Source organism: Nymphaea colorata, chromosome 5, assembly GCF_008831285.2.
Source record: "Nymphaea colorata isolate Beijing-Zhang1983 chromosome 5, ASM883128v2, whole genome shotgun sequence".
In the NCBI taxonomy this organism is placed as follows: Eukaryota; Viridiplantae; Streptophyta; class Magnoliopsida; order Nymphaeales; family Nymphaeaceae; genus Nymphaea; species Nymphaea colorata.
The window spans coordinates 7,380,872-7,495,345 of record NC_045142.1 but is presented as its reverse complement, the minus strand read 5'-3'; the positions used below and the strand labels follow the sequence as shown (position 1 = coordinate 7,495,345).

The window sequence follows — 114,474 nt, the reverse complement described above, 5'->3', positions numbered from 1 at the left end:
GCCCCTATTAAAATTTTAAAGCTATAATTTGACCTCAACAATGAAAAATTCCTGACAATAAGGTACTAATATATAGTAATTTTTATTGGTTTATGCAGGCAATTGCCGCCCACATGTGGCTTGGTAGCCTTCTTGGACATAGACTACTATTGTTAATAGCTGTCTATGATACCGAACTAATAAAGCTTTAAGTATATGCATTTTTATTTTTTAAATTAATTTAAAGTCTTTCAAATTAAATTTTAAATTCAAAAATAGGAAAAAATAAGGCGATATTATTGGCTGATATGTCATATTAGTAAGCAAACCAATACAGTGCCGATATGGAATGGTGGATTTACATACAAAAGCCTTGCGGATCAAATCCCAAGTTCTCTGGGTTAAGGTTGAATATTCAGCAAAATTTAAATCAATTTAACGGGCTTTGGCAAGGAAGCAAATAATATCTGATTATTAATTCACTAGATCCGATCCAGATTTGTATTATGACATTTTTAAATTCTCTACTCTGTATTTTTATTTAAATCCATAAACTCCTTGAAGTTAAAATCAAATTTCCTTAATTTATAGCACATTCCATTTTGCTGGGCTATGAAAATTTAGATAATTAAGTTTCTGGCAATGCCCTCCCACAGTGGCGGAGCCAAAAAAGTTTGCTGGAGGAGCACTTGTTTAAAAATACTTAAATCTAGTGAGACACTTTATATATATATATATATATATATATATATATATATATATATATATATATATATATATATATATATATATATATATAAGCTTCTCATTTAAAAATAAAGAACTTTTAAGAGACTTAGTAGTCACCATGTGGCCATGCCACTGCCCTCCTAACATCCAAATATGGTGAACTAAAATCTTAGTGAGACTAAAATAATTAAAAAAAAATGAAACTAAAAAGCCTCCAGAATAGGGGCAGGATGTCCATCAATTCAGTGTCATTCACCTACCATTTGCAGTTTAGAGAAGTAATGTCCTGATCGAACTGAGAATAAAACTTTCACCAATCCGTTAGTCTGACCGATTATATTATACCCTTCAAGGCCCCTTAAGAGGGAGATTTCTTTTTTACAAATGGATGAATATTTTTTTGGTATCCAAACATGCATCTTTTTTTGTCTTAGTGTGGACGACCAACCAGGTCTCGAACCCGCATCGATTTCTTGAGCCCCCTATATGAAACAATGCCCCCACATGCTGGGTGTCGTGTGGAAGGATAGCCGATCTATCCAACGAAACATTTTAACCTCCTTGCTAAAAATACTTCAGGGTTTGTTTGATAACATTAGGTCGCTGATCTAAAATCTCCTTATTTGGGCACCCGATTTTATTGCTATGTGAAAAAGAGGATTTGAGATCTTCATTTTTAAGGGCGTAGCCAAGGTAGGGCTAGCCCCACCTCAAAAAAAAAAAAAAAACATGTAAATTTTTAAAAATTTCACTTGTTATATATAAAAATTTTGAGAAATTATATTCTGACCCTAATCAAAATTTAAAAACTTTAATTCGGTCTACTTCATGAAAAATTTTTGGTTATGCCCCTGCTCATATGCCCCTGCTCATTTTATAGTTAAAACTTCATATTTACGGTCTGCTTTTTTTTTTGTCTTGGTAGGAAGGATGAAGTGTCAAATCCTCGGATTTAAGATTTCTAATGATCTCAAATCACACCGGATTTCATATTCAAGGCAAACAAATCTCCCACGGATTAACAAGATTTCTAGTGATCTTAAATCACTTCGGATTTCATATTCAATGCAAACAAAGCTCCACAGATTATTTTTTTTTTTCTTGGTAGGAATGATGAAACATCAATTCCTTATATTTAAGATTTCTAGTGATCTCAAATCATCTTGGATTTCATATTCAAGGCAAACAAACTCTCAAAGATTTTTTTTTTTTTTTCTTGGTAGGAAAGATGAAGCATCAATTCCCTAGATTTAAGATTTCTAATTATCTCAAATCATACCGGATTTCATATTCAAGGCAAACAAAGCTCCCAAAGAGAAAGAGAACTGCCAGGCAAAGTGTTCCTCGAGAAACTCAAAGGATCCTTGTGTCAATTCCTCTTTCCATCTCACTTGTTCCTTCCCACCTTTTAGTGTGGGTCTCCTCATGATACCTGCCATGCGCATTTCTCTTATTGCGGAGCGACCAAGCAAGAGAGAGCGAGAGGTCACGTGTTCGAGCCCCCACGGACACGCCTGCTTGTCTCGTTCCAGTCACTGATGTGGGGACACCACACCACACCCTCGTCCTTTACAGGGAGACAACATAAAGAACACAGGAACAACGCTAAAAGGGAAATAAAGCAGCTTTCGTTTTCCACTTCTAAACTTTATCATATTCCATAAACCGCCCAGTTTTTGGATTATTTCGAAAATAAGCGTAAACTTGGTGAAAAATACAATGGGAAGATCAACTCCGGTAGATGCGGCAATGCCCACGTGGGACTTCTGGCCATGTTATTATATCAAGTAATATCAAATATGTGAGCTTGGAAAAGTATAAACCTTTTTTTTTTTTGCTTTCTAAGCAGTTTGGAAAGCTGATGTATAAACTAATGGACATTTCGATAGAGAAAATTAAAGTGAAGCATCGCATGATCCATCCAAGTTAAAGAATGTTACCATCCAAGCCAAAAGTATTGTGTAAAATAGGATCCAAAGCTTGGTTGGTAGTCTAAACGTTTAATTACTTCTCCTTATAAACTCAAAACAATTAACTTGCCACTTTAAAATCTTTATATATAAGTTATGAATGATGTTTCTCGCTATCTAGAGTCACTGAGATCATTCGGATCCATCGTGATAGATAGTTGAAGGAAAAAAATGGAAACTAATACTAAATGATAATAATGTTTATCATTTTTTAACGTTTTTTTTCAACTATCTATCATGATAGAACAAACAACCAACATGAGTCAGTGGCATTCAATTTTTCTTCTCCTTTTGTTTGAATGATGAAATCTTCTTGCCTCTCACAATACACTATCAAAGATTCAAAACTACGTCATTTCATTCATTTAATCATCCATGACAAACAACTGTGATTGGAATGGTTGGAGGACTTAAGCAATATATATATATATATATATATATATATATAGAGAGAGAGAGAGAGAGAGAGAGAGAGAGAGAGAGAGAGAGAGAGAGAGAGAGAGAGAGAGAGAGAGAGAGAGAGAGAGAGCACGTTAGCAGCACATGAGGATGCAGAACTTTTTCCTGCTTACTGGCCATTCATTCGTTGGGTGGGACTGTAACGTGGCCCAACTGTCCTTCACCAGACCCCAGAAATCGAGGGTGTTTTCTCCTGCAACAGCAGGTTTTCTTTTTTCTTCCTCTGCTCTTTATGCTGTTCTGTGCTGTGCTGTGCCTCTATTCAAGAGCATGAAAGTTTGACTGCTGACTGAGTCGCTTTCGAATCGGATTATCAGTAAACCGGGTCGCCGGTGAGCGTGTTCTTCTCCTGGTTGGCAAGCTGCTGGAGCTGTACAGACCTGCATCAGGAACATCTGATAAAGAAATGAAATTCTTTGTGGACTATTTTATTAAACAAAAGGCCAATGCAGTGGTTTATCCTTCCAAGTTAAATTAAAATATGATCTCAAGTTCATAATGAATTTCCTTATCTGTGTAGTTGTGATCAAGTTGGTCGTCTCTTTACAACTGATCAAGTGGATGTGAGTTCAGCCATGGCAGAACATGCCGTTTCTCAGAAGTGCCATTATTCGATGAGATTTGTTGCATGCACAGTGTCTTTCTTGACTAAGGAGCCAAATGGCGCCCACTGTTCCCACTCTATTATTGACGTTTGCTTGCTTAGATTCGCCGACAATGAAAAGCTTTTACAGTCCAAATAGGCCGAAGCCTCTCTTCTTTCCTCCTATCTATAAGGGTCTACAATTGCTTAGGAAAATGGTGCGGACAGTATACCCATCAACTATAGAGTAGCACATCTACGGATGTCAACCAATCGGATTCTGTTCGGATATATCTTTAATCATACATGTTTTTCGGATATTCACATATTTGGATTCGAATTCAGATTTTCGAATTGAATAAAGAAAAGTCATATCCCAATATGAATCCAAAATCCAATTTTACAATCCAAACCAGATCAGAATCCCATTTTTTTATTTATATTTGAATCCGAATTTCGAACCAGATTTTGCCAATTTTCAAAATTTAATAGCATTAGATATAGGATATTGTTTAAAAATGAATGTAATCCGAATCCATATCCGAATCTGATCAGATATTTATGTATATCTGGATCTGAATCCAATCGGATGCCATTTATTTGATCCGAATACAATCTGATTTCTTAATCGGATATTAATTTTTTTCCATGTCCGATTTTTTCGAATCGGTTCGTCGGATATCTGATTTTTTTACCAAATATTAAATTTTTTTACATATCCGATTTTGAGGAGTGGTCCAGTAGGAGATCCGATCGAAATCATATATGGTGACATCCCTACATTTATCTCTAAAGTCCACTAGGATCAATAATGCAAATTGGTGTGATCCCAACTATTAGAAGAGCTCCAATTAAGTATTCAAGTAGTCTACTAAAGGGTGCCTAAGAAGAAGACTTACGTATTTTTGGGAAATGTGTTTCTTAAAACACGCAAGTCAAAATTATCATTCTCTTCTTTCAAGAAACATAATGTGATCATAAATGTTATTATTAGACTCAACATCAATCATTAGACGTAATTACGTTTTATTTCCTCAACAAGAACAAAACATTCTCGAAACATGTAATCTAAAAACATCTATTATATGATGAACACATTGTTTTCTTATTAAAGATTTTTATGAATCTGATTTGATCTTTACGTTATATTTATGAAATGGTTTGTCATTGTAACTATTACTAGGGGCAAAACTATTGTTTTTTTTTTCGTGTGATATTAAATATATGGTTAACAAATTTTTAATGACAATGAGATACTGACCCGGATATCGTGGAACTATTCTATAAAACTGAACCCAAGTTTACTGAAGTTTTAGCACTAAATTAAGATTTTAAAGAGTGGGCTATGCGAAACATAGGACCCACGGAGACTCCACCTGCATCCGCCCTTGCTTATTAGCAAATGACCCTGATTAAATGCCCACCTAGTTTTGATGATCTCTAAACTATAGTCACAAATAATGTTTCGGAGTTTTAGAACATGAAGTTTTTCTCATGTATAATACGGCGAACTTGAAAAAAATGGAAAGAATACAATCAATTCTTTACAATTTAAAAAAACTAAAAATGAATGAAAAATAAAATAAGTAAGAAACTAATAACACAAACATCAAAATATAAGTAGATTTGAAGAATCGAAAATGAAAAAAAAAAAACTGTTTGGCATTTAAAAAAAACTGAAAAAAAAATAAAAAAGTGAAAAAAACATGAAAAAACGTGTTTTTTTATTTTTAATGTTTTTTTCAAAAAAAAATGCGTTTTTAAAATTTTAAACAGCCATTTAATTTATCTTATTTTTTTGCCATTTAATTTATCGTATTTTTCACTTTTTTTTAAAAAACATTGCGTTTTCTTTAACTATGCTCTAAGCGATAGAAAACTCGCATTATTTTTGCAATACTGTGTCTCATCGATTCATGATGACTGACATTGGAAGTCTAAAAGGTTCAAGAGAGAGAGAGTTATTGGAAGGAAGCACGTGAGTTACGCCGGCATGATGACCACACATAGCGGCCAAATTTGCTCAAATAGCAACCGAAGCCTTAGAAACAGGACAACAGACAGTTCCAATTAGCCATATTGCAAGGAATTGAATTTGTTGGAGCTCAAAATGTCTGAACCCATCAATCAGATTTGGTACAGCAAATAAGATTTCAGTACCAGGATTCAGATCTAGTAAGCAGTTTTACATCTCAATCTAGATCTAGGATCCAAACCCGCCATGTATTAGATATTAAGCTAGGCCTGGGTGCGACTTGATCATGCTCAGTTTCGAAGCGGCACCTACCCATGCTGTATCCATGTACTACACCGCCCAAACTCGGTCGAACCTAGGCTCGGACCGAGTCCGAACGTGCTGCCTATAAAATTTTGGCTTACAAACACAGCTGGCGCACGTCGTTCTTGTTGTTCATGGGCCGATGGGGCTTCAGTACAACTGTGATGTGTTTATTAAATAGCATGGTTTGTAAGGCTGGGCTGGGCTGGGCTAGGCTGTGCCAACTCCGCCAATTTAGTTTCTTCTAAAGTGCGGGTTTTGTCCTCTTGGCCTTGGACCCACTCGTCTTCTTCCAGCCATGTCGTTGTACTTGGGGCACGTTGGAAGTTGGAAAGTTGAGTTTAATTAGAATCAAAAGCTGCAGCCAGCAGATCAATTTTTTTTCTTTTTTATATCTTGAGAGAGAAAAAGAGTTCTTTAATGTGTCTGATATGAACAGGAAAAAAAAAAATTTTTTCCTACATTTATCTCAAGAACTATCTAGGTAATTAATCTTTATAGTTGCATTAATTTTTAAAGGAACTCCGGCGGGGTTATGCTGACTTAACCAAGGGTGGGGGTTTCGGCACTCTTGTTAAATTAAATTTATGTTTGACGGCTAAAACGGGTTCTAATATATCATTTTAGAAGATGGGTATTTTCATATTTTTTAACTGGGTATTTTAGTTATTTTTTGCCATTAAAATGCAATCTTGTGTTAGGGGCCTAACATATAACATGTTCAAATCCAGATTTCAAGTCTCTTTGGATCTGAGATCCATGCGGCATCGAATGAAACCTAAGAAAAAAAGTTGGTAGGGGCAAAAAAAAAAATGCCTTCATGAAATTTCAGAAAGATTTTTTTCTTTTTTTAAAATTATAAGCAGTATTTTTTTTAAAAAAAATCTCAGATGATTTGGCAGAGTAGCGAGGAAGACATATGTTGATCAATATTTTTCTTGCATGGGATTGACAATCCATGCGGGATGCTGCATGTTCGGGGCCGAACATGCTATTTATGCGTGCACCATAAAATGTTTGCTTCACCATGTTGTTCTTATATGGTTTTCTTTTTCCACATATTATAACAATCCTTTCTATTTTAAAGAAAGACTGCTTTTGTATTTTTTTACAGGTCCGAACACTTTTACTGCCTTAGCCCCTCGAACTTAAGACATGTTCCGCACAACTTGTGTGTCAGTAGGGCTACACAACAAGCCGAGACAACTCCCCTCGAACTCTCTAAAAAAAAACTCAGCTCATGCTTAACTCGTTAATAAACGAGTCGAGTTCGAGCTTATAAAGATACTTGAAACAATAAACAAGTCGAGTTCAAGTTTCAGGAACTCGACTCGTTTATACTCGATTCTACTCGCAAACTTGTACTATATGTTAAATTGCCAAAACTGGTTCACCAAATCACCGGTTTTAACTTTTAGGGTAAAACAAATTTTCACAAAAGTTACACAAGTTAATGCTTACACGAGTTAAATCAGTTAATGTTTACACGAGTTATTGAGTTTGAGATCGATTTTATATAGTCTAGTCGAGTTCAAGCTTGCCATAAGGAGCTCTATAACAATTCGACCCACTCCTGGGCTCGAACCCCTGATTCGACGGATCTCAACTCCCCCTTACAGTTTCAGCTTCAGCTTTCAAAAGATTAAAACCATGACAATCATCTCATTAATGACCTCCTTTCATAACTTATTGAATATCCCTCACAATCTTTAATATAAAACTAAATTTCTGAAGTGTTACAAACTCACTTGAGTTCGAACCAAGCTCAAGTTTTTTAAGCCGAGTCGACCTGGAACTGGCCAAGCTTGAGATCGACTATGGTAGTGTGCAGTCCTAAGTGTTTGCATGGGCTGCAGAATGAACCCCGCCCCCGGGCATATGTTCTACCCGCCTGTTACGCGCATCAAACAAGCACTGATGAGCGTCTCACACGCTAAAAAAGGAACTTGCCGGACCAGAACAGATCATTTTTGCCCAACGCGTTGCCAACCAACCCGCATTACCTTCTAATTTCAAGTCCCATCATTAGATTTGCTGAGCTAGCATGAGCTGGAGGTTGACCAGCACTAATGAGTCTACTGGGTTGCTATAAGAATCGGCCCGAGTCGGAACCAACGGATTTTTCTCATGAACCGATACAGGTACAATTCATTTTCTAATATATTTTAAAATTTTCTCTGGCACGTTTTTTCATTTAATTTTGAAATGATTCTTTAAAAATAGTTTTGGACTATTTCACGATTATTTTTCTTGAACATTTGGCTGATCTAAATTAATGGCGGAACTGTGACTTTTTAGTCATCCCAATCTAAATTCTAGCCATCCCAATGAATTTTTTGTCGGGTCACTGTAGTTCCGCTACCGATCCAAATCCGATCTATTTACATCTTTAGGGCTTCACCGGCCCATATATAGCTCTGCTACAAATTCAAATCCGATCCATTTACATCTCTACGACTTGGTTTTCTTTAATCCGCATCTATCTGGTGGCATATGCAATGTCCAGTTGTTTACCCTCCTCTTTAGAGAAGGGCCCTTTTATCACCTATACTTGCAGTTGAGGAAACCTGTTTGTGGGACCCATGGCACGCGGCACCCCAGCTGTAAAACGGCCGTCTAGGTGACCCACTCAGACTCAGGACCGAACCCACCGGTCTGAGTGGGTCCGGGAGACGTCAGTGCGCGGTCGGGCAGACTCAATCAGATCCAATATCTGGTTGTTATCTGGATATAGTCAACCTTGCCTGAAGCCCAGACTAACTGCTAGTCCACTCAACCAAGGGAGATCTGGTTAGTTATCATGCTCTTCAGTATGAAGTCCAGACTGTATGGAGTCTAGGTCAAGCCAAAAGTCCACTGCTATTGTACAAGGTCCATGTGCCTCCTACCATCCTGGCTCACTTCACATCCCACTTCAAAGGTCTATGGCAAGTACTATGGCTATGCCTCCTTCTTCTTCATCATCATTATTATCATCATCAACATGGCTGTTGTTGTTATCAATGTCAATTAATAGACATAGTAAATAAAACTACCAATGTGATATGACCAGAGCATTAATGGGGTTCCAAAAACTGATGAGAAAAAGATGAACTAAGAATATATGATCAGGTGTTATACTGTTAAAATTATCAAAATCCACAGTGTTTTTTGCCCTTAGGGGCGTAGCGTAGTTGGTCACACTATCGTTAATATGATTCCCATGGGGTGCTACTTCTTTAAACTGCAAACGGTGGATGCACGACACTTTATGGGTGTATCCTTTTCCATCTACCTACCTAGTAGTCCTGGAATCTGAGAGTAGAGAGAAATGGAAAGAGGCTTCAACCTCTTTAGAGGACCTTCTAGAGTGTTTCTGACCCATTGTGCCTTAGAGATTGGTGGCGCACATTTGGTTATGGACCAAGAAAGGTGAGTCCGGTTTCGAGTGAGCGGGAGGGAACCCCACCGCCTGAAAGAGAGGCCGAAGCCCCCTCTTTCCCCCTACCTCTAGGGTCGAGAGTTGTGTCGGGAATGCGTGAACTTACAGTTAATCCCTTCAGCTTGGGAAATAGCATTTGTCGTCTTTAATAGCCTAAGGAAATAGCATCCATGGGAATTAAACTGACGACCAGGCTCTCACCAGCCGCCAGCTCGATCAGCTATGCTATGCCCATTGAGCCAGGTCAGTCCAATTTGCTTAGTGCTGCTTGATATAGTTTGAAACTGGATTCCAGATCAAAGGTTTATGAGTCGGATCTAAAGCTGACTTGACGTCTAGTTAAGATCCACTAATATGTTCCATCAGAGGTGCAATCCAGTCTGGATCATAACCGGACAAGTGTCCCAATTAATTTTCATGGGCAAGCAGATTCGGCCTCTAACGCATTGGATCTAGTTTGGATTTGGATCTGCATATGAAGTTCAAGATATGGATACATAGATGTAGGCACGGTAGGAGCTGAAGGGGAGAAAATGTGAGACGTCAGACTCAGTCTAGAAGAATCTGATTAATTGGAGATGAACTCAGAATCAAATCCCAATTAATATAAAACATCTAAAACCCAATCAACTCTTACAAGGTCCAAAATCCAGAGCACAAATAGAAGTCGATGGCACCTTACCAGACACAATACGGTGTTCCTGGAAAACCAACAACATCTAGCGAAAGACTCAAGAAAGAAAATCCAAAATCCGAATTTAAAGTCCAAATTTACATGCCCCAAATGGGATTGAAATGGTATTTTTCACTGAACTGGTTTTTGAAGAGGATAAATCATAGGACCGGTATATTAATAAGTTTTAAATTAGTTTTAAACATAATCTTAGCTCTAAAACCCTTGCATAGATATAAGTTTCATTTGTTATAATTATTTAATGTCCATTAAGAATTCACCTTGTTGTTTTAGAAGGAAGTTTCGTTCCAAAAAGCAATGTAATCACTTAGTTAATAGGTTGCCATAAAAGGTCACGACCATTGAAAGGTATTGGTCATCTTTATTTACCATTTGAACTAAACTTGATCCTGTACCGTACCCTATCTAGATCCTCCTAGATCCTCGACACAGCCTAAGACCCCGGGGATAAGAGGAATGGAGGGACCTTCAAGTCTCTTTTCGTGGCATTGATTGATCATGTACCGTACCCTATCTAGATCCTCGACACAGCCTAGGACCCCAGGAGATAGGAGGAATGGGGGGACATTCAAGTCTCTTTTTAAGGCAGTGAGTTGTTAACCTCCTAGTCATCTGAAAAACTAAATTTGATCATTATTTACTTCCTCAAAGGTGGTTGCTAACGATAAGCAAGATTCATGGCAAGTGATCTATTAACATATCGAACAACCCAGTCCAACTGATCTAACAAAACCGAGTTCCATAATTCCAAAGAAAGAAGAACATATCCAGTATGATAAATTATCATGTTTCCTTGAACATAATATAATCCATTCCTATAAGGTAAGGGGTTTTGGTGGAATCATACACTCTTTTTTGCTTATGATACATTGTTCTTTATTAAGAACAAAGATTCATCAATGGTAAACTTTACTAAGATGATTAAAAAATTTTAAAAGCAAGCAAGGTTGCTCACGATTGAAGAAAAATTCACATATATCCCTTTCAACCTATCAAGCAATGCATGCATCAAGTCGTCGCCACCTCAGAATGGAAGAAATCTAAACTACCAATTATCATTTGGGTGTTTATAAAAAGAATTGATTTATGTTATGCGAGAACTTTTTTCAGTGGCAAATAGAGTTACACCAACTTCATGTCCTAAATACCTTTTTCTAAGAATACTTATTAGATGAAAAGTTTACATGGACATGCCACGAAAGCTTAATAATGAAGAGCCTCTTGTTTGCAAACTTCAAAAGAACATATAAATATCGAAATTGTCTCCTGGTGTTTGGTATGCACAAGTGATGTCGTCCTGTTAAAGAGAAGAGACATATTCGATAGTTCTCTTTTCATTCAAGGTGGCCAGCAACATATTATTATGACCTCAGTTCATATAGATGATATTGTGATTATAGGCAATGACATTGACACTATAACTGAAGCCAAAACTAATTTAAGGCCAATGTTTGACATTTAAGATTTGAGACAAATTTGTTATGTTTTGAGAATTGAAATTACTCTTTAGGGGTTGTTTTTTTTAGTCACAAAGAGAATATGCTCTGGATTCTTTGTTATTTCTCAGGAATTAAAGTTGCTTATGATTTTGAGAAGGGTTTTTTTTTTTTTTTGGTAACGAAAGCATATACTTCAGTTTGTTAAATAATACAGGCAAGCTTGGAGCAGAGCCGATGCCGACTCCCATTGAAGCTAATCATCCTCTTGACATGGCATATGTCGATTTGCTTGAAGACGAGGTGGTATCAACAAGCTGTGGTGAAGTTGATCTGTCTCACCATCACCTATGCCTTGAATGGGGTTAGCATATATGCATGCTCTAACAATGAAACTCATCTTAATGCAGTCAATTGAATTCTGAAATATGTGAAGGGGACGTGTGGATAGGGTCTATAGATGAAGCAAACTAGTCACATAGATATACAAGCTTGAGATGTTGATTGGGCAAGAAAAGCATCAGAGAGAGACAACCATTGTCTTTTATGTTTCTGTTGGAGATAACTTGGAACCTTGGAATGGTAAAAAGCAGTGGGTGGTCTCTTGGTCAAGTTCAGAAGCATAATGTTGTGCCGTGACTACTACTGCCAGCGAAATCTTGTGGACCAGACTCCAGAGTGATTCTCCCTGAAATGGGTTTTCACTTGACTGAATCAAAGCAGTTATTCTATGAAATCATGGAAGCTATACACATCTTACCCAAGTGTGTGTTTCACGAGCAGATAAAACACGTTGAAATATTTTGCCATTTCATTCGAGAAAAGGTCCAAAAGGGAGAAATCTGCACCACCTATATCAGAGGATATTGTAATCAACTAGCTGAAAGTCTGATATCTTCACAAAGGCTGTCAATAGCTTGCAATAATGAAATACTATAAGCAAGACGGAAGCCATTAATCCACTAGCTTCATCTAAGGTGGAGACTTGAAGAATGAAGACTATCTTGGTCGAGATTCTTTCATATCATTATTTCATTTTTTTTTTCTTCGCCTACTCTGTTTTGTTCAAAATAGTCTCTACATAAGCTTTTACTATACCCTACTGACAGGAAAGAAGGAAAGGCATGATCATAGTAACTGTTCTTTGCTTTCCATGTTTTGCTTTGACTGAAGCGGCTGCCTGCAGTACCCCTTCTGCAAGGAATGTAGGACAGCCAAGATCATGCCACGGCACCAAGCAATGGCCCGTGTAAAAATACCGTTGTATGGCTACGTACATAAATGGTATATCAAGCATTCTTCTTGATTTCACTTCATTGACGCATTTTTCATGTTTCAGATGGCAAATACTAGCTTGTTCTTAGATATAAGGGTTCATGTTTCTCTCTGCTGCCGAATCAAGTAGCCCAGAAAAGGATGCCACAGCAGCGTGTAACCGAATATCGAGGCAACTATTAGTCTGTAAGTAATTGAGAGCGCACGCTCATTGTTATGAAGCTGGGACTGCAAAGCTGGGAGGAACAGTTAATGGTGGCAGATATTCACATATGACTTGGACTTCTCTAACTGCTCATCCACAGGATGGACGAGAACTGAACCTCTTCAACTTGGCAGGATGTTACGATTCTGAACCACGAAAGACATCCTTTGCCACAAGGAAAAAGCTGGTCTTAAGAAACGGTAGGCGGGGGTGATAACCAAGCAAATTAAGGCTGCAAAATATACAGCACGTGATGAGGATTCCCTTAGTTGGTATATACCAAAAAGAGGAAGCATCTTACTATTATAACAGGAAATGAAACACGGATTTCCAATTATTGTATTGGCCTATTCGTATCAGCAGTGCCCAACAAAGCGTAGTGAGACAACAAGAGGCATCAACACAGGTAAAAAATAAGTATGCTTTTTCATGTATGACAACTTACCATTTAAATATACATGGTTTACATTTCACTGGATTATCAATGAGTGTATATCTGAATTAACAGCAGAGATACAGATCAGATATTTAATCTTCACTCGCCATCTTCAATAGGTGACTCAAGTCGCCATTCACTTCCATAGTAAGCATTTGGAAGCCCCAACCAGAATTTAAAAGCTTCAGCAGCTCGCTTCCTTTCACTCCTTCTTTCCTGCCTGGCCTTAGATGCATGCTTGCTTGTAAACATCTTAGAGTGCATCTCTATATATATCCTCCTGTACTTCGTCTTGTTCGGTGGAATTCCATTCTCCTCCATACAAGCAACAATCTCCAATGCTTTCTTAAAAAACGCTGCTCGCACGCATATATCTGCGAGCGTGCCAAGCAGCCCTTCATCGGGCTTCAATGGCGGAGCCTCTACTTCTCCGTTGCACCTCTGCTTGATCTCATTCCAAAGAAGTAAAGCTTCTCCAGGTTTCCTAGCTATAGCAATAGCATTTGCCAAGCTGCCATAAGTGGCAACAGTGGGATGCACCCCATTTTCCTTCATTCTCTTGAAAACCTTCTTGCCCTCTTCTATCAGCCCCAATCTGCAGTACCCGTCAATCAACATATTCCAAGCAACGTCATCAACCTTCACCCTCGGGTCCTGAAGCATTTCATCAAACACTTTCACTACCAACTTGGGCTGGCCAGCGACTGCAAATGCCTTCATCAGAGTGGTGTAACTCACTTTGGTAGGGGCAATACCCTTCGTCCTCATCTCGTTGAAGTAAGAAAGAGCGCGCATGCTGTCATCAACGAGGATGCAGCCATCAATAAGGATGTTATAAGAAACTGCATCGAGCTGGAGTCCATTCTCTTTCATCTCCTGCACAAGCGCGTCTGCTTTCTCCATCTGCATCATTTGGCAATAACCCTTGAGCAGCACGTTGTAGGTAACGCGGGTAGCCGGTATCTTTGCTACAGCCATCTCAGTGAGCAGCATGCGAGCTTCATCCATCAGACAATTGTTCACAAATGCAGTGATCACAGTCGTGTAAGTGACATGGTCAGGTTGGCTGAGCTTGTCATCCTGTTTCTTCATTGCCTTCAACATGATCACTACATCATTCACTCTCCCCTGCTGCATATAGCCCTTCATCAGAGTGGTATAGATTCTTGCATCAGGATAGTAGCTGCTCTTTATCTGTAGCGCCGATTTCGTGCTCAATTCAAGCACGGAATTCTCGATTAAGCATGGCTCCTGCCGGTTAGATTCTAGATTCGTATCTCGGAGCACTTCAATTATGTCTCTCCTACCTTCCCTCATAGCTTGGACCAGATTTTCCGCCGCGCCCAAATCTCCTAGACCAACATAAGCTGCCACCAAGGAATGGAAGGTGGTGATGCACGGACTTATTCCTGCTTCCACCATCTTCTCGAGGACGCGAACCAGAAGATGCTTCTTCTCCAACCTGGCGCAAAGCTTAATCATAATGTTGAAGGTCAGGACATCCGGCTTCACCGAAAACCGGTCCATGGTGCCGAAAATTCTCGCGAATTCCCGGGCATTTCCAGCATTGGCGCACGCATTCAGCACGGCGTTGAAGGCCCCACAGTCAGGCTTCATGTCCGCCATCACGACGTCAGCGGTGCCGATGTCTGTCAATTGCTGGTAGTGCCGGCAAACGGCGTCGAAAAGGGTGATGGCAGCTTCCGCATCGTCGAGCCGGCTGAGGACCGCACTCCACGCCTTGACATGAGGGAAGTACCCGGTTTTGAGCATGGAATTCACGATAGCGGAGGCGTAGACTGTGTCTCCGGACTTGGCCGCGGAGACGGCGAGGAGGCCGAGCGAGTTGCAGTCGAGGCGGCCGAGCTGCTTCTCGCGGCGGAGGCGGCGGAAGATGGACTGTGCGCGCGACAGGCCTACAGGTGTCTGTTGGTAGGCGAGCTGGCACACGAGGCGGCTGAGGCAGGTAGAATTTGGGAGGTCGGAGGCCCGGGAGTAGAGCACCCACGCATCCTCCGTTCGGCGTTCCCGCAGAGCCACAAGCAGCGCATTCTCTGCGGTTGAGGAGGAGGTCGACGTGGCGATTCTGGTGCGGCCACGACCGGAGGTCGGCTCCGAGGTGGAGACGGTGGCGGAGAGAAGGCCGGTAGCTGTGGTGGTGGTGGCCGCTCCGGCCAGAGAAGAAGCCATTGGTGGATATGGATTTGGTAGGGATGATAAGAGAGAGAGAAAAAGAGAGGGGGGTCGAGGAAGTGGGAAGAGAGGGGGGAGAGAGAGAGAGAGAGAGAGATTCTATTACAAGAATGGATTTAGACAAATTGTGCCGTTGAGGTTGCTCTCAGAGTAGAAGCGGTGCTTTCCTCAGTCTGATTGTTCTTGGTTTCCATGAGAACAAACTGCTTCCATGTAGACTTCATGTTTGGCGTATGGCTGTGGCTCTCTCTCTCTCTCTCTCCAATACCGTGGCTCGTTTAAGTTCACGACTGCCGTGGATGAGCTTTTGTTGGTGGTCTCATCATTCCGTGAAGTTTGTGTTCTTCTTTTTTGTGGAAAGAGAAGTTTATGGTTTTATTGCTTCATCTATAAAAGTGTACAACAAATTTTGTGTACTAGCTGCTGTACGTGCCTCTATGTACTGTGAGAACAGTTTGGTATTGAGGATTTTATGGACTGTTTGCAGAATTTGAGTTTGTTTGTTGCTGGCTTTACTTGCCCTGTGCTTGCAATGGTTGAGATTCTTGAGACTAATCCTAATTGCCATAGTCAAGTTAGAAAAATAGCCCATGAATTGATTTGACCAGGAGACTGTTTATAACTCTCGATTCTTATGTAACTCAGGCTGAAAACAAGTCCGGTCGAATGGAATCAGACCCTTTTCGTTTCCACTATCAAATTGAATGAAGGGAAACATGGTATGCTTCCTTTTTCTTATTTTGCACTTTGATTTTGGAGACATATTTTGATTCAACTCAGTTCAATCGATAATTTCTAAAGGTCGTTCAAATGACAGCCTAAAACTAAGTTTTAAAGGCAAAACCTGGTTTTACCTCAAAAACTCTTTTGAGGTGTGTTTATGTGACATCAAAATTGGGTGTTGCCAAAGCACAAATCTGACAAAATCTAGTTTTTATAAAGGGCCCCAAAAACCAACCTCCCCTAGATTTTCTCATTTTAAAAATCGTGTTTTTAATCGGGTTTTCGTAAAAATCAGGTTTTCTAAAGTTGTCATCCGAATGCCTTCTAGATCTTTTACCGATCGATTCAATTAACAATATTGGTTAAAGTACAGCAAGTGGCTAGGTAAAATGTCTGTTCAGCTCTCATTATGGCATTTTATGAGCAACAGTTTTGGATGGTTGTTCATAAGGAAAATTCTTGGAAGTTAATTCCTCCTCAAAAATTTATGCTGTTGAAGATGGTTGTGGGTACAGTAAGCTATAATGCTATATCCCAGATTAGTTTCTTTATTGTCCAAAAATAATCTCAATTATCATAATGCAACCATTTCTTTGGTCGTAGATACTGTACAAACAACTTTATCCCTATATGATCTGTCAGTTCATGCTGAGAGAGTGAAGATGTTCTCTGTTGGCTCAATACTGGACACACACAAATGATACGAAGCAATATTACATCTTCACATGGGGTCCTTGCAACATGCAGGAAGCACTCGTTCATGTGAAGAAATAGTCTCTCATCCCCAAGGTTCACACGACATACTTCGGACTGTTTTACAGTTCAAGTGAGTAGTACACTAGGTAGTGATAGTGATCATGAGTTTTTCTCAAGAAATAGATTCTCTCTCTCTCTCTCTCTCTTCCTTTTTTGTTGGTGCAAGTGGTTACTTTTTTTTTTTTAACGGTTAGTACCTTCTTTTCCAGGTGCTCCTTATCCCAACATAGTTCGGACTTTTTTATAGTCCAGGAGAGTAGCACATTGGGTTGTGACAATGTTCACCAGTTTCATAATACGGACCCTCCTTGCCTTTCCAGCATTGTATCTACATGTATAGATTGCTGAACATATCAATTGCTTGACATCCATTGATGCTAAAGAAGTTTCAAAACTTGCAGCAGAAGAATTGACTCAAACTGTATTTTCTGGTGGTTTTAGTCTCCAATGATGTACTCAAAGACATGAGCTTGGGCTCATGCATGGAAGATAATTTGTTTCTTATATGTTCTCTACTTGCATATATACTCATAAACGAGGGTCGTTCAGATCAGAACATAATGTACAGATAAATTATTGGGGAAAATAGTGAAGGTTGATGCAGAAATAAGTGTGGAAAATAATAAAGTTTGACATGTTGGGTGAGTATGAAGAATATTTCATCTTACCTTCCACCAAAAATGCCAAAACACTCATCCTCCCTCCATCCCCCTAGGGTCCAGGTCTACTTTCCGTGTCTCGGGTAAAGCATTCACGTTATACTTCAACTAGTGCACCTCTTTTATAGCACAGGAAGTTGGTTTCCTAGCGATTCTAAACATAGACCGGCCACTTATCAGCCCCAATCACACCCATTGTCCCAACCCTCTCAGAGATAAAATAATGTTTGATATGACTTGTTCACTCTTCACCTGTTCTATGCTAATCTTACTAAAATGTTTCATGTCCCACCTATTTTCAATATGCTTTCAGAAAAATGGTGTCATATCGGATTCTTTCTATTAACTAGTGAAAAACCCTTTTTCTAACATTAAAACACAATATTAGTAAATTGTTGTTGACATCTATCAAAATTTATTGATTATGTGAACATATTACCATCATATGTCTACATCTAGATCTAAAAACAATACAGTATAGAGATTATCAAATAATAGGCAATTATGATATGTTCTCCACTCCAATTGAAATCAAACAACAGAGAAAAGTAGAGGATATCCTCCAAGAAAGGAACCATCTGTTCCCAGGAACTCCAGAACAGGATGTCATGTTCTGCCTGTTCCAAGAACACTGAATTAAGTGATGTCGAAGTCTCAGAGTCTCTAGCCGATAACGTGAAGTATCATGTTCCTGGGATAGCGAATCAAACATGATCGAGTCTCTAGCAAACAAGATGAACTATGAAGATGACTCCCTCTATAGAGCACATGCATGAACCAGACAAACCTAAGGATGTAAATGGATGGACTACATATTACCAATCTAAATTTAAATTTGTTTAGCTGGATATCTAGACCCAATTACGAATAAGATTTAAAAAATATTTTAGATATCTGCTTCAACTTTTAGAATAGATTCATAAAACAATTACAAACTGTTTTATTTATCAAAATAACCCTAAATGTCGACAATTTTTTACAAATGAAGCACATGTTATATCTCTTATTTATATCTAATTGCTACATCAAGTTAAATTCAACTGTCTTGTCATGTGTTTGAATAAAGATATTTACGAACCTTGTAAATGCAGGTTGATTGATAAGTTAATTTGGCACACAAATAGAGAAAGTTCTTGATAAATATGTTTTCCATCGACATTATAAACATTTTAATGTAAAGAAATCAAGACCATTAAATTCAATTTGTTCCTAAAGATTGAGCAAGGAAAGTTCGGTTCGGGTTTCCTGACCCATCCTTAAGGTCTCGATCCACCACCACCTTCGGACTCATGATCTCCAGATCTGAAACGCTGGAGAGCGCGCAATTACAATCTTACCCACGGATTCAAATTTCCCTCGCCCGAGAGCCTGCTTGTCCTTAACTAAGAGTGAACGCCCATTTCCGTCATTTGAGGCCATTTAAGAACCGCCCATCACCCAGCATCCATCCCGCTTCCTTCCCCGTTCAAAATCTCTCCGACCGCCTTCTCCGTCTCCTCCTCGATCTTCCACCAGGAGGTCGTGCAGGAAGTCTCTTTTGGCTGAGATGGACGCCGGTGGTCCGGTTGATGACATGGGCCTCATCGACATGGACTGCGAAGGGGATTCTCTTTTGCAAATGGTGGATTGCCAGCCAGATCTAACCCTAAGTCATGCATTTTCTCCGGCAGCTGTTTCGTCGGATAAGCATGATCTTCGGCTTAAGCTGGACGCTCTGAAGCCTCTACCAGGTTAGTTCCTCTTTGGCTTGTGCTTGTCGGGATAATTAGCTTTGTGGTTGGCTCTGTCTTTTAGCCTTAGGCCGAGGGTTTACCATACCAAGCGTGCTGAAGTAGTACTCCATTAAAGATTTGGGTGTTCCTTTGAGTGGCTGATATTCATAAGTTCTCCGTGGAGTTTTTTTTTTTTTTCTTCCTTTGGATTGCTATAAGAAGCTTCACCCTGTGTTGGCTTCTTCTTCTTCCAAGTTCACGTTTTTAACTTCCCTGTTCTTCAAAGCTTTCAAATACCTTAGGAAATAGAACTTGGTATTATATGGCTGTGAGATCTAAATCTAGTCGTTGCATAAGGGTACTCCAGCAGGATGCATATGGGTGTTGGAAGAATTGTTGCGCTTCGGCAAGTTGGAATGGAATTGCACTTTAACCTATCTTCAGCCCTCAAACTGTCTCACCCTAAGTTCTCTTCATTCAATAGTTCAATCCCCTTTGCTGTATGGGAACCATAATCTGAAATTCGAAAATAAACATGGATTACCTGATGACTTCGATGTATAATTTGGGACTTGGGGCCTTCTTTTTGTCGTTAATGGTAAATAAGTTTGCTTATTATCATAAGGAATTGTATACAGTACATACCCTTCTTCTTCTAATACTTCAGACGGGATAAAAAATAAGATCAGTTGATTTATTAGAAAGGAATGGAACAATAATGTGTTTAGCAATTATGGAAGAAGAGAAAAAAAGATCGCCACGGACACTACAAATTATGCAAGATTAAATCGTCACTGCCACAAAAGTATGAAGAATGGTACGAATGGCAAAGCAATTGTTAAAAAACATAGGAGAAGACCTAGCATTATACAGAATATTCAAGATTAATCATGACCATTGGAAAGAAACATGTCAACACGATCACTGGAAACAATGTTCAGAGTCTTCAGACGTATGAAGTTGGGGAAACTTTTGAAAACATAACTGACAAGTATGGTCAATAATTAAAAAATTAGAAACGTAAATCAGTAAAAAGAAAATGTTAAATCCGCGACGTTTTAGATGCTTGGCTAATTAAGACATTGCTTTCTAAGCTGTTACATTTTCCCCATGCATTCTGTAATGTTGTTGGCATTGTGCTTCAATTATTTCTTGTTCATTGTGTGATTATGCTATAACGTGAATGTGTCCCCATATTGTTTGCTAGAAGTCAAATGCTTGATCTCTTTTCATTGTTGAAATTGAAGTTCCAATTAAATTGTTAAAGTATATGTGTATATATGTTACATCCTGTATATGCTATAATTTCTCTGTTCTTTCTTCTTCCTTTTTGATGGACAAAAATTTCAGGAGACAATAGTATTTGCCAAAGCAAATGTTTATCTCCTAATGGTGATGACAAGGAGAACCTGCCGATGGTTATGGATGACAGCATTGGATCTTCACTTGTTTCTGAAGATCCTCAGCAAGAAAAAAAGAGGAAAAAGGCCAAGGGATTCAACATACGCAAAAGCATAGCCTGGCATAGAGCTTTCTCCACTGAAGAAGGTGCTTACTTTGAAGTTTGAATTGCTGGTTGCAAATTTACTCTTCTTGTCCATGTCGTGGATTAGATTCTTGTTTGTTCATGTTGTCCAGGTGTTCTTGATGCATCAGAACTTTCCATTTTCAATTGTTCATTCAGTCACTCTACCAATGCTAAACTACCTACTGTAAATGAGGTAGAGGATACTAGCCAAGGTGGTGACAGCTTAGGCTCATCAGATCTTCAACCTATTAAAGAGGAGATTTCAAATGAATCACATAAAAAAAAGCCACAGCTGCAGGATAAAAAGCCAACGGTATCATCATCTATCAAATCAACATCCCTGAAAATGAAAAATGCTCCGGTTAGTTTCTTTGTTCTCCCTATATTTGTCTGTTGCTTGTTAACGTCCTATATTGGCATATAATCATTTATCTGTTATTTGAAGGCTTTAAATAAAACGAGTACAGCACGGAGAGTGGATCAAATTGGAGCTTGCTCACAACCACCACATCCAAATTCATATCCTTTCCTTTCACTGATGTTGCTTATGTGAAATTGTAGTTGGCATTATCATTCATTGTTCATGCTTTAACTACAGCATACTCAGAGAAGCCAAATACTTGGGAAAACAGTACGCTCTATGTCAGGCACACAAAAGCAGAAAGTAGCAAAGCCAGGCTTGACCATGAGTTCTACAAATCCTACCCTTGATGGAAAGCACCTAAAAAGTAACTTGCCATAATTTTTTCCCCATTCTGCATTGTTTATGCACCTCAATTTTCTTTGACAACAGATGCTGTTTTCATTTTTATTCAGGCATGGATAAGGACACGGTTCAGAAACATTTTGCTGCAAAAGGAAGAGCTGGAACCAATATCCAAGCTGCCCCTGGTCGGTCAACTAAACACCCAGGGAAAAGTTCAACAAGAAATTTTTCTATGAAAGCAAAGGACTCTGAAGAAAAATCCAAGAAACCACAAAGTCGTCAAGGGCTAGGTATATCTAAGGCTTCATCAAGAATGAAAAATGTAGATAATCATATAGATAAAAATGCTGGCCAGCTATCATCAGCATCTAGTCCCTGTTCCTCTGTTGCTACAAGTGTTGGAAATAGCATTCTCAATAGACAGGCTGGGGGCAATTCTACTCTACATTTATCAGGCATCTCATGTACTGGAGCGACAAGAAAGGATACTCATAACACTGACAACACTATGCAAAATCCAGCTTTACAAGATACAAAAAGTGAATTGTCTGCAGTATCTTGTTCTTCAAAACTAGGGCTGCCAGTCTACCAGGACACGAAATGCACTATTGGAAATATTTTACCAACACATCATGCAAAACCTTCTGCTTTGAAGATGCCTTCACCTACTTTGGGATTTTTTGGTCAGGTATGGTAGTATGTAGTAGACCTTGTGAGGGATGACTGGTTGAATATTATGTTACATGCAGCTTTGATTAAATTTTGGTGCATTTCTTCTGCAGGCAAAGGCATTTGGTGCTCATATACAGGCCCCTAAATGTGCTCTGGAAGCAGGTTCTAGTAGTCATGGATCAAGTTCAGTAAAAGCAACTCGTTTGCCCCAAGTTCGAAATTTGAGCAATGGATGCTTGCCACCTTCTGCAAAAATATCTAAACCTACATCTGCAATTGTTGGTGCTGTCACATTTCAAATAAGACCATATTCTAGTTATAAGAACTCAACAGAGGCCGATTTACCAAAGCCAATTTTGGAAGCAAACGTACCAGGAAAATTGAAGATAGAGACACCAGTTGACCCTGAGGAACAAATAAACAATGAAAATGATGTTCGAATATTGATGGAAACTCATCTTGAAACTGGTAATGTTCTCTCTGAAGAGAAGCACGGAAATGACAAGAGTGTTGATGAAACTATGTTGACTGATAAGTACCAACATAAAAATCGAAAGGTTGTGGATACTGATCAAAGTCTAAAACCTGTTGGAAGTCGATCACCAAATGAAGAGAAACATCACGATGATGAGAACAGTTACAAGGATCTCCTGATTGACAATGACAGTGGAGTGCAGAATGATAAACCTCTCCATTTTGTGAACACTGGCAATGACAGCAAGCATGACAGTATGGCCTTTCTGTGTTCAAGATCGAATCAAATGTCATCAATTGGTTATGAAGTCCTTATAGAAAGCATGCCTGTTGAAATATGTGACGCACAGTGTGGCTGTGAGAGTGCCATAGGTAAGCCTCTAGCCAACAACCAAAGTATGGCTTCTGGTTTGTCTCCTAAGAAGCCAATTGAAATATGTAATCCTATAATAGACAAAAAACGCCAAGATTCAGAAGAGACACCTTTTAATGGTTCCATAGCTGTAGATTCAGGGCATGCTTCGGAGAGAAAGAAGTTACGCAGAAGTTCTGGTTCCACATTTGATGGGTGCCTTGAGGCAACAAGTAACGAAGTGGTTGATATGGTAACTGAACCATCTGACTTTCAGGAATATGCTAAGAGCCTTTGCACCACAACTACTGGTGAAGGTACCACAAATGATGATCAGGAAAAAATATCTGGGTTTGTCGCTATCGAGGACAAGTCTTTACAGGAAATTGATCTTGATATAATGCGGGAAAATGGCTCCCATTTATGTCGGAAATCTGCTGAAGACCTGCTTGTATCTTTACCTGCTGATTCACCAACCTCAGAAGAGCAAACTGTGGCAGATAGAGGCAGCATAGACAACAAGATGAATGATGAGGTTGAACAAACTGCTCGTGCCTCTGATAATTCTGTAGATAACAACAGCATGCAGTATAAATGCAAAACAATCAATCAAGATGTTCCTTTGCTTGGTTGTTCATCCTCATCTTTGCCTCAAGATATTGAAGTTGCAACACCTCATACGGTTCATGCTGTAGATGAAGAATTTGCCAATATTGATTGTCATGGCTCAACCAACGAGTGGATTAATTCAGAAAAGAACTTGCATTCTGAAGAGGAAATGGGTGATTCTCAGCTGAGTCATTTGATGGTGGATCCTCCCTCAGGTATGACTGGGGAGCTTGCTTCCTGTGTTGAAATCACACAGGCAGTTGACAGAGAATGCTACAGAAGTGATTATGGTGCCAATCATACAAGTGGTAAGTGTTTAGCTGATATAGATGAGCGAACACGAAAACTTTTTTGGAACAAAAAAATAACGTGCTACAACCATGCAATAATATTGAAGACGAGCATCAGAATAGTAAACATCAAAGAATGGCTTTCCTGACCATGCGATCCAACTCTTGCAGAAAAGACACGAGAATTTCCTACTTCAAGAGGAGATTTTAAAGTTGTTGGCGAGGCAGCTCAAGGTGATATGGAGCACAGTACATCAGCAGCACAAGGTCCTACAGTTTCAAAGTAAGTCTCTACATTTTTCATTGATTTTTGCATTTAATTGAGGGCATCACAAATCAATGCAGTTAAACAAAATTTCCATCAATAACCAGCAATCAGATGTCTTTGGATTGTGAAAAGCAAGAACCGGTGTCTATAAAGTATCCCGTTGATGTGGTGCCTTTCTCGGATGAATGGATATCAGCTATGGAGGCTGCTGGATTGGTGAGACGTTCTTTCCTTGAACAGGGCGTGGAAATATCATTCTTTAAAAAAGTGCTTACCATGTTAATTCCTTTACCAAATGTGGTTCCATTACATCATTTTTTTCTAACTATGCTTGCTACAGGATGTTTTAAAGAAAAAAACAGGTGCCGTACAACACTCACCTCCAGATAAAGCTCAACCAGAACCTGGGCCATGGTCACCTGTATGTGAAGTTCTTCTTTTTTGCTTTTGTTTCATTGTAGGTTTAGATTTCTCTATATAGAAAATAGAAACGGTAATTGAAATACGTAGATATGCATTTATTTTTCATACGTGCATCTTGAAACACTAGTCGCAATATCGTTCTCTTCATCTCTTGTCACACGCACTTCAATATATCAAGAAATCATTCAAGGGTGCAATACTGGTCGTGAATGACGCAGGTTTGGCTACGCCCTGAATGAAGTACGAAGCAGTTTAGACAGTAAGGAGTGCATGTGGGACAGATCCCTTAGTATAATTACTGGACCAACTCAAAAGATGCTTTACTGACATTGATATTATAGATAATAGGTTCCCCCCTCTCTCTGCACACACACACACATAAATGTAAGAGAGAAAGACAGATTCCATTGAATCGATGCATCTAAACACATACTTCAACTTGATTGTGACTTAACCCAAACATAAGATGGTTCATCGTTCCTTGTTAGGAGTTATGCGTTGTTTACAAAAGAATGATTTTGGAGAGAGAGAGAGAGAGAGAGAGAGAGAGAGAAAGGCCTCTTCTCTGACAGGTCCAGACACTTGGAGCCATATACTTCAGCAAGACGCAAACGTATAAACGTGTTTTCATTTTTGCTTATCAAAATTCGTACTTTGGTTTACCGAAAAAAAGAAAAAATTCAACTATCAAAGCTTATTTTCTCATCTGAGCCGCTGATCCTTTGCTTCCTAAACAATCTCATCTTAGCAACTCATCTCTTCTCATCTCACTGTTACAGGTGAAGCGTAAGAGCCAAGACGTGGGGCCTTTTGACTGTACAAAGTATACTGTTCCTTTGTCCAACTCCACTACGGGCAACTGTGCTCACGAGTCCTCTGGCTAAGCGTCCGAAATTGGTCGAACTGTGTGAACTTATATTGCGCTTCTTTCAGATGAGACTGCCGAATGCTCATCCTTCAACATGTGTATAATAGAATCACTGGGTGGTGCACTAATAATTTCATCACCACCCTTCCTCATTTGATTCTTAAATCGAATATAAACCAAGAAGTTGAAGCTGTAGTTTGGTATTTATTGGCATTTTTTTTTTATTACAACACGTTCTATTGTCAGCCTGCTTCTCGACCAAATCAGCCAAACCTCCTTGTGTCCACGTCCGTTGACTTGACCTAGACTTTAAATATTTGTACCAATTGCATCCCAGCAGTTACGTTTTTCACGGTTACAATGTAGCCTTCATAAAAAATTCATCTCTATATATTGATCAGCTTCTTATGCTTATGAATAACGGCCTTGTAAAGAGCAATAAAGTTGGCCGGTAAATAAAAAACTCAAGCAACGCCGGAATGTCTATTTGCTTAAATTTTAAACACAAGCCTTGTTTTCATTTTTTTTAAGTTTAGGGATTAGGGATGCTCGTCATGTTTCCCAAAATTTTTCATAGATCAGCTTATTTGGGACAGTAGATGAGATACTATTACCTGAGAATTTCAGAACTTTATATGGGTGCAGTCTTGATTTTTACAAAATCATTCTAAACCACGGGGATCATAACTACAAATTTCACTTAGATTGCGTTTGATAGTCTTGAATTTCGACACTGCACTAAAAGGTGTATTTTGGGAGATCCTCAATATAACGGAGGATCTTTGTAACACAGATGTAAAATTGATGCTATATGTTAAAAACCAAAGATTTAAAGTCGGATGGAAGAAAGATTGTGACCTTAAATCCATAGATCTGCAATGCATGGTGAAACAACGCACAACCTTAAGTTTTTCCAAAAACTATTCCAGCAGATAGCATTCCTATCAAGTCTTGGTGACCCCAAGGGTTTTACCTCATCGGTAATTGGTTTGTTAAGGGACTGCATTTAGAGAGCATTCTTGCAAACAAAAGACGTTTAAAAGACTAATTCCAAAAAATGAATCTTGAACGGTTCGTCAAGCCAAAAAAGGGATGCAAATGAACGTAAGGATGATCAGGTTCATGTGATAAGACCTCAGATATTACAACGTAAGTCAATTCATTCATAGTTTAAATGGACTTGGTAGGAAAAAATAAAGCATTGAGCAGATAGAAGACTCTAGAATCTTCACCCCAAGAATAAAAATATATTGAAAGGAAAAACACCAAATCTATGCAACGCCTTCAACGAACAACAACGCTATGTTCCTAATCCAGTCCCCATGTTATGAATGTTGTAAAAAACGTAAAGTAACTCAATACAATTGAGTTTACCTATACGTTGTATCGTAACACATCACAAACATAGTATAGCGTATTGTAAAATTAATTTTTAATTCAACCATGATCCACATCACTTGCATCGTCATCTTCATCCTCATCTTAGAATATTTGAAAGAGGGAAGGGGGTTGGGGTGGGGTAAGAGAGAGAGAGGAAGAGGAGAGTTCAAAAAAGTATATGCCAAAGAAAACCTTATATCATACCATACAAGGGTTCATACACTACCTATGTGCAATGCACTTACAAAATATGCTCGTATATCGTAAGCATACCATAAACCTATATGGTAGATATCGCGTATTGTACGCTACGGATAACATTGGTTCTAAGTCGCCATGTGCTACTAAATGCAAACATCGATATGACCAAGATCTTAGCCACATACTGAAAAAATTTGAACGGACAAAACTTTACTCTCCAGCTCGAAAAAAAATCTTGCAACCAAAGGACATTTACTGAACCCTGTGCCAGCAAAAGATGCCAAGCACATTGCCAAGAAGGGAATTTTTAATGTGCAGAAAGTAAATTAAAAACCAATCACCGAAATGTATTAAATGAAGAAGAATTTAGATATGTACAGGGACACCACTATACATGCAAAGCACTTGCTTTACACTTATCAGAAAAGTCACAAAAGGCAACAAGAACTATCTTCACCTTGCACCTTTCTCTGTACAAAGACATTTATCACGTTAGGTCTAAAACTACCGCTGTACATAGGCAACTAATCAACCAGCTCCCTTTGTCTTGTTTTCAGGATCAGGCATGCACCACCAATGTGTAGCGGTCTCTATCTACATCCACCTTTTATTTACATAAACCCCTAGCTACATTGTATTCACAGCTTATGTACGGAGTGAGAAGTTGAAGAATTCACAGATGACCTTAAGCTATGAAAGATGAAACGAACCCTGTCCTTCAGTTATGGCGTACAGCAGTCTCTCCCTTGCTCTCTCCTACAAGAGCATTAAATAGAAAAGGATTCAAAATTCGCAAGGCAAGGTGGGTTGTAAGAAGAAACATTAATAGGAAGAAGAGAAAGAATACCTTTGTAGAGTATGGAGGAAGTTTCAGATAGTTTGCACATGTCATCACACTAGGCAAATCCCAATCAGCATTGCTTCCAGAATTCTACATGAGAACAACCGTTAAGAAATGCATGTTCCTACAGACGTGCAACATCTAGCACAAAAGAGTCAGTTAATTGGCACACCTTACGGACAATCGTTAGTTTTGGGTTTAATGCTGCCAGACCACCAGGAGGGAGTCGAGGTGCACCAGTCACAAATTGCAGGAAAGCACTTCGCTCCTCATGCTTAAACTCTCTGACAATCTCAAGGAACTGGAACAAAATTTAGTAAGTACATATTTCAACAATCTATTTTGGCCTGATCTGCATTAAATGCCAAGTTTACAGAGACGTACATGGATGACAGGAAGACTGCTGGATGTGTAGCCATGGTCAAATTTGACGTGATCCAGGAAGGCTTCAGACTGCAAGAATGACAATCATACTTGGAATTAACAGTAACACAACAGACAGATATTAAATGGAGCAGAAGGCTGTAACTTCCAACATACCACCCAAGCCTCTTGTTCCCCACAAAGCATGCGATCAAGCTCATCCTCTCTGAAAATCTGAAGATGATGTATTGGGAAAACCTGCCAAAAAAGGATAATTGGATTGTAAAGGAACCACTTAAATCATGATAATATGTTGGTTATAAATGGGAACATCTGACTAAGAAGTTCTTAGTTTTCAACAACGAGCAAACACTACTAAAGAAATTGGCAGATTCATATCTCATATCCTTGTAGCTTGGCACCACCAGGGAGTCATCTTTGATCCCGATAGGCCAGTTCTTCCAACCACTATATTAGGTTATTCCCTCCTTTTGATAAGAAATGAGATGGATTAGCTGAAAGACATTTCAACAAACTGGATTCCCAAAAGCAAGAGAACAGAAACAGTTCTCATCTCAACGGGAGCTGATCTCAAATTACATAACATCGCTTTGTCCATTAATTTCTAGTTAGACCTGAAGTCTAAAGCTAACACAGAGCTAGTATCTTACTCCGTCCATCTCTGACCCAAAATTAAATGTGCAATGAGAAGAAATGTTTCAACTAAATTGTCAAAAGTGGTAGGTACAGTATAGGTGGGACAAGGTGCATTAAGCATCCAAAGGCAGGTAAAGTAATAAATATAATATTAACTTTTTAAATTGACAATGAAAAAAAACATTTCTCAATGAAAAACCTATGATTATCACCTTACAACAACAAACAATTAAAATGCATGATAGACCAACACACTGAACATCCATAACATGATAACAAACATAATCAAACGTTTGAAAGAAGAAATTTAATAAAGTAGAATTTAACATCACTGCTTTGCAACGTTATAGACCATGCAAAATCTTCTAATTTACTAAATGCCAACTATTAAATGTCCAAGGTTAATTTCTAAAACATAAAAGTCTAAAATTACAAATACAATTTTTTTATGAGTAAAAAATGAAAGATAATCCTCATCACAATCACTTCTATGTCAACATTATCTGCCATAAAACTGTCATAACCCTAATAAACACAAAAAGGCAGTATACACACACACGCGCGCTCAGACAAGGTCCTGCATTATGACGTTTAGAACTTTAGGGTGCCTTTCAGCCACCTAAAATTATTTTCGTTGAATCCAACCATCCAAATATACTTAGAATCTCCAGAACTATAAAGATGAAGAAAAAGAATTGTAAAAACCCAATGTAAAAATAGGATTTACAAGCTGACAAATCTAAGAATATAACAAATAATACACACATACACGCATATATATAACAAAATAGACACACACATATATGTAACATAAAATAACATAAAAATGTTCAAAATGTAATAGTATATGAACTATAATTCTAGCTATAATTAACAAGCAAACTAATGTTTTTTATCAAGCGAGAACTTCTTACAATATTTTCTTAAAATTAAAAAACTTTTTTTTTACTATTTTTCTAAGAAAATTAGTAAAAAATTCATGTGCCATCATTAGTATATTTTTTGAATTCCCAAAATTTTGTCAAGAAAAACAAACTTTCCAGTTAGTACCTGAGAAAAGCTCACAGATAAAAAGATAAAAACCTGAGAGACATTTGTGATTTGATATCTCCAACAATCATGTCATGTTGAAATAACAAATGCATGCTAAGCAAAAGGGTACAAGTGATAAGTGGGCAAGAAAGGGAAACGAGAAAAAAAAACCTCGTTAAATCCTGATTTAAAAGCTTCCACCTGTCTCCCAATCCCACTCTTCACCGTTGCATCAACAACCAGTGAAACATATTCTCCCAAGCAGTCAAGACTTACCTGCAGAGCCACAATTTATTAAAAACCACCGCAGAACTAAAAGCGCAATGTAATGTGGTGAACATATTACCAACTCATGCTCTGCTCCTCCTTTAAGGACATAATCAGGATATCCTGGCAAAGTAAAATCAAGACATAGATCCACAATTTTAGAACCCCCTAGCTGCAAATCAGCTGTCACTTCATGCCCGCTTCCAACAGTGTCTAAAAATTTCTTCCGACCAACAATAGCCTGGAGCTCTTCCATAGCTTTTCCCAGTTCAGGATCAAATGACTTTATGTCATACAGATCAAGATCCTGAAAGAACACAGAAAATCAGCTAACATGTATTACCCAACATTAGAACATACAGGGTTGACAACTACAACATTGACAACCTGGCCAAGGACAAGTCTGAGGAATGCTTTTGAAAAGGGAAGATCCAGCATCCGCCCATCTTGAAGTGCCCTTGCTACTACCTGGCCCAGAAGGAGAAACTTTTTTTCCACTTCAGAAAAGTCTGTACTGTGTAAGGCATCTAATGACCAAGGACGAGGAAATAACCCATGGGGAGGGGATATAAAATCCTCAACTTCAAAGCCTTCTCTATTAGTAGGTGACCAATTGTAATTGGTTCCTCTCCACATATTTATACTGGTTTTCTGAAATTCACGACTGACAAGTATATAGAACTCCAACGTTGGACCAAGACCTGTGCCAACTTCACCAGCAAATTCTACTTCAAGGATAGCCTCATCACGAGCATGTCCATCCATCATCTTCAAAGCAGAATCTAATATACAATCACGTTGAACTTGGAACTTTTTCTTTGGAACAGTACTAGCATGTGACCTCTCATTTGAGATATTAGCATTATTAGTACTCCCATGCTGTGATAAACTTCTGCACTTGCTTCTTAAGAAACCTGACAAACACAACTGAAAGTACTTCCTTCTTGCTTCAAAAGAAAACAAGAACGGGAACTCAGACACCAGCTGATTACACCAAGAGGGCAGACACCTGCTGTCTACACAAAAAGGATCATGCATCTGCTGTTCCAGTTTTTCTGTTAACTTGCTGCTGACAAACTCACTTTGTGGAATAGCAGGAGTACTAACTTCGAAAGCATTCAAAGTGCCTAAATTCCCTTCAGGGAAGGACTCTTCCCTTTCATATGACATCAAGTGGAATGAAGATCTATTGAGACGTTCTATTGTTTGAAGCAAGAACAGTACATCACATATAGGGTCAGGCATCCCAAACTCAGCAGGAAATTCCATTTTCGACTTTCTGATTGAAGGGACACCCTTCTGGATCCAATTTGCCAATACATGAATGAATTCTTGTCCACAATTCCTTGTTTCTGATTGTAAGGACCTTTTGAAAGAAATATGAAATACTTCATTCCACAACCTTGTGCTGCTCAAAGCATTCTCTTGCATCAATTGCTGGAGAATTGCTTGATACAGAGTTACAGAGCGATCAAGAAGCTTTCCTTGAAAGAAGAAATCCAATTTTGAAGGTGCATATTCCTTGTCAAACTCAGTAGAATCTCTTATATTTGCTGCACATTCTTTACTACGAGAGGCATCTTCAGAAGCAGTTCCTTCCAGCAAAAAGAAATGAAATGTTCCATGTAAATCAACACATTAACAACTAAAAAAGCTTCATAAAAGCTGCAGAATCATATATATCAACAAAAATTTACAAATTCCAAGAGTAATTTGCAGAAATTTACCTGCTTCCACTGTTTGTCGAAGAGCAACACCATTATCAGACATAGATACATATTCCATTGTGTGAGTTGTCTCTGATGAAACTGATGGCGTTCTACTTACACAACTCTACAGATTCAAGGACACATGAAGATTAGAAACACAGATAAAAACAAAACTAGCAACAGATGAAAGCCACATGAACATATAATTATCAAAAATTATATGTATGAGATAGCAGACCAAAGTCCCAACAGTTGTTTTTCAAAACGTCCTCCCAAATTTATGTCTTCTATTTCTCCTTGATACACAATGAACATTTTACAATATCTTTTTGTCTTCAGACGATACATACTTCAGTATACTATAAGAAAATCAACATTAAAGATTCACAAAACTAGATACCTAACACTCGGTTCACTTTCCTACATCTGAGTATCTTCAACCATTACATAGGCTAATTCAGACGATAGATGCATGTTAGCAAAATGTAGACCAACCTGGGGCCCTAATAAATCCGAAGAAACATTTGAGCAATCTTCTGTTGCTGGAGTGTGAACTTTCTCTTTGTCTGGCATATACTGATTAGTAGATTCTGAATGACGACCATTTTTGCTAATTAGAGGCCATAAGTAATCCTCAACTGCATCCATGCTGGCAAGCAGTTCAACTGTTACAACATTGGATGAATATTCATGGAAATACTTATCCTCAACGTCTTTCATAAAGCATACTTTCAAACAAGGGTAGGATGTATATCGCCCTGGAATATCAGCATAAGAACCTCTCGACTTTGGACGATCAACATGAACAACAGGGAGATTCTCAAGTGTGGACAATGCACTCAACAGTTTATCCACAATAACTGCTGAAGACAGATCTCTCCACTGTCCACTAGTAGAGGCAAAAGCAAGCTGAGCAAAAAAAATAAACCTCCTTTGAACTTTGCCAAAATAATCCAACAAATTATGATCAACTATTTTCTCTTTCAGATCCTTCCCACAGCCCAAATAATTAGTTAAAGACTTTATTATTCCACTTTCAATAAATTCGAAGGTGGACAGAGGATCCCCTTCTTTCAGTTCAACCATTAGCCTTTCCAAGATATCATTCAAATAGAGCTTGTGATCAGTGACACTGTCATCTAAGCAAGACTGTTCAGATAAATTTTTACAAAGTGCTTTCATCCTTTGAAGTTTTTCAGTTAGTCCAGCCCCAGAAATCTGCACTTCCAACGGAAAGTATGTCTCCTTTATGTGTTTAGCTAGGGTGCAAACCATTTCCTTATCAAGTTTACAAATCCCTCTTGATGATGGAGTGTGATGGGCACTGAAACTTGCACACAAACACTTCCTATCATCATTTGAGACAGTTTTCAGAACTGAGATTGCTCTTCTAATAGAACTATTAGGCTTGTTAACCTTATGCTTCTCGTTCAGGCAGGCTTCTGGCAAAAGAAGCATGTCAACAGCAGCTACAACACCCTCCTTCACAAACAATTGCACATAAACTTTAGGAAGCTTTTGCATGAGGTTATCAATTAACCGTAGAACAGGAATCAGCACATGATGATCCTTCAGAGCAATAACACCTGTCAAGAAGCTACCAGCACAAAACCATAAACTTATGGGCTTCTCCATTGATTTTCCTTCCACTAGCAAGGAAACAAAAAGGGAAAAAACCTTTTACCTACACATATTCTTGTTGGTAAGCATGTCCTGAAGCATATCAGATGTGCTATAATGCACCAATTTGTTCATGACAAGGAGGGATCCATAGCAAAGTGATAAATTTGCACCAGAACCACCTACCTATGATGACAGAAACATACACACATAAATGAGGAATATAAGACTACATCAAAAAAGCCACATCAAAGACTCTGGTCAAAAATCAAACTGAAATAAGAACCGACATGGATCAGGACAGGAAGAATATCCATTCCATACTGAAGAAGTCCAGGTTGATCCTTGAACTTATTTTCCTTGCAACATAGCATCTGAGTAGTTTCACCTTCCAGTGGAGGAAGCAACACATTTAACAAATTTAAAACAGCACATATCTGCAAATGAACAAAAAGTAAAAAATAAAATGGAATTAGAATTTAAAAAAAAAACCTAAAGAAACTTATAACCATGAAAAATATATGGAAACGTCAGATGAAAGGTAAACGTTTTGTCATTGAATCAGAGTATAACATCCAAAATTAATAGCCACACCTGAGTTAACCAAATGCAGCAGCTTATTTGGCGAGTGCATATGACACACATAAAGTGGGGCATATCAACAGAAAAGCATTACCAGTTCATTCCAAAACTATTTTAAGACCCCTTCAGAGTCTAAGGAATTGCTAGCCTGAGTTCCATTTGCAAACTTACCTCGTGCAAATTAAATCTGAGGATGTCCTCCAGAGAAAAAGTAAATGGGTCCTACAATTAACACAATAAAATCGAAAAAGGAACATGCAAGCAACAAACTAAAAAAATCTGAACAGGTCTTCAAAGAATGTTCTGCAAAACACATCTCTTCGCTATGAAGCGATCTTATGACATATTGAGCATATTATTCACCACAACTAAATTGAGACGCATATAGAAAATAATCTTGACTCAGCATTCCATACTCCATACCCCATAGAAGTCACATTGTATATCAATATTTGGATTTCCTGTAGGGCTGTACCTGATCAGAGTATACATCACCAGCAAGAGAATATGCTGCACCACAAGAGAATCTACAAGTGCTTAAAATATCTCTAAGGGTAGAGATAATGTTCATGTCCAGAAGAGCCTCTGCTGCAACAGCTGAGCCACAGGCAACCATGGAAAGCATTCCAATAAGGCCCTAGATGACAATCATAAGAATGCGTTAAAATAATTGTATAGGAACGACAATATAGTGTATCCTTATCAGTTACAAAAACACCACTCAGAGATTACAGTGAAAGCCTGCCGGTTGAGCACCATTTGACTGTTGATGGATATAGCATCAGTTGCTTGTTGGAGTAAACCAGGCTTGCACAGTTCATCTAACATATCATTTGAGCTACTAAAACATCTGATGATATTCACCAAGCAGGTAACAGCACTCTCTACAATCTGCAAAAGGCATCAACCAAATTCACTGTTACTAGATGCTCATCAGACACCTGGTTATAAAGAACATGAAAAGGAAAAAAAAAAAACACAAGAAATCTTACAATGCAATCATTGAGAGTACGCGTATAATATGCGAGAAATAAATTAGCCGTATAAAACGGCAAATTATATGCATCTTTTTTTAAAAAAATCCAGAAAATAAAAAATGTGAAAAAATGCATATTATACGTATTTTTTTGTATTTCTTATTCATTTTTATTTTTTTATAATTTTTAAGAATTATTAAATGTTTTAAATTTTTTTAAAATTTGCTGAGATTTTCACGAGATATACAACTTTGTCGTATTATACCCGAGAATTTCTCGCCGTATAATACCCGTACACGATATATGTGACAATGAATGAAATTTAATTTCATATCAACGATATCAGCACCTAATCTATGTGGTGTTGTTTCACTCAACCTCAAGCCTGGTGCTCACCAAAAATAGTTACTAATATATTTTTCAGAAATTTGTGGGAATGATTTTCGTAGGAGTTTTTCCAAAACGTGGTTTTTCTTAAACATCAGGTAAAACCTCAGATGCTTCAAAACTTGAAAAGTAGACAGACCAAGAAAAATTATTGATAACAAGTTCTCTAGATTTTTCCTCCAAACACATAATTACATTAAGAAACAAATAAAAAAAAGTATTTGAAAATATAATAAAGCAAAAAAATGCATGTTCAAAATATCAGAAAATGACATTTTAAGTCTCAGGAAAATACTAGAAATATCTCAGGATAGTGTAAAAAAAATCCACATATAGCAATATTTTACTAATACTATCAACTAGTTTCATAATGGGGATAATATCAGGATAGTTTCTATTTGTGACTACTTTACCAACAAAAGAAATACAGTAATTTGAACAAGAAAGGCCGGATATACAATTCTCAGATGATGGACATTAACGAGTTGTACATGCATAAAAAGAGAACAAGAGAGAGAGAGAGAGAGAGAGAGAGAGACCTTTTGATCCTCATTATGAAGCAGGTTAGACAATATAGGAACAGCATCTTTGATGCTCGAAAAGCTGTCAGATGGCAACCTTTTGCATATGGTTGCAACAGCAGAAAGTGCAACTCTCTGGTATGTGAAGCAAAATGTTCATCATTATGCAATTATCACAAAATTAAAGATACAAATGATGCATGGCATAAAGAAGTTTCATGTCTCATGACTCATAAACAACTGTGTAATTATGTTTCTCGATTCCTTTCACCAAACAATCATGAGGTGAAAAGCCCAATGTAGGACTTCTGTGGATAAAATATATCTATCAAAGATTATCTCAGAGCCCAATATTTTTAATATTTTTCCCTCCAGGAGATCCAAATCAATCACATTAAAAATTTAAAACTTTTCATTCACAGAACTTAGATGTTGGAACTACCTACGATGCTCAGACTTCCATGGTAATTGGTAAAGTTACACAGTAACCGCAGAGACAAGTCAAGAAAAGTTACTGCTGAGATATAACGACAACATAGGAAACCCTACCAATTATTTAGTGTTACACTGTTATTATTAACCATCCCCCAACCCCAAAACAAATAAATAAATATTATTTATATATATATATATATGAAGTGAATGAGGAACCAATTGGAACCTAAGAGTTTTTCTGGAGAAAAAAGAGAAGTTAAAAAAATAATTGGAAGCCAAGCATGTTTACAACAATATAACTACCCTAAACATGTAAAGAGAAGGATTAAAATGACATCTAACATAGTTGGGTTTGACTTAACAACACAACACCAAATATACTATGGCCTGCGGGTGCCAACAATTACTCCTAGGCACGTCATGTTTTTCACTCCTTGGTTACACTGAAAAGAAAGGCAAGAAAAAGGAGAACTTCAGTCGGAAGGGGAGACCCTCTCCCCCCTGCAGATTGCCTTCTCTTTTTCTCTTTTTCCAAGGAAAGGATTTAGCCTGCAACTACCATATATATATATATATATATATATATATATATATATATATATATATATATATATATATATATATATATATATATGGTTTTATGTAGCAGATATAATAAAGGATTATCAGCAACAACATTTTCTTTCTCTTGTATTTTTTTATCTTTTTCTGACTTCTTGCATTTATTTTTCAATCTTTTTCACACTCAATTTCAACCCTTGACCTAAGGTTGGACTAGCTATTGGCTAGCTCCAACTGCTTGATCAGCCACTCTCGTGTACAAGTAGATGCTTTCTCCCTCATTCAGTTTCATGCTTTATAAGTATATTGAGTAAAATATATAAACTCTTGTGCCATGCTTTAATAATGTTCTTCTCCACTTACAGTGAAAAGCCACTATTGGCCTCAACAGCTTCAATTTCTGAATGCAAAATTCTTCGCTCTTAAGCTGTTTTGGGCCTCTTTGATGCAAATCTTTCCAGAACGAATTGCAATTAACTAGTGAAGGTAACCTTAGAAAACATACTATCCTGACACCTTACCCTACTCTACTCCTTATCCCCGAGAAATTCTAAAAAATGTGCACAAGGAAATTTTGTTCTTACCTATTGAAAAACTTTCTTTTTTAGAGAGAATCCAAAAACAGAAAAGAAAAAATTGATGCAACCTCCAAAAACTAAAGTGTTTGACCTTGAAAAAAAAATGCTCAAAGTGGCATTAATTCATATCAAGTGACTAAATGGTGGAGACTCCTGACCAAGACCAACCAGACGTTAGAAACTACAGACACGTGGGAAAGCAGCTTAAGAAATTGGTAATGTCAAGACAATAGATCCCTAATGGCCATGTCACTTGATTGGAAACCTGAAACCTAACCCCTTGGTGAAATCATCATGGCTGGCACTTAGCATAATCAAGGACATAAAAACTTGTGCAGCTGATAATCGGAACAAAGAACTTAAGGACAAGCACCCTCAACCCAAAATAGAAGAAATGTATGTGTTGAGGGCAAAAGCCTCCTAAATGTGTCGGCAAGCTTGGCTGGAGTCAATGTGCCTAGGAAGCAAGGGCAACTTACAATCACTCCTAGCAAAGGGGTTTGTGACTCAATCACAGTTGTCTCTTCTATTTCCCATTTTTGAAACCCATAGATGGAGGGAACTTCTTTTTGGTCTACCGACATGCAAATTTTTACTACCAAAACAAGGCTTGACGATTCAATGATGAAGCTAAAGTTAAATCAAGAAGCTGACAAATTATTAAAAATATACAGATAACACAACCCAATGGAACAAACAACTGCACTAAAAGTAACACAAAGTTTTATTAATGCCCAAAAATGCACAGAGAAGCATAACCTACAGGAGGTGGTAATCCATCTCTAATATACTGTGCAATTTGCTGGCGTTATATCCTGCTATTTTAAAAATACAACCAATGCATCACTGTGATTAGATTGGCTAACCTACAGGAGGCCGTAATCCATCTCTAATATACTGTGCAATTTGCTGGCGTTATATCCTGCTAAATACAACCAATGCATCACTGTGGTTAGATTGGCTAACCTACAGGAGGCCGTAATCCATCTCTAATATACTGTGCAATTTGCTGGCGTTATATCCTGCTATTTTAAAAATACAACCAATGCATCATGGTGGTTAGATTGGCTATCTGTTGCCAACTTTGTGAGGCAACTGAAAGATCTTCCGCAACAACCATTTTGGAGATTCTCTTTCTTCAAAATTACTTTTGAAATAGTGTCGTCCACAATCTATATCCTCAAAATGTGGACCAATGGCACAGACTGGCAGCCCAACAGTTTATTTGGCATTATGGAGAAAGGCAGCATATTGGCTTGGAGAAGTCTATAACAAGCATTATTCCAGTTCGTCAATCACACATGTAGTCCTATTTGTGTACTATGTAGTATGTTCAATAAGCTAATAATGATTTTGATTGGACAGTGGCAAGAGGATGGGCAAGATGGAAATTTGGACAATCTGTAATCATAAGCCCTTTCCATCTATTCTTGTAAAAAAATATGCTTTACCATCTCAAAACCTTCATACATAATTACCATTAAGTGCAATACGCAAAATATTTTTTTTCTAAGGAGAATCCAATAACAAACAAAACAATGCTGCATCACAAATATTCGAAATGCACAGTTAAAATAACTCATACATAAGCATAAAAGTTTATTTTCCCTTTGTAACCCATAACTGATTAGAAAGGTAGTTTTATGCTTACTCATATTAAATGTTAAAATGGGCAAAACAGAATAGCTAATATGTACAGCTGTGATGTGCCATACTACCTGAACTGTGGTAGGAAAAAAGTCAATATACATGAGCGCAGCCATGATTGCACCATTACGAAGGCAAACAACTGCGTGATCATGGGATATCTTCTCAAGTGCTTGCAAACACTGCACACACAGAAAACAACAAATAAGAAACAACAACGACAGGAGATAGGAACATGTAGTGCTCTCCCAACGGCCAATGTCATGTTTCGTACAAAACCAAAAAGTGCAAGAACAAATACCCTGCACTAACCTGCTCTGCAACATCGATGTATTCAATCACCATTAAGCGTGCACAGAGTGTGGGAACAACATCATGACGAGAGATAAACAGAGAAGATAATGGCATAATATTGCATATGTGGGTAAATGCTCTGATTGCTAAAAGCATTATTTCTGGGTTGTCATGCTTTGCCAAGCCAATAAGAGTAGGAACCAATGACTCAGTGCAAGAAAAGCTAATTGAGTCTTCTGTGCATAATGACAGAACATCACATAGCTCAGTTAGGTTTGCAAGCTGAATATCCAGTGAAGAGACAAGCTTCAAACTGGAACAAATCTTCTTCAAATGACCTTTATTTGGACCGAAAAGAGAAGAGCTATTAGGATCATAATGCTCGCGCGCATCCAGGTAACCTCTATTTCTGGACGTTGCACTGTAACTGAGATCATCAGAGTGGCTAGGAGCATCATCATTTGTTAGGTCTGGCTGGTTATATGATAAAGAATTCTCAACCATTTCACCCTGAGATGAATCGTCCTCTCTGTCCCGCTCAGAAAGAGAACTGGAAGCTTCCATATCCAGCTCTAAATGTTCAGGTCCAGAATTTTTGGACACAATGTCTGCTGGAGCAGGTAAATTTAAAGAATCAGACTTGTACTCTGAAGTAGAACAGACTCTTTTATCTGCTGGAAGCACATCAACCATCTCTTCACGCTGATGATTCCGTTTGTCCATGCAATCAGACAATTTTGGATCTGAATCTTGGTGAGAGCCCTATTGCAAAGAAAGTGTTTTTTTAGCAAGTGAAATGTTTTGATTTTAGCAAATTACCTAATTTGATTTATATCTACAAAGCTAACAAGCAGATAATGTTTGCGCATCAGAAAACCCCACTAGTGATAAACAGCTAAACTCAATGGAAGAAAAGAAAAAGAAAAATCACAAGGTAAAATAAGTATTTATATTTTCTGTAACATTTCCAACCTAACCTCAAGAAGTCCACACTGCACGAGAACGTTTGTTGGTGACAAGCTTGTTACATTTGGTAGCTGTCATCAGATCTTATCTAGATAATGACATGAATCATGTAGTAAAATTATCATAAGTATGGATAATGATTCATGATGATGACAATGAAAATCGTTATAACCAGCTATATCTTCAAAATACGACCATGTCCTTTTTTTTGTGGATTTAACATGCCCTTTTTGTGCTCCTCAAAATTTTCTTAGGACCTCATTTTTTATTCTAAAAAAAAATAGAATAATTTTCTTTATAGCATTTATTCTGGTATAAGCAAAAATAACAAGATAGAAAAATACATAGAAAACTGTTTTTCGCATCGCCTATGTGGGTTCTGCCCCTGTTCATTTTTCAACTGACTCGCAAAGCATGTGAGCATTGCTCGTTCCCTAATGCAATTCAAAGCATACAATGGGCAAAGCTTTCAGCTTTGCAAGTGTTTTCTGCGCCATGAGCAAAGCCGTACACTTTGCAAGTCCTTTGTGGGCTTTGCTAATATCATGACAGATTTGTGAGTGCTTAGTACATCATGAGCACTTAAAAGCAAGTGCTTTGATCTAACGCAGGAAATTCAAAAAAAAAAAGATATAAATTATAGAATTTTTTTACAAATATACACCACCACTTGAAACATCAGTTTACTCAACTTGTTCCAATCGTTCAAAAGGGAGGAACACGTGTGTATATAGTCACTTCTGGTACAAACATATAGGTACATTCAGCAAGGTTCATTTGCAACAAAACAGCTAGACTGAAGTATTTTTGTTATGTCAGAAAGATGATTCTCTCATATTCAAATATTTTATGACATTTCTTGATCACTGATGGTTTCAAGCTTAAGAAACTCAACCATGCACAAATATGTTGTCATCCAACTGTTGGGTTCACATAGTAAACCAAGTAGTCGACATATAGGGTAAGTTTTCAAAGATTAAAAAAAAATAGCAAATGCTTGGTGCAGAACACGCACACACAGATATAGTCATAAATACTGGTGATATTTTCAAAATATCGTGTAAATGACACCCAAAAAGATTAATGATGATATCTTGAAAATATCACCAATTTCACTTTATATAAAGTATAAACATGTTTCAAATGTTTTAGCTTCTTTTAAGATTTTCATAATTATTAACTTTACAGTTTTACTAGTCTTTTGCAAGAAACATTAATTTCATAATTCTATCATTTTTTATATATATATATATATATATATATAATATATATATATAATATATATATATATATATATATTTTAGGTTTAAGATGAATCTGGTCACTGCTTTATTTTGTGGAGAAAAACAAACTTCCCTACTAAGAGCCGAAAAGAACCTGGCAAATAAAAGGTCGAGAAGTAGAAATGTGTATATATATAAATATATATATATATATATATATATATATGTGTGTGTGTGTGTGTGTGTGTGTGTGTGTGTGAACTGTGAAGTATGCATTAATTTCAATTGACTAATTCTAGACTATTAATTAAACAAGAGTTTCCGAATATGCATTAATTTCAATTGGTTAGTTCTAGACTATTAACTAAAAAGGAGGTTCACAACTCGAAAAGGTAATTGTCCACTATCTTCTTTCAAAAGCTATTTCAAATATGTATATATTTGAGTCATCTAATCATATCTATTGAATAGTGAAGATCAGCACATCCAAGCTGCACAAGAACTTGGAAGTAATAACAACATCAGAGGCACCATTTAAGCATGAGAAATAGATTACATAGCTCACAGGCTGTTCAATTTATAAGTGTTTTACGAAGTAAAAAAAATTGATAAAATCATTGTTGGTATTTTAACAATGTCACGGTATTATCTTAAAAAAACAGTTTTGGGGAAAAATATTGCAATATTTTTAAGTATAGTCAATTAAACAACTATAATGATATTTTTGCAACAGCCACAAATGCCATTCTTGAGTTTCTAACAGCCACAAGGTTTTTCTTGGGCATTTTCCACAAAGTTACTTTTCTAAGGAAAATTTTGTATATATGAAAATAAACCATAAAAAATAAAAAAATGAGAAACTAATTAGAAGACATAAAAAAAATAACCAGGTAAAATGATAAAAGTAATATTTTAATGACGTCAAAAATGATGATAAATAACTTAGTTTAAGTTTAAACTTTAAAGTTTAATCCATGTTGATATTATTGTCAAAAAAGAAAAAAATAAAGAAAAAGTGTAAAAACTGCATTTTTCCTTCTATTTTTAGGGAGGGAGGAGGAAGGGAAGGGGGAAGCGATATCTGTGGCTACGATTTCCCCCTTTTCAAATCTTTTTGTATGTAGTTTAAGTGTGTTTTGCATTTTTTGTTTCTTTCAGACATTTAAAACTATTTTATGTATCATTATGGATATTTTTCAGAAAATCAATAGTTATTTTTATTTTTAAAAAATTTAAGATTACTTTTTAGGTTTTCTTGATAAGAAAAAATAAAAAAATTCCAAGAGAACAAATATTAACGAACAACATTTGCAAACAACGAGCCAAACTAACGAATAATATTTTCTTTTTCAGAGAAACACTTCAGACGATGCAGCGTCGCAATATTCTCATGAGTGATCGTATTTCAGGAACCTTAAGAGTTTTCCACATTTCCTGGTTTTCTGTAAGTGAAGTTACCAACACCAGAAAATCAGTTTTCCTCGTATTTTTTGAAGTTCAATTTGCTATAGAACAAAAGTCCTGATAGATACAATCCGGATATTCATTTTCTAGGAAATCAGTTCCAAACCATATGGCAGCCACATATTAACACGTTTTCCAAGTGCACAAGAAATCACACCTACGAAAACCCGAGGACTTCTAATAGCAAATTCAAAATGACACATAATAGCAACATTTAAACCGACGATCAGCACTCAACTTTTCCACGTGAATGAGGAAGAAGCAAGACTTCATGATTTTCCATCAATTAAATCACAAGAACCCTACGATTAAGCCAGAAAAAGAAAAGGAGGAAAAAGAAAAGGAGAAACCTCTCTATCAGAAAAATGAACAAAGAGAACTCATCAAAAAGCATACGAAAAGACAGAATAATCAAGCTCAAAGCCAAAAACGAATAGTTGAGTATAGTCAAAAATCTTTTAGTGCACAGACTGAAACAGAGGAATAATCGCCCGCAGACTTCAGACAAGCTGACCCCGTTATCGTCTCTTGATCGCCGAATATGGTAAAACAACAACAAAAAAGCGAAGAAAATAATATCTTACCCGTGATTATTCAAAGCCTCGGTGGAGCTTCACCGGAGGCCGAAAGATTGCCGAAATCGCTCCGGAGATATCAGACACGGACAGAGAGAGCGGGAGAGAGAAAGAAAGGCGGTGGGAAAGTATCGGACGAAAAAGAAATACAATGATACATACTTGAATCGCGATAATTGAAAAGCTTTTCCCTCAAAGGCTCGAACATTAAGCAGAAGTCCGAAAATCAAAATTTTCAATCAAGGCCAAAATTCTTCTCATAATGCGTAAGTTGGGTTTCATTTTTCTCATATTTTTCACTGAGTACCTACCTCATTTGCTAAAATAACTGCCGAACGGAGACTCTGAATTTGGAGGCCGTTTTCTGTGTCAGGCAGCCACAGCCAACATGTAACCTGTGTTTCACCTTTCCACCACGGGCAGCATTTTCTTTTTCCTTTTTTTTAAGAGCCATTATTTTTAATATTTTATTTTCATCAGCCGTTTTTGACCTTTAACGTACCATTTCATGTTAAGGCCATACATAAAACCTGTTGTGGTAAAAATGAACTTCGCTTCAAAAATTTAAACAAATGTTTATTTAATATCTGGTTCTGGTATCCATTAATAGAGCGTCAGGTGTAAGGTGTACTGGTGGAGTCAAAAATTTCTACTTAAAAATCCTTAATAGTTGAACTTTGAAACTTTAAGTTATCAAGGCATTAATATGTAAATATGACAATTTATATGGACTGATATGAAATTATACACCCCAGCCCATGGCTCTGCCATTAGCTAGGTGCAACCTGTGGTACTTCTTAATCAAGTAAACATTTGTTCTGAGAGTAAGCCAAAGCGTCATAATCCACCGTCACCAAAAAAAAAAATATGAAATTGTCTTATTTCTTGTTTTCAGGGTCTATAGCTGTATTGGTCCATGGCGAAAAGGTAGTGTACTTTGATTTTGATATTGTGGTTCACTTGGTATGATTTAGGAGGATAGCATCCACCAAATTCGGGATTCAAACGGGGGATAAGTTTTTTCCAACTCCGAATCCGACCAACTACTATTACCCTAAAGGCTGAGTTGAGTTTTGTTTTCATAATTATCACTTACTTTGTTCCCCTATGATTAGAGTCTGTATAGTTTTTTTCTTTGTTATGTACTTTTTTTTTTCTTATGTTGAGTCTTTGCATATGCTTGTTTACTTGTAAGGGAGTAGCACCCTCTCATCGGTCTAAGTGTCATGTTGGAAATTCTGTGTTTTGGGTGGTCAAGATTATTCTCATTTTTTACCTCTCTCGTGATGTATAAGCTTTCTAAGAAAAATACATTACGAGTTCACTCTTCTTTCTTTATGCACTTTGCCTTTTCAAAGGATCTTTGCGCCCCTTTTGATGGTTTTAATGTTGATGGCATACTGTGCCGCACGGACCGAAGTTGTCAGCTCGTGACATTCTTATTAGGCTGCCAACTCTAGACAGATTGAAGAGATGGGGATGACATTGGCTAACAGGTGTGCCCTATGCACGAAGGTAGAGGAATCAAACCATCATGTTATTGTAGGCTGCTCAACTGCGAAACAAAAGAAATCCAACTATGGTTGCCCGTGCATTGGAAATTTAACTGGCTGGGGATTACTGGCGAATCTCCTTTCAAATTGTGGTGTGGCAACTTTGAAAGAGCAGGAACTTGATCCTACATGACAGTCATGGTCCAATGGCATCGGCTTCTCTTCAACACAGAGTTTGGCAACTCTTCTGTGATAGTTACAGAATTATCAGGTGGAGCAAATCGGGTAACCTTCTAGTAAGTGTGTGGATTAACACAGGTGTGATCTGTGTCATCAATGAAGCACGGGATAGGGACCCGATGGTGATTCAAATCATTGCTAAGAGAAGAAGTAGGGAGCAGGTAATCTTAGCAGTCTGGTATAATGAAGGAAGGGGACAGATGAATTGTAAGTCGGCAACAACCATGGACAGTCAAGACTCGGCGGAGCTCAGGCTATTGAACGGGTGGCTGGTTGTGGCAGATGGACTGGAGGCGAAAACGGTGATTATGGCCAATAAAGGCGAAGAGAAGATTGCGCAGTAAAAGGGAAAGAAGCAAACACAGATTTTTAACGTGGTTCGACTCAGGAATGAGTCTACATACACAAACAAAATATTTCTCACACACCTCAATCATTTGTGTGAGAGGTTCCATTGACATTTAAAGGGATACAAGGGTCATCCGTTTCTTGATTTTCAGGATCTTGATTGGCGTCAAATATCTTGAAGATATTGTTGATTATACACCTTATTTTCTTTCCTAATCTTCATATCAACAAAAACGGCAAATGTTTTGCCTTGAGCCTTATCTTCAATAGACCTCCTCAAGTTGAATGGCCTAAGAAGGACGTTAAGCTTGACACGAATAGATTCAAATGGTGAGCGAGCAAGGGGCTTGGTCAATGTATCAGCAAGCTGGTCAGTAGCAGGGACATGATGAACGATAAGACGACGATTTTGCACATGATCCGGATGAAATGAATACCAACTTCAATATGCTTAGTTCATTGGTGAAAAACCGAATTGACAGTCAATTGAACAACACCCATATTATCACATAAGAGCTAGGGAATGGTAGAGAGAGGGTGATGAAGTTCTTGTAAAAAATAAGATATGGAGAGAACTTCTGCCGCAATGGAGGCCAACGCCCGGTATTCTACCTCAGTACTTGAGCCGGGCAATAGTATTTTGCTTTTTTGCATACCACGAAACCAAGGAATCTCCAAGAAAGATGGCAAAGACGGTAGTAGATATTTGATCATCAGGATTCCTAGCCCAATCAGCATCAAAATATGCTGTAAGGGAAAGGTGCGAGGATGGCCGAATAAAAAACCCAAGATGAAGAGTGTGCTTAATGTAACACAGTATGCATTTGATGGCAGCCCAATGAACAGTGGTAGGAGCTTGCATAAACTGACAGACTTTGTTGGTAGCATAAGCAATATCGGGTCTTCTGAGGATAGCATACTGGAGAGCACCAACAATTTGGCGATATGGAGTATGATCAAGTAGCGGCGTGCCATCAAACTTAGACAACTTTTCTACAATAGCTAGAGGCGAAGGGATGGGCTTGACATCAACCATGGTGCTTTGCTTGAGAAGGTCTTGCATATACTGGCGTTGAGAAAGAAAGAGCCCTTGAGGGGTAAACTGGGTTTCAACTCCAAGAAAATAATGTAGATGCCCAAGATCTTTTATAGAAAATTCACACCCCATTTGACATATAAGCTGATGAATGGCGACAGGGCAGCTTCCAGTGATCAATATGTTATAACATAAATAAGAATAAAAATGGAATGAGAGCCCATAAATTTGAGAAATAGCTGAGTGTCAATCTTGGAGGCAGAGAACCCATTTGAAATGAGAAAGGAACTAAGGTGTTGAAACCAAGCTCGAGGGCTTGCTTAAGACCATAAACAGCTTTCTGTAACTTGCATACATAATGCAGATATTGAGTGTTAATAATACCTTGAGGTTGTAACATGTAAACATCTTCAGATAAAGTGCCCTATAAGAAAGCATTATTGACATCTAACTGAGAGACCACGCAATGGTGTGAAACAGCAAGAGTAAGAAAAATTTGAATCGTGGTGGATTTAATCACAAGACTAAAAGTTTCAAAATAATCAATGCCAGATTCCTTTGTATACCCTTTCGCCACATGACTAAGTTTGTATCTGCAATACTGCCATCAACTTTTTTCTTGATACGATAGACCCATTTATTGCCAACAATATTGTGAGAAGGAAATGGAGGAACAAGAATCCAACTTTTATTTTTCATCAAAGCATTATATTCTTCAAGCATGGCATTGTGCCATTGGGAGAGTTTAGAGGCTTGGGTAAAAGTTTTGGGTTCAATTTCTAAAGGCAACTCGGTAAGGTGAGTGATGTAACGAGGGGTGGGCTTAGGGGATCTTGTTTGTAGGCGAGTGATCATGGAGTGAGTTTTGGGGGCTGCAGGAGGGGATTCAGTAGGTAAAGATAGTGTGAGGGGAGATGGTGATGAAGGGAAATGTGGTGTATGTGCGGTAATGACGGGTTCATGTGAAGGAATTGATGGTAGTGATGGTGAAGGTGATATGGGTGACCAGGCTGTAATGGGGAGAGGAATCTCCATTGGTGGAGAGAATGAAGAAGATAGTGACTAAGATTTGGGGGCAGATATAGATTTATAGGGGAAAACATTTTCATCAAAGATGACGTTACGGTAACTGTAGAGTCTTGAATTTGAAGAATTCAAGCAAAGATAGCCTTTGTGAGTGGTGCTACAGCCAAGAAATATGTATTTAGTACTTCGGTATTGTAATTTATGAGTATTGTAAGGGCGAAGATGAGGATAGCAGGAACACCCAAAGGTTTTAAGAAATGCATAGTATAGAGTCTGGTTAAAGAGAAACTGAAAAGGACTTTTCATGTTTGTAACAGGTGATGGCAGACGTTAATAAGAAATGCTATTGTAAGAAAGGCAAACTCTCAAAACTTGAGAGGAAGACTAACATGAGCAAGTAAGGTGAGACATGTCTCTACTATGTGACGATGTTTTCGCTCTACTCTACCATTTTACTGATGTGTGTGAGGATATGAAATGTGATGATCAATCCCACATGATTTTAAGTAAGTGGATAATGATCTATATTCTCCTCCCCAATCACTTTGAAAGGTCTTTATGGGTCGCCCAAATTGTCTCTCAACAAGTTTTTTTGAAAATCTTTAAAGTAGACAAAACTTCAGACTTTCTTTTAATAATAAATAACCAAGTGAACATTGAATATCCATAAACAAAATTAACATAGTAATAATATCCTTACATAGAAGCAATGGGCACAGGGCCCCAAACGTCAAAAAATATAAGATCTAATGGTTCGTTTATTTCATGAGTCGAACTAGAAAAAGGTAAAGTGTGACTCTTCCCCATTTGACATGTTTCACACAAAGAGTCAAATTTATTGAAACTAAAAGGAAGCTCATATTTGCAAAGAACATGTTGCACGATTTTCATGGAATGATGCCCAAATCGCTCATGCCATTTTTTGTCGCGTAGTCCATTCACCAAGTAAAGTTGTTGGTTCACGCCCAATAGCTCCCAAGTGCAGCTTGTAGATCCTGCGCTCATTGTTTTCCTTGAGAAAAATTTGCCCTGTCTTGGCATCCTTAACATAACAAAATTGCTGGTGAAATTCAAGCAGCACATCATTATCTTTTGTAAACTTATGTACTGAAAGTAGATTTTTGGTGATAGATAGCACATGCAAAATATCTTTCATTATGAACTTGGAATCAATATGAGAGAAAACAGAGGTACCAATATGAGTAATGTTCAAACCTTGGTCATTTCCGACGCGAACTTGATCTCCTCCATTGTAGTTGGATTGGATTGTCAAGTTTTTGAAATCAGACGTGACATGGTGGGTGGCCCCAGAGTCAGGGTACTATCCTCAATGATCAAATGACCCATATACATTAGCGGTATGTGCTTCAATAGATAGAGCGTCATCAATTTTCTAAATTTTATATGTTTTGTATTTCAGCGCACAATGACCAGATTGACGACATGCTTGACAAATCGTGCGACAATTTGTTGTAATATGACCATTATTTACACATGCAAAACAAGATCCAGCCTGAGTTTTGAAAGAACGATCTTGAGTTTTATTGTGACCTCTGTTATGTTTAAAACGATTTCCACCAAAATTTTGGTTTTTCATAGTAAAATTTGCTTATGGAGTCAATAGGAAGATTATCAACTTCATCCAATTGCACCTCATGAATAAGCAACATTGCAAGCAAGTCTTCCAGATTAATAGGATCGACCCTAGTGTTCAATGCAGTTCTAAGAGACCCATACTCTCTTGATGGTAAGCCAGTCATAATGCAGACTTCTGATGGTAAGCCAGTCATAATGCAGATGATCACCCTAGTGTTCAACGCAGTTCTAAGAGACCCATACTCTCCTGATGGTAAGCCAGTCATAATGCAGATGATCAAATCATCATCATCCACTGGTTTGGATGCCAGTGCTAATTGGTGAGCAATACTTTTTGCTCTACAGAAATATTCCAAAATAGTTTGAGTGCCTTTTCTTAAATTTTGAAGTTGGTTTTTCAACTGTTGGATTTTAGCTCTAGAACGAACAACATACGTACGCTTGAGGGTATTTCATAATTCATGAGAGGAAGAAATTCCTACAACATAACTACGAACAAGATCAAATAAAGATGAAATAATCCAACTTAATAACAATTGATATAATCTATACCATTCATCATATTTTGGATTGCGACGCTTTAAACCATTGTTGTCATCAATCCATTGAGATGGACATGGTTGTTTACCATCTATGAATCTCATGAGATTATAACTCTTAAAGAGATATAGTTATCTGATGCAAGCTTAATGAAAAGCGGATATCGTAGATTTGTAGGTGCATGAAGTACTGGAAAAATCTGACCCGTAGTTTGAGATGTGTCTGGTATAGCAGACTCTGATGCATGATTGACATTGTTTTCAACCATTTTGAATGAAAAATCAGGATAACCACAAGCTAATATCCTGGTCTCCGACAGAAAGAAAAGACCCACTCAGAATACTCTGTTCTTGCAGCTATAAAGACCCACTCGACTACTCTGTTCTTACAACCGTAAAGACCCGAATCCAATGCCACTAGCTCGACCTGTGTGAATCGCCTCCAGTCAAAAATGCGCCCCAGAGAAAGTCATGAACGGAAGACCCTCTCTGGCGAGTTTGCATGGGGCTACCTCCTTCGACAGCAGCTGCGACACTTGTACAATGTCGGCTTCTCGCAATTTGAAGACAACCTGCGGCGATCCGAACCAACTTGTCGGTGAAAGCTTTTACAGCTCTGATACCATAAAAGGGAAAGAAGCAAACACAGAGATTTTTAATGTTGTTTGACTTAGGAAAGAGTCTACATCCACGAACAAAATATTTCTCTCACACGCCTCAATCATTTGTGTGAGAGGTTCCATTGACATTTAAAGGGATACAAGGGTCATCCGTTTCCTGATTTTCTGGATCTTGATTAGCATCAATATCCTGACGATATTGTTCATTATACACTTGATTTTCTTTCCTAATCTTCGCATCAACAAAAGCGTCAATAGTTTTGCCTTAAGCCTTATCTTCAATACGCAGTATGTCGTGGAAGGAGGGCGGTGCCTGAAAGATGGCAGGAGATCAAATGAAACATCGAGAATTTGTTTTCTGTTGATGACCTACTGACCTTGCAGGCTGGTTCATGCTCAATAGATATGGGAAAAAGGATGGCCGGGATGATGAAGGTTAGACTGCTCTGTGACAACAAGCTTGTTGTCAAGTGGGCAAGAAGAAACTGAGTCTTGTTAGGTCTTTTAAAAAGGTTTCTGGAGCTACTGGGTCAGGCAGTTGGATCCCGTATAGCGCATGCTGGTGCATCTAGCCTTTTGTCTTTGCTGTAAATATCATATTTTTGGAATAAAAGTCGGGAGGTTACCTCCCAGTATGATTTTTTATTGAAACTACCAAACAATCTTTTACATCGTATAAATAAGAGATTCTATTGGAGGTGGGTGCCGGGCTGAGCCGTCGGCAAGGACCCAGTACCCGGCCCGTAGCCAGTAATATTCAAAAAATATTTTTTATTATTTTTAAAATTTAGTAATATATATTTTATTATTTTTTATATTAAAAATTTTATTTTATAACTTAAAAAAAACCAAGTCGGCCTGGGTCGGGTAGCTGGATCTTGTATAGCTGATGCTCGTGCTTCCTGTGGCCTTTTGTCTTTGCTGTAAATATCATATCTTTTGGAATAAAAGTCGGGAGCTTACCTCCGAATAACGGGCCCAAGTTCAGGCTTGAAAAACCCAGTCCAAAAAATATTTTTTTATTATTTTTTAAATTTTATAATATATATTGTATTATTTAAAAAACAATTTATAACTGGGCAAGGCCCGAGTTTCGGACCCATCGGGCCGGCCATATGCTACTTCTCAAAACTTGATTGAACAATGCTATTAAACAAAATGAAGTACATTGTTTTTATGAAACTAAGAAACTAAAACCTTGAATTTTGATTTTATTGTGGTTTGAGGAGAAATTGTGATTCTGAATTTTCATTACCCCAAATTCCACACCATCAAACGCCTCTTAAAATAACCGGAATAATAATTTCAAAGATAATTAAAGATTTTCAGTTGGTTTTTCAAAACTTGTTTCTCAAAAGAGCAGAAACGAATTGCCGATTACAATCGAATGAAGTTTGAATTTCCAAAGTCCAAGAAGGAAACTCATCTAGGCAAGAATGAAGCAGTCAACGTTCTAAAAACCGCTTTGGGTATCGGAGCGGTAAAGCTGCCCCAACTCAATTGAATCAGTTGGTTTCCTAATGCGTCTAAATAATTGTTTTAGGGTTCGGTTTTGAATCTTGGAGCTTGACTTTTTGTGTTGCTAAAAAGAAATTTTACCGACACCTAAGCTGAAGCGTGGAGAGGATGGCACCCCAAAGCACCAAGCTTATATTTTAGGGGAATGAAATGTTGAGTGGAGGCTTCGGCCTTATCAGCTCGCTTGAAATTGTGAATATGCAAAAAAGATAATTTAAATGACACATTTTAAATCACTGGAAAACAAAAAAAAATGTTAAATTGTTTAATGGTAGTTGAAAATGATATTGGCTACTAAATTGAATTGGTTTTTTCACCAACTTGAATCGAATCAGCACTCTATTTTTTTTTGACAACGTTGGTAGATATTCATCTCAAATAAAATAATATTTTTTTTAATATTACCCGCCGGGTAATGGGCCCCCACCGACGGCCCGGACTGGCGCCCACCCATACATTGCGCTAACTTTCTCTAGGATCATTTGATTTTTTTTTTTTTCTTCAACCAAAGTTTCTTAGGATGCAATCATGAGAATTCTTTCTTCTGGAATTTATGGATAACGAACTAGGCTTTTAATAAAGGAGAAAGTCTTATACTAAGTCCTTTGCACTACACGATATGTTTGGATTTAGCATCTCACTGACTAAGTAAATAACGTGCACAACTTAAATGTATCCCAGTTTTTTGTATCTCCCTCTATCTGAATGGAACTTGCCTCTGTTTTTGTCCCCTGTTGTTCAATCTTGCATTGACAAACTGTTGGTTCTTGCATGCGTGATGTAATTCTTGTATGTTTGATCATTTGTTTTGATAAAAAGGTCTCGTTTGTGATTCTCTTCTGCACAGTTGTTTTATTTTATGTGTTGTTTTATTTTACATAATATATCTTTCTACCAAGCACTTGTTTTTAACTTATCATGGTGAGATATTCTGCTGCGTGAGGCGCTTCTCTTGACACCAATGGTGTTCACCTATCTCCTACAGTGGAAACTTCGTTCCTTAAACCTTTCTTCATTCCTAACGTGTTGTATTTCTGCCTTTTTGCAGCTCAAAAGTTCGTCTCTATATCATATTCATGGGAGGAATTACTTTAAATGCAGGTTCAACGTGTAAATTCAGAAAATCTTTCGGACATGGGATGAAAGAATGGTTACTTTGCACTTTTTCAAACAATCAAACCGATGTTTTCATTTTTTATTTTTATTTTACTTTCGAGGTAATTTTGACTAAAATAGGTCAAACGGATTTAAGTTAAAAAATAATGTTAACTTTGCTTACTAAAGCAGCAAAGGCCTTCAACAATTAAATAGTCAATACTTCCCAACTTCAGACGCATCAATATTCATTTCCCTATAAATTCTATCCCCTTAAAGGGGCATCTTTTATTTATACTTGTATAAAATGGGAATTTTCATTTTTTAGAGTACATTTCTTTATAATTATAGAAAAGAGCCATATTTTGTATTTTTTTGGTAAAAGCCTCAGCTTTTAGAGAGACTTTAGGGTGTGTGGGAAGCATGCAACCTGGCAGTAAGGGTGGGTGTCAGGCCGACCCCGTCGGACCCGAAGCCCGGGCCTGGCCCAGCCCGATATCCCGGGTCTCGGCCCAGGCCCAACCCAGCCCTGCTCGTTTGACAATAAAAAATAAATTTTTAATTATAAAATAAATATTTTATTTTAACGGGTCAAACCGGGCCTACCCCGGCCGCATCGGGCCCAGGCCCAACCTAGGACTAGGTTTTCTCGGGCCGAATCGGCCGGGCCAGGCTGGACCTACCTGGGACTGGGTTTTTCGGGTACCAGGCAGGTACCCCAGGCGGCCTATCTGGCGGGCCTTGATAAGGCCCGGTAGGTTCTCTATGGTTATGGTTAACATATAAACTATGGTAAAATTAAACAAGAATTGTCAGTTGGATTTCTTTTTTCAACATTACTTTTATCTCTAAATTGCATTTCATCATTCTAACTGGAAATATTTTAATTTTTTAATTGGAAAAAGTGGGTATGAAGCCTTCATTAGACATTTTTTTTTTAAAGTATGGTCCTAAAAAGGGTTACAAAGGTACTGTTTATTATAATTACAAACAAAAAATTGGGCCCACAAACTAAACTTACCTTACATAAAAATGCCCAGCAAGTGTTGCTTACTGTCCCTAGTTCCTTCTAGTTGTTATTAAATTCTGTTCATTTTTATGAAAAGTATTATCTAGAAAAAAATTGAGAAAGGTACTCTTTATCATAATTAAGCAAAGATTAAGCCCAAGGACTAAAATTTCTTATATATATATATATATATATATGTATATATATATACGATCTCTATTTTTGCAATAACCAAAAATCATACTTAAACAATAAACCCAGAGGGCATTAGAAGGCTTTGAAATTTTGAATTCATTGTGGCATGATTGTTGACCATACGTAAACCTGAATATTAAAATAAACAACCAGAGTTGATATACCTGAGTTAGCTTCGAGGCCCATAGTTGACATTTAACCCGAGTCAGCTTTGGGGTTCTTACCTTTAATCATTGGCTGAGTTAAAAATGTTTTTGAGTAAAACACATACAAGCTTTCTTCGAGCAATTCTTCTCACTAGACTCCTAATATTTCAAAAGTTAATTTTCATGATTGAAGTTTTTTTCAAGCCCTCTCAAAGCCGTGTTATCCTTACATTCATTCAGCCTACTTTCTTGGGCATTGTTAGAAAATGCAGTTTACTGCATAGTCACAAACAACTTTCTCCCGTTTTATCTTTCAAATATAATACGACGAGCATAACAAAAAAAGGAAAATACGATGGTTTTTTTAAAACTTAAAAAACCTAAAAATAAGAAAAAAATAAACTAAGTGTGAAACTAATAAACAAACATCAGTAAATAAGTAAAATTTGCAACAAATAAAAATTAGAAAATAAAAAACAGTTTGGCATAAAAAGACATAAAAAAATGAAAAAAATGCATTTTTAAAAGTTTTATACGTTTGGTTTATTTATCGCATTTTTTTTTATTTTTTTTGAACAAAACATGTTTTTTTTTTTTTTTACTTTGGTTTACTCTTTCTTCAACATGTCTTTCTTCATCAATTTTGCAGGAAAACAAGAGATCAACTGACAAGGATTATGTGGAAAACGATTGGAGGTTTGGGTTCTGTCTCATATGATTAGGAGTATCGGGTCGGGCCGGGGTCGGGTCGGTCTGGCGGGCTCGAAACTCGGGCTTGATATTTTGGTATCGGGTCTAGGCTGGTTACATTAAAAAAAAATTAAATTATAAAATAAATTTTTAATAAAAATTATATTTTAAATAATAAAATATATATTATTAAATTTAAAAGTGATAAAAAATATTTTTTAATATTACCTGGCCCGGACCCCACCGAAGGCCCGGCCTGCTCCCACCTCTACATATGATCGGAACCAACCAGGGAAGACACCAACTAGTATGTCCTGATCAGAAACTAGATAGATTGGGGTTATTTGGAAGAGGTTTCGGATGAATGTTTTTAGGCAATGATGGTTGATGGAATGCCAAGATGGTGACTACATACCTGAAAAAAACCCTCTAAGTTAATAACAATCCAGTACTTTTGTTGGGGATGCTCAGCGATAGAGTCTCAATGTAGGTTTAGCAGCGTAGGGATTGCGTAATCACTGGTGTAGTAGTGGGACCCCAAGTTCTCCTTCATGGGTGGGGAATCTTCTTAGTTCTTGTGGAGAATGAAGAAGAAGTGCAAGTCATCTTCCACAAAGGTACCTGGATATTAGAGGAACTTTCTAGTAGCTAATTCATGGGACAAACGAGGTTGGTTAATGACTAAAATACCTTTATTTCATATTGAAAAAGAAAACTTTTTGTAAAGACATAATTAAAATATAAAAAAATCACTATAAAAAATATTTATAATAAATTACCAAAATACACTTCCCTTCTTTATTATTGCACACAGTACGCCCAGTATGCGAATCAAAGACTAGATGGAAGTCCCTCTATGGATCAAACTCATAGGTCTACCCTCATACTTTGAGGAACCTAGGGATTTTATTCTTTTGCTAAGGGATGGAATGACAGTTTCCTTCTTGCTGTTGTTCCAACTAGCTTCCTTCTGCATCCGAGATTTGCCATACTATGTCTCCGATGTGCCATTGTGCTTTAAGCTAAAGCCAATTGTAGAGATAGAGGTGGGCAAAGGTGTTTTTCAGAAGAAAGAATTGATACATGAGGGTTGCATTAGATGGTGCTCATGATGCAAGGAGAATACTCATCTTATTGAAAACTATACAGAGAACCCGACGGTGTTTTAGAGAACCCTTATTTGATAAGGAGAACGAGAGGTGGGTGGAGCTAGAAATTTTTTTATGAAGAGGACCGAATTAAAGTTTCTAAATTTTGATACGGGCTGAAATATCATTTTTCAAAATTTTTATATAAGACAAATATTTTTTTTTTCAAATTTACATATATATATATATATATATATATATATATATATATTTCTTAAATTTTGAGGTGTGGTCAGGGGGCATGCGGTTAAATTGGTAAGTGATCTAGAAAGAGAGGGGAAGGATTGTAGAGTAGCAAAAACCGGTGAATGGGTTGAACTCAGGTTAATGAAGTGGGGTGGCAGATCTGCCGATGAGCAGAATTGCTTTGGAGTTCAGGTGGCATATCAGGGTCTGCTGATAAAGAGAAAAACTCATCCAAGCAGTAACAAAAAAGGGAATAAAAGTAGAGGTACAAAATTCACTAGCGATGTTTATCACATAAGAAGTTAAATACAATATATTTCACATTTGGAAGTTTTCATAACACCATTTTTGTTTGGCAACTGCATCTTGAATCAGCTTTATAAATTACTGGGCTTCCAATTCGCTTCTTAAATTTTTGCTTGTAACAAACATGTCTCTCTCATCATTTACATCATGCACATTTTTGTTTCATGGCCAAGTTTAAGAGCATCATCATTGTAAAAATTTTATGCATTGGCCTTATTATTAAACTATATTCCCTCTATGAGAATATAAGTCAACCAAATTTTTAGTGCCTGCACACGAATCTACCCTTAAACAAGGAGTAGATTCCGTTGAACACTTGTTACGATAAGTTTATAAATTTGGGCTATTTTTTTAAGACATGGCATAAAACAGTAGCAGACTGTTTTCATTGCCAAAACTGTCCCTTAAGTATGTCATCGACCAAAATATTTTCATGTGCAAGTTTGCCTCCAAGTGCATTATTCATGTAGATGTCTACTGATTATTATAACCTTTTAGTGATTGAGTTTCAGTTTATTCACTGGTAAAAAAATTCGTTATTGCTACCATACGATACAGGTACTGCTCTAATGAGCAAGATATATATCCATCATATGGAGCGACTTACGATACATGTAAATACAAAATGAAGCAATTTAAGGAATGCGAAAGCATTATGAGAAAAGCCTGTGGCAACTGAACAATAAATTAAACAATACAAAAACGTTCCATCCCCTTGATAGAACTCCAACTTACCTACCATGCATGTAAACATGGCAGGCGCTCCACTTGTGCCGCAATGGCCGGATGGGCAGGTAAGATTGGCGTCGCCCGAGGTTGAGGTTTTCCTCACGCGGCGCATGCATCTGACAACTCTTTACGTTGACTCGTCAACCCCACACAGGAACTTTTTCTCTTCAACTCGTCTTTCTGGTGGACTACTCTCTCTCTTTCTCTCTCCTTTCCCCTGTTCTTGGTGATTTTCTTCTCCAGGTCTCCTTACAGGCGGATCTCTGAGCTTATGACGGCCAATTCCCACATGGGTATCCCGTGTTTGATTCTTCTTTGATACCCACAACTTCGTCTCAGGGCTCGCATAAAGCTTTCTGCGATCGCGCTCCACCGAATGCCTCGCCTCAGAAGATGTGCAGGAAAGAAATTCTTGGATGCGCGTCATGGGTTTTGCTCCTTTATTGCATGGGCACAGCTCGATCGCAGTGCACCGGCGGTTGCCCCCTCGCTTACGGCTCTTATCTGGTGAAGGAGAACGACACTCTCGACAACATCCTGAACCTCTTCTCCCCAGGTGTAAAGAGAACCGATGTCCAGCAATCTAGTGGATTGTCTGATCCTAATTTTATAGACAAAGGAAGCTCATTGATGATCCCCTTCTCCTGCGAGTGTATAAATGGCAGCTTCTTGGGCCACAACTTTCTTTACGCCGTTCAGTCGGGGGATACGTATGAAAAGATTGCGAAGTATTATTCTAATCTGACCTCTCCTGCGTGGCTTCAGGCTACGACTTCAGTCCTACCCACACAAATTTCAGACAAGGGGAACCTCAATGTGGCGATCAATTGTAGCTGTGGGAACCCTGAAGTTTTGCTCGATTACGGGTTGTTCTTGACTTACCCTCTGAAGGCGGGGGATAATATATCAGGCCTTAGTAGTCGATACAACGTCTCTCGTGACTTGTTGCAGAAGTATAATCCGAACGCCGATAAACTTGGGAGCGGCCTTGTGTTCATTCCTGTGAAAGGTTCATTCCAGAATCACTATCCCTGTTCACTTCTTTTACATTCACATGTCGCTTTCTGTCAGTTCATGTCTTGGTTCATTTTAATTTAGTTTCTCGAAGTTAGGGCAAATTGATTAGAATTAACCATGATTCAGTGGATTTTGCTGTTCTTCTCTTTAATGATCAGGCCAAGTAGTATGATCATTTTTTGGGAGGTTTCTGAAGTTGGAGCTTATGTTATAAATTGTCTGTGTTGTAATAGATAACCAGAACATAGATAATGCAGAGTGCTCGTTGAAGCAACTGCAATACTCATGTCCTGCAAGAAAGAACTGAGTATAGAACTGCTTCTGTGTCCGTCTCCACAACACTCTTAAATTATCACTCCTTATTACAGTTCTCAGGTTTATGTTATGGACCAAGTATGGGAGAAGGGTTCTATCTTCAATAAGGAGATATCAACATAAGAGAGTATATATTTAACCAAATTATCATTTCATATGAGATGAACTAGCACTCCTTGAACTAAATGGGAGGGATAAATCGGAAATGATAGAATAGAGTGGGGCAAAAGCAATTAAAGGAGGTGAACTTCTTCAACTCTCTTTGTGGGCTCTTTGTGGGGAAGAGCAGGTGATGATATTGGTGCCACTATAATGAATAAGATATCAGTCATACAAAGTGGTTTGTACTGCATGTAAATACAAAATGAAACTATCTGAAGACTGAATGGATGAAAAAACATTCAAATTGATTGATGAGAAGTGCATGTAGCAATTGAACAACGGTTAACAGTACAAGACCTATCAACCATGCATTTAAAATTCAAGAAATAGATATCGTGTGCTACCAATATGAAGCAAATCAGCATTTATAATGGTGGCGATTTAATATCCATACGTCGAACTATGTAGACAATGATCTAGTGAAATAACAAAAATAAATAAAGCGATTAAACATTCACCTAAGCCGATAGTAGCTATTTATTAATGTAAAAATAAAGACAAGCAATGCAATTTATGCGTGCATGACAATAAGTTAACAAATATGGTAATGGTGATTTACCATACATGCATCCAACTATATATACAACAATGTAGCTAAAAGATAGTTAAAATAATACAATTTTAATTGAAGCTATATGATGTAAATTGGCTGGATGATACCAGTCGTTGTCTTTTCTTTTTTCTTCTTATCTTTTTTCTCCTTCTAATCTTAAATTAAACATTCCCTCACTTTTAAAAGGTAAAATAAGAATTTCAATTATGTTCTTGAATTTCACCTTAGTTTGATAAACTATGGGCTTTATAATAAATCTTTTGCCAAGCATGCCACATCAAATCAAGTCCTCAAACGCCCCGAAGCAAAGGTAGCCGTCTCGGTTTGATCAACTTCTTATCAGGGATAACATGAAAACTGAAATTTCGCGGGTCCCATTGAGTTTCCCCGAGTTCCCTCTCCGGACCCGCGCGACGCTGCCGCCCAAGCGGAGCACGTGTGTGGCCCATGTAAGCCGAACAAATCTTTCTTCCAGAGCTGCGGCCCACCCTTCCAGAGACTTTCGCCCGCAGTAAAAGTCGCTCCCTATCTGAAGTCTTTGTGTTGACTTATCGCCCTTGAAAAGAGACTCTCTTCGACTCGCCTTTCTGGTGGGCTATACTCTCTCTCTCCCTCTCTCTCTCTCCTGTTCGTGGTGATTGCGTCTCCGATTCTCCTCCACACTCGGGCGTATCTATGAGTTCCTTACGGCCCCCGTGATGGAAATGCCCACATTGGTATCCGACGTTTTGATTTTTCTTTGATCCCCACGGCTTCATCTGGGGGCTCGTATAAGCTTTCTCTGGTCGCGCTCCACTGAATTCCTCGTTTCAGAAGATGTCCAGGAGGGAAATTCTTAAATGGGCATTATGGGTTTTGCTTCTTTCTCGCATCGGTGCGGCTCGATCGCTGTGCACCGGCGGTTGCACCCTCGCTTACGGTGCTTATCGGGTGAAGGAGAACGACACTGTCGACAACATCGTGAAATTCTTCCGACCTGTTACCACTGCCGATGTCCAGCAGTATAGTGGATTGCCTAATGCTAATTTTATAGACACAGGAAGCTTACTGAAGATCCCCTTCTCCTGCGACTGTATAAATGGCAACTTCTTGGGCCACAACTTTGTTTACGCCATTCAGTCAGGGGATACGTATGAAAAGATATCGGATCATTATTCTAATCTGACCTCCAGTGCGTGGCTGCAGGCTACGAATTCATACCCAGAGACACGCATTCCAGACACCGGGAGCCTTAATGTGACGATCAATTGTAGCTGTGGCAACGCTGAAGTTTCACCCAATTACGGGTTGTTCTTGACTTACCCTCTGACAGCGGGAGACAACGTATCTGGCCTTAGTAGTCAGTACAACGTCACTGCTGATTTGTTGCAGAAGTATAATCCGTCTGTCGATTTTAAACTTGGTAGCGGGCTAGTGTTCATTCCTGTGCAAGGTTCACTCCGCAGTTCCTATCCTCTTTTACTTTTTTTACATTGAAATATAGTTTTCAGTACATGTCTTGGTTAATTTGCAATAATTTTTGAAAGGAAGGAGAAATTGATTGGAATGACTATGATCCAGTGGATTTTGCTCTGTATCAATGTTTCTCTTTAATGATCATGACCTGAAATTTGGATGTGACATAAAAAATGTGAAGTTAGTAGCATGTGTGATTGTGCGTTGCTGTCCTTTCTCAGTAAGCGGTATGATCATTTGTGGGAGGTTTTTCAAATTGGATCTTAGGTCTATAACATGTCCATGTTAAGTGATATTATAGCCAGAAAGATAATACCGACTCCTTGACGCAACTTGCATGCCATGCCACGTGCTGAGAGAAAGCAACTGAACTTAGTTGCTTCAGTGAAAATGTCGGTTTCCGAACTTTTAATCGATCACTCCTTATTACAGTTCTCGGGTTTACGTTATGGAACTTCCTGGTTCTTAGGTGCATGTTGTGGCACATCTTCTGTACTTCATTTGATCAGCAGGCTTGTGCCAAATTCTGCAGCTTTCTAATATGGAATCCAGTACACATTTTAGTACATATTGCATTACCATGTCTTTTGGTTCTTTTGGAGTTCCTAGCATTTCACATTCTTAAGGCCATTGCTTTTATCTTCACTTCTCTTCTTGAAGATATTCTCACGAAGCCTTGTGGTACATATAAAATAAAATGAAAAAACTAGTGATAGCATTTTGAGCCTCTTGAATTTGAATATTACCTCAACCTTTATGGAAACAAATCAAGAAGGCGATACTGGTTCTTCTTTCTCTAAATGACTAGATGCAGTAAAGGTTGCAGATCGCCTCATTTTAAGTTATAGAGTCCAAAGGAAGACAAATATGTGGGGAAGAGTATGCAAGGTGGGAGATGAAGATTGATGTGGCTGGTGTTAAACCTGTTGCCGAGAAAGGTGTCTGGAATGGGAAACTTCAACAATGAAGATGATTAATGGGTTTTAAGCAGTAGTGTAAGTTGTGGGGAATTATTTAGGCTGGCAAGAATGATGCTGCCACTAGGGAGTTGATCGTAAAGTTCATCGGATGGAGTTGGTGCCAAGGCAACCCTTTAGGTTGGTAAGGCATAACTAGCTTGGTTGGGGACTAGATGTGGCAATGCTTCTGCTGCACTTATTTTTGGTGCCTGACAACAACCAAGGGATTGAGATCTAAGAACCTTGGTGTTAGGGTGGTGGCCAAGAATATTGTAGTGGCCAAGGGAAATCTGGTGCAGGAATGCTAGAGAGGTTATGAGGGCCAAGGGAAGGGGAATGAAGGCAACTGTAGGAGTTGGAAGCACATTTGGGCGAGGTAGAGCAATGGTTTTCTTGGGAAGACCACGACTCCAAGATTGTTTGAAAATGAGATAGAGGCAAGTGAAAGATGGAGCTACGAAGCATATCAGGCAAGATGGCAGTAGGGATGTATACAAGCCATGTTTGATCTGAGCTGAGCCAACTTGAACTCAGCTTGACTTTCAAAAGGCTAAGCTCGAACTCAGCTCGAGCTTGAGTGGGCTACTTGAGCTCGAGTGGACTAGCTTGGGCTCCATTCAGCTTGATCTCAAGGAGGCTCGAACTCAGCTCGATTTGGTTATGCTAAGCTCGAGCCGAGACTTTGGCTGGAGCTTAGTGGAGCCATTATTAAAAGAATTAATTTCTAACATGAGCTAGAAAAGACATGGTTTGAACTTGTGGACGTTGCTAGCAAGGGGAGAAAGCTAAGGGAGCAGTGTATTTGTTATGATGATGTCGTGAATCATCTTTTACATACTCTTCACGAGCGTACTCAAATTTACACAAGCCGAACTCGCCCAGCTCAAACTCAAGTCATTTACTTGAGTGTATTTTTTAACTCGAACTCAACTCATTTTATTAAATAAGTTGAGCTTGAGTTTGCTTGATTCATTGAACATCCTTAGGTAGGAGATGAGGGTTGAGGGAGTTGGTGGTCAACTGGTTTCCATGAAAGGTGGCTGGGTTTGGAAGCTCAGAATGAGAATATGATTTACAAGGTTTACACAGTAGTGTAGACCATTGAGGAAGCATTTGGGTAAGGAAGAATGCTAGGTGAGACTGGGGAGCCCATGAAGAAACTGATTGAATGGAGTTGGTGCCAAGGCAGCCAGTGGAAACTTGCAGGTAAGGTGTCATTGAACAGGGGACAATGAACAAGAGTTCTCAAATACTAAGGCTTATCTACAGAAACGCTTTGTGACCAAAGACGTTGGACTTCTTAGAGACTTTCTGGGGATTGAAGTTGTTAGAAACAAAGAAAGCGTGGTTCTTTCACAGAAAAAGTATGCATCACATTTACTACAGGAAATTGGTATGCTGGGTGCTAAAAAAACTACCATTCGTATAAATCCTATATTGCATCTCCATGATGATTAGTCTGAATCTATGGATAGCAAGTCATATGAATAGTTGATTAGAAAACCCCTCTATGTGATTGGAAAATTGAGTCAGTTTATGGGCAAGCCGACCAAAGTACATAGGAATGCAGCCATGATGGTTCTCAAATATCCTTAGCCCTCTCCTAGAGAAGGACTATTATTTAAAAAGAGAGCATTATTGAATACAAAGACTTATGCTGATGTACATAATGTGAGATCAATGGATGATAGGAAGTCAACAACTGGATTTTGCGTATTTGTTGGGGGGAACTTGGTCTCTTAGAGGAGTAAGAAGCAAGCAGTGGTTGCTAAATCTAGTGTTAAGTTAGAGTATAAAGCTAATACTAGACTGCTGCAGAAATGGCATGGATAAAGTCCATGCTTATACGTCTAGGTGTTCAAGTTAATCTTCCGATGAAGATGAGATGTGACCATAAGGCGGCACCCTATATTGTCAACAACCCAATATTTCATGAGAGAACCAAAGACATTGAAGTAGTCTGTCACTACATTTTCGACATGGTGCATGCAAGAGCAATATCCACAGTTCACGTATCTTCAGAAGATCAAGTGGCAGATGTCTTTAGAAAGTCACTTCCTATTACTGATTTTACTAGATGGTGTACTAGTTGAGCATGATTGACATCTGTGCTCCAGCAGCCCCACTTGAGAGGCAGTATTAAGCGTTATTTCCTTGTTGTGTTGAGGTCTTTAGTAGTTCTTGGAAGTTGTAAGATGCTTTCTTTATTATTTTATTTCTTTTATAGAATTGTCTTGTAATTTTGTTGGGCCGACCCTAATCCTCATTAATATGGGACTATGGGCTAATGAAGATTTTGGTTTCTCTCTTTCTCATCATGCAAAACAGTGACAATGACCAAGGGTTTGGGGGGTAGAAGTCTTGGTGACAGGGTGGTAACCATGAATATTTCAGCAGCCAAGGAATGATCTGACACGATAGACCAGAGAAGTTTCAATACCTGAGAGAGGGGAATGGTCTCTCAAAGGTGGAGCAGTAGGTGTCTTGCGCTCGAGCTGAAGGCACAAGAGCTGCACTAGCAGATGGGGTTGAAGGCAACTGTGGATGATAATGGGAGCTGAAGCTCGACCATGCAAGATAGAGAAATGGTCTTCGTGGCAAGATGGTGGCATCAAGATTGCGGGAGAGAATGAGAGTAAGAAGAGAAGGGAAATTGTAGTGAATAGAGGAAGACTTAGGTTGTGGAAAGGGACGTCCTTATACAATGAAACTCCGAATGCAATGTACAACTATATGTTACCTTTTTTTTATAGCTCTAGCTGCTGGTTTAGCTGGCCATCATCACAAATATCATTCTCGGGAAAATATCAGCAAGGGTTTTTCTCAAGTACATTTAGGTGAAGTTTTTCTCGAGAAAATTTTGGGAAAAATCTTGGCAAATTTTAAAAAATAAAACGTCCTAAAAATTAGAAAATAAATAAATAAATGATAAACTAATAAAGAAGTAACATCATCAAAAAATCGTGAAAAAATTGTAAGAAAATCGTGAAATATTAATTTAGATTTAAAAATTTTTGTGAGATTTTCTTGATATTTCCATTTTACTTGTTGTTCTCGTAAATATCACAATATCTATGACATGGGGTGAAGGCCACATAGTGGCATCGGTCTCTTCAAGAGCCTTATTCAATCGGTAGCAGGTTTGATGTTTTAGGCACATGGTGGCGTACTGTCCATGTGCTTGATTGCTGCCAGTGCTAAATTTGGTTGGGTTTTCCTCCTTTGTTTGGATGGATTGAAAAGAGACTTTTGAGTTGAGTGAGCCCTCTTAGCCTCATAGCATCCATGGTGACTTGGCTCAAACATTTGGTTGTAGCTGTTGCGGTAGAAAACTCAGTATGGATTGGGAGTCGTAGAACAGATCACCATGATAAAAATCATGCCCTAATGATCAGCCCAGCACTTGAGAAGAAAATGAGGAAGAGAGGTCTTAAGCTATGTCACAAGGATTCTTCAAAAAAGGGCAGCACGCCTGTTGGCACGACATAGGTGCTGGTGCAGCTTTGATACACACCCCAACTGCATCCTCTCCTATTTATGTTCAAAAGTTTTTCTATTGTTTTTTTCTTCTCTTTCTTCCTATCTTTCTTTGTTTACAAAATAAAAAAGGACATGTTAAGCTAAGAAACAACCATATATATAAAAAAGGACACGTTAAGCTAAGAAACAACTATATATATATATATATATTACACCATCGCCATACCCCTGCACCCAAATTTCTTAGGATGTGCCGCACTGGCACCTGCATCTGTACCTGCACCGGCACTGGCACCTGCATCTGTACCTGCACCGGCACTGGCACCCTGCACTCATGTGAGTCTGTGACGTAGGTCTTAAGCACATTTAAAGAATCTCGATTGGACATGCACCCCAGCCTGAAAACTCAGTATGAGTTACAACTTACAAGATTCTTGCCAAGACTATCCTCGTGCTTAGGGTGGTTTGCAAGTGTTCTTGGCTGTAGTGGCAGTGGTCCAGGTTCAGCTATTATGACAGTCCAATTCCTCCTAGGGCCATAACTCGGTTTGGAAGCAAAATTAGCTGATTCTTGGCTAGAGGTAAATAATTAAGCAATCTTGGCAACTCCAGATTCTTGGTTGAGACAAATGGTGTGCGGACAGGTGTGTTGAACTTTCATATGAAACGTTGTGGTGCTTTGAATCTGGGTATGACAATGATTAACATTTTACTGCATGCAGTTTGAATATTTTATCTGTCTATTGTTTCTTGTAATGAGAGTAGGGGTTCTTGTGTGTAAATTGTACTAATAAGGGGTTTGCCACCGGCTGGTTGCCCAATTGGGATCCAAGGTGTATCTTGCCAAGTATTCTTTCTCTACTTTCTTGAGGCTGACAGAAGACAGGCAACAGTTAGATCCTCTCCGTGGGAAATGGACTGGGACAAGTCTGTAAATAGATATGACTTGCTGATAGTATCCCCAAAGGCTGAAACCAAGGCTGAAGACAGTAAACCTTTTTACTGTTAAGGAATTCAAAACATAAACACAATTTGCATCACAAGCTGAAAAACATAAGCAAGGCAGTATTATAAGCTACCTGTTGCTGCATTATAGCAGAAATAATGCAAATGAAGGCTAGTTCAATGCTTATGTACACACACACACACACACACACACACACATACATACCTATATACATGCATATATGTATGCATTGATATACGAGAGTGTGTGTGAATGCTCAATGGTATGCAAATGCATATAATTAAGAAATGTATATATATGGATAAATATTTAACATATTTACATTATCTTAAGTCTTAACAACCCCCTCAAACTTATGGTGTTATGTCTAGGTGTTTGTTAAAAAGAAATTAAACCGAGAAGAACATAATGCTTTGGAAGGAGAAGCACTTTTTTTTTTGTCTCAACCAACTATCAAAACTTCGAGGCCATATAGGGGAGGTCAACTGCCTTTTTAGGTATTTCTTTCTGGCAAAATGCAGTCTATCCTATGTCTTTCTTCGCTTATGAAATGTATGATGTCAGGCTTATGCAGATTGAACTTTTAGCATGACAACAACATTTTGTAGGTTCATCTAGATTAACGCATGTCTTCCAGCAGTGGCCTTGGTCCTAGTGACCTTGGTCAAACGATTTCCGTGATTTAAGTAGCCATTGCTCTGTATTCTGCCTTAATAGAAGATAAGCAGATTTTTTGGTGTTTCTTGTGTTTTCAGGATGTAAGAGATTTGCCTAAAAAATGTATAAATCAGTAGTTGAATGTCTATTATTGAGATTCTACCTGGTCATAATCAATATAAGTTATTAAGTGAGAAAGATGAGAAAAGACATACTCCCTTATTAATAGTTCCTTTTATATATCTAATAACTCTTTTCACCGGACATGTGAACTGATGACACAACATGAATTTGGCTTACTATGTAAACAACATGAGTTATAGCAGGTCTAGTATTGTGGAGATACGTAAGTGATTTGACAAGTTGTCTACACAAAGTTGGATTTTCCATAGGAATTCCATCAACCTTCATTGTCATTCCAACACACTCAGGAGTTTCTGCAATTTTATCATCTGATGTTCCAGACCTGGCAATAATTTCTGAAGTTTGGTTTGGGATAGCATATAACCTCTGGTGGAATGGACAACTTCAATCCTCATAAAAGACATTACAAAACAAGGCCTGTCATTTCAAACCTGTTTTGGGAAAGAGGTCAAATTTCCTTCATTCATTTTTTTATCACCACCTATTATTAATATGCCATCCACATATATTAAAATTTCACAAATTCTGCATCAGATTTCTAACAAACCGAGCAGTGATAGTAAAACATGATTGAAGCCACATGCTAACACTATACTGCTAAATTTATCTAACCAAGTCCTAGAAGCTTGTTTTAGGCTTTTAACCCACAGAGATGCAACAAACCCTATGTTGATCATCTGAGCCAAGATTTCTCTAGGTATATCTAGAACACTTCAGATGGCTACCTCAAATTTGTTCATGAGTATGTGCAAGTCTTGGCGACATACCTCAAATAAGTTTATGAGTATGTGCAGGTTTTGACAACATGATGCATCCCTATCTACTTATCTTTCATAAAGTTATTTTTCTTGTTTTGATTATTGTTGACATGGAAGACACATAAAGGCTTCTTTTCTCCAAATCTTCTTGCAATGACCTTTCTGTTTAATTCTTGGCAGGTTTAGATGGAAGCTATCACCCCCTATCTCCAAGGTACAATTTACAATATGTGGAAGTTTCTGAATATGGTTGTCACTTTCTGTGTATCATTGTTACAATGCATTGGAGGTTATGGCAAACATGAAGCACTAACAAAATGAACATGTTGCTTTCTCTTTGAATAAATAAAGTATACACAAGAGAACCTCTCTATAAGTTCTCCAGGTATCATTAAAACTGCAGCTAAAACATGCTTTTGCTCATACATTAGCAATCTCAGGTACACATTATTTAACTGCTAGTGGTTTGTAAACTGTAACACTTTGTGGATATCATTGTCACAAAACACTGGAAGATATGGCAAACATGGAAGTATTAACAAAATGAACATGTTGGAAGTAACACAAAAGCTTACGTCTCTTTGAACAAATAAAATATAAAGGTACATACAAGAGTACCATTCTGTAAGTTCTCAACGTATCATTAAGGCTGAAGCTAAAACATGTTTTTGCTCACAGATGAGCAATCTCAAATACCATAACTCTCTCTCTCTCTCTGTCTCTCTCTCTCTCTCTATCTGATGCATATATAAGCATCATCTAACTGCTGCTGGGTTGTAAATTGTAACCCTTATCTTGTTTTTCTGCCATCTATAGAGGTAGCACAAAGACAAGGAAAAGAACATCAACTAAGAATGACTGTCTACAATGATTAATAGAACTGAAGTAGTATACCCATTTTAAGATTGATGTGCTTAGCCTGAGTATAATTTCATAAGTGCCCAACAGGTATACTCCATGCATTGTCATAGAAAACAAGTTTTATTTGAAAAAAAGGTGGAAAAAATGTTAAAAACCTAATCTGCCAAAAAAAACGGGAAAACATTTTTTTTTTTTCAAAAAAACGCCAAGACGATAAAAACACATTTTATTCGTGTTTTATTCTCGCCCTTTTCGTTTTTTGGTCTTTTTTGCTTTTTTTCATGTTTTTTACATTTCTTAATTACCAGATGTTTATTTTCACATTTTATTTTTTGTTTTTTAACTTTTTAGAATTTACCATGATTTTATCCAGAAAAACAACTTTGTCGTATTATTCCTGAGAAAAAAAACTTGCCATTTTATCCCCAAAAATGATATTTGTGACAATGACTCCATGTATTCTAAAGAATACTATATGTTTGTATAACAAGCACATGCAAAAAAAAATGATATGAACAATGACACAGTTAGATGTTATATTGTAATAATCTTCTGTAGATAACTGTCTTGGGTGCCACTTTGTAGAACACTTGAAGACAACACCCTGTGTCCTTTTGAAAAGGACTGCAGCCTAGTCGTCCCTTTTCAAAAGGACTACTTTGGTCATCCCTTTTAAAAGGATGACACATGTATATTAAAAAGAGACTGTAGGCTCTCATCCCCCACAGAGAGAGAGAGAGAGTCAGTTGGCTTCAGGTGTTGATATAGTAGATCCTTGACCTGGGAAGTAGTCGCCAAAGGTCAGTTTGAGGATGTTACAGGTGTTGATATAGTAGATCCTTGACCGGAAGGAGTCAGTTGGCTTCATCACAAGAGGTGAATATTGGGTGGTCATTTTTTCAATTAGTCCATTCTGTTTGGCATATTTTGGAAAAGAAGTTTGATAGGTTGCAAAGGGTTTTTGTTCCAGTGTCTCATCATCTCATGTTTGATGGTGTATGTGGGCCCTACTCTAAGAACTAAACCAAATGTCTTTGAGTTCAGCTATCTGACCGGTCAAACAGTTGCTTGAAAGTACATGCAGCCTTAACCTTGAGCTAAGGGTGCCTCTTATGCTTTCAGTCATGTCTATTCCTTATGAAGTAAGGAACATATGGTCGGTCACTGCTAGAAGGTGGGCCTTTATGGGCATCGATGGGATACTTTGAAGTTTGAACACCACATTTTGCAATTAAAGAATTGTGATTCCTATAAGAAGGAATTTTTTATGGATAACTGCTATTTAGCAGAACTAGGTTTTTAACTGTAAAGGAGAAAATCTTATAAGTCCTTTGTACTACACGATATGTTTGGATTTAGCATCTCACTGTAAGTAAATATGATGTACACATTAAATGTATCCCAGTTTTTTGTATCTCCCTCTATCTGAATTGAACTTGCCTCTGTTTTTGTCCCCTGTTGTTCAATCTTGCATCGACAAACTGTTGGTTCCTGCATGCATGATGTAATTCTTGTATGTTTGATTAGTTGTTTTGATAAAAAGGTCTCTTTTGTTCCTTCTCTTTGTTTGTGATTCTCTTCTGCACAGTTGTTTTATTTTATGTGTTGTTTTATTTTACATAATATATCTTTCAACTAAGTACTTGTTTTTAACTTATCATGATGAGATATTCTGCTGCTTGACAAGCTTCTCTTGACATGAATGGTGTTCACCTATCTCCTACAGTAGAAACTTCGTTCCTTAAACCTTTCTTCATTCCTAACTTGTTGTATTTCTGCCTTTTTGCAGCTCGAAAGGTTCGACTCTATATCATATTCATGGGAGGAATTACTTTAAATGCAGGTTCAACCTGTAAATTCAGAAAATCTTTCGGAGATGGGATGAAAGAATGGTTACTTGTCACTTTTTCAAACAATCAAACTGATGTTTTCATTTTATATTTTTTTCACTTCCGATGTAATTTTAACTAAAATGGGTCAAATGGAATTAAGTTAATAAATAATGTTAAAAGTTAAAACGTGACACATGAAATAGCACTTGCTCCTGTCACCATTGATATGTGGCCAAAATGGAGCACCCCCATGATGTAGGGCACAATCTTCTTCTGTCTTCCTCTGATTTTGGTTATACGTGATCTCCCGGTAGTACCCAAGCTGCTATGTGGTAGGCTATTCTACTTAACTTTATGTGAAGTCCACTAAGACTCAATTGTAGCAGGTCTTGCTGTGGGAGCAATTGCTGGCATATCTGTTGCTGTAATTATTGTTGCACTCTTTTTGGCTGCTTTTCTTTGGATTGCTTTTGCTAAAAGAAGGAAGCAGAAGGATGGACAGTTGATTCCCTCTGATTCTGGCATTGAGATCTCCAAGCAAACATTTGGTAACTTTTAGATTTTACCTGTTTGCACATTTCTTATTACTCTTTGCCTGTTTGGAGGGCCTTGCATAACGTACCAGCCACCACAGCATGTTGAAAAGTACTATTTGATTTAATGACTAAAGTGAACTAAATACTAATGTGATAATGGAAAACATAGGTAGTAAGTCGTAAATGGTGAGGAGAGAAAGAGAAGGGTTTATGAGAAGAGAGAGAAATGAAAGATAAAATGAAAAAAAAAGTTGTTGAATGCAACTTAATGGGGTTTGTACAAATTTTCAACTCCGCCCCATGAATTTTAGCAAATTTTCAAAATGGTGCTGCGTCCTTTTCTAAAAGTTACCTCAGCATCTGTCTACTTTTTATAATTTTTAGGGACAGTGTTAATCCCTTATAAAATTTTACGCATATACCCATGACATTTGAAAAAATTTCAAAACTGTCCATGTCCATCAAATGAAAAGTGAAAATTCCAGGAAACCAAAATCAATTTAAGCAAACATGAATCAGTTTTAGAATTAGGGATTGTAATTTCCAATTCCATCTATTCTATTTCCAATTCCACCAATTCTAGAATCAACATTTCAGAATGAACATTCCAGAATGTTGATTCCAGTGGAGCAAACTATACCTTAGAAATTTTTACCCATTTAACCAACCTAGAACCTGATTAAATCCTAGCCTTGTCTTCTTATTTAGGCCAAATAATTTCCTTGGGTTTTTCTGATCCATAATCCTTGTCATATGGATCTAGGAGATTCCATTTCTCAAATTATTAAGGGGTTGCAACTTACAACCTTAGAAATGTATCTGATCTTTACTTACTGAAGGTGCCATGCTAGTATCTAGCCACCATGTTTCTTCTTCTTAGATTGACATTGTAATTTGAATATGGTGGTGCGATCCTAATTCAAGTGTTTAAACCATCTTTGAGTGTCAGTTATAGACTCAAACGAGGATGTCAGTGTATGTACAAAATCCCTATATGGTTCTAATGGGCCATTGAACTGCTCCTCTCTAAAGATTTTGTAATATCAGATTACTGTGTCATCCACCAAAGACTTATGCACAGAAAAACAAGAAAGAAGGGGAAGAGAAGTGCCAAAGGATAGGGACGGCAGCAGCAGTAAGTGTCTGCTGAACCCTAAGATTATATTATAAAATCAATCTTTTACACCATGGACTAATAAGTCCTATTTAAAACAAAAAATATTACAGCCATGCCATTAATGAGAAAACATAACTTTAAAAAGTAAACACCTAATATGACGTTTGGATCTGAATCCAGATCCAGATGTCATGACCCAAACCTTATACACATTTTAACATCCTCAACCCAGACCTAATCTAAGGGTCTATGTACTCTAAGTGTGCTCTTTCTAGATTTACTTCTCTGTAGTAATTTGGTCATAGCTCCTCACTCAGTGATCAGATCATGATCTGTTGCTTGGAGATGAATTTTAGCATCCCAAGCTTTCCAAAAAGATTTTACATGATCTTATACGTGTCCATTTTGTCTGTAGGTTGGTCATAGTTAGGATTCTAAATTTTGGTTCTGTATGTCCAAAGTTGAATAGATCTCATTGTTGTCTCATTTTCTTGATCTCATAGTGGTTTTATTGGTTCAACTATTTGAGTGACATAGTTCCAATAGTACTTTTATCTCATAGTGGTTTGAGAGGTTCAGATATTTGCTATATTTGTTGTAGATAAAATTTGTGAGACATCTTTTCCTGACCAGTAGGAGAGCAAAAATAAAAAACAAAAAATAAAAAACAAAAAATGAATTTATAAATAAATACACATTTTCCTGCACATACACACAACAGTATTTACATAAGATCTCTGGCAAGCTCATGCTGCCCTTGTTTCTATAATACTGATTTCTTTGTGGTTGTTTGTTCAAATTCCTCAATGAAATTGTGTTTTCCAGTGTAAATTAAAAATGCAAAACTGATGCCTGTTTCTTTCATAAATAATTCATTTTGCCTTAGTTATTTTTTGGTTGCTATATCAATATCTTTAGAAAGCTTCAAAAAATTAGTTGATCTATCAGGATTTGGGCTTTATGTTGCTTTTGGAACAACATAAAACCTTGAACTTTCTCTTTGTCATTCTTTGGATCCTTTTCACCTGTTTCTACTCTTTTTCTGTGATATCATAAAAAAAGAGACCCTTTTTCTGGTGGCTGCAGGATCTTTAAACCGATCAGATGAATTTGGTGTATCATTGGGGCCTTCAGGAATTACTGTGGACAAGTCTGTAGAATTTACTTATGAAGAGCTTGCAGAGGCTACAAATGACTTCTCCATGGCTAATAAAATAGGACAAGGAGGATTTGGAGCTGTTTACTATGCTGAATTAAGAGGAGAGGTAATTGAAACTTACTATTTGTGCACCATTGAAAAGCATATGAAAAATATCTCTAAACAGGATAAAGTATGTTTCTGCAATGGGGTCATAAAGTTGATTTATTCTAAAGCATTTGACTTAGAGAAATGATATGAAGTGTTTTTATTGACATTGGTAGGCTTGCATAATGGGTATTTCTTGTAAAACCTTAAAACACTGGTTGCTTCTTCTTATGGACATATCACATATATTCCTTGTTATGTATATTCAATGCATCCTAAGACTGCCCTGCCCTATCCCTGTTTCTAGCCTATTCAAACAATGACCTGTTTACATTTTCTTTTTTAGAAATTATGAATTTTGGCTTATGATTGCTTGTATGAAATTGTTTGCCGTACATATGATGCATTCATTTAAGGTATATGCTTAAATGTGTATAAAATGTGAAAATACATGCGTTATGCTATTTATTTAGCCTAGAGAGGCATAATTGTGAATTTTGGCATGAATATACATGCATGATATGCTGAAAGCTAGTTGATCTTGAAATAATGTACTTAAATGCTGTCTTGCAAGTGACATGTGGAATTCCTCCAGTGTTGGATGCTATCGAGTGGTATGTGATGTCCTGTGCTCTATTATCATGTCTATTAGATGAGCTCATATATAGCATAATGAATCAATGATGAATTGGCTTGACTTATAGAGGGTCTTAATTGTTTAATGGAACAGGGTGATGCTGTGGTTATCTGTTGTTAGAGAAAGATTAGATGATGTACTATTGGTTTCCCAACTAGGTTGTGTTGTGTTGATAGTTTGTGGGTTTCGGGTCCGGATCCATACCCGACCCGCCTTGTAGCCCGTTTTGGGCTCTACTTAAGTCTTGTAACCCTAATCCTTAAGTTAATGATAATCTTAAGAGAGAGAGAGTCTGGCTGCTAGTGGGCACCAACTCCTCCTCATTCGTGGTTTTTTCTCCCTCGTGTTGAGGGTTTTCCACGTTACATCGTGATCATTGTTGCTCTTCGTCTCCTTCTTGTTCGTATTTCTACATGGTATCAGAGCCGTGAAGTTCCGGCGTTTCTGGTTTGTCTTTTGCCCGTGTTGGAGGAGGATTCGCCTGGCACTGTTCATTGACTCGCCCGGCACTGTTCATCGTCTCGCCCGGCCCTGTTCATCGCCCGTGCCCGACGCTCGTGTCCGAGCTTCGCCCGACGCCCTTGCCCGATGCCCGACGCCTGTGCCCGACGCCCGTGCCCAGCGCCGCCCTGAGCTTCGTCTGTCGCCCCGCCGCCGTCTCCACCCAGCGCCGCCCATGATCAGCGCCGCTCAGGATTCCGCCGTCTCCGCCTAGCGACGACCGGCCCAGCGACGCTCTGCCCAGCGGCTTTCCTCTCTGTCATCCGGCGCATCGTCCACCGCCGTGTCTTTTTCCGGCGGTCTGCTTCCGCCGGTGCGCCGCTCTGCCTGGTTCCGGCGGTCTGTTTCCGCCCAGCGCCGCGCCGTTCTGCCTGAGCGGCTGCCTCTCTGTTGCCTGCTCAGTCGCTTCCGCCCAGCGTCGGCCTGCCCAGCGACCCTCTGTCCAGCAGCGTTCTGCTTCGTTTTGTCCGTTGCCTGCTCTCTGCCTTGTTTTTGGTGTTGTATTGTGCTGTTGCTCCCTGCTGCCCTTGCTGCCTACTGGGCTTCACCCGTAGCTAGACTGGTCTGTGATTATGGCAGCCTCTTCCTCGTCAACCGTCAACACCAATCCCACTGAAATAGGGGCTTTTAGAACTGAGAATGTTCCCATGCAGGTCATCACTCTTCGCCTCACCAAGGCTAATTATTTCTCGTGGTCGCCTGCTATGACCATGGGGATTGCTGGCCGTGGTCGCATGGCCTATATTGATGGGAGCAACCCTGAACCAGCAAGAACAAGTGATGTGTGACATACTTGGTTTCTTGAGGATAATCAAGTGAAAACTTGGATTGTCAATTCCGTTTCCGTCGATATTCAGCCCCTTATCCTTCGGAAGAAGACTGCTAGAGACATGTGGGTGGTCCTCGAGCAAATGTATGGCCAAAAGAAGACCGCAATTCGTACTTACCAAGTAATGAAGACAGTCTATGGCATTCGACAAGGGACCTCGTCTGTTGCAGAGTACTATGGGGCTTTGAAAGCCAAGTGGGAAGAGCTTGACTATCATTCTGATATTCCTTGGCATTGTCCCCATGATCAGGCGCTCTATGTTGCTCATGAATGGGAAAACAGGGTGTTCCTATTTTTAGCAGGTTTAAATGATGAGTTTGAAGGTGTTCGAAGCCAGATTTTGAATTCAGGGGAGGTGTCCAGTATTGAAGATGTGTACTCCTGTGTTGAAGCGGAAGAACAGAGAAGGCTTGTTACACAAGAAGGGAAGAGGGAACTTGTGCCCTATAACGAGAGATCTGCTCTCGTGAGTCGTGGTCCTGGCGGCCCATCTAGGTCTCTTCGCCGGTGCACTCACTGCAAGAAGACAGGTCACACTGTGGATTATTGCTGGGATCTTCATCCAGAAAAGAAGGGGAACAGAGAGAGATCTTTGACTGGGAGAACGCCTGTGTCTGAGGTGCAAGCCACCTCTAGTGGAGAAAAAGTCTCCATTTCTGCTGACCAGCTTCGTGAACTAAGGGCTTATTTGGGCAGACTCGATGTCAACAAGACTGAGACCTCAGAGGGAACTACAGCTAATCATGCTCTTGCAGTTATTGGCAATCAAGGTAACTCTTCTGTGGGGGAATGGATTGTCGATAGTGGTGCTACTCATCACATGACAGGTAATCCAAAATTGTTTCATGAGTATAAGTTGTCCTCGGGAAGGGAACGTGTTTCTCTTGCAGATGGTTCCTCTACCTGTGTGGCAGGCGAAGGCACTCTGTCCTTGTTGGACAAATTTCATGTGCAGGGCGCTTTACATGTTCCCCAGTTTCCTTTAAATCTCTTATCAGTCAGTAGACTTACTAAAGAATTGAATTGTGAACTTATATTCTCTGCCGATCGTTGTGTTTTGCAGGACTTGGTGACAGGGAAGAGGATTGGGATTGGTTTAGCTTCTGATGGATTATATCGTCTTCCCATACGTGTGGCTACTGCTCTGTTGACAGCGATCCGCAAGACAGATAAGAGAAGAGAAGATTGTCTTCAGTCTTTTATGTACTGGCATGAACGTTTTGGGCATTTACCTTTTGGGATTTTGAAACATTTGTTTCCAGACTTGTGTTCCTCCTTTGATGTGTCTTCCATTTCTTGTGATGTTTGTCAGTTTGCCAAACATGTGAGGGCTTCGTACCCTCTTTCTTCTAGTTGTGCTAATGAAGCTTTTTCCCTGATTCACTCTGATGTATGGGGACCTTCAGGCATTTATACCCGTCAAGGTTTCCAGTATTTTATCACTTTCATTGATGATTTCTCTCGTGCTACATTTATATACTTGTTAAAAGACCGCAGCGAGGTTCCTCGAATCATCGAGACATTTATTCTTCTTGTACATACCCAGTATGGTGCGAATGTTAAAACTTTCAGGTCCGATAATGCCCGTGAGTACATGTGTCGGCCTGTTGAGGAGTTTCTTAGACAACGGGGGATTGTTCACGAGACATCTTGTAGTTACACCCCCCCTCAAAATGGGGTAGCTGAAAGGAAAAATCGTCAACTTCTTAATGTCACCAGGGCTCTTTTGTTTCAGAGAAATCTTCCTAAACACTATTGGGGTGATGCAGTTCTTACTAGTGCCTATCTTATTAACCGCATGCCCAGTCGTGTTTTGAATGGTAGGACTCCCCACTCGTTGCTTCCTGGCAGTCGTCCACCATTTCCTCTTCCTCCTCGTGTTTTTGGTTGTGTATGTTTTATCCATGATCACAGTCCAAATGTCAAGAAACTTGATCCTAGGTCTATCAAAGGTGTCTTTGTTGGATACTCCCCTACGCAAAAAGGATACAAATGTATTGATCCTATTACTGGTCGAGCTTATGTTACGAGGGATGTTACCTTCTTGGAACATGCCTCTTACTTTGGTGCGAATCCTCTTCAGGGGGAGCAGTCTGTGGGCAGGGAAGAGTATTCTCAGAGACAGGAACTTCAGTTTATAGATTTTTTGGACTACAAGAAAGCAGAATCACTTAATATTGTTGATGTGCCTGAGAAGGAGGAAAGGGGTGACAATAGCATTGAGAAGGAAGGCCCTCAGTTGTTTGGACAGTTCTACTCTAGACGAGGTACTCGGACAGAGGTGATGACTTGTGATGTTAGATCTACTTTCAATCCCAATGCCACTCCTTCCCTGGATGAACCAAGTCCTACCGAGGAGACCGTGGAGACCCATGATGAGGTTGAAAAGAAGAATGACGATCTTCCCATTGCCCTGAGAAAGGGTGTCAGGTCATGTACTCAACACCCCATTGGTAATTTTGTTTCTTATTCCAGACTTGGGAAAGATTACAAGTGCTTTGTTTCTACTCTTTCTTTGGCTGTGATTCCCAGGACTGTCGCTGAAGCTCAAAGTGACTCCAAGTGGGTTGATGCAATGAAAGAAGAAATAGATGCCCTAAGAAGAAACTTGACATGGGAAGTGGTGAAGATTCCTGAAGCCGCTCACCTAGTTGGATCCAAATGGGTGTATACCATCAAGTACAAACCAGATGGGAGTGTTGAAAGATATAAAGCTAGACTTGTGGCCAAGGGGTTTAGCCAGAAATATGGAATTGATTACTTGGAAACCTTTGCTCCTGTTGCGAAAATGAAGACTGTGAGGGTGGTTATATCCCTAGCTGTGATGAAGGAGTGGAAGATGTATCAACTGGATGTTAAGAATGCATTCCTCAATGGTGACCTCGAAGAAGAAGTATATATGCATATGCCTCCAGGATATGAAGAACCAAAAATGTGTTGTAAGCTGAAAAAGGCATTGTATGGCCTTAAGCAATCGCCTAGAGCGTGGTTTGAACGACTGAGAAGAGTGATGATACGTCATGGATACAAACAAGGAAATGGAGATCACACTCTGTTTGTGAAGAAGAAGGAGAGCAAGGTTACTCTCCTGCTCGTCTACGTAGATGACATGATTGTTACTGGAGATGATGATGAGGAGATTATCAAGCTAAAAGGGTTACTGGCTACAGAATTCGACCTCAAAGATCTTGGCAAACTAAGGTATTTTCTTGGTATGGAGGTTGCTAGGTCTAGTACTGGTCTTGTACTAAACCAAAAGAAATATACATTAGATCTGCTGGAAGAAACTGGTAAATTGGGATGTAGACCTACTCCTACCCCTTTTGACACTGGGCACAAGTTGAGTCTTAGAGATGGAGAGCCTCTCTGTGAAGAAGACAAGGGAAGATATCAACGTCTGGTTGAGAAGCTAATCTATCTTACCCTCACGAGACCTGATATCACCTTTGCGGTGAATGTTTTGAGCCAATTCATGCATGCGCCAACCGATGCACATCTGAAGGCTGTGGACAGAGTGCTATGCTACCTGAAGAAAAATCCTGGTAAGGGACTCCTGTATGTGAAACAAGAGACTGTGGAAATCGAGGGCTATTCTGATGCGGATTGGGCAGGTTGTGGTGATACCAGACGATCCACTACAGGGTACTGTATCTACTTGGGAGGAAACCTTGTTGTATGGAGGAGCAAGAGACAGGATGTTTGCTCTAGATCCAGTGCAGAGGCAGAATATAGGGCAGTTGCTATGGGAGTGTCAGAGTTATTGTGGTTGAAGATATTGTTGACTGACATTGGAATAGAGATTGAAGGACCTATGAAGATGTATTGTGATAACAAGTCTGCAATCAACTTAGCCAACAATCCTGTTCTTCACGACAGAACAAAACATGTTGAAATTGATCGTCACTTCATTCGGGAAAGGATTGATGCGAAGGAGTTGATCTTACCTTACATGAAGTCTGAAGACCAAACTGCTGATGTTCTGACGAAAGCTCTTCCTTCAGCTTCATTTGAGAGGAATGTATCCAAGTTGGGCATGTTTGATATGTATGCCCAACTTGAGGGGGAGTGTTGATAGTTTGTGGGTTTCGGGTCCGGATCCATACCCGACCCGCCTTGTAGCCCGTTTTGGGCTCTACTTAAGTCTTGTAACCCTAATCCTTAAGTTAATGATAATCTTAAGAGAGAGAGAGTCTGGCTGCTAGTGGGCACCAACTCCTCCTCATTCGTGGTTTTTTCTCCCTCGTGTTGAGGGTTTTCCACGTTACATCGTGATCATTGTTGCTCTTCGTCTCCTTCTTGTTCGTATTTCTACATGTTGCAATCATAATCTTCCTACCTCTTATAGGTGTAATAATTGGTAGCCTGTTGCACCATATATTTTTGAGCAATGCACATATTCCCTTGCCATAAGAATGTTGGGAAACACCCTTCCAACTTTTCTAATGAGATTGAAAATGAAGACATCGGCTGAATGGGTCTGGTCTACTAGCATGGGTTTAGATAAATGGTTGCACTTTTGGTTATGTGAATGGAATTGTGTGGTCAAATATCAAGGCTTCAAGCTAAGCAATGTAAAGATAAGTCATTCTTTACATCAAGTTGGTAAAGGGACCAATCTCACATAACAATGACAAATTGATAAGTCTGATGGTTCATAACCTCGCAACTGAAGAGAAAGTCTCAAAAAAATCCATTCCATAAGTCTGTGTATAACCTCTGGCAATCAAGCAAGCTTTGTACCTCTCAATAGATCCATCAGAATGATACTTGATGGTGAAGACCCACTTCGATCCAACTACGTCACCTTGAGTTGAAGGATGTACAAACTCCCACGTGCCTCGTGATATCAATGCATCCATCTCTTCCTGCATAGGTTGTTTCCATTTTACATCTAGCAATGCTTGTTGATGACTAGTGGGGATATCCTAAGCAAACTGCTGTAAACTATTACTCATATGATCATTAAATACATTGTAAAGTGCATAGGTAGGTCATCATCAATGTAATAATCATTTGATCCAAGATCATGTCGTTCAGGGTTACTTACCTCTTGAGAAGAGATAGATGGACGATCTAGAGAGGGTCCTGTTGGCATGAGTAGACCAGCAAAGGATCACAAAAACATGTATGGATGGAGGAAAAGACCAAGGAACCGACTCTAGAGGAATCGGTAAGGGAATGAACTCGTACCTCAGGACAAGAATTAGAGTAGGATTGAAGGTAAGGTTGAGACTCAAAAAAGGTCACATTTGCACTGATAAACTCTTTCCGAGTTATAGGATCAAAGCATTCGTAACCTTTTTGGTTGCTAGGATATCCAATGAAGACACATTTGATGGCTTGCTTAGCAAGTTTATCTCTTTTGGGGCCAAGGATATGCACAAAACAGGTGCAGCCAAAGACTTTGGAGGAATTTGAAACAAGGTCTTTGAGGGTAGATTAATTGAATAGGTATTTTGTTATCAGTGCCCGAGGATGACAATCAATTAGTAAGATAGCAGGTGGTAAGCATGGCATCACCTAAAAAATATGCAGGCACATTTGTTTGCAACAGAAGGGTTCAGGCAACATTTAAGAGTTTCCTATGCTTTTTTCTGCAACTCCATTTTGTTGGAAGGTATATGGGCAAGTCAATTGTGGTCGAGCTCCATATTCAGAGTAAAATTGTGGTAATATTGAGGACTTAAACTCAAGAGCATTATTAGACGAACAAATTTAACAATGAAATCAAACTGAGCTTTTATTTCAATAATGAATCGTTTGAGAATGCATATGACCTTAGTTATTTAACGAAAAGACCCAACTTACTCTAGAGAAATCATAAACTAAAACTAGATAATATTGAATTAGGGACCTATTAGAAACACGACTAGGTCCAACACATCTGTTAAGATGTGATGGCTTGTAAGTGATTGGACCTGGATCCTTTACAGATCCATTTCTAATAAGTTGTGCTGTATGCTTTAAATAATGTTTTACTTAAGGGTATTATTGTAAAGACTGAATCTTAGGGTATTGATCCTCATTTTTATTAATTGAATGAACCACATTTAGAGTATTATGAGACATGCGGTTTTCTTTTGGCTCTGTTCTCTTCCTCTCCTCTCGCTTTCTCTGGTGATAGCTTCTGGAAAAACTCGCATGGTATCAAAGCGCGTCAGCAGGTCTGGGCCTTTGACTGATTCGAAACCAAAAGGTGTGTCCTGCGAGATTTGACAATGCTTTTTGATTTTCCTCTTCTCTCTTGATTCCTCTGTTTCAGTCGATCTACTCTGTTCTCTCTATATTTGTTCTGCACGTCAGCAGGTCTGTCCTTTCTATATCATCTTCATATCTACTTTGTCCTCTCTTGGTTCCTCTGTTCTTTACGTCAGCTGGTCATGTGTTATATCTTTTGATTCACCATACCTGTTTTTTATCCTTCTGTCTATCGTCCTCCTTTTCTGGGTTCCCTTTTACTGTCATTCACATATCTGTTTTGATTTAAACTTCATTATTATTATATGTGATCTTATCTCTGTTTAAACCAGACTGCTCTAGTCTCGGTTCATGAAATATTATTTGACCACTAACAGCCACTGACGTCTTAAGAAAAGGCAAGAAAGGAAGGGGATCAAACGTCTATTTCTGCTGACAGATGTATATCTGATCTATCCTTTTCTCATCAAAAAAAAAAGAAAAAAAGAAAGACAAAAGGGGCAATTGACGTGGAACAGATTTTATTAAGAAATCGCAAGCATGGTGATTGTGGTGGAGCTGGACACTATGGGGCTGGTCGAATGGGATCAGCTGATGGAGTGTGTTGTCGATGGTCGTGAGGAGCAATGGGTTGTTTCTGACTCTCTGCCTGCAGGGGAGGGATGGGGCAAACGGTCGTGGGCTAATATAGTCCAATGCAATGGGTAAGAGTCGGATTCTGAAAAGGAGTTTGTCTCTCCGGTGAAATCGGAAATCGATGGTGTCAAACAAATTTTCATTCCTAAGGAAGTCTATCGGCAACTCTCGAAACGTTTTGACTATTCGGCTATTGGCACTATTGCAGGTAACTACGAAGCTCGCAGATTGGATTATCCGATTATTTTTGAGTTTCTCAAAAAATAGTGGTTTCACCTATCTTCCATTAGATTCACGGTGGTAGGGAAGGGTAATTCCTAATCCACGCTTCGTCAGAACATGACATTAGTGTCGTTCTCTCTCCTGGGGCCTGAAAGTCGGCAGCAGAGTACTGGTTGCCAATCAATGGCAGCCAGGGGATTCGAGGAAGGTGGAGGCCCATAACCTTATCAGAATCTGGATTAGACTATTGGACTTTCCGATGCTCTTCTAGAGGGCCCATAACCTACCTCTGCTCCTCCTCCTTCCTCTTCCTCAGCTCTCTTTCTTCCTTTGTTCTTCTTCTTCCCACTTCCACATCCTTTCAGTGTTTCCCTCTTCTTCCGCCTTCAGCTGACGAGAGGATCCCTTGTCGTTGGGCTCTCTTCACAGCCCACGGGAATAATACGGGTCAAATTTGGACCTTGATCCAGATCCATTGCATCGGGTGTTACATTTAGGGAAAGTGTAATAACTAATAAGGTATGCAAGTTCAATAAAGCATATATGGATTGAAACAAGGCCTACGTGCATGGTTTCAAAAGCTAGTAGATGTTATGTCTTCTTTTGTCTTCTATATATCAGCATCAGATCATTCATTACTACTTAATAAGGCAAGTAATGTAGTGGTGGTCATGGTAGTATATGTAGATGACATTTATATTGACATGAAAGATGAAACAACACGCAGGATATATCTGAGATAGAGGCACATCTTCAGAAGCAATTTTTTACAAAAGACCTTGGAGGCTTGGACCCTTGGATATTTTTTAGGCATTGAGGATGCCGAGAGTAAAGAAGGAATCATATTATCTCAATGCAAATATGTGCTGGACTTGTTAAAAGAGACATGGATGCTGGGTGCTAAACCTGCTCATATTCCTATTGATCTCAAGAAACATTTATGTGATGGCCAACCTTAGCTAGTTGATAGTAATAGTTACCGGTCTCTTGTTGGTAAGTTTCTTTATATGACAGTCACTAGACCAAACACAACTTTGGCTGTGAGTAAAGTTAGTCAATTTATGAGCAGGCCTACTAATGTACAATGAGATGCAGCTATGATGATTCTCGTGTACTTAAAATCCTCCCCTGGCAAAAGATTGCTATTTAAGAAAGGATCAACAATTGATGTGGTAGCACATTCAGAGGCAAATTTTGTAGGGCCTATTGAAGATAGAAAGTCTATTACAAGATTTTGTGTTTTTGTAGGGTGAGACTTAGTTACATGGAGAAGAAAGAAGCAAAATGTTGTGGCAAGGTCTAGTGCAGAATCTGAATATAGAGCAATGACTCAAAATGTAGCTGAGGTGATGTAGATTAAATCTATGTTAGCTGATCTACAAGTGACAATATAGCAGCCATGTAGATTGCAAATAATCTAGTGTTCAACGAGAGAACAAAGCATATGGAAGTCGATTTTCACTATGTTCGTGATTTAGTTCAATGTGGTTATATATCTTCCATGCATGTTGCTTCATAAGATCAAATAGCTGATATGTTGACTAAACCTGTCTCTAGTTCCATTTTTCAAAAGTGCTGTGACAAGCTGTGCTCCAGCTTGAGGAGTGTTGAAAGAAATATGTTAGCAGGTTGGGGTAGTTATTTGAAACTTTTAATAAGTCATCAATCCTCTTTTGTTATTATTTTTTCGTTGTGTTGAACTATTTTGTAATTTCTGACTAATCTCTATTTAAGGGAGATTAGGATTAGTGAAAAGAACTTTTTGGCTGTTTTCTCTCCAATGTACTCAACAATTATAGTTATTGTGAACTATGTAGGTTTCTTATAAACTCAATTGAACTGGAGATCTATTTATGTTTTGTGTTCTTTGCATTGTTCCATCTCCACATGCTTTACACATCTTAACGTTATGTAATGGTGTATAAGATATTTATCCCTATCCTTAGCAAGACTTAGAATAACTATAGCTTTCACTTTGCACAATAAATAACTTTCCTCTAGGTTTCTTGTCATTGAGGTAACTATATATTTATTATATGACATGATCAGCAAGCTGCAGTCAAGAGGATGGAAATGGAATCAAGTTCATCTACAGAATCATTTCTTGCTGAATTGAAGGTTTTGACTCGTGTTCATCATGTCAACCTGGTACGTAATATTCTTGCAGACATTTATTTCTATGACTGAATTTGTGCATTTATTTTTCCCTGCATAATTTGAAATCAGATCTCTATTATGACAAAATGCCCATCAACAATCCAATGAATTGCTCAAAAAGAAAATGTTCTGACTTCTACTGAAAGCTTTTGAAGACATTGGATGCTTGTACTGGAAGCATGAAACTTTTCATTCTTTATAGACATGGAGCTTGATGAGATGGTCATTTCTCAAGAATTAAATGATTTTTTTTTTCCAATACAAAGTCAAACTTTCTCACAAAATTAAGATGTGTAAGAACAGTGCTTTTCTTGTTGTATATTTACTGCAGGGTCCATGGATATGGCTATAAACAGGTAGTGGGCTGGTGCAAATTTGGCCTGTGTGGCACCCAACTTGGTCAATGCAAGTTGAGTGCTGCTGTTGATTGTACTTACACTTCTTTCCTATTAGAAAAAAAAAAAAAGCTCACCTGCATGCAGTTGCACCGACATCCTTCTCATCTCTCCGGTGAACGTTGATTGACAATGGTGGGAACATATTATTTCTGATCACCAGTAACTATAGACTAAGCACGGAGAGTAGTGACATCACTATAAAAACCTGTCTCCATCTCTCTCTCTCTCTTTCCTCTCTCTTCCTTCCTCCCTCTCTTGTTTTTCCCTTTTCCATTTTCTCTCTCATTGTTCCCCTTCCTAAAAACGGTGTCATGAATGACACCCCCGTCTCTTCACTCTATCATTGTCTTTAAAAAGCATGTAAACCCTTGTCTCAAGACAGCACCTTGTTGTCACATTTAAAAAGGACTGCAAGTGCAAGGGTGTTTTCTTTATAAAGGATAACACCTTGACATCATCTTTTTTTTGTTTAAATCCTCATTTAATTTAATATAAAATTTTGGACTAAAATTGTCAACACCCCAAATTCTTACTCATTTTTTTAAATGGATGTTGGACACAAAACTTTGGTGATGTGATAGATTAGACTCGATGACACTGATCAAAACACATAAAGCACCTAAATCAGGCCGTTCACTTTCACTATATATCGAACATGTGTGCAGACACTGTTATGCAAAATAGACATTGGCCCAATTTACATTTTTCTACAAGATCATACAAAAAAAGAAACAATAATAAAATTACAGACTGGCACACCGACATATGAAACACCTCCCTTGTGCAATGCAAGCTATATCCTCTGATTTGCCTGCTACCCTAGCTTGTTGGAACCTGAAAACCGGTCACAAAGCTAGACTGAGCCTTTAGAACAGATAACCAGCAATGGTTAACACCCTAGGATATGTGTATTATAACATAATTTAGTGGTACACTTTATATCACATTTGAAACTCAGATCTCTAACCTTACATATATATTACAACTTCCAATGCAAGTTCATCAATTTTATAATATCTCATATAATCATCAGTCGTCGTGATGATTGCAAAACAAAACTCTGTTTTGTACACATAATAATTGATCATCATACACTCGATTAGTCATTCATTTATTTTCACAATCCACATACACGAAGTATACATAATGGAAGCACTGCCCACTCAACCAATCATGTTTCGATGCAATCAAGGTATTATTGGGTGCACACTTTCAAAGCAAATGATTCAGTCAAATACTTTATCATCCGACTACCCTAAACCACCACTTTACACAAACTCATCCATTATCATGAGTGCATATAACACATGCACCTACGGATTTAACTGGCCTACAACAACTAGGCCTAAACCCAGATACACAAGTGGTGGTTAATTAAATTTTACTTTTTATGTCTCCACATTCTTAATCTATACAATCTTATCATTTTTAACCATCCCATATTACGATCCTTCTACATTTTCACTTTTTGATCAAACCTCTGTAGGTGCAAATGTTAAGCTGGAACCAGAGATGTAGATATTAACCTCTCACAAAATCTACACTACAAGTCTACAAGTGAGCTTGAGGAAATAATGGAAGCAAGTTAATTACATTCTGATTGGATTGGATGATCCGGTATCCTGTGTCTGTGACAAATATTGAAGAGGGATATATGGAAGCTTTATAAGTTCTAACCTCAATCTTCATATCTGTATTAACTGTTCACTGACAAAGACTATATATAGGTCAAAATCAACTCTGATTCATATATGACAAGAACCATGTAATTCATGTACAAGTACAACCAAGAAAGACTGATGATATTGGCATGCAGTTGAGTTCTGTGAACCTGATACGTGAAAATATCTTGTTCAATCTTTGAACTTTTCTTTTTCCTTTCCACCTTTACTGAGAGGGATTAAAAAATTTCCAGCATGGGTCTCCATTAATGAAATTTTATACTGCATGTGTTATTTGATTGACAACAAGGATTTTATTTAGTGAAGCATCTTAAGTCATTTTGATGTTTTCTTTCTTGGCAAACTAATGTAGGTGCGTCTGATAGGATATTGTACTGATCGTGCTCTATTCCTAGTTTATGAATACATTGATAATGGCAATTTAAGTCAACATTTACATGGTACAGGTAAGAGCTGTATTGAGAATTGTAGCTTCTGAGTTGATTGCAAATTCAGCTGGTGAATATTATATTTATGCTTTCAGCAGGAAGGCCATTATCATTTTCTGAGAGAGTCCAGATTGCCCTTGACTCAGCTAGGGGGCTTGAATATATCCATGAACACACAGTCCCTGTCTACATTCATAGAGATATTAAGTCAGCCAACATTTTGATAGACAAGAGATTTCATGGAAAGGTTTTGGCTCTTCTCTCTTACCAAGTTTGCTTTCTCATGTAGCAGTGCTGTAACTTGTACTTTGTGCAGGTTGCGGACTTTGGATTAGCAAAACTTACAGAGGTCGGAGGTGCATCATTGAATACACGTCTTGTTGGTACATTTGGCTACATGCCTCCTGAGTAAGATGAACCCACTGGATGCTGTTTTTGTATCTTTTCTTTATGTATCACATCTCTGTCTGGCTGGTAAATGGATTCACTTGTGAAATATGTGATTTCATTTTGTGAATTTATGAGAACTCAGACATTGGCAGAAACAAGGAGTAGGATTAGGCAAAATTGCTTCTTGGATCTCACTGGCACTGAGAAATATGAGCACCACCGTGCATGCCAATATTCATTGGATCAACTATTAACACATGTATATATGTATAGTGTGTGTGTGTAATGCTGTTTTCTAGCTTTTCTATATGTCATTATCTCTGTGTGCATGGTGGATGTTTAATCTATGAAATATGTGATTTTATTGCATGAGTTTATCAAAACTCAGGAGTGGGAGGTACAAAGAGTAGGACTAGGGAAAATTACTTGGATCACACTAGCTCCAAGAAATATGAACATGTATGTGGTGTCTCTATGTATAGAGGGGCTTATATGTTTATACCTTTGTATAGACTTGCAATGTGTAGTCTCTATCTGATAAGACATGTTTTGAATTTGGATCAAACTCTGTCCATACACATGTAATTCAACATGATGCCCTAGTGTTATGTTGTAAAATTAAGGACTTTTTAGCTATAAAGATGTTTTATCCTGTATAATGAAAATTAGGGCAGAATATGGCTGCTGCTGTGACCCAGCTTTCTGCACTTCTTTTTCTTTCTATCTCTTGCTGTTGGAGCTAGCTCAATGCCTAGTTCTCTAGTCGTTGGAGCTAGCTCAGTTTCTGCCTTTTTCATATATTGAGGGGATTAGTCCCCTTTTGATCTAATGTTTCTATAAGCATTTTGTGAGATAAATAATGTTTTACTGTTTAGTGTTATGTTTGTTCGTGTATATGGTGAAATGGCCTTTCTTGCTATTATGTGTTCAGGTCTTGTGAAGTGACCTTAAACAGGCACTAGGATGTGGCTTGTGTTGAATTTTTGGCAGCAAATTTACATTGATATAATCAAATGGATCCACATAAGAGGGTCACTTGGCAGTCAAGAATCCTTTTGGGGATGCCGTCCTGAATAGGTCTGATTCTAGAGGACCTAAAAACAAGGGTGCCATGGGTTAGAAGATGATGTCAGTGAAGGATGCATGCAAAATAATTTTTTTAAGAAACGAACAACCACATGGTTAGATGGCTCACACAAACACATGTATAGGTAGGTGGCTGGTAGCTCAACAATATAACTACCATTGATAAGAATGTGATGTCCGCACTTCTTGGTTTGAGGGTGAAAGCAACGATATCCTTTTTGATTGGCAGAGTATCCAATGAATATACATTTGACTGCTTGAGCAGCAAGTTTGTTTCTATTTGGGCCTAAGATGTGTCCGAAACAGGTGCATCCAAATGCTTTGGGAGGTATATGAAATAGCGGTCGATCTGGATATAGTATTTGAATTGGAATTCTTTCCTGGATAGTCGACGAAGGCATTCAATTAGTAAGGTAACATGTGGTCAGAATGGCATCACCACAAAAATAGGCTGGCATATGGGTCTGTAGCATGAGAGTTCGGGCCACATTGAGGAGTTGCCGATGTTTGCACTCGGCAACACTATTTTGTTGAGATGTGTGTGGACAAGTATATTATGGGGGAGAGAGGGAGAGAGAGGAAAAAACTGTCCCATAGATTATCCCTTCTTCTCACGTAAATAGAGATTTAGGGAAATAACATTTAAGTACATCAATTGTGTAAGAAATAATAAGTGAACCTCTCCCTATTTAATAAAATTGCAAAATACTACCCATGTTGTTTTATTTCTTTACTCACGACACTCCCCCTCAAGCTGGAGCATATATATCAACATGCTCAGCTTGTCACAACATTTTGTAAATCTGGAGATCAATATGGGCTTGGTAAATATATCAACAACTTGATCTTTGCTAAGGACATGAGTAGTAAAAGTATTTCCAGCCTGCACAATATCTCTGATGTAATGACATTCTACCTCAATATGTTTTGTCCTTTCATGGAAGACAAGCCATAGCTCCATACCCTGATTCTGCACTCGACCTAGCCACCACAGTTTGTTGTTTACTTTTCCAAATAATTAGGTTTCTTCCAACAAAAATACATAATCAAGTGGTGGATTTTCTATCCTCAATTGATCCAACATAATCAGCATCTGTTTAGGCCATCATGTCAAAGAATTGCTTTTCTGGAATAAGAGACCTTTCCCTGGAGCAAATTAGAGGTATTTGAGAATCACTAGTGCAGCTTTTGGATGAACCTTTCTTTGTTTTTTCATAAACTAGCTTAGCCACGACAAAAGAGATATCAGGGCGTGTCACAGTAACATATAGGAGTTTTCCAATCAATGAATGATATGATTTGTTGTCTACATGTTCAGAATCCTCATCATATAAATGGAGTTGGGGATTCATAAATATATTTGTAGGTTTATGGCCAATCATCCCTGTCTCATGAAGCAAATCAAGAACATATTTCTTTTGCGAAAGAACAATGCCTTGTCTACTCTTTGCAACTTCTATTCCTAAGAAGTACCTAAGAAGACCAAGATCCTTGGTGACAAAGTGTTTTTATAGGTACTCCTTTGTTACAATAATTTCTTTTTCACAACTGCCACTTAGTATAATGTTCATCAACATATACTACCATTACCACTATACCTTTTGAACTCCTCTTAATAAATAGAGAATGATCTGATGGAGATTGTTGGAATCCAAATATCGATACAATTTCATATAATTTTTGGAACTACGCCCTAGGACTCTGCTTGAGTCCATATATTTTTTTTCTTAGTTTACATACTTTCCTACACTCCCCTAATCTTTCAAAACCAGGTGGTTGTTGTATATAAACAGTCTTAGTCAAATCACCATAAATAAAAGCATTTTTAACGTCAAGTTGAGACATAGCCAATCATAATGTACCACCACAGCGATGGCGAACCGAAGAGTACCGAGTCTAGCAATTGGAGAAAAGGTCTCAAAGAAGTCGACCCCATAGGTTTGAGTATACCCCTTTGCTACTAAGCGAGCTTTATATCTCTCAATTGTGTCGTCGGATTGATATTTGATGCTGAAGACCCATTTGCAGCAAAAGATGTCTGCATCAGAGGGGGGAGAGACAAGATCCCATGTGCCTCTAAACATCAGTGCCTCCATCTCGTCCTGCATGGCGTATCTCCACTTAGGATCTAACAAAGTCCGCTGCTGATGTATGGGAACAGTACTGGCAGATAAGATAGAGATGAACTCTTGCCCAGCCTCTCTCTTTTTACAAACTTAAAAATAAGATGCACAGTGCACTTAGTAAGTTTTGACATTTCTTAGTAAGTTTTCTTTATATATATATATATATATATATATATATATATATATATATATATATATATATATATATATACCCGCACCCAAGTTTTTTGAAATGGTACGTACTTATACCCGCACCGGTACCCATATTGGCACCCTTACCCATACCTATGTGACATAGGTTGGGAGGTATGAAGACAAGTAGTTTGATGTTGAATTTCATTGTCCTTGTAGAACTGTATAAGAAATGAGGGTTTAAATTCTAGAGCATTATTAGTGCAGACAACTTTAACAATAGTAGAAAGTTGAGTCTTTATTCCAACAATGAAATTTTTGAGAACACATGAAGCTTCAGATCTCTCCTTTATTAAAAAGATTCACGACGATCTTGAGCAATCATCAACAATGACTAAATAATAACGGCACAGGGATCTAGTGGGAACTCTACTCGGTCCCCATATATCTACATGAATTAAATCAAACAGACTCAGACCCAACAGACTTTGACTAGACATGAAGGAGCTTCTATGTTGATTTACCTTCTGACACACTTCACACTGGAATGATGTAGACAAAGATTTCTACTGAAAGACATGACGAAGTTTAGACAGTGAGGGATCGCCCAAATGTAGATGTCACTGAAGAGGACTCAATGATGACTCCAAAGAAACATGAGCAGCTGGAATGGACTGGTTGACGTAATAAATTCCTTCAGATTCATGGCCTCCACCAATCATCCTTCCCTTAAGTACGACCTGAACCACACAAGAAACAGGGTCAAATATCACCCGACAGTTAAGTTCTTTAGTTAGGTGGCTCATAGACAATAGGTTGAGGAAAGCTAGGAACCAAGAGAGTATCACAGATCCACAGGTTGGGAGAGATATGCACTTCTCCCTTTCCAATGATGGGGGATACTCTACCATCTGCCAGGGTAACATTATGATTGGAAGAGGCTCCATTTTAGATGGTGACTACTCACTTCCACAAAAGTGTCTCGAAGCCCTTGAGTCAATTATGCACTTCTTATTTATATGTGAAGATGGAGTACCTGCAGAGCATGCCATATCTGTCACAACAGTAGAGTCAGTCACGTTAGAGGAACTCTGAGCGATCAATCTGTCATAGTCAACTCTACTAAGAGTGATAGAATCAGTTGAGGGAGGAACATTTATCTCTACTGCTGATGTGGTTGCATGTGTTGTGGTCTTATTTGGGGCAGTCATGGAAGCAGGATGACCATGCTTATCCCAGCAATGATCCTCTAGGTGTCCCTGCTTACCACAATATGTACACTGTAGTTTGCCGCTGCTTCCACCACCACCACATCCACAACCTCTACCTCTCGCACTACCAGTGCCACCACGACCTCTACCTCCAGAAATAGCTAGGGTAGAATTTGAAGAATCTGAAGTAGAATCAGGTTAGAGTAATGGCTAGTCGACTCAGGTGATTATATGCATGAGCAAGACTAGGAATGGATCATCTTTGCCTTTGCAACTGAAAAACCAGGAGATAATCTAGATAAGAAACCAACCACCATAGTCTTCTCTTGATTATTCTTGCAGTGAGAACAAGAAGGCCTAACTGCATTAAGCTTAAGCTGCTTTAACTGAAGCATAGTACTGTGCATGCGTTTGATCACCTTGTTGCAACTTAAAATTTCTTGCTCAACTTGTAGAACCCGATTACATTTTTCTCTTGGGAATGTGTATCCTTCAAATTGTCCCACTTATCCTTAGCTGTAGAATAATATATTAAACTGTCTGCAATGTGGGGCTGAATGCTATTCACATGACAATGTCATTATCCTCTTCCTGATTAGCATATTTTCCTGTCTTAATGGCTGGTTCAGTTTCAAGAAGGATATGCTTGTGCCAATGCCCTGATACGGACATCATAAAAGTCCTCGACTATCTTTCGTAATTAGTGTCATCCAACTTGAGAGAAGATCCATATGAAAATGGATTAGCAAATGGCTTGTAATCTGCTGATCCATCAGTTTGGGGCTCAGATTTAGGATTGTGTGAATGCCATTTTTCACACCTAAATGCCAAGGTCCTGCCAACAATATTGTAGAAACACACACCAAGATGGAGAGAAAGAGAAGGAACACACAATATACGTGGAAAACCTCAAAGAGAGGTGAAAAACCACGGAGAAGCTCTAACCTAGGTGCACAACCGCAACCCTAGGAGAGAGAAAATGTTATTCCACTTAATTCAACACTTACACATAAGGACAATATATAGAGGGAGAGAGGAGAAGCCGCCTAGGGTACCGAGCTCGCCTCGGTACCCGCGCCCCATAGAACCGGGTCCAGATATGGACCCGGTTCCCACAACAACATATTCTAACACTCCCCCTCAAGCTTGGCATACATGTCAAACATGCCGAGCTTGCTAACATTTTTTTCGAATGAAGAAGTACAAAGCCCTTTAGTTAGGACGTCTGCAACTTGATCTTCAGACTTCATATATGGCAGAATCAGCTCCTTTGAGTCAATGCGTTCCCGGATAAAGTGACGGTCAATCTCCACATGTTTGGTCCTGTCATGTAGAACTGGATTATTGGCAAGATTAATCGCAGACTTGTTGTCACAGTACATCTTCATTTTATCTTCCAGTTCCACACCAATATCAGTCAAAAGGATCTTCAGCCACAGCATCTCTGTAACTCCCATTGCAACAGCCCTGTACTCAGCCTCAGCACTAGACCTCGAACACACTTCTTGCCTCTTGCTTCTCCAAACAACTAGGTTACCTCCAAGAAAGATATAATACCCTGTAGTGGACCTCCTTGTGTCAGTGCAACCTGCCCAATCTGCATCTGAGTAGCCCTCAATAGTAAGTTTGTCTTGTCGAGTATACAGCAGTCCTTTTCCTGGGTCATTCTTTAGATATCCCAACACTCTTTCTGCACTCTTCCAGTGACAATCCGTGGGAGCATGCATAAATTGACTTAGCACATTTACCGCATACGTGATATCAGGGCGAGTAAGAGTAAGATAGATAAGCTTACCTACTAGCCTCTGATATCGCCCTTTTCCTTCCTCATCCAGAATAGTGCCTGTCTTGATACTTATCTTAGTCCCCGATTCCATAGGAGTAAGATAGGGCCGACAACCAAGTTTACCTGTCTCCTTTAGTAAGTCAAGAGTGTACTTCCTTTGATTCATAACCAGCCCTGTCTCTGATCGAGCAATCTCTATCCCCAGAAAGTATCTCAGTTTCCCCAGATCCTTGAGGTCGAATTCTTTAGCTAATCTCTCCTTCATCTTCCTGTTTTCTTCCTCATCACTGCCAGTGACAATCATATCATCAACGTAGACAAGGAGAAGACTCACCAGACCATCTCTCTGCTTTATGGATAGGGTATGATCTCCATTTCCTTGCTTGTACCCAGTAGACTTCATAACGATCCTTAGTCTCTCAAACCAAGCTCTCGGCGACTGCTTCAAGCCATACAAAGCTTTCTTGAGGTGACAACATTTTCCCTCTTGAACATACCCGGGAGGCATGCTCATATAGACTTCTTCCTCCAGATGGCCGTTCAAGAATGCATTTTTAACATCAAGCTGGTCCATGCGCCACTTCCTGTGCACAGCAAGAGCAAGAATAACCCTCACGGTCTTCAACTTTGCAACAGGGGCAAAGGTCTCAAGATAGTCAATCCCATACTTCTGGCTGAACCCCTTTGCAACCAGACGAGCTTTATATCGATCTACAGTGCCATCAGGTTTATACTTCACGTTGTACACCCACTTAGAGCCAACTAAGTGTGTCCCTTTAGGGATATCAACCACTTCCCATGTTTTGTTCTTGGCTAACGCACCCATCTCCTCCGTCATAGCATGTAACAACTTGGGATCATCCTTAGCATCATCCACCGACCTGGGAATAACAACTTTGGATAAGGTTGTGATAAAACATTTGTAATTTGTACTGAGCTTAGCATAAGAAACAAATCTCTGAATAGGGTGAGAAGTACATGACCTGGTGCCTTTGCGCAAAGCAATGGGGAGCTCTCCATTCGATGGACTTGGGTCATCCAGGGAGATCACGGGATTGGGATTGGTTCTATCCTCATCACCAACATCTTCCACTGTAGCTTTCTCCTTTCTGACATAAACCTGGCCAAACAAGTGATCCCTGGCAACAGTGGGCTGAGCATCCACCGTGACCCCTTCCATATAACTGCCCTTCTCATTACTGACCGTGACCGTGTCAATCACACTGGGACTAACCTTGTAGTCCAAAAACTCCATAAACTGAATCAGCTGATTAGAGGAATACTCTTCCCCTTTGTGCCCAATACACTCTCCCTGAAGAGGATTCACCGGAAAATACGACTCATGTTCATGAAATGTGACATCCCTCGAAACATACACTTTGGAAGTAGTGGGATCCACACATTTGTACCCCTTCTGAGTAGAAGAGTACCCCAAGAACACTCCTTTAATAGACCGGGGATCAAGCTTTTTGAGAGTAGGGCTATGATTATGCACAAAACAACTGCACCCAAAGACACGAGGAGTAAGAGGCCACGGATTCTGAGTGGGCCACAGGGTAGAATAAGGAGACTGACCATCCAACACCCTAGTAGGCATACGGTTAATGAGGTGTGCACTAGTGAGAAGTGCATCACCCCAATACCGCTTCGGAACATGGCGTTGGAACATAATGGCCCGGGTAACATTCAAAAGGTGACGATTTTTACGTTCAGCTATACCATTTTGAGGAGGGGTATAACTACAAGAGGTTTCATGAACAATACCCTTGCCTTTCAAGAAATCATCAAGGGATTGAGAGACATATTCCCTAGCATTATCCGTACGGAAAGCTTGAACAGTCGTATGGAATTGAGTCTCAACAAAGGCAACAAAGTTTTTCACAACTGCTGGAACCTGACTACGGTCTCGCAATAAGTACACAAACGTACATCTAGAGTAATCATCAATAAGCGTCAAAAAATAGTGACAACCACCACACGTGGGTACTCCAGAAGGACCCCAAACATCGGAATGAACTAAGGCAAACGGATGAGTGGTTTTATTCAATGAGATAGGGTACGAAGCCCTGACATGTTTAGCCAATTGACACACTTCACAAGCGAAGGAGTCAATGGAAACAGAAGCAAACAAATGAGGAAACAACTTCTTTATTAACTGAAATGGGAGATGTCCAAGACGCTCGTGCCATCGCAGAACAGTAGATCTATCATACACACCGGACAAGTGACCACTCGTGGCAGAAATCAATGCGGAAGCAACTTGCACCGGCAATCTGTAGAGCCCATCAGTAACCGAACCAATCCCAATCTTCTTCCTCGTCACCAAGTCCTGCAGGGAACAGTGATCAGCAGAGAAAATCAGATTACAGTTTAATTCTTTAGTAATACTGCTGACAGAGAGTAAGTTCACAGGAATATTTGGAACATGCAAGGCATTGTGGAGACGGTATTTGTTCAACAGGGACAAGCTCCCTTTCCCAGCCACAGAGATAGAAGACCCATCTGCCATAGACACGCGTTGCTTGCCAGAGGAAAGTTGATATTCTTGAAAGAGTTTAGAGTCCCCTGTCATGTGGTGAGTGGCTCTACTATCAACAATCCAATCACCAAGAGAAGGGTTACCTTGATCAGTCGAGGCAACGAGGGCTTGGGCTAGCTGAGCCCCTTCAGACGTGGAGGACTCCTCAGGGGTAGTAGATAGGCGGCTGATGTACGCCTGTAGCTCCTTGAGTTGAGCAGGGGACAACTTGGACTTTGCACCACTAGAAGAATTGCTCTGACTGGAATCAGACACAGAAGGGCTACGCTTGCCAGAGGGAGGACGACCTCTGACCAGTCTTTCTCGGGATGAAGATCCCAACAGAAATCCACCGAATGCCCCAACTTGTTGCAATGAGTGCAATGCCGGGCAGGACGCTGCCCAGTCCCGGAGGCACGGTTGACAAAGGCAGAAGGGCCATGACCGGTGTCAAGATGCATCACCTGGCGACGTTGTTCTTCAGACTCAACTCGGGCATATACTTCCTCTATCCCCGGAATCTCATCACCATTAACAATCTGGCTACGAATAGACTCAAATTCATCCCGCAGGCCTCCCAGAAACAAAAACGTACGGTCCATCCATTCCTTTTCCCAGTAGAGGGAATGATCTGAACCGCACTTCCACTCATCAGTCACATGATAATCTAGTTCCTCCCATTTGGTCTTCAGGGCAGCATAGAAGGCAGCAACAGACAAATCACCCTGTGTCAGGGAGTAAATACTGCGTTTAATCTGATAGGTACGCAGATGTCTCTTCTTGCGACCATACATCTTCGCAAGCACAGTCCACATATCAAAAGAGGTCGGCTTCCGCAGAATGAGGGGCTGGATATCGGAGGACACGGAGCTGATAATCCAGACCTTCACTTGGCTGTCCTCCAACGCCCACGTTGCCCAATGAGGATCAGATTTGATGGGCGCAGGTTTGTCGCCAGTGATGTAAGAGAGACGCCCACGGCTAGTAATCCCAATCTCGAGAGCGGCAGACCAAGATAGGTAATTGTCCTTGGTCAGACGGATGGAGGTGACATGGATCGGCACGTTCTCAGTCTTGGAAGCGCTGCTCGCGTCAAGAACAGCATCTTTTTGAGTCCCCATCGCGTCTGCCATCACAAACACGCACACAGCAACAAGAGGCACAGCGGCGAGAACTAGGCAGAGGCGACGGGAATGAGGCAGCGGCTACGGAAGGCAGGCGGCGACGTTCCTGGGCGACGCTGGGAACGATGGACGGCGACGGTGATGGGCAGCGGTGGCGCGGGACGACGGCGGCGCTGAAGTGGGCAACGACAGTGATGGACAACGGCAACGCAGCAGAGAACAACCGCGCCGGACGATGGCGGCGCCGCTGGCAGCGCTGGACGGTGGCGGCGCAGCTGGCAGCACTGGACGGCGGCGGCGCAGCAGTGAGCGACGGCGCAGCAGCGGCAGAGAAAAAACGGAGAAAACAGCAGCGGCAAAAAACCGGCGGAAACACGACGATCACACCAACGATCTCTCACGCGTTGGCTCTGATACCATGTAGAAACACACACCAAGATGGAGAGAAAGAGAAGGAACACACAATATACGTGGAAAACCTCAAGGAGAGGTGAAAAACCACGGAGAAGCTCTAACCTAGGTGCACAACCGCAACCCTAGGAGAGAGAAAATGTTATTCCACTTAATTCAACACTTACACAAAGTGACAATATATAGAGGGAGAGAGGAGAAGCCGCCTAGGGTACCGAGCTCGCCTCGGTACCTGTGCCCCATAGAACCGGGTCCAGATATGGACCCGGTTCCCACAACAACATATTCTAACAAATATAAACAATGGAAAAAGCACAGGTCTGCTACAAGGTAGATAGTTCTGAACAGTTATTGATTCAAAACAGTTTATCATGAAAAAAGTAAATGAAACCTGGTTGCCACAAGAAATAGTTTCAATCGACCAGGGCCAGAACTGAACAACTACAAAAGTCTACCATAAGCCAATGTAATCAGTCCCACACATGGAATACACATTCCAAAACAGAATCTACTGTAAGATTTTGATATCTAATACCAAACCACCAAATGAAGTTAGATGCAAGAGGAGGAAGAGAGAAGTAGGCTGCACGTCCAAGCAAAAGAGCAGCAGCAAATGATGTCTGCCTCTTGTTATCATTATATACTAATCACAATTTAGGGTACAACATAAAATACACAAAATAACATTAAAATTTATAAGTATGCCACCACCCATGATATGTTGGGCATGTGGATCAAATAGGTCGGGTCTCGTCTTTCGCAACCTTTTGACGAATGAAGTGTTGATCAATCTCTATATGCTTTGTGCGATTATGTAGAACATGATTGAAGACAATCTTAATTGCACTTTGGTTGTCACAAAATAGAGATGACTAAGCAATGGAAAGGGAGAGTTCTCCAAGCAGATGACGTAACCATGAAGCTTCAGCTGTGCCTGCAGTCATTGCCCTATATTCTGCCTCAGTGCTAGATCTGGCAACTGCATGTTGTTTTCTGCTACTCCAACAAATAAGATTGGAATCAAGGAAGAGACAATAACCGGAAACTGATCGTCTATCGTCTGGATCACCTGCTCAATCTACATCAATATAAGTGGAAATGTTGTGGCCATGCAAAACAGTTGACTGTCTTGTATAGACGAGTCCATCCCGAAGAGTAGCCTTAAGAATTAAGATAATGCAAAATACGTTTGGTAGCATCCATATGCCCTTTTGTGGGTGCGTGCATAAACTGAGAGACTTGATTCACAACATATATTATGTCTGGACATGTAAAAGTGAGATATTGCTACATGCCAACTATATTCCGATAGAAACTAGGATTTGGGTAGGCATCACTCCCATCAGAGGCATTTAATTTTGTGTTGAGAACACTAGGTGTATTTATGGGCTTGCAATTTGTCATACCTGCCCTATCCAAAATATCAAGAGTGTATTTATGCTGCGTAAGAGTTAATGTGTCACATTTTCTATCAAGCTCAACACCCAAGAAATACCGTAGTTCGCCGAGATCCTTCATCTTGAATTCTTGTTGCAGTACCTCCTTAACATGGGATATATGACATGAAGAGTTTCAGTAAGAACTATGTCATCTACATATATGAGTAGCCAAGTGGTAACTTCACCTGAATGATAGATGAATAAGGAATGATTAAGTGAATTTCTAAGAAAACCAGCCTGCTGTATATGGAGGGAAAATCTATCGAACCATGAACGAGATGCTTGCTTAAGCCCATACAGCGATTTTTGTAATTTGCACACCCATTTGGTTGGATCATTGGTAGCATATCCTAGAGGTTGTTCTATGTAAACTTCTTCCTTTAGAAAGCCATGAAGAAAAACATTTTTAACATCCAATTGATATAAATTCCAACCATATGAGACAACAAGAGAGATGATAACCCGGATCGTTCCCATCTTGATGACTGGACTGAAAGTCTCATTATAATCTTTCCCGTACTGCTGAGTGAAGCCTCTAGCCACGAGTCGAGCCTTATATCTATCAATGCTTCCATCAGGTTTATACTTGAGTTTGTAAACTCAGTTTGAGCCCACTACATTCTTACCATCTGGACGAGGAACAATCTCCCATGTTTGACATTCATTTAAGGCAGTCATTTCTTCATTCATGGCCTCGATCCAATGTTTGCTTTTGCACGCTTGCTCATAGCATTTTGGCTCCACCTTTTTGTTCAGTTCTGTCATGAAGAGCTGAAAATCCAAAGAGAAATTATCATAACTTACCCACCTATCAATAGGGTGTCACACACATTCTGATCTACGTGGACAAGTAGTGGCAACTTCTGGATCAGCTGAAACTGATTGTTGATTATACAACACTCCTGAAAATCGATTAGGTGAAGTCATGCTCATGCTGTTGGTCTGAGTAGATGAAGGTATTCTGTCCATCTGAGTGTTTGTGGCTGTTTCGATTTCATCAATAGTTTCTGTCACTTTGTGCGTGGTGTGTATCAGCTCCTTGGTCTAATATTTCAGCATTCAACCATGAGTCATGTACATCATTTCTAACATTAAGTGTTGCATGTGGCTCCTTTAAATCCTTTAACCTGAGCTCATCAAAAACAACATGTCGTAAAATATGCACACGTCCAGTCTTTGGATTGTAGCAGCGATAGCCTTTATAATTTTCTGCATAACCCACAAATCTACACATACAGCTCGATCTTGCAACTTATTTCTCAAAGAAACATCAACATGAACATAACAGATGCATCCAAAAACACGCAACTCATCATAATTTGGCTGTTCTTGATGTAAAATAAAGAATGGAGATTTTCCTTCAAGTATGGATAGTGACAGTCGATTAATAACATGAACAACAGTATGGAAGGCTTCAGTACATAAAGCCATGGGCACATCAGTGTTATGCATCATACTGAGAGCACTTTCAACTATGTGCCTATGTTTTCTTTCAGCAATACCATTCTGTTGTGGTGTATGTGGATAGAAAATCTGTCTAGTGATCCCATGATTTAGTAAATACTCAGTAAATTCATTTGAAATGAACTCACCATCACCATCACATTGGAAATGCACTATATTACTAGAGTATTTGTTTTGGACCAAGGCGTGAAATTGAGTGAACAAACGGAAAACTTCTGATTTGCTTTTCATGAAGTGAATCCAAGTGTAACGAGAATAAGAATCAATGAAAACAACATAATATTTACTCCCGAAAGAAGAAGAAATAGGAGTAGAGCCCCAAACATCAGAATAAATGGTGTCAAATAACTTCGAAACTCGCTTGTTTATTGATTGAAAAAGAAGTGCATGACTCTTACAAATATGACAACTTGAGCACATGATAGACTCATTGACAGGACTTAGACTGGACTTTTCTAATAGTTCATCTGCAACAAGACTTTGAATGAAAGATCGATTACAATGTGTCAAATGATCGTGCCAAAGAGATGGCATATCATACTTTGTCATATTGACTTCACGATGACTGGGAAAGGATAAATATGAAACACAAGACTTAGACACTTTTGGAGCTTCTTCAATGACGTACACGTCTCCTTTGCGAACATTCAGCGAATGTCTTATTGGTTCGAACATCCTTAACATAAACAAAAGGAGTAAACTCAACAGAGGAATGAGTATCATCAATAAGCTTTGACACATAAATGATATTTTTCTTGACATTTGAAACAACAAGAACATTCTTTAAGGGTATTGCGGAATGAGCCATGGATAAGTGTGCATTTCCAATATGTGATATTTTGTGATGGAAACCATCTCCTGTGACAATTGAGTCTTTGGCTAAATAAATGAGAGCACTAGAAAGCTTACCTGCGTCACCAGTTACATGAGCTGCAGCATCAGAATCCACATACCATTGTCTTTCCTCATTTTGCTTGAGATTGACTTTAGACAATACTGTCATTAAAATCTGCTACACATAAGGGGAAATGTTCGATGCCGCAATTGTGTTCAAAATAGATAACCCTATTGCCTTATTGTCATGCCTGACCTGTTTTCCCTTGTTCTGAGGGTTATGCCAACATTCTGACTTCACATGGCATCTCTTATTGCAATAAAAACAAGTAGGTATCATTCGTGGTACATTTACCTCTGCATTTGTGTTATGTGTAGGAAGGATATCTCTCCCCATCCCTGCCTGTGAGTTCCAAGCTCTTGGACGACTTCCTTGCAAAGCATGGGCCCCAGTGACTAACACATTGTGACTGCCAGAATGAACTAATTCATGTCGCTGTACACGACTCGCTTCATGCTAAATCAATTTTGCTTTCAGGTCTTCAAAAGAGGGAAGAATAGGCAATACTTCTAAAGCAGTGCAGAAAACATCAAATTCTGACCCCAATCCACTCAAAGCCTACTGTACCTTGTCCTTGTCGCTGACTGGATGCCCTATGATTGCAAGTTGATCGCTGACATTTTTTACTTTATGTATATATTCCAAGACTGAACGTGTGCCTCGCTTGATATCGTGAAATTGCCTCTTGAGTTGTAGAAATCTTGCTTCTGATACTTGAGAATACGTGGTAGCAAGTACATTCCACAACTCAAGTGCTGGAAGATCATCATCAACACCCGCCAGAACTTCCTCTGATAGTGTGGAGGTGATATAAGCAACGAGAGATTGATCATGAGTCATCCACGTCTCATATTCAGGATTGATTTCTGCAATGGTCTCTCGAATTTGCCCTGTAGCATTCTTCACCTTTCGCATAATCCATTCAAGTGGTGCAGGTGTGGTGCCATTGAGATGTCCATAGAGACGGTCACTTTTGATGAACGAGACTATTTAACGTTTCCATGTCAAATAATTGGTATGATTTAGCTTTTGTGAGATGAGTTGTGAGTGGAAATTGGACGACAAGATGCTGGAATTGCGGTGGGGATCCATAGATGCAATAATCAGAATATAGGGGGAAAATATAAATTTTGAGATTAGGGTTAGGTGGCCGACGGTAAGGCAGATTGGGGCAGAAAATTTGGGGATTAAGGTTAGGGCAGAAAATTTGGGGATTAAGGTAGGGCAAAAAAGAAACAAAGATTAGGGCAAAAATTAGAGATTCTTACCGGACATTCTCAGGGGCAAAACTCCACTCTGATACCATGTAAGATTTTGATATCTAATACCAAACTACCGAACGAAGTTGGATGCAAGAGGAGGAAGAGAGAAGTAGGCTGCGCGTCCAAGCAAGAGAGAGATGAAAGAGAGCAGCAGCAAATGACGTTTGCCTCTTGTTATCATTATATACTAATCACAATTTAGGGTACAACATAAAATACACAAAATAACATTAAGATTTACAAGTATGCCACCACCCATGATATGTTGGGCGTGTGGATCAAATGGTCGGGTCTGGGTGACCCAATCCATATCGTACAAACTTAACATCTACTACATGGAATAACATTTGAAGACAAATAATGGGAACCGACCAACCACACAAGAGACAATCCCAAACGTATTAAGAAGTCCACTTACAAGTTTGATGTGGATATTCTCAAGACTGATTATGCCAACACCTCTAAGTATACTTCTTCTCAGACGTGAGGAGGAAGCCATCAACTGTGCACAACTTTAAGGACAACAAAAGAAAAATACCGATTTGCAGGCAACGTGACATCAGTTCCAGCACACGACTTCAAGGCTGCTCCAACATATGACTTCAATGAGAAGCCAAAAAGCTTCAGACTTGCATGTGTGACATTGGCTTCCACCGCACGACTTCAACATGACATCGACCTAGGGTTTTAAGAAACCCAAGGTTGGGCTAAAAGATACTAGTAGAAGAACTGCCCAAGCAAATCAGACGGAGTTGGTGAGAATAGAGAGAAAGGGAGTTGAGAAGAGCACCGAATGATTATAGAGATTCCCAAACGTTCACCGCTCGGATACCAAGTTGAACACGATATATATATATATATATATATATATATATATATATATATATATATATATATATATATATATATATATATATATATATATATATATATATATATATATATATAGAGAGAGAGAGAGAGAGAGAGAGAGAGAGAGAGAGAAAAACCGAACTATAGATTATGCCTTCTTCTCACTTAAATAGAGATTTAGGAAAATGACATTTAAGTACATCAAATGTGTAAGAAATAATAAGTAAACCTCTCCTTTTAATTTCTTTACTCACAACATGAACCGATTGACAAATTTCTGAAGAATTCAAATAAATTTAGATCTTTCTCGTAACAAGAATACCTAACTGATTCTAGTGAAATCATCAACCAAAACAAAATAATACCAGAAACGAGATCGAAGAGCAACCTTGCTGGGTCCCCATACATCCACATGAAGAAGATCAGGACTCTGACTTGATGGACTGTGACTTGAAGGGAAACTACTTTGTGTATGTTTGCCTAATTGGCGAGCATCACATTGGAAAGACTCTGATACAGAAGTATTTAGAAACACTGGACAAAGTTTGGAGATAGATGGATGACCCAATTTGAGGTGCCACTGAAAAGGAGAGGTCTTCGATGTGAAGGAAGATGCAGCAACATCGACTGGGGTAGATAGGAAGTAGACTCCCTCACGTTCATGACTACCACCAATCGTCATGCCAGTCTGTAAGTCATGAAAAGTGCATGAACTAGGATAAAAAATGAGTCTACACTATAGATTACTAGCCATTTGCCTAACTTGTAATAGATTAATTCGAAAGCAAGGAGCATATGGCACTAGTATTGGTGCCCAAGTGTGGGAGTCTAACATCACTGCTGGTTATAATAGGGGACAACTTGCCATCGGCCAGCTTGACATGTTGAGAAAACCTGATCAATGTTGAAAATATCTGTAGCTAATTACAAAAATGTCTAGATGCTCTTAAATCAATCATCCACATCATACCTGGGTCACTAGTAGAGGCACCAATAGAGAAGGCTGAGTCCATAACTAAGGTTGATGTAGAAGAGGATCTCTGAGTGAGAAGTAGATCATATTCAGTCTTGCTTAAATTCAGGGGATATGAATCAGATGTAGAGGAACCAGTAAAGACCAGTTGTTGAGGAGATGTGGATGCTTATCCCAACATCGGTCTTCCAAATGACCTAACTTGCCACAATAGGTACACTGAAATCTGCCACGACCTGCACCACGACCTGTACCTCGTCTTCTAGCTCCAACATAGGAGCCGTGGCCATATCCTCCTGGTACCATAAGAGCAGAAACAAGTGGGTCATGTGTAGGTTGTGAGAGGATGACCGCAAGACAAACTCAGCCTATTATATGTGTTTGCTAAGTTGGGAAGATCACTCCTTATGAAGATTTGTGCCTTAGCAACGGAGTAACTTGAAGATAGCTCGAAAAGAAATTTCACCACCATCGCAGATTCAAAGTGTGATGCATAACAGTGCTGACATGGTGGGCGAAGGGCTTTTAATCTTTCATAAGCAGCAGTCAATATGGCAAAATATTGGGATAAGTCTTGGTCATCTTACTGTATTTTGTACAATTCCTCTTCCACTTGTAAAATCTTATTGACATTATAAGCATGATAATAAGTTTTCTTCAAGAAGGACCACATATCTTTGGCCTTGGTGTAGTATGCGATCGTTGGGGTTATATGAGACTCCACAATGTTCATGATCCATGACATTATAATGTTGTTGTCTTCATCCCACGCAGCATACTTGCGTTTTTTTTCGGCAGGTTCATTTTCTTGAAGAACATACTTTTTTTTAATGACCTGCTGCAGACATCATGAAAACCCTAGCTAGATTTCATAGTTCAACCCATTCAGCTTGATTGTGGTACCATATGGGAATGAATTTCCAGGCATCTTATATTTATTAGATACTTCAGATTTACTACTACCAGTCATATTGATGCTCCAACCAAAATCCAATGCACAAAACAAGTGTATATAGAATACAGCAGTCAAACACGGCAATTAAACACAGCAGCAGAAATTAAACACAGCAGCAAATACCTCTACTGCTCACGGAGTCCACAGAACAGTCAACACAATCTTCACAACACCTTCACGACCCTGAACTGCCCTGTTTTATTTTTAAAAAAAAAATCTGCCGATGATGACTGCTGTCACGCCACCTTCACAACTCTAAACTGCCCTGTTTTAAAAAAAACTGCCGACGATGATTGCTGCTGCTTCTGCTGTTCCCAACCTCAACTTCTCAAACAGAAAGTCCACATCTTGCTGTTAATTGAGCATTTGATCAACTGTCGCTGGCATACTTCCCAAAAATACCTGACGAAGTCTGCTTCAATAAAAAAAAACGATGCTACCTGTTCCACAATCAGCAGCAGCGACAGGCTATCTCCACGATCAGCAGCAGCAACAGGCCATCTCTGCTTTACACGTTCCACTTGTGGATCCAATCACGCGTTCCACATAGGCGTGATCAGGTCCTCCTCCCTGCAGCTTCTATTCCACCAACCAGCAGGTAGTAGAGAAGAGGAAGAAGACGAGAAGAGAGAGGGAGAGGAACAAGAGAGGAAGAGTCACCGGAAAAAAAAATTGATCTTGCTGCCAGCGTTAGGCGCAACCTGTTTCTGATACCATGTTATGGTGAGAGAGAAAAATCATAATCATACCTTAACTTACCCTAAACTCAAGAAGAAAAGAGATTAGGGTGTGTGGGAACAAAATTACAATATTAGTCCAGACCCAAAATAGAATAAACATTAAAGGCACACTCTAACTTTCTAATATTACAAATAGACTGTAAATGACTGCTAAGGACATTCAACACATTTTTCAGAGAGAAATTGAGTTTCAGTCATAACTTTCCCAGCTCTAGGTTTCTGCTTTGAGAAAGGTGGCCAAGATAGAATTTATTGGCATGATGCAAATAGTACGAAGAGGGTGTGAAGGGTGTTAAAGTTGGGAACCTTGGATCAAGTCCCAACCCTGCAGTTTTGCAGCCTGAGCTTTTCCATGGTGTAGTCCTTGTAAGATATGGATTGGCCAGGGATCACCTTGCTGTGAAAATAAAAGCCTTTATTGGTTCTTTTTATGTGCAATATCAAGCTTACCTTCATAACTGTAGAAACACACACCACGATGGAAAGAAAGAGAAGGAACACACAATATACGTGGAAAACCTCAAGGAGAGGTGAAAAACCACGGAGAAGCTCTAACCTAGGTGCACAACCGCAACCCTAGGAGAGAGAAAATGTTATTCCACTTAATTCAACACTTACACAAAGTGACAATATATAGAGGGAGAGAGGAGAAGCCGCCTAGGGTACCGAGCTCGCCTCGGTACCTGTGCCCCATAGAACCGGGTCCAGATATGGACCCGGTTCCCACAACAACATATTCTAACACTCCCCCTCAAGCTTGGCATACATGTCAAACATGCCAAGCTTGCTAACATTTTTTTCGAATGAAGAAGTACAAAGCCCTTTAGTTAGGACGTCTGCAACTTGATCTTCAGACTTCATATATGGCAGAATCAGCTCCTTTGAGTCAATGCGTTCCCGGATAAAGTGACGGTCAATCTCCACATGTTTGGTCCTGTCATGTAGAACTGGATTATTGGCAAGATTAATCGCAGACTTGTTGTCACAGTACATCTTCATTTTATCTTCCAGTTCCACACCAATATCAGTCAAAAGGATCTTCAGCCACAGCATCTCTGTAACTCCCATTGCAACAGCCCTGTACTCAGCCTCAGCACTAGACCTCGAACACACTTCTTGCCTCTTGCTTCTCCAAACAACTAGGTTACCTCCAAGAAAGATATAATACCCTGTAGTGGACCTCCTTGTGTCAGTGCAACCTGCCCAATCTGCATCTGAGTAGCCCTCAATAGTAAGTTTGTCTTGTCGAGTATACAGCAGTCCTTTTCCTGGGTCATTCTTTAGATATCCCAACACTCTTTCTGCACTCTTCCAGTGACAATCCGTGGGAGCATGCATAAATTGACTTAGCACATTTACCGCATACGTGATATCAGGGCGAGTAAGAGTAAGATAGATAAGCTTACCTACTAGCCTCTGATATCGCCCTTTTCCTTCCTCATCCAGAATAGTGCCTGTCTTGATACTTATCTTAGTCCCCGATTCCATAGGAGTAAGATAGGGCCGACAACCAAGTTTACCTGTCTCCTTTAGTAAGTCAAGAGTGTACTTCCTTTGATTCATAACCAGCCCTGTCTCTGATCGAGCAATCTCTATCCCCAGAAAGTATCTCAGTTTCCCCAGATCCTTGAGGTCGAATTCTTTAGCTAATCTCTCCTTCATCTTCCTGTTTTCTTCCTCATCACTGCCAGTGACAATCATATCATCAACGTAGACAAGGAGAAGACTCACCAGACCATCTCTCTGCTTTATGGATAGGGTATGATCTCCATTTCCTTGCTTGTACCCAGTAGACTTCATAACGATCCTTAGTCTCTCAAACCAAGCTCTCGGCGACTGCTTCAAGCCATACAAAGCTTTCTTGAGGTGACAACATTTTCCCTCTTGAACATACCCGGGAGGCATGCTCATATAGACTTCTTCCTCCAGATGGCCGTTCAAGAATGCATTTTTAACATCAAGCTGGTCCATGCGCCACTTCCTGTGCACAGCAAGAGCAAGAATAACCCTCACGGTCTTCAACTTTGCAACAGGGGCAAAGGTCTCAAGATAGTCAATCCCATACTTCTGGCTGAACCCCTTTGCAACCAGACGAGCTTTATATCGATCTACAGTGCCATCAGGTTTATACTTCACGTTGTACACCCACTTAGAGCCAACTAAGTGTGTCCCTTTAGGGATATCAACCACTTCCCATGTTTTGTTCTTGGCTAACGCACCCATCTCCTCCGTCATAGCATGTAACAACTTGGGATCATCCTTAGCATCATCCACCGACCTGGGAATAACAACTTTGGATAAGGTTGTGATAAAACATTTGTAATTTGTACTGAGCTTAGCATAAGAAACAAATCTCTGAATAGGGTGAGAAGTACATGACCTGGTGCCTTTGCGCAAAGCAATGGGGAGCTCTCCATTCGATGGACTTGGGTCATCCAGGGAGATCACGGGATTGGGATTGGTTCTATCCTCATCACCAACATCTTCCACTGTAGCTTTCTCCTTTCTGACATAAACCTGGCCAAACAAGTGATCCCTGGCAACAGTGGGCTGAGCATCCACCGTGACCCCTTCCATATAACTGCCCTTTTCATTACTGACCGTGACCGTGTCAATCACACTGGGACTAACCTTGTAGTCCAAAAACTCCATAAACTGAATCAGCTGATTAGAGGAATACTCTTCCCCTTTGTGCCCAATACACTCTCCCTGAAGAGGATTCACCGGAAAATACGACTCATGTTCATGAAATGTGACATCCCTCGAAACATACACTTTGGAAGTAGTGGGATCCACACATTTGTACCCCTTCTGAGTAGAAGAGTACCCCAAGAACACTCCTTTAATAGACCGGGGATCAAGCTTTTTGAGAGTAGGGCTATGATTATGCACAAAACAACTGCACCCAAAGACACGAGGAGTAAGAGGCCACGGATTCTGAGTGGGCCACAGGGTAGAATAAGGAGACTGACCATCCAACACCCTAGTAGGCATACGGTTAATGAGGTGTGCACTAGTGAGAAGTGCATCACCCCAATACCGCTTCGGAACATGGCGTTGGAACATAATGGCCCGGGTAACATTCAAAAGGTGACGATTTTTACGTTCAGCTATACCATTTTGAGGAGGGGTATAACTACAAGAGGTTTCATGAACAATACCCTTGCCTTTCAAGAAATCATCAAGGGATTGAGAGACATATTCCCTAGCATTATCCGTACGGAAAGCTTGAACAGTCGTATGGAATTGAGTCTCAACAAAGGCAACAAAGTTTTTCACAACTGCTGGAACCTGACTACGGTCTCGCAATAAGTACACAAACGTACATCTAGAGTAATCATCAATAAGCGTCAAAAAATAGTGACAACCACCACACGTGGGTACTCCAGAAGGACCCCAAACATCGGAATGAACTAAGGCAAACGGATGAGTGGTTTTATTCAATGAGATAGGGTACGAAGCCCTGACATGTTTAGCCAATTGACACACTTCACAAGCGAAGGAGTCAATGGAAACAGAAGCAAACAAATGAGGAAACAACTTCTTTATTAACTGAAATGGGAGATGTCCAAGACGCTCGTGCCATCGCAGAACAGTAGATCTATCATACACACCGGACAAGTGACCACTCGTGGCAGAAATCAATGCGGAAGCAACTTGCACCGGCAATCTGTAGAGCCCATCAGTAACCGAACCAATCCCAATCTTCTTCCTCGTCACCAAGTCCTGCAGGGAACAGTGATCAGCAGAGAAAATCAGATTACAGTTTAATTCTTTAGTAATACTGCTGACAGAGAGTAAGTTCACAGGAATATTTGGAACATGCAAGGCATTGTGGAGACGGTATTTGTTCAACAGGGACAAGCTCCCTTTCCCAGCCACAGAGATAGAAGACCCATCTGCCATAGACACGCGTTGCTTGCCAGAGGAAAGTTGATATTCTTGAAAGAGTTTAGAGTCCCCTGTCATGTGGTGAGTGGCTCTACTATCAACAATCCAATCACCAAGAGAAGGGTTACCTTGATCAGTCGAGGCAACGAGGGCTTGGGCTAGCTGAGCCCCTTCAGACGTGGAGGACTCCTCAGGGGTAGTAGATAGGTGGCTGATGTACGCCTGTAGCTCCTTGAGTTGAGCAGGGGACAGCTTGGACTTTGCACCACTAGAAGAATTGCTCTGACTGGAATCAGACACAGAAGGGCTACGCTTGCCAGAGGGAGGACGACCTCTGACCAGTCTTTCTCGGGATGAAGATCCCAACAGAAATCCACCGAATGCCCCAACTTGTTGCAATGAGTGCAATGCCGGGCAGGACGCTGCCCAGTCCCGGAGGCACGGTTGACAAAGGCAGAAGGGCCATGACCGGTGTCAAGATGCATCACCTGGCGACGTTGTTCTTCAGACTCAACTCGGGCATATACTTCCTCTATCCCCGGAATCTCATCACCATTAACAATCTGGCTACGAATAGACTCAAATTCATCCCGCAGGCCTCCCAGAAACAAAAACGTACGGTCCATCCATTCCTTTTCCCAGTAGAGGGAATGATCTGAACCGCACTTCCACTCATCAGTCACATGATAATCTAGCTCCTCCCATTTGGTCTTCAGGGCAGCATAGAAGGCAGCAACAGACAAATCACCCTGTGTCAGGGAGTAAATACTGCGTTTAATCTGATAGGTGCGCAGATGTCTCTTCTTGCGACCATACATCTTCGCAAGCACAGTCCACATATCAAAAGAGGTCGGCTTCCGCAGAATGAGGGGCTGGATATCGGAGGACACGGAGCTGATAATCCATACCTTCACTTGGCTGTCCTCCAACGCCCACGGCTTGTAATCCCAATCTCGAGAGCGGCAGACCAAGATAGGTAATTGTCCTTGGTCAGACGGATGGAGGTGACCTGGATCGGCACGTTCTCAGTCTTGGAAGCGCTGCCCGCGTCAAGAACGGCATCTTTTTGAGACCCCATCGCGTCTGCCATCACAAACACGCACACAGCAACAAGAGGCACAGCGGCGAGAACTAGGCAGAGGCGACGGGAATGAGGCAGCGGCTACGGAAGGCAGGCGGCGACGTCCCTGGGCGGCGGGAAAAAAACGACGGCGGCGCTGGGAACGATGGACGGCGACGGCGATGGGCAGCGGTGGCGCGGGACGGCGGCGGCAGTGATGGACAGCGACAACGCAGCAGAGAACAACCGCGCCGGACGATGGCGGCGCAGCTGGCAGCGCTGGACGGCGGCGGCGCAGCAGCGGCAGAGAAAAAAACCGGAGGAAACAGCAGCGGCAAAAAAAACGGCGGAAACACGACTATCACACCAACGATCTCTCACGCGTTGGCTCTGATACCATGTAGAAACACACACCACGATGGAAAGAAAGAGAAGGAACACACAATATACGTGGAAAACCTCAAGGAGAGGTGAAAAACCACGGAGAAGCTCTAACCTAGGTGCACAACCGCAACCCTAGGAGAGAGAAAATGTTATTCCACTTAATTCAACACTTACACATAAGGACAATATATAGAGGGAGAGAGGAGAAGCCGCCTAGGGTACCGAGCTCGCCTCAGTACCCGCGCCCCATAGAACCGGGTCCAGATATGGACCCGGTTCCCACAACAACATATTCTAACAATAACTAACTATGATTCACTTATTTGGGCACTTTAGACCAGTGCGGCCTTCAACATGATACAGAAATTGTCAAAGCTTGAGGGATGCAGTCATGAGGTCATATGCCTAGTTTTGATGTAGTCAATTTGTTTGTAACTAATCTTTTCCTTCTCTTTTTCCTTTATGAAAGATAAATGTTTTTGGGATTAGGTTTTTATAATTTCCCTTCTTGAGTCATTGATCATGTTCTTTCTTCAGTTTAAATTCCTATAAACATTTTCAATGTAGTCTACCATGCATTGTTCACGGCCGCTGACTGTTGATCATCTTGTTCTTCGAACTGTACACTGGCTTTATGTCCTTGTCCCCATGCTAGCATTTTAAGGTTTCTCTTGGCTTGTGCGTACACCTGTATCAGCACTCGTGTGATATAGTAATGACACAGGTTGGGCTTGTGTCACTGCAACAAATTGAGAGAATGCTTTTCCTTCATTTTTTGGGTATAATGTTGTGGTGATTTTACTAAACTCGTTGTTGGATGTATCAAATTAGATATGCTCGTTTTGGAGATGTTTCAACGAAAATTGATGTATATGCCTTTGGGGTTGTTCTCTATGAACTTATTTCTGCCAAGGAAGCTGTATTAAGGACTGGTGCATCTACAACTGAAACTAAGGGCCTTGTTGCTATGGTGAGTCGGTGACATCCTTTTCCCAATTGCTTCTTGTTAGTTTCAAATATTTCAAGAGCCTGTTTTCCCACTTTATGAAAGTAAATGATCTTTATTTGTTGAAATGGCAGTTTGATAATGCCTTTGCTGAGGCAAATCCCAAGGAGAACCTTAAAAAACTAGTTGATCCCAGGCTGGGTGACAGTTACCCCATTGATTCTGTTTACAAGGTCTTTGCTGTTTCTTTCTTTCTGCTTTTCCCTTCTTTCTTCCTCCTTGATGCAGTATCAGATGCATATGTCCATAATGATGCCATTCTTCTTTTTCGCTTATCAGATGGCTGAGCTTGGTAAATTGTGTACTCAAGAAAGTCCTCAGGACAGGCCACCCATGAGATCTGTAGTGGTTGCTCTGATGGCACTCTCATCGTCATCTGAAGATTGGGATGTTGGAACCTTCTACGAAAATAAAGCACTCATCAATCTAATGGCTGGAAGATAGAAATTCATATATGCATGTTTTAAGAGGCGGTGTGTACGTTTCTGTGGTTAACAGTGCTTGGTTTATCTATTTTAGTGGAAGGAAGGATGCCAATCTGTATTATTTATTTAATAAATATTCAGGTCTAAGCCTCTTGGTGCAAATTCCAACTGTTATGCTCTCTCTCTCTCTCTCTCTCTCTCTCTCTCTCTCTCTCCCTCTAGTGTGTGCATTTCTGTAAATCGATGCATGTGGACTAGCTACGCTACTAGACCACATGTTCCACGCCCACCTCAAGACGAAGGCAGCACATCTGTTTCATAACAGTAGGAATACTAAGGCCACCCCTCTGCTAGGGGAGACAGTGATACTCCAATTAACCAAGTCTTAAAATTCGATGGCACAGTCTAAGAAAATCTGACAATCTGATTTATATGGTTCACAGCTCCATGAAGCCTGTGAGATACATTTCAACTCAATGAGAGACCCAGGTGTCTGGTAGGCAAATAGAAAACGAAGCAGTTGAAAATAGTAGGAGCAGCAACTTTCAGATATGGGCCCCCGCTATATAATCAATCTGCACTGCGCTTATTGATCCACCCACGTGCCGATGGGTTCAACTGTTCAAGAGCCAGTTTGAGCTGAGCTAGGGCAGCTCGAACTCAGACTTAAGTGCCATAAGGCATAACTCGAGCTCGAGT

The 114,474-nt window shown here is 39.3% G+C and overlaps 6 protein-coding genes across 7 annotated transcripts; 4 read left to right on the top strand and 2 right to left on the bottom strand.

The window, feature by feature from the left end:
- Positions 1-13,436: 13,436 nt before the first annotated feature.
- On the bottom strand, positions 13,437-15,946 carry LOC116253808 (pentatricopeptide repeat-containing protein At3g09650, chloroplastic). The gene has a single exon (XM_031628754.2). The coding sequence runs from the start codon at positions 15,653-15,655 to the stop codon at positions 13,565-13,567; it is 2,091 nt and encodes a 696-aa protein (XP_031484614.1). The 5' UTR covers positions 15,656-15,946; the 3' UTR covers positions 13,437-13,564.
- A 3,307-nt stretch (positions 15,947-19,253) lies between these two features.
- On the top strand, positions 19,254-25,893 carry LOC116254087 (uncharacterized). Of its 2 annotated transcripts, XM_031629165.2 has the most exons (11): positions 19,254-19,526; positions 20,859-21,056; positions 21,147-21,397; positions 21,482-21,555; positions 21,640-21,764; positions 21,853-22,430; positions 22,525-24,157; positions 24,311-24,422; positions 24,512-24,623; positions 24,748-24,828; positions 25,610-25,893. In XM_031629165.2, the coding sequence occupies exons 1-11, from the start codon at positions 19,343-19,345 to the stop codon at positions 25,712-25,714; spliced, it is 3,453 nt and encodes a 1,150-aa protein (XP_031485025.1). In that variant the 5' UTR covers positions 19,254-19,342; the 3' UTR covers positions 25,715-25,893. The 2 variants fall into 2 exon arrangements, with proteins under 2 accessions (XP_031485025.1, XP_031485026.1); XM_031629166.2 differs by lacking the exons at positions 24,748-24,828; positions 25,610-25,893 and having other exon boundaries at positions 24,485-24,618.
- A 1,712-nt stretch (positions 25,894-27,605) lies between these two features.
- LOC116254271 (E3 ubiquitin-protein ligase UPL4) lies at positions 27,606-44,133 on the bottom strand. Its single transcript, XM_031629540.2, has 18 exons — positions 43,988-44,133; positions 39,769-40,512; positions 39,528-39,638; positions 36,254-36,370; positions 35,083-35,241; positions 34,826-34,987; positions 34,059-34,205; positions 33,833-33,954; positions 32,644-33,745; positions 32,167-32,272; positions 30,827-32,034; positions 30,519-30,746; positions 30,344-30,448; positions 28,661-28,741; positions 28,505-28,573; positions 28,293-28,421; positions 28,127-28,210; positions 27,606-28,035 (listed from the first exon to the last, which is right to left on the bottom strand). The coding sequence occupies exons 2-18, from the start codon at positions 40,471-40,473 to the stop codon at positions 27,970-27,972; spliced, it is 4,701 nt and encodes a 1,566-aa protein (XP_031485400.1). The 5' UTR covers positions 40,474-40,512; positions 43,988-44,133; the 3' UTR covers positions 27,606-27,969.
- Positions 44,134-58,345: 14,212 nt separating this feature from the next.
- On the top strand, positions 58,346-59,222 carry LOC116254446 (chitin elicitor receptor kinase 1-like). Its single transcript, XM_031629843.1, has 2 exons — positions 58,346-58,907; positions 59,149-59,222. Exons 1-2 carry the CDS (start codon positions 58,346-58,348, stop codon positions 59,220-59,222), a joined length of 636 nt encoding a protein of 211 aa, XP_031485703.1.
- Positions 59,223-60,500: 1,278 nt separating this feature from the next.
- Positions 60,501-113,949, top strand: LOC116254174 (chitin elicitor receptor kinase 1). Its single transcript, XM_050078114.1, has 12 exons — positions 60,501-61,377; positions 68,546-68,579; positions 69,252-69,253; positions 71,442-71,606; positions 73,798-73,976; positions 85,030-85,128; positions 87,570-87,663; positions 87,741-87,892; positions 87,962-88,053; positions 113,176-113,314; positions 113,425-113,523; positions 113,630-113,949. Exons 1-12 carry the CDS (start codon positions 60,762-60,764, stop codon positions 113,792-113,794), a joined length of 1,836 nt encoding a protein of 611 aa, XP_049934071.1. The 5' UTR covers positions 60,501-60,761; the 3' UTR covers positions 113,795-113,949.
- Positions 75,593-77,292, top strand: LOC126410111 (uncharacterized). The gene is made up of 2 exons (XM_050078113.1): positions 75,593-76,751; positions 76,988-77,292. The coding sequence occupies exons 1-2, from the start codon at positions 75,986-75,988 to the stop codon at positions 77,029-77,031; spliced, it is 810 nt and encodes a 269-aa protein (XP_049934070.1). The 5' UTR covers positions 75,593-75,985; the 3' UTR covers positions 77,032-77,292.
- Positions 113,950-114,474: the final 525 nt, after the last annotated feature.

Bases quoted from the DNA above. Each gene is read 5' to 3' on its own strand.
- LOC116253808 (XM_031628754.2), bottom strand. From the start codon at position 15,655: ATGGCTTCTTCTCTGGCCGGAGCGGCCACCACCACCACAGCTACCGGC.
- LOC116254087 (XM_031629165.2), top strand. From the start codon at position 19,343: ATGGACGCCGGTGGTCCGGTTGATGACATGGGCCTCATCGACATGGAC. The intron at 21,556-21,639 runs ATATCCTTTCCT...ACTACAGCATAC, and splicing joins CAACCACCACATCCAAATTC to TCAGAGAAGCCAAATACTTG. The intron at 21,765-21,852 runs GTAACTTGCCAT...ATTTTTATTCAG, and splicing joins TGATGGAAAGCACCTAAAAA to GCATGGATAAGGACACGGTT.
- LOC116254271 (XM_031629540.2), bottom strand. From the start codon at position 40,473: ATGGACAAACGGAATCATCAGCGTGAAGAGATGGTTGATGTGCTTCCA. The intron at 36,371-39,527 runs GTAGTATGGCAC...TTCACATACCAG, and splicing joins TTTTTCCTACCACAGTTCAG to AGAGTTGCACTTTCTGCTGT. The intron at 30,747-30,826 runs GTTGTCAATGTT...GTGTTCTTTCAG, and splicing joins TCAGACTTGTCCTTGGCCAG to GATCTTGATCTGTATGACAT.
- LOC116254446 (XM_031629843.1), top strand. From the start codon at position 58,346: ATGGGCACAGCTCGATCGCAGTGCACCGGCGGTTGCCCCCTCGCTTAC. The intron at 58,908-59,148 runs GTTCATTCCAGA...GTGTTGTAATAG, and splicing joins TGTGTTCATTCCTGTGAAAG to ATAACCAGAACATAGATAAT.
- LOC116254174 (XM_050078114.1), top strand. From the start codon at position 60,762: ATGTCCAGGAGGGAAATTCTTAAATGGGCATTATGGGTTTTGCTTCTT. The intron at 73,977-85,029 runs GTAATTGAAACT...TGACATGATCAG, and splicing joins ATGCTGAATTAAGAGGAGAG to CAAGCTGCAGTCAAGAGGAT. The intron at 87,664-87,740 runs GTAAGAGCTGTA...TTATGCTTTCAG, and splicing joins TCAACATTTACATGGTACAG to CAGGAAGGCCATTATCATTT.
- LOC126410111 (XM_050078113.1), top strand. From the start codon at position 75,986: ATGTGGGTGGTCCTCGAGCAAATGTATGGCCAAAAGAAGACCGCAATT. The intron at 76,752-76,987 runs GTAATCCAAAAT...TGTGTTTTGCAG, and splicing joins TGCTACTCATCACATGACAG to GACTTGGTGACAGGGAAGAG.